General features: G+C 39.1%; 1 protein-coding gene and 1 non-coding gene across 2 annotated transcripts; one reads left to right on the top strand and one right to left on the bottom strand.

Annotated features, from left to right (window-relative positions):
• Positions 1-51080: 51080 nt before the first annotated feature.
• On the top strand, positions 51081-93098 carry HERPUD2 (HERPUD family member 2). Its single transcript, XM_065883999.1, has 9 exons — positions 51081-51415; positions 51614-52034; positions 73914-73991; positions 76565-76678; positions 79163-79317; positions 87735-87857; positions 90628-90951; positions 91662-91779; positions 92237-93098. The coding sequence occupies exons 2-9, from the start codon at positions 51888-51890 to the stop codon at positions 92396-92398; spliced, it is 1221 nt and encodes a 406-aa protein (XP_065740071.1). The 5' UTR covers positions 51081-51415; positions 51614-51887; the 3' UTR covers positions 92399-93098.
• Positions 63552-63658, bottom strand: LOC136128646 (U6 spliceosomal RNA). Its single transcript, XR_010656233.1, has one exon. It is a non-coding gene; the product is annotated as a U6 spliceosomal RNA (small nuclear RNA).
• Positions 93099-144179: the final 51081 nt, after the last annotated feature.

Raw genomic sequence — 144179 nt, 5'->3', positions numbered from 1 at the left:
CTGGCATGTCTCCCTGTCAGGTCCTGCGTATCATTCTCATTTCTGCTGACTTCGATTCTCTAGTCTTGGCCTAAGTTTGGAAAATTCCAAAGAGGAATGTTCTACCAGTTTTCAGGCTAGAAGTAAAATTCTAACAAGATCTGTTTGTTGCTCGCAAACAGAGTCTTTGACTCTTGAAAGATGATTACAATCAGCTGTCAGGTTTTGGATGGGCTACACCCCTCAAATCTCAAGCCTTCACCTCTCAACTCCAGGCCTGTATTTTTGACCTTTCCCTGAGCGTGTTCTTTTTGAAAACCCACCGTGATGTCAAACTCAAGATGTCTATGATGGAACGGCTATCCTTTCCCTTTAATATTTCCTGCATGGGTTGCTCTACCAGATTAAGCTTCCTGTAGTGATGTTTGGATCTTGTCACACCCTCTAGGATAAAAGGCTCCAGTAGTTCACCATTGTCTATAAGATAAAATACAAATTCTTTTCTTGGTATTCAAGGTCCTGATACTCCAGTTGGACTGGTTCATTTTATATTGCCCAAACAGGCCTTCTACTTAAGTCTATCAGGTTTTTGGTCAAATGTTCTCACATTCTGGAATGTTCTGTCTACTTTTTTCTATTTATTTTTCCTACAAATATTTATGTTGCTCTTCAAATTTAACCCAGATATCTGCATGGCATTTCCCTTATTTCCTTGAAGTCTCTCTCAAATGTCACCAACTGAGTAAGGCTTTTCTTTCTTTCTTTTTTGAAAATAGAGCATTTAATAGGAATCAGAAAATATAAATGCTTATCAGTTTTAGAACACTGCAACCTTAAATAAAGATGACAATAACACATTCTGTTAAATATTCACAGTAGAATATTATAGATGCACTTAATCATTTTGAATGCTTCTTTACCTCAGGAGGAATCTAGGAGAAGTAGCACTAACCATGGACCTGCAGACTATAAAATAACTCTGTAGCTCCAGCTGAGTTGATGGCCACACATTTATATATGCCAGCATCTGTGATCTGGATGCTTTCAATATTGATGATCTGTCCTCTGTTCAAGAAAGTCACGCTACTGGAACATAATAGTGGACGATTATCTTTGTATCATGTAATAGCAGGCAAGGGATTTCCAGTTGCCTTACACTCCAGCTGTATGGGGGGTTGTTCACTACCACTGTCTCATTCAGCATCTTCCCTGCATCCTCCAGACTGGGTGATTCTGCTAGTGTCGGAGGGTCTCCTGCGGGGTGGGGGGGGTAGCTGTGACTCACCATGGGGACAAGGACAATGGTCAGTAAGGTTTTTCTTTAACACTCATATTAATATTAATATTACAACAAGTCAACCCTGGCCACCCCCTATCCTATCTGCTTTATTTATTTTTCTCCATAGTACTTATCACCATACATTATTTGTTCATGTACTGTCCATCTGCCTCCAAGGGGGTAGGAATTTTCATTAGTTCCATTCATTGGTGGAGCTTCAGCAATTAGAAAAGAGCCTGGCACATAACAGGCACACAATAAATATTTATGGATTAAATAAATGAATGCATAAACTCTGAAAATACTTAAGGGCATTTAGAATGAGCCTGGCACTCTCTTGGGTTCTGCAGAGGTGGATATCAACCAGGTGGGGTTCTTTTAGAAACCCATAATCATGTGAAGAAAAATGTGAAGTACAAAAATGGAAGTGTTTACCAAGATCAAGTGTAGCATGGTGTAGGAAAGAGAAAGGAATTAATATTATTGAGCTCCTACTATGTGTCAGATACATTCACATATCTGGTCTTGTTTAAGTTTCACAATGATGCAATCCAGTAGGTTTTATTATTCCCAATTGTGTAGGTGAGAAAACTGAAGCTAAGTAATTTATCCCAAAGTTTTTTGCTAATAGGTGGTTAAAATCAGAAGGGATTTAAAACCAGGTCTTCTCATGCAAAAATCAGTAGGCTTTGCACTATACTAGGTTGCCTCTCAAGTCATTAGGGAGTGAATATATTTAGCTTAAGGCATCATGGAGTAAGTGCTATTTGAGTGATTAATGAGAGGCTCATCAAAGCAGAGAAAAAATGGCAGGATAGCCACCCTCTGTATAAACTTCCCAGCCCACCTCAGTCCATGGGCTCTTTCCCTTCTGTCCTCTCATTCCCTTCTGTAATATTAATTAATTCAATAAATCTTTGAATATCTGCTATGTGCCAAGTAATGTTCTATGCTCTGGTGCTATAGTAGTGAATAAAACAAAATTCCTGTTTCCATGGAGATTTCATTCTCTAAATATTTTGTGTAATATTGGGAGAAAGCAAGACTTTTCGAATTTAGAGAGTTCGGATTAGTGTTATGGCTTCATCACAGTCTAGCTGAGGACCTTGGAGAGGTCATTTAAACTCTCTGAATCTCAATGTCTATATTTGGAATAGGAATAACTACCCATCTCACCAAAATATGATGTTGCGAGGCTCAAAAAGGATGAAAATACTTTGAACCATGAAGCACTGAATAACTGTGTTTTATTAAATGTAACATGCCATTGCTTTTAAGAAACACTATTATTTATGTACCATTAAGAAAGAAAAAAATCCACCAATTATGACATGCCACTGATTGTAAGAGCCAGGACAATTTCAGAGATGTCAAAATGTGGGAAAAAATTATGCATCTTAGAATTGTTGAAGTATGGAATAAGAAAGCTAGTATTGTCATTCTAGTATGTAGCTACATACGCTCTAGTATGTAGCATATGGTTCAGAGAGGAATGGATTCAGCAAGATACACTGGAGTAGATTAATAAGATAAGTGATAGAATATTAGATATTAGAATATTAGATATTAGATAGAATATTAGAATAGAGATTTTCAAGAATCTATCTTTGTACTCAATTTTTTTCTTAGATAAGATAATTGCAGCATTTTTCTATGTTGTAGAATTTTGGAGCTCCAATCACCTATCTTCCCTTGAACAATGCAGCCATACTGGCCCAGAGCACTACCTGTAGACTATTATATGAGAGATGAATGAAGTTTTTGCTTGTTTAAGAAGTCAAGTCTCAGGACTTCCCTGGTAGTGCAGTGGTTAAGAATCCACCTGCCAATGCAGGGGACAAGGGTTTGAGCTCTGGTCTGGGAAGACCCCACATGCCACGGAGCAACTGAGCCCATGCGCCACAACTACTGAGCCTGCGCTCTAGAGCCCTCGAGCCACAACTACTGAAGCCCACGTGCCACAACTGCTAAAGCCCGCACGGCTAGAGCCTGTGCTCTGCAACAAGAGAAGCCACTGCAATGAGAAGCCTGCGCACCGCAACGAAGAGTAGCCCCCACTCGCCGCAACTAGAGAAAGCCCGCGCGCAGCAATGAAGACCCAACGCAGCCAAAAATAAATAAATAAATAAAGTTCAAAACTCAATTAAAAAAAAAAAAGTAAAGTCTCTGTTCCAAGTCCTTATCCTAATTAATAGAACCACGTGCACACATTGCACAGTGCCTTGTTCATGAAAACTTGTCTGTATCAGGAAAATGGTGCTTTACTAGAACAATTTTTTTCAATCATATGGGTATTGCTAATTATGTAACTGAGATCTCTCTTTCTTTTCCTCCTTCCCTTATGACTCTTCCTCTTCCTCTCCTGCACATCACCCTCTCTCCCCTTCTGCTTTGGCTCTTAGGAAACTCTAACACAGGTATGTACTTCTTTATAAGGTTCTAACTTCAGTTTCATCTTTTTTGCTGACCTTTATTTTTCTTTTCTCCTAATTCTAACTTATTTTTTCCAACATTTCATTTTTTTTGAGTATCTAGAAAAGATGAAAGAATTTTATGGTTAACACCCGTATACCCACCATCTGGATTCCATGATTAACCTTTTACTGTACTTGCTTTATCACATGTCTTTCCATATATCCATCCCCCTTTTCAATTACTCTCTGATGTGTTTCAAAGTAAATTTCAAACATATATACACTTTACCTCTATACATTTTAGTATGCATAGCATTAACCAAAGTTCGATATTTGGTTATGTTTTTTTTCAGTGAGGTAAAATTTACATACAACAAAGTGCACATACCTCAAGTATACCATTCAGTGATTTTTGACAAGTGGATACATTTGTGTAACACAAATCCTGATCAAGATACAGAATATTCCCATCAGTCCAGCAAATTCCCTCATGTTTCTACCTTCATCCTCACAACTTCAGAGGCAAATACTGTTCTGATTTTTTTTTCCACCACAGATTAGTTTTACCTGTTTTAGAAATTCATATAAATGGAAGCACACAGTAAGTACTCTTATATAAATCATTTTTTCACTCAGCATAATGTTTAAAGGTTCATCCACATTATTACGTGTTCCAGAATTTGTTTCTTTATACTGCTGATTAGTATTCCATTGTATGAATACACCTCAGTTTGCTTAACAATTATAGCTGCTGTGATGTTTTTAAGTCTCTTTGGGGAAATGCTTTCATAACTGTTGGCTACATACCTAGGAGTGGAAATGCTGGGTCATAGGGTAGATGTATGTTTAATTTCATAGGAAACTGTCAGTCCTTTTCCCAAAGTGATTATACCAACACCACTGTATGAGAGTTCAGGTTGTTCTATGTTCTCCCAACATTTAGTATTGTCAGTCTGCTTTTTTCAAATTATTATTTATTTTAGCTATTCATGCAAGTAGTAATATCTCACTGTGGCTTTAACTTGTATTTCCCTGATAATTAATGATATTGAGTATCTTTTAAATGGCTTATAGGCCATTAATGTATCTTCCATTGTGATGTGTCTATTTAAGTCAATCCAAACTGAGTTGTTTGGTTTTTTAAATTTTTGAGGTGTAGGAGTTCTTTACATATTTTAGATACTAATTCTTTGTCAGATATATGTCTTGCAAATATTTTATATTAGTCTATGGTATATTTCTTTTGTACTTCATTAACACTGTCTTTTTATGAGCAAAAGTTCAAAATTTTGGTATAATCTATCAATTTTTAAATTGTTATTGCTTATCCTGTCTAAGAAAACCTTGCTATTCCAAGTTGTGAAGATATTCTCCTCTATCTTTTTCCAGAAGCTTTAGAGTTTTCACTTTTACATTTAGGTCTGTGATTCCCTCTTGAATTAACTGTGTATAACGTGAGGTAGGGGGTCAAGGTCCATTGTTTTTCCATTTGGGTACCTAGTTCCGGTACCCAATCTATTTTTAAAAAAATCTTGTACTTTATATGTTTTTGTAAGATCCCTCAAATATTTTTGAAACAAGCAATAATTGGATTCTGCCTAAAGGCCAGAGGATGCCCTCATGAGTCTCCTTGAAGTGCTGTGATGGGTAATATTCTCCCAACATAGACATATTAAAATATAATTCCCCTCCTCCACAATAAAAGGTGCTCTGTGTTTCCTTTAGCCTTGGCCTTAAGTTATTCACTTTCCTGCCTCTCCAGGAGTGGTGAAATGCTGCTGTGCACTCACTTGACCAGGATGGTTAGCATGTTCCTACCGGGTCTTGTGGAGATGAAGCAGCAAGATGCTTAGGAGGACTGTTTTCTGGGTCTGACTAGCCTAATGGGTTTTTACAGGCCTCCAGGGCTTATCATCAGCACTTTGGGAGAGCGTTTGTTCTACAGAACTTTTTAAAGGTAGAGAAGTTAGACTCTGATAAGATCTAGAGACAGAGCAAATCTGTGCTCTGGTTCTTTTGGTAAATTTGATTCTGGGTTCTCAGCTCTGAGTGCCAGTTGTTAAGTGGAGACTTTCATTTACCCTCTTTTAAACTGTTTTTCCTACCTTTCCCCTTTTTGCTCAGCAAAGAGAATCAGACCCTGTATGTATGTATGTACTTATATAGTATGTGTGTGTGTGTGTGTGTATATATATATATATATATATATATATATATATATATATACACACACACACACACACACACACACACACACACATACACTTATGAAAGTATATGTACTGGTTACGAAAATAAATAATATAAGCTCATAGTTGAAAACTTTGATAATACAAACAATGTGTAAAGAAGAAAGTTCAAATCAGCTATAATCTAACACCTAGAGATAAGCCATGGTGTCATTTTTTGGTCAACTTTGATTTTGAATCTTGGCCCTGCCTCTTACTAGCTTGGCACCTCTTTTTTTTTTTTCCCCAGCTTGGCACCAACTTTGACTCTAACCTCCCATCTGGGAAATGGGGATAACTTCCTTCATGGACAAGCTATAAAAATGAAAGATGATGTATGTAAAATCTTTGGCAAATAATAGATACTAAATAAATATAAGTTCACCTATTGAAGGGTAAAGAAAGTGAGTGGGTATAGGGAAAAAAAAAATGTCAGTTCCCTTTCCCCCCCCATTTTAAGTTCTGTTATTAAACTCCTTTAAAGCAGGCACAACTAGAGGGACAGAACACAGGATAGTGGTTGCGAGGAGCTAAGGGTGAGGCAGCAGTCGATTAAAAAGGGGAAACAGTTCTATATCTTGATTGTGATGGTAACTACACAACTGTATGTGATGTTTAAAACTCACAGAACTATACACTGAGGGTGAATTTTATTGTATACAAATTATACTTCAATAAACCTGACTTTAAAAAATACTCCTTTAAAACAAAGTCCTAAATTTCTTCATTGATTTAAATTGGTCCTTCCAGGTCCTCTCAGCATTTCCCCTCCAGTTTGTCTCTTTTCTAGACACTTGAGGCTTTTTACCTTCCTGACGGTGTTCTGAATGTTGGTTTGGCTCTCCTGTTAATTGTTATACTGGATTCTTTGTTCCCTGCCTCCCTGCTTTGCTGCATATTTTATTTCCCTCTTTTGAATTGACATTCTGTTGAGCTAGCTTCAGCTGTGCTTAGCAAACCAAATGTATCGCTGTTTCACTTGCTTTTTTGTGTGTGTGTGACAGAAATGTTCTGATCAGGGCAACTAATTAATTATAGTGAACAAGGTAAGAGAAAAGCAGATCCTGAGTCCTTGTGTTAATGGTTAAACAGGCATCCTTTAAAATCTTCTAGATTGTTCCTTCTACTATGAACAAAGGACTTGGAACAATTTTTATGCTGAAAAATAAGTAAAACACAGGCTCACAATGGAACTTGTTATAGCTACTTGTTGTAGCTCAGTTAAAACAGATACAGCTATTTGAGGTGTATCTAATCACATAATACATCCTGAAATTTCCAGGACAGTCTGGATATCAAATATTCCATGCCAAGTTCTCTCTAAGACACTCATATTGTGTAGACCAGACAAATGTATCTTGATTTTGATTCATAAGATATTGTTGCCAGACTCATAAGTTAAATTTATTAATTCTTTATTTTTCCATTCTGCAAGTATTTACTGAGCACCTACTACCGAGTGCTAGGCTCTCTAGTAGGCTCTGGAGAAACAGATAAATAAAATCTTTCTTGAGAAGCTAATGTTGTTCAGTCTGGGGTATGGACAAGCTAACAAATGAGTTCAGTTTCTCTAGAAAACAACTGCATACAGGAAAAGACCAGAGATAAGTCAATTCATGTACAATATAATTTACTGAGAAGCTTTTAAACCTTACTGTATAGACATATATTTTAACTGCATAGGTAATATAGACTTGTTTTAACACACCAGTATTAGGAAGATTTTATTAGACAGCCCTCTATTAAAAATGTAGTATTTAAGTAAATGTATAATATTGCATATATTTATATATTTTCAACAGGAGAGATTGTAATCTATTCCCAGGGCTTTCACTCGTATAACTTTTGGTTAGAATTCTTCCTCTGACTAGCTTGACCATCTTGCAGTTACTTCTAATAACAACTGGTATGTCCTGAGTTCTGCCAAATGCCAGGTAATTTGTAGACACTTTTTCTATTACTCATGCAACTTGGTGGAGTAGGCATTGTTCTTCCACTTTATAGACTAGGTGGAGAGTGGGTTTCAGAGAGGGTGAGTGACTTGTCCAGTACCACCAGCCGACTGGAGGTGGAGGGGAGATCTAATGTGCCAGACTGAAGGCAGTGTACTCTTCTCCTAGCTACACAGCCCTTCATTGTTGGGGAGCTTTTAGCTGCGTATCAGGCATGCATTTATTTAAATCTCCACTGCTACCGGAAAGGAAAGTGAGAAAGGGGGACGTAATTAAGATGCAGCTACTGCCAAAGCATCCCTCGTAATCCAATATTCTCGCTGCAGCCAGAGAGATCCTTGTAAGTGCCAATTGGGCCATGTCTCTCCATTCCTCAGAATCTTCTGATTAATTTTTTTTTAATTAATTAATTTTTGTTTTTAATTTTTTTTGGCTGCATTGGGTCTTCATTGCTGTGTGCAGGCTTTCTCTAGTTGCAGCGAGCAGGGGCTACTCTTCGTTGCGGTGCGTGGGCTTCTCACTGCGGTGGCTTTTCTTGTTGCTGAGCACGGGCTCTAGGCGCTCAGGCTTCAGTAGTTGTGGCTCATGGGCTCCAGAATGCCGGCTCAGTAGTTGTGGCGCATGGGCTTAGCTGCTCCGTGGCATGTGGGATCTTCCCGGACCAGGGCTCGACCCCACGTCCCCTGCATTGGCAGGCGGATTGTTAACCACTGCGCCACCAGGGAAGCCCCCTCTTCTGATTAATTTATTAATTCATTATTTATTTCTAAGGTTTAAAATTTTTTTTATTGAGGTAACATTGCTTTATATCATTATATAAGTTTCACATGTACAACATTATTTTTCTACTTCTGTATACACCACAGTGTGCTCACCACTGAAGATTTAGTTTCCATCTGTCACCATACATTGATCCCCTTTACCTATTTCATCTTCCCTCACCCTTTCCCCTCTTCCCTTCTGCTCTGTTCTCTGTATCTACATGTTTGTTTTTGTTTGGTTTTATTTGTTTGTTTATTTATTTTGTTGTTGGCTCCCAGCTGTGTTAGGCTCATGGGTCTGTTCCTGTCTTTCCAGCCACATGTAGGCATACTCTCTCCTGCCCTCCCCTAGAGGTGCCCTAGCCATGCTGGCCTCTTTTTGTCCTTTTCTTTCCCTATGTCCTCCTGTCCCTGGGCCTTTTCTCCTGTACTTCCTTTTGCCTAGAAGACTGTCCTTAAGCCCTTCCACCTTCTCACCCATCAGTTAACTCTGCCTCTGGTTCTCAGTGCACTGTGGCCCCTTCAAAAAGCCTGTCCTACTGCATCAACCCTCAGCGCACATGCCCACGTATTCACCTGCATCACCCGTTCATGGAGGCCATCATCAGGTGGTCATTTACAGACAGATGCAATCTGATTCTGTAAAAATGCCTCCTCCAGGAGAGAGCTCTAGGGGGGCAGGGATGCTGCAGTTTTTGCTCACCATTATCCTGGACCCTAGCACTGTGTGTGCAAAGAGTAGACACTGGAAAATAACTGTTGAAAGAAGGAATCCTTCAGTCATTCCTGTCACCTCCACTAGACTAGGCTTCCTCAACCTACACTCTCAGTAGGACCCTGAACGTTTCCTCTTTAGTCCTGTAATTAGAGACTTGGATGATTGACTATTTGTCTCTTCCCCTGAGGGCCTCATAAAGGCAGGGGCCTCATGTTTACTTTCCTCATGGTGAGCTTAGCACAGTGCCTGCACAGAGGATGCCCTCTATAAATTTTTGTTGAATGGGCAAGCTAGGGGCCTGTAGACAAAAAGGGAGTGATTCAGAGGTCTGAGTATAAAGGCTACATAAAGTGGCTCATTATCTACTAATTCAAATTTGTATTAATTTAATAAATATCTAGTAGTGTTATTAGCAACTCTCAAGCTGAATAAAACATTACTGCTACAAACAACACCCAAGGAAATCCTTCACACTGGTCTGAAGCCCCTTCCTATGGTCAGCTCTCTGGCCAGTGAAGGTAAATTCCTTCTGTTCTAGGCAGAGGCAGATTTTCCACGAGAAGCTGAAGCTTTGGGAGTGTCACTTGTGGCACACCTTCCAGGGCCCTGGGAGGATCCTTAGCAACATGTGCACAGGGTCATATGTTTTTATAAAATTAGCAAAAATAAGATATTTTAAATCACAATTAAAGGCCCTGTCTCTATCCACTCTGACTTTCCTTCTGTCACCTTATTGGGGGGGTTAGAGTAGCCATGGGCATTCTGAGGCTCTGACTAAGAGGAAGTTGAGTTGCGGACACATTGAGCTTGGCTTTAGTGGGATATGTAATTTTCAGACAATTCTATGTATAGTTAAGTCATGGCTATTAGTCCCACCACCAAAATTGCTTCTGGAAAAACCCCTCTGGCCCACGGTGACGACCTACCTAGTATTGTGACACCAAGTTGGTGGCTAGTATCAATGAAGTTCCTTCTGAGAATCACTTGCTTTGGTGCTGAAGGCTATGAGGTTATTGGTGCTGGTTTCTCTATAATCCCCATACTTCCTGATTTCCTGAAAATGGCCTTTTGATCTTTGCTCTCTTGGTCTATCCAATGGTGGTGTCAGCCTCTAACTCCCTGAATTATCGGTATTTTAGGAATTACCCAAAACACTCAGAAGCTTCTTTTTTCCTGGCTGAACTCTGACCAGGCAACAAAAGCTCTGCCTGTGGCATTGGTATAACCTTCATGGCAGAGCTGTCTCTTTGGGCACCTTAAGTGCCTATCACCCCATCTTTGTTCCCTTATCCTTCTCATGTGCCCCATGGAACCCACAGGCCAAGAGGCACACTGCTCTCTCCCCAAGACCCAGAACAATGCCCCCCAAATTGCGCCCTGGGAAAACAGACCATTCATAAGTGTGAAAAAAAGGCAGACAGCAGAGTGAGGAGGGAGAGAGAGAAGACAAGGGGAAGAAGACTGACAGCAGAATGATTAAGGAAGATGATGATGTGGGCACTAGATGGACTGGCTGAGAAAGATGCAGAAAAGAGAACAAAGCTGAGCTCTCCCCTTGCCAGATGTGCGTGTGTGGAATCATATCCTTACCCAGAGCTGGCTGGGGTCAGGCGCCAAGGTGAGGATGGAGCATGCTCATCTCCCTCCTGGATCACTGCAAGTTTCCTAGCTGGTTTCCCAGCTTCCACCCCTGCCCTCCTAAGTCCTTCTCACCCCTGCAGCCCAGTGATCCTCTTCAAATATGAGTCAGCACATGCCACTCCTCTGCTCTCGTACTCTCTGACCTCACTTCCGTCCTCTGTCCCCACCCTCAGTTGGTTCCAGCCGGACTCACTGCTCCTCAAATATGCTAAGCCTCCAATAAAAATATTAAAAAAAAAAAAAAAAAAAAGCTAGGCCTGCTCTGGCCTCAGGGCCTCTGCTCAGCTGTTCCCTTTGGCTGGAAGGCTGCCCCTCGAATGTCCACCTGCTGCTCTCCTGCATCCACCGAGGCCCCTCCTCACTCAGCCTCTTCTGGTCACTCCATCAAAGACGACAACCCTCCCAATGCCCTTTCCTTTCTAACATAATATATAATCTATTTATTTATTTGTGTTGTCTGTCTTCTTCCACTAGAGTGTAAGCTCTAGGGCAGGGATTTTTGTTTGTTCACTGCTGAATCTCCCTCTTCAAGCATAGTGCCTGGCACAGAGTAGGAGCATATTAAATATTTGTTGAAAGAATGACCTCATGAGGCAGGTGCTATTATTAAGCACATTTTATAGAAGATAAAACTTGGGCTTGCCAGTGTAAAGTAACCTGCCCAAGATCACATGGTGAAGTCAAAGAGCAAGTGTTGAACCCAGTCATGTCTGTTTCAAAAGCCTGTGCTTATAAATGCTTCAACGTAACACAGTCTTCCTACAGCTGTGAACTGCTAAGAGCTGTTAATCGCTTCTCACATCAGCCTTTCTTTCTGGTTAACCAGACCACTGGGCCTTCAGATGGCCTTCCTGTGTTGCAAGTGAATATTTAATGACAGAAAGAGATGAAGAACTAAATTATAACGCATGTGCTATGTGAGGAATTGAACGAACAGCTTTATGTCCACTTGGTTGAGAACAGAGATGTGGACTTGCTGAGGCCAGCCTCACCTGGGCTGTCTCAGAGTGGAAGAGGGCTGCCTCTGCAGACAGGATCTCCCACAGGCAGGCCAGACACGTTTGGGCACCAGCAAGGCAGAGGTACCAAAATAATGAAAAAAATCTTTTATGGTAGTAAGTGGCTATTAGATATTTTCAGGAACGTATAAAAGGTGTTATTGTAGGAAAAGTCAGAACTTTGCTGGACTTCCTTACAGGCATTTGACCGAAGGCATTGTTGGATATTCAGTTACATGTGGGCAGCAGCATCAACTTTTTGGTGCACAGAGTCTCTGGAGGTCAGTCTAACCCTGCTGGTCCTGGCTGATGGTGCCAGTGGAGTCATTTTATCTATCATTTACTTTCATAAATGGTATATGAATGTGTATGGCTTCCATTACGGAATGAGAGGTCAGTGGGGGCAAGAACTGTTGCTCTGTGAATCCTTGAGGAATAACAGTGGTGTTTCAGGGAAGGTTGACTTACTGCTGTTATTTTAAAGTTGGAGTTGGAGGTCTGAAGCGCTCCTATTTTTGCTTCTACACCTTCTCTGATGTCACCTTTGTGAAGCTTTCTCTGTCTACCTCCCTGGGCTTCCCTCCCTCAGCAATTATTCACTTCCTCTTCTGTGCTACAGATATTATTACATTTATCAGATCATATCATAATCATTTTTATCCACTTCTGATTCCCTATGAGACTTAGAACTCCTAGAAGTATATGGCTTATTCATTACTGCATCTAGAGTCATCTATCTAGCCCAGGGCCTGGAACAGACTGAAGGTTCTAAAATTTTGCCAAAAGCAATTAAAACCAAACTTTGGAGGCTAGAGGAGTTTCTAAGGAAAAGATCTTTTTTTTGGTGAATTCCTTCATAAGACATGCCCGGCGCCTAGCATTGTTTACAAAGCAGGTCATACTGGAGCAATTGCTTCTGCGGCCCCTTGTTTTTCGTCAGACCTTCTCTGCTGGGCTGTTCAGTGACTCACAGCAGGAAGAGGAGGCATGGGTGCTAAACTGTCCCTCAACACCTCCCCCATCATGCCCCCAAAACCCCAAAATGACAAAAAATAGTTTTGTGGTCCTTTGAGCTGCTTGGGCCTATCACTTCACTTCTCTTCTTTTCGGTTCCTTATTTTGTAGCAGTTATGAGTTGAGATGGGAGACCTAAGTTCCCTTCAGGCTGTGAAATCTGAGTCTTTGAGCCTACTCGTGGGCAATAAGCAGCCCATAATCCTGCCCTCTTCCCACTCTCTGAAGAGCACGTCAGACCTGGTTACCTCGGAACAAGACCCACACCCACACCTGTCCTTGGAGCTGCTGTTTTGTGACAGGTCTTTCCTTTAGCTGGGAGTGCATTTCTCCTGTAACACGTCTGCTTTCTGCTGCTTACCTCTGCTCTACTGCTGTATCCTTGATTTTGTGGATCAAGCTTGCTCTCAATATTCATTTTATCCAGGTTTTATCCCTATAAAAATGATGTGATAAATTTAGAACACTGCATATACCATCATGCTACTCATGTATTTTATTTTAAGCTATGTATGCTGGTCTTTTTTCTGTTTGTTCTCAGATCTATTTTCTACCATCCTCAACCTTGGGTTTTGCATCCCTGGGAGCTACTTGTCCCAGGCTCCCTTACAGACCTCGCCAAATAGAGCCAGCAATGGAACACTGGAAAATGAGAGGAGGGAAGAAGCCGGGTTATTTCCTCCCCTTCCCTCTGTTTTAGATGGTGTATGGCAGCATCTTGCCCATGTCTCCAGAGCCTGCTGTACAACCCTCTCTCCATGGTTCCTGATTTATCCTGGAAGTGCTGCCACAGTTCCAGATTCTCCCAAGAGGCCTCCGAATCAGGGCTCCAGTGACACTGCCTTCTCCCTTCATCCCTCTAGCTCCAGGGTTGATAGTGGCTTCCTGCTGTTCTCTGGCCTCTCAACTCTTCCATCACCTGATTAAATTCCCTCTGCAATAGCTAGCATGGCTCCTGCAGAGTATTTTCAACTCTGACTAAAATACTCTAGATGTATGTATACATCATACATATATACATGAAAATATGAATATCTATATGAATATATGTGTATGAAACTACAGATATGTATGAAGACACATGTATGTATGAAAACACATAGAAAAAGATCTGGAAGCTTACACATGAAACTGTGAACAGTGATTTTATGACTGGGAAAAGGAATGGGGCTGGGTTGGTATGGAATTGTGGAGAATGATAGCTTTTTAAAAATAGCTTTACTGTGGCATAATTTACATATATAAGACCATAACATTCATATGTATGTATATGTGTTATTTAGCTTTTTTGTTTTACAATGAGCATGTATTCACATATTGCTTATCTAATATTAAAAATAAATAATTAGGACTGCCCTGGTGGTCCCCCTGCAGGGGACACGGGTTCAATCCCTGGTCCGGGAAGATCCCACATGCTGCAGAGCAACTAAGCCCGTGCGCCACAACTACTGAAGCCCGCATACTGCAGCTACTGAAGCCCGCATGCCTTAGAGCCCTTGCACTGCAAATACTTAGCCCCCATGCCACAACTACTGAAGCCCATGTGCTCTAGGGCCCAAGTGCCACAACTACTGAGCCCATGTGCTGCAACTACTGAAGCCCGTGCACCTAGAGCCCGTGTTCCACAACAAGAGAAGCCACTGCAATGAGAAGCCCGCGCACCGCATCGCAGAGTAGTCCCCACTCACTGCAACTAAAGAGAAGCCTGCGTGCAGCAACGAAGACCCAATGCAGCCAAAAATAAAATAAATAAATAACATAACATAACAAAACATAAATAGCAGGAGTGGGGCAGCCTTAAGCCATGTAGGGAAAGCCTTGCAGGTGACACTAACATTCATTCATGCAACAAATATTTTTTATTTACTATGTGCCAGGCACTGAGGGTCCATCAGTGAACAATATGGCCATGATCCCTGCTCATATTATCTGCAGTAATTAAATACACAATTATGTCAGTACTAATTAATTATGAAGAAGAGGGCAACAAAAGTCCTAACCTAGTCAGGGAGGGCTTCTCTAAGGAAGTGACTTACTAGCTAAGAGCTGAAGGATAAGCAGTTAAAGCTTAGTTGCTGGAGGGAAATATGAGACAATATGAGATGGTAAAGCGGGGCTGCCACTGAGTGCTTCCCTGGTTCCTGTTCTCAGGGAAGCTGTTCTAACAATAGAGTTTGCTAGAAGGTGTTCCTCGTTGGAACCCATAATGGGATGCCAGTCAACGGGAAGTGTGGGGAGGTTCTGTGGGACCAGACTTCTACTGCTATAGCCATGCCTCCCACAGCACTGGATCCATCGTCTGCACGCCAGGTGGCTCCCACCTGGAGTAGAGGAAGCCAATGCCTTGTGTCCTGTAGTAGTTGACAAGGCTGGTTTGGAAGTGGCTCAAAAGCTAAGGATGCCCTGGGGTCAGCAGCAGTAACAAAGGTACCCATGTCCATCAACCCCTCATCCTTTAATGGGAACAACTGACACTTTCTCAGTCTTAAGTAGAGTGGCATGCAAATGCCCAAGACAAGTGCTCAGTCCAGCTTCCATCCATATTTCTACTTCTGAGGTCTTCTTGAAATGAAATGCTGGAACTTGTGGTAAAAAGCTATTCATGAAGCAAGTCTCATTCTTTCTAAGCTCCGTATTTTTCTCTTTCTGCTTAACCTAATTCAGATTTTTTGCCTGTGTCTCAGTCTTTCCAATTCATAAACATTTTGGAAATGACTATAATCTCCTTGTTTTATTGTAAGTCACCAATCTCATTTTAGTGTAAGCCACCAATTATTCTGTGAAATTAAGTCACTTATAAAGTAGTCCATTGATTATAATTACAGTTTAGTTACAGCTTGCCCAGGTCTCCCAAACTATGTAAAATCAGGTTATGTTTCCTTTGACGTCCAAATTACAAAGGTAACAAGAGGATCTTAGCTTGACTTCAGTGTCCTGCAGCTATTTCTGGGCATCCCCAACGGGATGTGTGATTCGTGCTCACAAATCGGCTGCTGTAACCACATAGGCCCACCTAGTCCTTTCTCTTCTGCACTGGCTTCACCAGGTCTGCTTCCTGCAGGACCACTTGGAAAGCATCAGTGCTGTCACTGCCCATCATGAAAGCAGGACTGATGGTGCCAAGTCCACAATCTCTCCCAGTGCTGCCAAGCCAGCCAGCCTTTGGGCTGTCAGAGCAGAGTGAGATTTCATGAGCAAGCAGGGAAAATGGCCTCTTCCCTCCAGCTCTGTGCTCCACTTTGGCACCCGGGATCTGATTCTATGGTGCTTTGGACTGAGAATCATAAATGTTTCTTGGGAATAGTTTTCCCAATTTCTGGCCTTCATCTATCTAACCCCTGGGGCTCAAAACCAAGTTCAAGGTTTTAAGGAGGAGACAATCTGTACCATCCCTCAAACCTTCATGGTTCTTAGCCGTCCCGGCAGCTACACTTGGGTCTGTTCTCCAAGTCACAAAACAAAAGTTCCCAACCATATTAATAGAAGCAAACAGATGCTATAGTGTCTGTGGGGGTGATAATTGTGCTGATGGGTATCAATACTGACAATCTAAAATTAGGCTCAGCTGGCCAAAATATATTAATAGTTTTAATTCACTCTGATAACTGAAATAACTAGTTTCAAGTAGATTCTGAAAATAAATACCCCATATCACAATGTCTTTTCCAAAAAAGACTGAACACATATGCACATTTATGTCAAAAAATTCCCAAGAACTACACAGGTGAGAACCTGTTTACCATGGAAACCAAGCAAGAGCTCCTCCTCAATTCTCACCTGAGGCTGAGGTGCGCGGCTGCTGTTTAAGAGCAAGGCCTGTGGTCTAGCAATGCTCTTGTCTATGTAAGGCCCTGCTTTACCTCAGTGGGAGGCTTCCATCATTTCCTGGTGAAACTAGTAATACTAAGTACGGTCTTCGTGGGACATGGAGCTCTCAAGACATTTATCATTCTTTCATTTAACATTCACTGTGTCCCCTCCTGCTAGGGGCTTTGGGGAATTAAAAAAAGGTATAAGACATTCTTTTTAGAAGTTTACAATGTAAAACAAGTTCATTTTTTGAGGTCATTGTGCTAAGTGAAATAAGTCAGACAAAGACAAATACTGTATGATCTCACTTATATGTAGAATAAAAAAAAAAAACAAACTCATAGAAACAGAGTAGATTGGTGGTGGAGGAGAAATGGAAGAAGGTGGTCAAAGGGTACAAACTTCCATTTATAAGATGAATACATTCTGGGGATGTAATGTACAGCATGGTGATTATAGTTAACAATACTTTATTGTATACTTGAAAGTTGCTAAGAGAGTAGATTTTTAAAGTTCTTGCCACACACACACACACACACACACACACAATTGTAACCATGTGACGTGGTGGATGTGTCAACTAACCTTGTGGTAATCATTTTGCAATATATACATATATCCAATCATGTTGTACACAGTAAACTTATACAATGTTATATGCCCATTATATCTCAATTACGTGGGGAAAATTGACTTTTTAGTGAGTCGGACACTATTTAATTTACATTTATGGATTCTCTCACTTAATCCTCATGTAAAGTAAAAGCTACTATTAGCTTCGTTTTACAAATGAAGAAAGTGAAACTGAGTGACTTGCTCAAGGACATAGCAGAGTCGGGATTCTATTAGAATCTTTGCTTTTATCCAATGCATTGTGTTTCTCCTTCCCAACTTCCATTAAAAATCCTAGGACTGTTGCCAATCAGATAACCAGATTCCCCTCAATATATATTTGATTTGAACATAGCAAATTCTGTAAGTTGGTACAAAACAGTTTCTTCACTGACTGGTAAGAATTGCCAGAGTAGTCTCACCACATTACAACGCTCCAGTTTCCTGTGCAGAAATCTGGATTAAAGCTTTAATCTGGATTAAAGAGTTCTTAAAAAGTAGTAGTGCCTTTTGGGACTTCACTGGTGGCACAGTGGTTAAGAATCCGCCTGCCAATGCAGGGGACACGGGTTTGAGCCCTGGTCAGGGAAGATCCCACATGCCACGGAGCAACTAAGCCCGTGTGCCACAACTACTGAGCCTGCACTCTGGAGCCCGCAAGCCACAACTACTGAGCCCAAGAGCCTAGCACCCATGCTCTGCAACAAGAAGAGCCACTGCAATGAGATGCTCGCACACCGCAATGAAGAGTAGCCCCCGCTCACTGCAACTAGAGAAAGCCTGCGCAGAGCAATGAAGACCCAATGCAGCCACAAATAAATTAAAAAAAAAAAGTAATAGTGCCTTTTAAATATTACTACTGGTTATTTTTATAACCATTAGGGTATAAGTATAGACAAAGGAAGTTTTCTCAAGATGTTTCACTAAGATGTATAAGCATTTTAAAGAACCAGATTGTAGTAACTACATGTTATTTCTCTAAATTTGATAATATAGAAATCTATTTCTAATAAAATAATGACAATAGTGAGTGATTGTTTCCCTTCAGGGAAACTTTTAAAAAAGGCATGGCAAAGCTCTGGTCACTACAGGACAGGTTTAAAGTTCTACTAGGAGTTGGGGTTGTTAGATGTTGATGATGTTGACGGGTTGTTAGGTGTTATACTAAGACTCATGCTAGGTGATAAGAGACAGCACAGCACAGTGGTTAAGAGCATGATGCTGAAGTTCAGATCCCAGTGTTACCTTTTACTACCTTTGTGACCTTAGGCAAATTACTCAACCTGTCTGAACCTCAATTTACTAATCTGAAAAATGGGGAGAACATTACCTACTATTATGGATTGCATGTTTGTGTTACCCTCAAATTCACATATTGAAGTCCTAACCCCCAGAGTGGTTGTATTTAGACATGGGGCCTCTAAGGACATAATTAAGGTTAAATGAAGTCCTAAGGATGGGGCCCTGATTGGACAGGATTAGTGTCTTTTAAGAAAAGACACCAGAAAGCTTGCTCACTTTCCCTCTCTGCACAGGCACAGAGGAAAGGCCATGTGAGCACAGTGAGAAGTTGGCCATCTGCCACCTAAGGGGAGAGCTCCCATCAGACACCAACCTTGCTGCTGGCACCTTGATCTTTGGACTTCCAGTCTCTAGAACTGTGAAAAAGTAAATGTCTGCTGTTTAAGCCAGTCTATAGTATTTTGTTATGGCAGCCATAGCAGACTAAGACACTTACCTTGTAAGGTTGTTGAAGGATTAAATGAGTTGATACACTTAAAGAGCTTTCCACAGTGCCTAGAATGTGGGAAGTCCTGTGTGAGGGTTAACTAGAGTTGCTGGCCTCAGATCTGTGGGTTTGGGTTTTGAGAATGGTGATGTGCACAAATGTGGCATACATAATTGTACATGGGCACACTCAGTTCTGAAAAACAAATCTGAGAAATTAATTTTAAATTAATTAAGTGGGAAGACATTTACATTCTAAAGTGAACTTAGGCAAAATTAAATGTGCCAGCCTAGGTTAGGGCCGATATCTCATGCCTTCCTCCACCTCTCCTCAAAAGTTTAGATTCATGTCAGTTTAAAACTTCTTGCCCCTCTCCCTCCCCAATAAAACCTCAAACCAACTATAAGTAAATTGTTATGGGTCTCTGAGGAAAAAGAAAACGGAACAGGAAATATCTGGATACATAAGGGAAGCCTGTAAAACATAGATGATGGTTGTAATTTTAGGAATTCCAATATGAATGGCATCAAGTCAAATTCTCATTTTAAAATAATAGAGGCCAGACTGCTTAAATGTTAGTCTTTAAATATATTTTTCCTTTTAATGTACTAAATTCACATATATATGATCCTTTAGTCTTCAGGTAATTATTATGAAAGTCAACTTAGGATAGAAGAATCATTTTCTATGAAGGATCAGAAAACACTATGAAAAAGAAACAACTGCTTTCAATAAACATTAAAATATACTTTCAGTTCCAAAGTCTCATTCTTTACAAGGGAGGAGGAAGAAGAGTTGGGAAAGCAGGAGAAAAAGAGGGAGGGACAAAAAGAAATAGAGAGGAAGGGAAAGGGAGAGAAGAAATGGAAAAACAAGAGAAAGGAGGAAAAGGAGCAAAGAGAAGGAGAGGAGTGAAGAGGACTGTAAAAAAATTGGTTATGAAAATAAATTGGTTCTGTAGTTTTGAGGGGGCTGTTTGTTAAGGTCCTTTGTAAAGTTCGGGGGTGGGCTGGGGTGGGCTGAGGAGGTGGAGAGGAACAACATTCTCTTCCAAACTTTTGAAATTTAGATGAGCTCATTAATCAGTTCTCTCAGCTTCCACTGCCCAGACCCTGGGAAGAACAACCTTTGGCCTGTGGACACCAGGCTCTCCAGGCTTGGAGATGTAGCACTCAGGTCTAATTTTAGCAGTAAGATTTAGACCAGTGAATAATAGTTGTACCCTCCAACCCCAGCCCCTCCACACTCATCCAAGCTTAAGGATGAAGAAGGCCTTTCCTGAGCTTGCCCACCATTTGCGGCCCTGGGACTGGAGTTCTGTGAGCTACTGTCTCCATAGGGCTTAGGTCCTGATAGAGGACAACACAGGTGGCGAGTATGACAGACAGAAAGAATGAGAGCAATATCTTCAGCTTCCTTCCTTTCTTCTTGAGGCTATGGTTCAGCAAGAATATACCCTTCTAGGTTTTTATAATTTGAGAGTAGAGACAGAAAATTTTAATTTACATGTACAAAGTGTTAAGCATTAGGGATACAGATAGGCACGGGAGAAGATGTCAGAGTTCCTGCCTCCTTAGGTTGATATTACAGTGGGGGAGGCAGTATAAGCCCCTCCTCTGCACCGTATTTTGTACCCCTCCACCCTAACCAGATATGTTCACACCTTCCAATACACACTCTGACTCTTGCTCCCTCCTGGACTCTCTCTCTCCTGGCACCAGGGCAAGAGGCTTTCCTTGTCCCTGGTCTGGTCTTCAAATCCCTAAATTGTAATTGTAGATTCATATACAGTTGGAAGGTGGATCCTTTCATGCTCATCACATGTCATGCAACAGGATTTGTGATGAATTCCATGAAATCTCATAGGCTTTAATGGAAAATTTTACAAAGCAAGAATGAACAAGAAAAGAGAAAAGATGGGCCAAGGTTCTCTGCTGGACACACCATGGGTGGACATTTCAGGGAAGAGAACTCGTCCCCTTGCTGTTCTCCTTATAGAGCAAGAGTGAGAACGTCCTTAGTCAGCTGGGAGATAATCTGACTTCTTGTGTATCATCCAATCTGGGGTTAGATACCAGCTCTTAACTGGAGTCACCTAGCAAAGCCGACTGTCCAGCACCTGAGGACCTTGAGTTCTATGGAGGGGAGAAACTGGTCCCTCGAGAGGTTTGGGGGCAACCCCTCCTGCAGGGAAGAGGTGAAGAGCCCAGGTCCCAGCTGGCTTGTTGTTCAGACAACCCAGAATAACCAACCTAGGTCAATTTTGGCCAATCCTGACTGTGGCACCACGAATCTTTTTCATCTTTATACCTCTAGCACTTAGCATAGAGCCCGGCATATGAAAGGTACATGAGCAATGCCTGATGATTTAATAAGTAAATGTGCTTTTGTGCCAGCTGAAAACAAGTGATTTTGTTCTTGCTGATGAAATGATAGCAAGACTAATAATACACGTCGGTGCTTACATTTCTTGAATCTGTGGAAGTCTATGTGCATGCTCTGACTCTGTTTTGGTGAAATGTCTTTGAAGGATCCACAACTGTATGAGAAGTCACCCTGGCTTAAGTAAGAACTACTTTTACTGAATTTCTACCATTTCCTTGCAGCTCTGGCAAATAAGGCAGTGTCTGGGCTCTGAGACACTCAGTAAAGGAAGTCTCTGCAGGTGGCAGCTGCTCTGGAATTTCCCACAGCCAGTCCCCTAACAATCCTCTAAAATCTTTAGTACTTTGATTGAATTAGATGCAGGGTATAATGGGAAGTTAGTACTGTTTGCAATTTTTTAATGAAAACAGTTTGAAAAATTACATCCCTTAAACAATTTTCACGGGGACAGTGATTCCTAATCTTTTCCTCTCAGAAAACCCCTTTGAATATGATTTCCCCCACAAAAATCTCTGTTTTGAAAGAATTTGTTTATAAGCAAACACGTTTGTTAAATAATAATGAATTTATCTTCCCAAGAGGAAACCAAGGAGTCAAGGTTTGTTTTTTTTTCCTAACTAAAAGTCATCCTTGAGGCTTGATTTTGAGTAAACAATTACTTTAAGCTTCCTGACAAACTGAAAATAGATAAAGAAATTCTCCCCTGCCCTCTTAGACGGTGGTTATTATTTTCCTAAACTGGTAGGATTCTAGGTTTGAAACTAGGTTCCAGAGGGCACCAAGAAAATATCACCCATTTAACAAAGGCCTGTGACTTCTCCTAGGTCTTTTGCTATCGATTTACCCTCCTTACTGGTAATAAATGCTCTACTGCGCCAGTTATTCCTGCCTAAGTCTAGGTGTCCTGCTGAGTGATGAGATTTTTGTCTGCCAAGCAGGTAGAGGCCAGACTTTAGTCACAGCCTTCTGTTAAAAAGACATCGCTGGATGGTCAACAAGCAAGCTGGTCTATCCAGAGCCCTCACCTAGCCCTCACTGTCCCTTTGAGTTGTAGAAAAAGTCACATGTCTTCCTTGAACCTTTCCACCAGGGTTTTGCTTGATTTGTGGTATGAAGCTGTTACTTCAGGATGGGGAAAAAATTCTCAAGCAAGAGCATAATACAAGAGTAAGTAACACTATTTTCTAAAAGGAAAAAAGAGCATTTTCATTACTTTCATAAATTGCAATAGCACTTTTTTGGGGAAAGATTAGAATAAATAGGAGCTTGGAAATCTGACCTTGGCTGCTGTAAGAATAGAGAGAATCTGGTACTTCTTAATTTCCCATTCAGGTTCTCAGTGTTCCAGGAAGCAGTGTGTTCAAGTTTCTTTTCTCCATTTAGTTCTCCTGAATGCCCAGCTTCAGTGCCCAGGCATTGTTGCCAAAGATCCTGCTGGCACATTCAGCTGCCATTCAAGGAAACAGCCCTCCACACCGCCTCGCACTTGGAAGTCTGTCTTACAGCATAAAACAGGTGGAAGGACATTGTGCCTTTAGAGTTCTACAGGCATGTCTTGCTACTGCTATTGCCCAATGCCAAGAATGACAAAAATCTTTTGTGTATGTTTGGGGGTGGGAAAGACCAGATATTACTGTGAATAGCAGTTAACTTGCTATTTGGACAAGATTCCCCAGGGCAGCTGTTGTAACTCAGGCAGCAATAACTCTAACACTTGGCTCTGTTGCTAGGATGGATTGACAGAAACTTTGGACAAACCATTTAAAAAATTATGCTCCCACAGATCGACTTAAAGACTGAATATTTGCTAGTATCATAATAAGGAAGTACAATGAGCATATTACTCAACTAGGGTTATATTTACACTTCCATTTTCATTCTAATTATCTTGTGCTTTCAGTTAAGTCATTAGTATCTGTTGACAAAAATGTGAACTGACACAAGATTTGCACTCTATAGCTACAACTGAGACAGGGTTACCTTTCTTATATGCTGACAATCTTATTTACACTAACAAGTTAGTCAACTTCACAATGGAATTATAAATTCTAACTTGTGAATTTGCCAATTATTTGTTCTTAGCCAAAGACTTGAACCCATGTTTAATTTTCAGTCTTGACACATACATGTACACATACATACATAATATTTTTATGTTTTGTATAAAGAAAAAGATTATATTAGTATTGATATTTAAATGGTAGTTTTCATTAAATTAAATTTATACTTTAGTGGAAGATTAAAATGACCGGTTGAAATAAATTATTCCTAGAAAATGAATTCGCAACATAAAGTTACATAAATCTCAACATTGTCAGTTAGATTTCCTCAAGATTCCCTAGACTGTATTAATGTGTATCAGTTTTTAAAAATAGTTGCATGGTTTTGCCTTCATCCTTTCCTTTTCTGTTGAACATATCCAGACCAATAATAGAGGATATGATTGCCCCCATTTCAAAATGGGTTTAGCATGGGCTAAACCCATTAACTGTATCAACCCATTATTGATACAGTTAATGATCCTGTATTACCAGCAAAGCATAGAATTAAAATTGACCTTGGCTTAAATGGACTTATTTTAATTTGGTTATTTGATCGCAGCTGGAAAGTTGGACACACAGTAAGAGTCATCTGGCCTGCTCTGTCTCTGTTCATCCTGACCACTCACTACTTTGGCTTATCTACTGCGTCTCTTCTACTTTCTCGTAAGTGCCCCATCCTCCCTGAGTCAAAGCCCACATGGCCTCAGCTATGGTACTGGCCAATCTGGTCTGTCATGCCCAGCAGCTGCCATTCACCTGTGCCAGCCTCTCTGTCAGTCCTGGTGCCTGATCAGGCCCAGCCGCCTCTGCCAGTTTTGTTGTCTACTTCCTAACCCATGCCTCAACAACTCCGGTGGTGTCTTCTGCCATCATATTTTCCCCAGCACTCTTGCTTTCTGCCTCTCTTGGCAGCTATCGGCTTAGCTGATGGCACTTGCATACACCCACATACCGATAAAGCCGAAGCACAAGATAAACTCTTGACCCTACCGCACTGACTTTGGTCCTTCCTCTTTGGACATACCGCTGGAACTCGATCTTCCTGGGATTTCAATCTTGGCTTTCTACCTTTTCTTTGAGAATTCTTTCCCCCTTGATGCCCAAGGAGGGGCACCCTACTCATTCCTGCTCTAGGCACTTACAGTAAAGGTGACGTCTCCTGCTTCATGTTGCCTCCTCGTTACTGCCTCTGAGCTGTGCCAGCTCAGTAGGGTCCCAGGCTTGGCCCAGATTCACTTGGATGCTCTTGTTACCACCTGCTTATCTACCCTCCACAACTGCTGTGCTCTTGGACAGGTTGACAGTGTTGCCTCTGTTCATCTGCCTAGGGTTTAAGGCAAAATACATCTACAGATCAGAGCAGATGTGACTAAATGTAAGTGGGAAAAATGAAACTTACTGTGAAGAAAGAGTTATGGGAAAGGAGGTGGGATGAGAGGATCTAAGTGTACTAGGAGGAGCAAGTACGAACAAATAGTGAAATGAAAGACTTTGGTGGTGGGGAATGTGAGAACAAGATCGTGAGTATTAAGAAAGTTATACTTGATCATGAAATCCTACCTACTCAGAGCCCTGACATTTGACTAGTAACAAGCCTTACACACTTAATGGACATAGTTTAACAACCCATCCTATTTAATGAATAAATTTCCTAGAAGAATTAATGAGAATAAAATTAAGAAAGGAAGTTCCCTAATTCCTTAAATATAATTTGCAAAGTCTGTGGGGATAAAGCTGTTATACAGAGCACTAATGGAAGTCTATAGCTTTAATGTGAGTTTTTAACATAATTTTATCATATCCCCAAGAGATGATATAATTGGTGCTTACTAGTTCAAAAATCTTGAGATAAAAAGGACTAAAAGGTTACAGGATGAGGATGGTTTTCCACAAAAGCAGATGGTTTTTTTTCTGAAATAAGGCAAAATAGTGCAATTCCCCATAGCAATAAATTAGGGGAAAACAGGCTGTTCAAAGGCAAATCATCATAATAATTAATTATTCGTGTAAATATATATATATATATTTTTTGGGGGGGGGTACGCGGGCCTCTCACTGTTGTGGCCTCTCCCGTTGCGGAGCAACAGGCTCCGGACGCGCAGGCTCAGCGGCCACGGCTCACGGGCCCAGCCACTCCGTGGCATGTGGGATCTTCCCGGACCGGGGCACGAACCTGTGTCTCCTTCATCGCCAAGTGGACTCTCAACCACTGCACCACCAGAGAAGCCCTAAATTTATATTTTTTAAGCAGAGTATTGACACAAAAGCTACTAGATACTTGGGCAATCATCAAAATTTACTTTCACAGCTTTTAAGCACTTACATTGTTTCTATTCCTGATCACACTTTTAAGTTTACTTCTAGCTAAATGACGGTTTAAAAGGATTTTCTATCGCCTCCTTTGAATTGTGAACAGGAGTTAGAAGGAGGAGGAGGAGGAGGGAGGTAGCGGGGCAGCATCTCTGGTTACTACAAAACTTCCAATGTTATAAGGAAGATGATATTTTTGATTACACTCAGCCATTTTCCAAACCGATAGTTATTTATATCTGCAATTAGGAATTTAGAAATCCTCTAAAATAAATGTTTTAATTTTTCTGATAAAAAATCGAGGGAGGGGGCTTCCCTGGTGACGCAGTGGTTGAGAGTCCACCTGCCGATGCAGGGGACACGGGTTCGTGCCCCAGTCTGGGAAGATCCCACATGCCGCGGAGCGACTAGGCCCGTGAGCCATGGCCGCTGAGGCCACAACAGTGAGAGGCCCGCGTACCGAAAAAAAAAAAAAAAAAATCGAGGGAGGATTCTGCAGATTGCAGCTTTAATAAAAGAGCCCTATCCTTGTATTTGAAGGGCCCAGGAATACTAAACGAAACTGCCAAATAATCTGAGGGTGATTCTAACACCATATGCTCACATCCATAGTCCTTATAATTTGCCTATGTAGAGAGTCCCTACAATGTGCTCCTGAACCCACATGATGAAATGGATCATGGCAGTGGATCCTATTTCCCCATAAGAGCAATGTCATAATTGGGGTAGGAGCTATCACCAATGACTCAGAAGTAAATAGATTATAGATGTGAACAAAATGTGTTATGAAGATAAAATTATAACTATATACATATATATGAATTTAAATAGTTAAATATAGTCCATGTCCTTAAAGAATGGGTATTCATACATTATGTACTTTCCTTATCAAAGTATTGTAATAAAAATTTATTTCATACAGAAAATGAAATTCTAGTGAAGCATATGACTTAAAATTTAAGCCTTTATAATTTTTATTTAAATATTCCATAGATCATTGAAAATTAGCACCAAGATGCACTGGTCCAACTGATTCATTTTATATATGAGGAAAACTAGAGTCCAGAGAAGTTAAATAAATTGCCAAAAATACCAGAGTCAGGACTAGACTGTAGGACCACTCACTAACTCCTAGGATGAGATCTCTCCACCTTATCCAAGTCAAACAGCTCAGTGATATGTTTACTGGTCTTCATAGCAAATAGAAGAACGGTTGGGAAATTACTTGAATAGCTCAGGTCATCTTTAAAAACTACATGAGAAAGTGTGAAAATATACATTTTTTTCTTAGTCAGTTTCTCCACGGTAAACAGATGGGATTAAAATCATAGCTATGTTTCAAAAAATTTGTCTGTTTCAAAATATTCTTCACTCTTTCCACTAGATGGTAAATTTCTATATGGACAAATTGTCCAACAATTTAAGCAAAAGCAGAGAAAACTGAGCTATGGGTCTAAATTAAAACAAGTAAAGATTGATGGTGAATGTCCCAAAATGGATAAATCTTAAAAATATGAGATTAAGTAAAAAAAGCAAATTGTAGAAGGCACACACAGTGTGGCGTTATTTTTATAAAAGGTTAAAACATTCATTTATCTATATATTTTTTGTTTGTTTTTGTTTAGGAATACATACTTACATTGCAAAATATAAGAACATACATGGGATGATAAACACCAAATTCATGGTAGTGGTTACTTTTAGGGCAGGATGATAGGGAGTGGGGTCGGGAGAGATGTTACAAGGGATTTCATTTGTACCTGAAATGTTTTAAATGTTTTTTAAAAAAATTCTAGGTAAAGAGATCAGGCAAATAAGGAAAATGTTAAAATTTGACATGGCTGGGCTTCGCTGGTAGCACAGTGGTTGAGAATCCGCCTGCCAATGCAGGGGACACAGGTTCGAGCCCTGGTCCAGGAAGATCCCACATGCCACAGAGGAACTAAGTCCATGCACCACAACTACTGAGCCCACGTGCCACAACTACTGAAGCCTGCACGCCTGCAGCCCGTGCTCCACAACAAGAGAAGCCACAACAATGAGAAGCCCATGCACAGCAACAAAGAGTGGCCCCTGCTCAAGGGAACTAGAGAAAGTCTGTGCGCAGCAACGAAGACCCAATGCAGCCATAAATAAATAAATATATAAAATGTCTTTTAAAAAAATGTTAAAGAAAAAAAAATTAACTTGGCTGGATACTGGGTACCTGGAAGTTCATTATATGATTCTTTATAGTTTTCTGTATTTTGGAAACACCTCATTCTTAAAATAAAAAGGAAAAAATGATGGACTCAAATTTCAGAAAGAGGGGATAACATATCTATACCAATACATTAGACATTTAGGAATATTTAAATAAGTTTTTAATCTAAATCTTTACACAAGTCTAGTTATAGATGAAGAATATTAAGATTTAGCCCCATTCAAGAGTTATGTAACTCAAATATAAACTGGTGTTCCATGGAGCTCAGCCACTGCAGAGCCTGATTCAACAAAACCTAAGTCTAATCCCAGAAGCCTTGGGAGATAATGAAGCCTCTGGGGTGGAAGTGGCTGCTGCCATTTGGCTCCCACACTCTGTAAATACTCTTTTTTCGACAGGCGAGATAGTGCAATTGATGTATGTGATAGCCACAAAAGGGCTTTGACCCGTGACTGGGCTTGTAGGGTTTTGTGTGGATTTGTCTTCCAGTAGGAGGATAGCTGAGATTCATCCTCTCTCCCCGATCAGCAGTCAGATTCTTTACTCCTCTCCCCTTCTGCAGAGAACTCTGAATTCCATGATTTTAATTCTGTAACTTAGGATCCAAGACCCTACCTTACTTCTCACTCATCTATTTGAACATATTTTATTTTATTATTAAAAAATATTTATTTATTTATTTGGCTGTGCCAAGTCTTAGTTGCAGCATGTGGGATCTTTGCTGCAGCTTGTGGAATTTTTAGTTGCAGCACATGGGATCTTTAGTTGCTTGTGGCATGTGGGATCTAGTTCCCTGACCAGGGATCAAACCCGGGCCTCCTGCATTGGGAGTGTAGAGTCTCAGCCACTGTACCACCAGGGAAGTTCCCTATTTGAATATATTCTAAATGATGTATTCTCTAACTCATGACTGTATTTTTTCCTGATAAGGTGAATTTGATACTTAAATTCTACTTTCCCACTTGGAGTTCTGTAATCTACACCAAGTTCTGTTTTTAGTTACTCTATTTATAGTTTAGAATCAAAAACATGTTCTCTCTCTAATTCACTGTTGTTTGAATTCAAATGTTTTTCATCTGATTCCACCATTCATTAGTTTCCCCCAAGGACATAAGGAAATTAGTTATACAGCTAATTTATTAAAAAACAGTGATTATTAGCTCAAGTATTTAATTGTATTCACATTTAGGGGCACCTCAATCTCTCAACCATTTGTTGGATTTCTGGAATTTCTTTCCTCTGATGGAATGATTCAGGGCTAAAGTAGAATTTTTAAAACAATGACTGTCATTCAGAAATTATATGTTCAACCTAGCAAATGAAAAGGGACAGGAAAAAAAAAAAGATAAAAATAGGGATAGGAGATTGCAAAAGGAACCCAAAACACAGAAGTAATAGGTTTAGGGTAGAAAAATTAGAATAAAAGAAGTCAGGATGGAGAAAAAGTTTATCATAAATGCACAAAATGCAAATGTAATGGCATCTAGAAATATAAATTGAGGTCAAGTTTCTAAATTGTGATCAGTCACAAGGTGTAGATCTGTGACCCCAGGGAGAGTTAGCTTTAGAGATCCCTTATCCAGAATCCAATTCTATATCTTTGTGGGTTATTTTTATCTCTTTCTTCTATTCACCAGCCCTTAGCAGAATACAATGACATCTCTTAGAGATAGAAGCTACCAGCAATGTAGCTTTCTACATTTCCAAAAGGCGAACATACGATATTCCTGACTAGTGGTAATTTCTTGTTTTTCCTCGAGTCATTTTATTATAGGACTCTGAAAATAATAGCTATCAAAATAGACAAGATGTCATAAATGAAGAATTTTTGGTTCTGATTAAAAAGTTAGAATAGGAAATGATGTGATATAAAGGAAAAAAATACAGCTTTGCCTTCCCCTCCCTGGCAAGTCAAATGCCCAGTTATCAAAGAACACAAGAAAATATTCCATACATGAGCAGAACTGTTTCTAAATAAAATGTCTAGAATGTAAATGTTGCATCAGTTCCCAATTAAGCATTCTGTAAATAAAGCCTCCTTCATCTCCTGTTTTCATTGGAAACTTCCATCACCAGATAGTGAATGGAGTGAAAAGGTGGAGCCACCCAGTGGCTAACGTAGTTAACCTCAGCAATAGTGCATTTCACGGAGCATTTTGTCCGTTTCCTGTTTTACAAATGAGTGTATTTCCTCTTGAAAATATGACACTAAGTATCTCTAAGAAAATTTAATAACGTAATAGTAAAGATGAAGTTCATAACTTGAATATCACTCCTAAATTAAGTCTTTGTCTAAAAGATTGAAGAATCTGTGAACAAGCAATTTAAAAAAATAGAGTAAAAGAAAAATATCATCCAATCCTGCCAAAATTAGTTTTTTTTAAACTATAGTTTTTAAAAACATCAAGTAGGTTTCTTTTTTTCAGTACCAATTTTCATTTCAGAAAACAGTCTTTAAAGAGATTAAAACTTAAAATATGGAGTTAACTTAACACTTGAAAATGTCTACTTCCACCCCAATTGTCAATAAACAAAATACATTAATATTTCAAAATATAAGGGCTTGTGAAGAGAACTGATCATCCTTGTAAAATGTATATTTTATTAAAAAAATAAAAAGATCAAAACTGAGATAATGACAACAGGGATTTCTGCTGACTCAAGGATGAGATTTTAAAAATTAAAAATAATTTTTTTCATATCAAAATAGTAAAGTTCATTTAGAAAAATTAGAAAATATAAGTAAGCAAAAAGAAATAAAATGCTCACCAAAATTCCAATTCCACTATTTTTTTTGATTTTGATTTTATTTTTTTATACAGCAGGTTCTTATTATCCATTTTATACATATTAGTGTATACATGTCAATCCCAATCTCCCAATCCATCACAGCACCACCCTCCCCACCCCCCACCTGCCACTTTCCCCCCTTGGTGTCCGTATGTTTGTTCTCTACATCTGTGTCTCTATTTCTGTCCTGCATACCGGTTCATCTGTACCATTTTTCTAGGTTCCACACATATGTGTTAATATATGATATTTTTCTCTTTCTGATTTACATCACTCTGTATCACAGTCTCCAGATCCATCCAGGTCAATACAAATGACCCAATTTCGTTCCTTTTTATGGCTGAGTAATATTCCATTGTATATATGTACCACATCTTCTTTATCCATTTGTCTGTCGATGGCCATTTAGGTTGCTTCCATGACCTGGCTATTGTAAATAGTGCTACAATGAACACTGGGGTGCATGTGTCTTTTTGCTTTTTTTTTTTTTTTTTTTTGTCTTTTTGAATTATGGTTTTCTCTGGGTATATGCCCAGTAGTGAGATTGCTGGGTCATATGGTAATTCTAGTTTTAGTTTTTTAAGGAACCTCCATACTATTCTCCATAGTGGCTGTATCAATTTACATTCCCACCAGCAGTGCAAGAGGGTTCCCTTTTCTCCACACCCTCTCCAGCATTTGTTGTTTGTAGATTTTCTGATGATGCCCATTCTAACTGGTGTGAGGTGATACCTCACTGTAGCTTTGATTTGCATTTCTCTAATAATTAGTGATGTTGAGCAGCTTTTCATGTGTTTCTTGGCCATCTGTATGTCTTCTTTGGAGAAATGCCTATTTAGGTCTTCTGCCCATTTTTGGATTGGGTTGTTTTTTTAATATTGAGCTGCATGAGCTGTTTATATATATTGGAGATTAATCCTTTGTCCGCTGATTAGTTTGCAAATATTTTCTCCTATTCTAAGGGTTGTCCTTTCGTCTTGTTTGTAGTTTCCTTTGCTTTGCAAAAGCTTTGAAGTTTCACTAGGTCCCATTTGTTTATTTTTGTTTTTATTTCCACTACTCTAGGAGGTGGATCAAAAAAGATCTTGCTGTGATTTATGTCAAAGAGTGTTCTTCCTATGATTTCCCCTAAGAGTTTTATAGTGTCCAGTCTTACATTTAGTTCTCGAATCCATTTTGAGTATATTTTTGTGTATGGTGTTAGGAAGTGTTCTAATTTCATTCTTTTACATGTAGCTGTCCAGTTTTCCCAGCACCACTTATTGAAGAGACTGTCTTTTCTCCATTGTATATCCTTGCCTCCTTTGTCATAGATTAGTTGACCATAGGTGCATGGGTTTATCTCTGGGCTTTCTATCCTGTTCCATTGATCTAAATTTTTGTTTTTGTGCCAGTACCACACTGCCTTGGTTATGGTAGCTTTGTAGTATACTCTGAAGTCAGGGAGCCTGATTCCTCCAGCTGTTTTTTCCCCTCAAGACTGCTTTGGCTATTCGGGGTCTTTTGTTTCTCCATACAAATTTTAAGATATTTTATTCTAGTTCTTTAAAAAAATGCCATTGGTAATTTGATAGGGATTGCATTGAATCTGTAGATTGCTTTGGGTAGTAGAGTCATTTTCACAATATTCATTCTTCCAATCCAAGAACATGGTATATCTCTCCATCTGTTTTCATCATCTTCAATTTCTTTCATCAGTGTCTTATAGCTTCCTGAATACAGGTCTTTTGTCTTCCTAGGTAGGTTTATTCCTAGATATTTTTTTGTTTTTGTTGCAATAGTAAATGGGAGTGTTTCCTTAATTTCTCTTTCAGATTTTTTATCATTAGTGTATAGGAATGCAAGAGATTTCTGTGCATTAATTTTGTATCCTGCAACTTTACCAAATTCATAGATCAGCTCAGTAGTTTTCTGGTGTCATCCTTAGGATTCTCTATGTATACTATCATGTCATCTGCAAAGACTGACAGTTTAACTTCTTCTTTTCCAATTTGGATTCCTTTGATTTCTTTTTCTTAACTTATTGCCATGGCTAGGACTTCCAAAACTATGTTGAGTAATAGTGGTGAGAGTGGACATCCTTGTCTTGTTCCTGATCTTAGAGAAAAGGCTTTCCGTTTTTCACCATTGAGAATGATGTTGGCTGTGGGTTGGTCATATATGGCCTTTATTATGTTGAGGTAGGTTCCCTCTATGCCCACTTTATGGAGAGTTTTTATCATAAATGGGTGTTGAATTTTGTCAAAAGCTTTTTCTGCATCTATTGAGATGATCATATGGTTTTTCTTCTTCACTTTGTTAATATGGTGTATCACATTGATTGATTTGCATATATTGAAGAATCCTTGCATCCCTGGGATAAATCTCACTTGATCATGGTGTATGATCTTTTTAATGTGTTGTTGGATTCTGTTTGCTAGTATTTTCTTGAGGATTTTTGTATCTATATGCATCAGTGATATTGGTGTGTAATTTTCTTTTTTTGTAGTATCTTTGTCTGGTTTTGGTATCAGGGTGATGATGGCCTCATAGAATGAGTTTGGGAGTGTTCCTTCCTCTGCAAATTTTTGGAAGAGATTGAGAAGGATGGGTGTTAGCTCTTCTCTAAATGTTTGATAGAATTCACCTGTGAAGCCATCTGGTCCTGGACTTTTGTTTGTTGCAAGATTTTTAATCACAGTTTCAGTTTCATTACTTGTGATTGGTTTGTTCATATTTTCTATTTCTTCCTGGTTCAGTCTTGGAAGGTTATACCTTTCTAAGAATTTGTCCATTTCTTCCAGGTTGTCCATTTTATTGGCATAGAGTTGCTTGTAGTAGTCTCAGGATGCTTTGTATTTCTGCGGTGTCTGCTGTAACTTCTCCTTTTTCATTTCTAATTTTATTGATTTGAGTCCTCTCTTTCTTGATGGTTTGTCTAATGGTTGTCTAGTGGTTTACCAATTTTGTTTATCTTGTCTAATGTTTTACCAATTTTGTTTATCTTCTCAAAGAAGCAGCTTCTAGTTTTATTGATCTTTGCTATTGTTTTCTTTGTTTCTATTTCACTTATTTCTGCTCTGATCTTTACGATTTCTTTCCTTCTACTAACTTTGGGTTTTGTTTGTTCTTCTTTCTCTAGTTCCTTTAGGTGTAAGGTTAGTTTGTTTATTTGAGATTTTTCTTTTCTTGACGTAGGCTTGTACTGCTATAAACTTCCCTTTTAGAACTGCTTTTGCTGCATCCCATAGGTTTTGAATCGTCGTGTTTTCATTGTCATTTGTCTGTAGGTATTTTTTGATTTCCTCTTTGATTTCTTCAGTGATCTCTTGGTTATTTAGTAACGTATTGTTTAGCTTCCATGTGTTTGTGTTTTTTTTACGGTTTTTCCCTGTAATTCATTTCTAATCTCATAGTGTTGTGGTCAGAAAAGATGCTTGACGTGATTTCAATTTTCTTAAATTTACTGAGGCTTGATTTGTGACCCAATATGTGATCTCTCCTGGAGAATTTTCCGTGCGCACTTGAGAAGAAAGTGTAATCAGCTGTTTTTGGATGGAATGTGCTATAAATATCAATTAAATCTAACTGGTCTATTGTGTTATTTAAAGCTTGTGTTTCCTTAGTAATTTTCTGTTTGAATGATCTCTCCATTGTTGTAAGTGAGGTGTTAAAGTCCCCCACTATTATTGTGTTACTGTCAATTTCCTCTTTTATAGCTGTTAGTATTTGCCTTATGTATTGAGGTGCTCCTATGTTGGGTGCATATATATTTATAATTGTTATATCTTCTTCTTGGATGATCCGTTGATCACTATGTAGTGTCCTTCCTTGTTTCTTGTGACATTTTTTATTTTAAGGTCTATTTTATCTGATATGTGTATTGATACTCCAGTTTTCTTTTGATTTCCATTTGCATGGAATATCTTTTTCCATCCCCTCACTTTCAGTTTGTATGTGTCCCTAGGTCTGAGGTGGGTCTCTTGTAGACAGCATAAATATGGGTCCTGTTTTTGTATCCATTCATCGAGCCTGTGTCTTTTGGTTGGAGCATTTAATCCACTCATATTTAAGGTAATTATTGATATGTATGTTCCTGTTACCATTTTCTTAATTGTTATGGGTTTGTTCTTGTAGGTCGTTTTCTTCTCTTGTGTTTCCCACTTGGAGAAGTTCCTTTAGCTTTTGTTGTAGAGCTGGTTTGGTGGTGCTGAATTTTCTTAGCTTTTGTCTGTAAGGCTTTTGACTTCTCCATCAAATCTGAATGAGATCCTTGCCGGGTAGAGTAATCTTGGTTGTAGGTTCTTACCTTTCATCAGTTTAAATATGTCATGCCACTCCCTTCTGGCTTGTAGAGTTTCTGCTGAGAAATCAGCTGTTAATCTTATGGGAGTTCCCTTGTATGTTATTTTTCAGTTTTCCCTTGCTGTTTTCATAATTTTTTTGTCTTTAATTTTTGCCAATTTGATTACTATGTGTCTCGGTGTGTTTCTCCTTGGGTTTATCCTGTATGGGACTCTCTGTGCTTCCTGGACTTGGGTGGCTACTTCCTTTCCCATATTAGGGTAGTTTTCAACTATAATCTCTTCAAATATTTTCTTGGGTCCTTTCTCTCTCTCTTCTCCTCCTGGGACCCCTATAATGTGAATGTTGTTACGTTTAATGTTGTTTCAGAGGTCTCTTAGGCTGTCTTCATTTCTTTTCATTCTTTTTTCTTTATTCTGTTCCACGGCGGTGAATTCAACCATTCTGTGTTCCAGGTCACTTATCCATTCTTCTGCCTCAGTTATTCTGCTATTGATTCCTTCGAGTGTATTTTTCATTTCAGTTATTGCATTGTTCATCTGTTTGTTTGTTCTTTAATTCTTCCAGGTCTTTGTTAAACATTTCTTGCACCTTCTCAGTCTTTGCCTCCATTCTTTTTTTGAGGTCCTGGATCATCTTCACTATCATTATTCTGATTTCTTTTTCTGGAAGGTTGCCTATCTCCCCTTCATTTAGTTGTTTTTCTGGGGTTTTATCTTGTTCCTTCATCTGGTACATAGCCCTCTGCGTTTTCATCTTGTCTATCTTTCTGTGAATGTGGTTTTTGTTCCACAGGCTGCAGGATTGTGGTTCTTCTTGCTTCTGCTGTCTGCCCTCTGGTGGATGAGGCTATCTAAGAGGCTTGAGCAAGTTTCCTCCAATTCCACTATTAATACTTTGGTTGGGACTTCCCTGATGGGAAGCCCTGAACATAGTTTTTGCAATTCGCTTTTCACCTTATGTATGAACAACTTCTATTTCAGTACTTATTTATCTATACATACTTTTCAAAAAGCTGCATAGTGTTCCAATGTATGTCTATACTATGCTTTATTTAACCAAACCTTCACTATCAGATTTTTAGTTTTCATTTTTTACTGTTATATACAATGAGCTAAAATCATTCCTATATCTTGTTTAAATTTGGGGGAAACTATTTAAAGTGCATAACTGAGTAGGTATATTTTGCAACAGTTCTGAAATTGTGCAATATACTTACACGAATACCTTAACAGTTATAAACTACAGTGTATCCACCACCCTCCAAGTCAAGAAATAAAACATTACTGGCCCCCCAGAATACATCCTCATCCCTTCCCAATTACAGTCCTCTTTTAAGATTTTGACATGCATTATCAAATCGTCCCTTTCCCACAGGTGTCCTTCATGAAATAACTGAAATCTGTTGGTTCATGGACTTAATAACAAAATATCAAATTGAATTACATCAAATGACACGTTGGCAGTAGTAAAATCGTACCTTTTATTCCTAGACAGTAGTTGAAAATATAATTTAGTTTTGAATTTCAGTTCTCTGTGACTGATATTTCACACAGTTGTAGGCATTTTGGCCTATACTGCCACGTAAGGGAAGCCTCACCTGCCCAAGTAGGTGTTCAACACAAGTGAGACACTGTTTGTGTCTCATTAGTACAGGAATGGGTTGTTTTCTCAGTTTCTTGTCCTTTTCTTTGAGTTGATCATCTCAGTGTCAGATCGATACTGTGCTGGACTTTGATGCAGGTTTAAGAGGAAAGGGGGGAAAAAAGAGGAAAGGGGCCTGGGAGCCAAACGCAGTACAGCCTACTTTTATTGGTATGGGACTTGGTTCTCCAAACTATGAATGTATTGTCCAACTGACCCTTGAACAAGGTGGGAGGGTGGTTTAGGGTGTAGGCCCCCCACCCACCCCTGGAGTGGAAAATCCATGTATAACTTTACAATTGGTCCTCAGTAACTGCACTTCTGCACCCTTGGATTCAACCAACCAGGGATCGGGGATCATGTATTATTGTAGTGTGCAGTTACTGAAAAAAATCCACGTGTGAGTGGACCTGCAGTCCAAACCCACGTTGTTCAAGGGTCAACTGTCTATAGATATGTGACGTATGTGTATGTGTGTATGTATATGTCATATACTCAGAATTGATTTCCCGTCATTAGCCTGTATACATCAATTAAAAAGGATATTAGTTTTTTTTTTTTTTGGGTACGTGGGCCTCTCACTGTTGTGGCCTCTCCCGTTGCAGAGCATAGGCTCCAGACGCGCAGGCTCAGCGGCCATGGCTCACGGGCCCGCCGCTCCGCGGCATGTGGGATCTTCCCGGACCGGGGCACGAACCCATGTCCCCTGCATCGGCAGGTGGACTCTCAACCACTGCACCACCAGGGAAGCCCTAGTCTTTTTTCTATAGAAAAAATCATCTGATTGGCAATAAGGGCTGGCTTTGGTAATTAAATTAAGTAACAGATATGTGCCGTGAAATAAATGAGTGAAATCTGTAGCTCTGAGATTTTCATGAAATTATATTTTAAGCATATGGTAATGGCAAAGGCGTATTGAAATTAACAAATTTAAAATTTCCCTCCCTGAGTCTAGTAGATTAAATAAGTTGCTTCCAAGTAAAAGAAAAAGAGGTGTAATTAATAATTATTTGCTATTTTGGTATAGGCTTGGGACCCCAGGACATTAAGAGAGTGAATGACACTAACAACTGGGTAGCTAAAAGTGACATAAAAATTGTATTTGAAAATGCCAGTATTTAAAATGCCAGGAATATCATTTCATAACTATTTAAACTCAGAATGAAAACCTTTAGATGCTAACTTAAAAATGCATGAGAGGGTTCATAGTTTAAAAAATTATTTTGGAGGTATAAGGACAACAATTTTTGATGACCATTATTTTAGGTCCTAAGACCAACTTGCAGCCAAGTGAAAAGGAGGTTTTTATGTGATTTGGCCTTTCAGGTAAGAAGGTGATGCCTTCTTCTTTCTCCTCCTCCTTCCTCTTTCTTCTGTTCTCCTCCCCCTCCCTTTCTTCTCCTCCTCCTCCTCCTCTTCCTCCTTCTTTTTTTTTTTTTCTTTTTTTTTTTTTTTGCGGTACGCGGGCCTCTCACTGCTGTGGCCTCTCTCGTTGCGGAGCACAGGCTCCGGACGCGCAGGCTCAGCGGCCATGGCTCACGGGCCCAGCCGCTCCGCGGCATGTGGGATCTTCCCGGACCGGGGCACGAACCCGCGTCCCCTGCATTGGCAGGCGGACCCTCAACCACTGCGCCACCAGGGAAGCCCCTCTTCCTCCTTCTTATCCTTCATCATCATCAACATCATCAAACGACTATCACTTATTAAGGGCTTAGGGCTTCCCTGGTGGCGCAGTGGTTGAGGGTCCGCCTGCCAATGCAGGGGACGCGGGTTCGTGCCCCGGTCCGGGAAGATCCCACATGCCGCGGAGTGGCCATGGCCGCTGAGCCTGCGCGTCCAGAGCCTGTGCTCCGCAGCGGGAGAGGCCACAGCGGTGAGAGGCCCGCGTATCGCAAAAAAAAAAAAAAAAAAAGGTCAATATAAGGGCTTACTCTGTGCCAGGCACTGAACTAAGCAGTCTGTATGCATTATTTATTTATTTTTAATCCTCACAGCACCCCATGAGGTAGAAATTACTATCCCCATTTTATAGTCAAGGTACTAAGACTCCAGGTAATAAATGATAGAGCCACTTTTGAGCAAAGGTTGGGCTGATTCCAGAGCCTATGCTCTTGACCACTTTTGTCTGCTTTGTTAAATAGTGGGGTTTGGGCAAAAGCCTCACGGTAATAAAGAGCATGCACTGGCTAGCCTTGTCTTCTACATGTGTATTTCCTCTGGGGATCTAGCTGAATGGACAGGATTCAAGTTAGTGATCCTGGGTTCTATTCATCTCTTACATTCTTTTCACTAAAGATATTACTAGCAATCTAAAGGGGGAAAAAATGAATTCCTAGTAGAAGGGGAGTATTTGAAGGTGCTCAAGTGTCCCCCTTCCCCTTCAAATTCTACCTTTCTTAGTCTTGTATGATTGTCCTCGATTAAAAACTAACCAACTCTATGGAGGAAAGTAATTTGAGTCCTGGGTCTTAATTTGATTTTTTTGGATTCTTTTCAACTCCTGTTAACTGAAAGTAGGTTTTTTTTTTTTTTTTGCTGTGCGCGGGCCTCTCACTGTTGTGGCCTCTCCCGTTGCGGAGCGCAGGCTCAGCGGCTATGGCTCACGGGCCCAGCCGCTCTGCGGCATGTGGGATCTTCGCAGACCGGGGCACGAACCTGTGTCCCCTGCATCGGCAGGCGGACCCTCAACCACTGCGCCACCAGGGAAGCCCTGAAAGTAGGTTTTGATAGAAAACAGATTAGCGAGAACATTAGGTCGCTGGACAGTGGTGGTAGGTCTGGGAGAAAGGAGAAGGATGCAGAAAGGGGAGATAAGGGAGCAAGAAAGTAAAACTTCTTACTTCACAATCTTAAAGAGGGGCAAGTCTACGTTTACATTTATAGATATGAAGAAGTTTAGAAACAATATAAGAAATGGATATGTTGGTTTTGTCTGCCAATAGCCCCTCTAAGCCCCTCATCTCTTTCCAAGTCCATGGTTCTAGTAGGGCTGCCAGTCATGGTGCCTTGCCCTCCACCTCCCCACACCCCTAGGGTCAGTATTTGACCAAGATGGGCCAATCTGAGTACAGTACTACGTCCTCACGGACAAAATGATTAATAGGCATTAGAGTCAAGCAAGGGTAATCAGAATCCTTCAATGAGATCTGATATATGGAAGCCATAGTCTTAAATAACTAGGCTTGAGATCTCCAGTGGCCATTTTCCTACTATGAAGAAAGCCCAACAAGGAATGATACCAATAATATCATTGGGAAATAAATGAAGAATGGGAAAGAAAACTCCTGAATCCAGCCATGCCTTTTTGATGGTTAGCTGATTATCACTTGCAACAAAATAAACTAAATGACATATTTTCAGCATATTTTAAAATGTTTGATGACATAATATATTAACAGCTGGACTAAAGCAAGTTAAAATAAATAATGCCAAATATTTAAATTTATTTTCAGTTGATTTAAAATATAATGGACAATGTATATCAAGAGTTCAGATCCTTTGACTTAGTAATCATTCTTCTGGGAATATATTTCAAGTATAAGGGCTAAGCAAACCAAGATGTTTATAGAAGCATTATTTTTAAAAATAAAAAACTGTGAACTCACATATCTAAGACTTGAGAAATGGTTAAATAAAATTATGGCATGTTGATACAGTATTTCATTTTGAAACTTCAGCACTGATAAATACGACTATGTAGAAATAAAAAATAACCAAATAGAAATAAAAAGAATTTATAAAAACACTTTTACGTGAAAAAAGGAATTTCTAAAATTGTGTGTGCATACTATTATAACATTATAAAACTATATACATATGAATTTCATTATAAATATGCATACAGATATAATGAAAATCAGAAGAAATAAAAAATAATGATAGTTGCTAACTTAGGATGGTTAGGCTATACAAATTAGACTAGAATTTCTTATGAAGTTAAAAATGTTTTAAATAAAAGAAAATCATAGCTGATAAAAAAATCCTATGAAATAATAAGAAAAATGGTTTCTATTGATAATAAGTCAAAATGAGACCCCCCTATCCAAAATGGAGGTTTATAAATGAATTTTGAAACAAAAAAACAAAAATACAAAAAAAACCCTGGAGAAGCAATACATAAATGGTGGGGAGCAAAGAAGACCATCTCTCACATGAATCTGAGAAAAAGTATTAATTTATGCTGAGCTTTCTTTTCCTTCTTTAAGCTTATTTTCTTTCATAGGTTTCTTGGCATCCTCACAAATGCAGGTTGTTATAAGGAGAGTGCCTCAAGTATTTCCCTTCCTGAAGTGTTACTCTATAAGCTGCAATTTGGGGTGAGAGTGAATAAGAGTGAATAAAAATGGTTGTGTTAACAAAGAATAACTTTCATAGACACAAAATAAAAAGCTGCAAGTGTATAATAATTATAGGAGATTCTAGTCATATGTGCAATAAAATATAATAGATTAAAATACTGAGTTTGGCAGAGGAGTTAGCAGGAAAATGCATGTGGTATAGCTAATCATTAAATATCAGAGGAAAGTATATAAGAGATAAGAATTAGGTACAATGCTGAAATTCCTGTGTTTTTCTTTTCTCTGCTTTTCTGCGTAGTTAACGAGCAAGTTTATAGTTAATCAGGGATGTTGCTTTTGGCTACCTGAGATTCCTAGCAGATGTCTGAAGAGGGATGTCCCCCCATCACTTCTGAACTTCGTCCCTGTGACGCTTTTGCTGACCTCATGGTATTCCTCAATTTGGCCCAGATTTCTGTCCTGTAGTTTTCCCAGACACTCTACTGTCTGCTATTGCATACATGAAAGAGGACATAGATGGTTACCCCAAATCCTACAGGTACGGAAGTTAGAAGTGGTGTTAAACACAGACAAATAGGAAATGCCATAAAATTCAGAGGCTTTCGTATCAACAGCTCTATCAATTATTAACTGAGTCACCTTGGGCAAATTACTTATCTCATTTACCTTCTCTGTAAAATGAGTATTATCATTTAGTCAATAATATTCATTGTTATTAAGAAAAAGGGATTGTCCTGGGCAACAGTGATAAAAAATTTGTTTAAGGTATGATATCTAGCCTCAGGGAGCTCACAGACTTATCAAGAGATAATTATCACATGGTAAATGAAATAGATTTCACATAGAAGTACAGACAAAACATCTAAGGATGGGGCAGGGAAAGTTTGCAAGTGAGGGCTCAGGGTTTATCTCGAAGGGATTCAAAGAGATCACTACATAAACACACTTAGCACACTCCACATCTGTAATAAGTACTCGATTAATGTTAAATTGCTTTGTCTTCATTCTGGAATGATCTTAGTTACAAATTCTTGCAACAGAGCTGAGCATTTTGCACTGGGCAACATCAAAGTTGTGAAACATAAATTCCTTCAGGGAGATAAAATCCTGCATTCTTTAAGAATGAGTGTTACAAAGACTATACTCAAGAAGCTGTCCTATTACTCTCTAAAGCCTGGAATTTAACAAATTTTCTTAGTCAAAGCTAGTTTGCTGTTTCAAAGATTCAGCCTAGTTTACAAACCCTAGGGAGTCACGTCACAAAGAAAGAAACTAAGAAGACAAGATTTTTCTCAAGAACTTTGGCCTTTTCTATTGACCAGTTATGAAACTACTTAATTGTTATGCATGTTTTTGGCAATATTTTTCGAGATAAGATAGAAAGTACAAAACCTTTGAAATGTGAAATACTTTGAATGAATGAAGTGGGTTTCTAGTGCACAGTATTTGAAGCACTTGACTTAGTTGTCATTCCCTTTCCTTAACCCATGTCAGTTAAATCAATCAATTATCCTGCTGATCCCAGATCTGGCCTCAGAATCTTAACACAACTAATTAGGAAGCCACCACCAACATAAAGAAATTGCTGCAGTTACTGGAAGCAAAATGGGAGGGATGGAGGAGAGTGTAATAAAAAAGGATGAGGCTTGTCCTTAAGAATGGCACAGTGAAAAGTAGGCCTTAAGGGGGAGGTAGACATGCATGCCTGGTAGTGTGAGGTCCATCTTATCTCCTGTGGCATAGCTAGACCTCTCTGAACTTACAGTGTCGGCTGGGCTTGTGGAAAGGCAGTGGATTGGTTTTAATGAGCATATAATCTGGGGGAAATGTGAGAAAAAGTTGGAAAAAGCTGAGGAAAGGAAGAGTCAGGTCAAATTACTGTTTGCCTCTTGCAAATTGCCCTCAGTCCACTTCGATACAGCAGATCCCTCACTTTCCTCTTCTGCTTTTGGCTGAGACATAAACTGGCTGGGTTGCAGAAGGGCCTGGGATACTGCCCTTACTCTATTTTGTCCTACAGTCATTTGTGGGCTTGTCTTATTTTCTCCTAAGTTGGAAACCCCTTGAAGGCAAGTATATCTTACTGTTCTTTGTGTCCTCTATTATAGTGAGTAGCACAAATATTATTATTGTAAATGGTGAACATTAAGTATTGTTGCAGTTGAGCTAAGAACTGACATTCCTCTGCATATCATGGTCTCTGATCCAAAGGATATATTGCATCCTATGAAACAGATTCTCATCCTTTCAGGGTGCTGTCTTCCAAATGGCACTATAACTAGGGAGTTTATCTCAGTGGCAGCATCCCCTTTAGTCATGCCTGGTATACAAATGAGAGCAACACACAGCTTTACAAGGATGTGGGAGCTCCCCTCACTCATGTATTTCTCAATGCCTTAGTGAAGTGAGTGTCTTCTGGGCCTTCTCATGGAACGTTGAAGGGGACAGGTGGGTGTGCAGGTAACACACAATACATTTAACATACCTATTTCCCTATGCCCTTGGATTCCTTTATCTACATCATGTAGATAGCTCTAGTATCTCAGCTATATTAAATGTAGGCCATGGTTGAGTCCAAGTTTCAGTCGACCAATCAATCGTGAGAGCTACCTTCAGCTTCCTGAACTAACACATCAAGCCTGGAATCTACTAAGTGCACTATATCCATTAATTTGGCTCAATCTAGTGCTGTATTTCACCCTCCGAGGTCTAACACTCTTAGAATATACTTCCTATTTCTGCTGATATAGATTAGTAAAGTCTTGCAATTATCTTGGTGTGTAAGCTGTTTCTTCCTGGGTCACTGTGTGTACCTGTTGCCATGGAGAATGCTGAGATTTAACCCTAGTTTTAGGTCTAGGGGCAGTAGTGGGTGGTTATAGTGTGTCTTGTGGAGAATAAATATTCCGTTTTAAGGCATCTTCCTTGGTGAGGTTATCACAGAGTTTTTAAGCAAAGGAAGGCTAGTCTCCAGAGGGCAAACTTCTTTCTTTAATAGAGGTAGCTTGGAGTGACTTGTAGTTTCAAGATGATTAGCTTCATCTGTGTTCAAGCAGCTGTCCCCATTCCAGTTTTCAGGATCCCATTCTTTCTCATTCAATGCTTTAACTTTTATGTAAAAAATGAAAAAAAAATTTAGCCATTTTATTTTAGTAATAATGATGATGATAATAATGTTAAAAAATGCAGGCTGCATCCTACTTTGGGTTTCCCTTTTTCTTTCTTGGTACACTTTTTCTTTTTGCCTAGTACACTTTGTTTTTTTCTGTAACCCTGGTCTTCTCTGCCCATTCTTTTCTGTTTCTTCCTTTTAAAAATGTTTAAAGGTTACACTCCATTTTTTAAAGGTTACACTCCATTTACAGTTATTACAAAATATTGGTTACATTCCCCATGTTGTATAATACATCCTTGTAGCCAATCTTATACCCAATAGTTTGTACCTCTCACTCCCCCACCTGTATACCACTAGCCCCCGCCACTGATAACCGCTAGTTTGTCGTGTGAAAAATTTGATGGAACTGCGAATACAACTATTGCTACAATTCAGCAATCCATATAATAAAATTTTGTGCTTGATTTTTGACAATATCACCCCTGTGTCTGAAAGAACTAAAAGATTCTTTTATAGTTATCATGGAAGCTTTCTGGTCTTAGACTGTGGCTTGAGCTGAGAGTTGAAAGAAACGAGCTTGTGATTTCCTTTCTATAAGTGCTAAAGGACACTCAGAAGACTCTATGCCATACTATTGTCCTTAGAGACATCTTAACTGCCATAATGGCCAAGTGCAGCATTGAGCTGGGCAATCTCTTGCTTCAGCTGACATGTCATCACGATCAACCACAGATGACAGTTTGCTTACTTTAATGCCCTCATCTCACTTCTCAATGGGGAGGAACCCAGCCAAAGGGCATGACCAAGGCAATCCTCAAATTCTTTGTGTGTTTCTCTCCTGGGATCACTACTGATACCAATTCTGTATCAGTTAGGGTCCAATCAAGAGACAGAAATCAAACAATATTTTGAACATGGAAGGTTAAAGAATTACCATTTATAACAAGGAATTGGAGTGATAAGGAGATGGATAGCAAAGAACTAAGAAAATGCTAAAGAATATAGGAAAATCAGATATAGTGATCATCTACTGCCCTAAGGGCTGAGATAGACCCTCCTTGAAGAAATCCAGTGACTGTGGCTCATTTGATGTCAGAGAAGTTTGCTGAGGGAGAAAAGCTGGCTAAGGGGTGTGCGGGGAAGCTATTCATGAACAGTGTTGTACTGGTGGTACTCCATGTGAAGCCATTTGATGGGGTTCCAGGGAAAGATGCTCATAGGTGTTGCCTGCAAAGTTGCCTGTTCACGGGAGGTGCTACACACTGCTGGCCACTGGGCACTGCTGGAACTGAGAGCTGCAGAAGCCACACGTGCTGTAAGAGCCTGCCTAAGGGAGCACACTACACTACACAGGTAGAGAATTCTATTCTTCCTCTAGTGTCCCTCCAGTGCTCTTTACTGACAAAGCTTAATATCATGAAAGGTGGAAAAGGAGAAGTATTGATATTTACAGGGTTTATTTCTATTATCAAAAAGCAGGCAATGAACAGTGTTTTGGGGCCCTTGAGGCAGCAACTTGGTAAATGGCTCAAAAACCCATTTCCTTTAACTGGAAAAACCTTACAATGAGGACTAAATTTTGTTGCTGCTCTGAAAGGCATTACAAATGGCCCCTTCAAGAAGCTGATAAAGGGCTTCCTTGGTGGCGCAGTGGTTAAGAACCCGCCTGCCAATGCAGGGGACATGGGTTCAAGCCCTGGTCCAGAAAGATCCCACGTCATGGAGCAACTAAGCCCGTGCACCACAACTACTGAGCCTGCGTTCTAGAGCCCACGAGCCACAACTACTGAAGCCCGTGCACCCAGAGCCCATGCTCCACAACAAGAGAAGCCACCGCAATGAGAAGCCCGTGCACCGCAACGAAGAGTAGCCCCAGCTCGCTGCAACTAGAGAAAGCCCACGCACAGCAACGAAGACCCAATGCAGCCAAAAATAAATAAATAAATAATAGCTGATAAAAACCATGGACTCTCCCTCCAGATAAATGCACAGTCCTATAGATAATTCAGGGTATATCTCTGGACCCAGATTAAGAACCCCTGAGTTAGGCCCATGACTACTCTCCATGTTCAATTTAGTGATTATTCTTACCTTTATTTGAATGTAGTGTTGCAAATTTAATATTCCCAAACTCAGCTAAACTATATTTACTTTTAGCAAAAAAGATAAACATTTATAAACATTTGAGAAATATAGCCAATAGAGTTAGATAGTTCTAATTTTGGGGGGAGGAACTTGGTGAAACATCTCTGGGAAGAGAGGCTAAATGCCAGAGGAAGGGCATGCAGTTGTGAACCAACTGCAAGGTTACTATTGGGATTTGGACTTGGATAGCTGCATACAGAAGGAACAGGGTATCCATTATGACCTGCTATGCTTTGGTAAGGTACATTATGGTAACTGGCCTCCAGTATAACAGGAGGTCCTTACCTCCTAGTATTCATGCTCATACTACTCTCCTCCTACAATGACTCAGGGCTGGCCTATGTGACAAAATAGCACACCATGTAGGTGACAATGTAAGATTTCAGAAACTAAGTCATGAAAGGCATTGCTGCTTCAGCCTTGGTCTCTAGAATTCCCTCATTCTGGGGGAATCCAGCTGTCTGGTTGTAAGGACATTCAAAAGCAGTCCTGTGGAGGGACCCACATGGGGAGGAACAGAGACTTCACACCAACAACCAGTCCAACTTGCCAGCCTTAGGAGTAAGCCATCTTGGAAGTAGATCCTCCAGTTCCAATCAAGCCTTCCGACAACCAAATGCCAGCTGAAATCCTGACTGCAATTTCAAGAGAGACTCAAAACCAGAACCAACAGCAAAGACGCTCCCAAAATTCTGACCCAGTTTTAGGGGCAATTTGTTTTGCAGCAATAAATAACTAATACATATATTTAGGTCAAAATTCTTTAGAGGATGAAAAATATAAGGGATTTCCCCTTCCCCCCCTTCCTCTGGTCACCTAAAGGAGGTCATTGAGATCCTATTTGCTACAATTTTCTCCAAGTGTTATGATAAATAAGTCAGTGGATTAACTCATCAGAGAAATTAGACTTCTGTCTTACCCAAATGGTCGCTCTAAGAACTGACTAGATACATAGTTTCTGAAAAGCAGGAAATCCAACTGCTAAACTACCTTATGAAGATTTATATTAATACAGAAATAGAAATATAGATGTGTCCTTATGAAGACTATTCTAGGGAAATCATGTGTCGAAATGCTCATTATGGTCACCATAATTGAGGAGGGCTATGCGAAGTAGTGTGTTCAAAGGTGAGTCACTGTTTTGAGTGATCTGGAAACTATTCTTAAGGATGGTTGAAGAATCTGGGGATGTTTAGTTTGGATAAGATGTAGAGAGCATTTAACCATTTGAAGGGCAGATGTGGAATAAAAGTAAACATATTTTGAATTAATCAAGAGGAGAAAAGTGGCCTAATGACAAATTATAGCAATGCAGATTTTAATTCACTTATAATAACCATGGCTGTTTAACAATAGGTCATGCTGTAGTGAAAACTATGGTGCTCCCTCTCCCTGGAAGAGTTTAAGCCAAAGTTGGCTGATTGCCTTTCAGATGTCCTAAGAGCGATTCCGGCAGTACTTGGAAAGCTGATCTAGATGACCTCTAAGATGTTGTTCCTGAAAGCCTTTTCCTCCTGGATGTGTCTTGTTATGAATGAATATCTTTAAGTTCAGTGTAGTGGAAAGAGTGTGTATTACAGAGGAATCAGAATTCTATTTGGAAGTTACTAGCTGTGTGACTTGGGGCAAGACATTTAGCCTTTCTGAGCTTCACTGACCTCACTACCTCTCAGGGCTGTTCTGAAAATTCATTAAATGACACATCACTTAAATCATCCATTTGGCATTCAATGCATGTGTGGTTTTCTTCCTTCCATTTTCTACAATATGGTTTATAATCAAACATCTGGGACCAATTAAGATTTTGAAAGTGCAGTGTTGAAATGAGCTAATTTTCCTAGGCTTGAAATGTAGGATTTCACTTGTTTTTAAACAATAAATTTGATTGAGATTTGATTAGATGCTTTGTGGCACAGCATCTTAAAAAAAAAAAGACAAGTTTGGTGTAAATAGAAATAGAAGGAATCAATCAGAAGCCAGATGGCTATCATCATCTTTGAAATTTGCAACTGCAAGATCATCACTTGACTAAAGTCTTTCTTCCCAAGAGAGTTATCATAAAAACAAAAACAAAAAAACCAAAACACTGAAAACTATATTATTCAACATCATAAAGTATTTTACCTTCCTGGAAGGTATTCCAAATTTTAGTAAGAAAAGCGCAGTAATAAGCACTTTATTTTCTTTAAAATTTTAAAAGAAACTGGAATCTCACAGAAGGAGTCAATATAAGCTTTTCTAGCTGTCCTCCTTCCCAATTAAAAGAATTAGAAGTAAATATCCCACAAATATTGGAAATCAGTTTTATTATTTACAAATAATTTTCTTTAAGCGTTTTACTTTGTCAACAAACAAAGTTACTCCATTGGCAGAAATCACCCTGAATTACTGAACTAGCTACTAAAATTATGTGTATTGAATACTTAATATTGTTAAATTAGATTTGGCCTTAACAATCACAAATCCTTTATTATCTATTAGCATCCTCCCCTTAAGCATTCTCATTAGAGGCTGTCTTTAAGTAGCAAATGGTAACTGAGATGTGTAGTTGTTCTTTCACATTTCCCCTTCTTATGTGCAACACGGGCAAAGAACAAACAGCTCACAGCACCCTCTAAGTAACTGCTATCTTGCATCCCCTCCATGCTGTTTTTCCTACTCCAAATTCCAAGTTAAACACTATCAATAGTCTAGGGACTACCCTTTCATACATTTTTCTATAAACACATACACGTAATTTAACAAAAATGGGATCATATTTACATACTGTTTTTATTGTGGGCAAGTTCCACAGCATCAAAAGCATTTTTAGGTTGTTAATTCAGGTGGCTGTAAGGCAAAAAAAAAAAAAAAAATCATTTCTGTCAGATACTCTATAATCTTTATACTCATATATTTCAAATTCTTGAATGTTCATTACATTTTAAAATGATTTTGTCCATGTTAGTGAACCTCTGATGAACTCTACTTTAAGTAGTGTCTATCCAGTGAAATGCATTCTGTCAATATTAATATTTATTAATATATATCTCATTAATAATGTACATTTCAGAGCACCAAGGGGGATGATCACATTACTCTAAGGGGTTCCTGGAAGTGTGAGTCACAGGCATAAGTGACAGGCTTGGGTGGTGGTGCTTGTGGCAGTTGCAGTTGGGGAGACTTCCTCCTGCCTTAAACAGGAATTGGACATAAAAGAATTCTTAGAGCAGACAGCTTGGGACTTATATGGTGGCACACTTATGCCATAAAGGATTCAGCCTCTTTCAATTGTTCTGTTCTGCCATCCTTGTAATACAGGCCTTTGTTCTCCTGTTTGTTGCTTCAGGACTGAGCTGTGGCTGCCCCACTGCCAGCATCACATTCCTCCAGTAAGAAAGACAGGTGTAGAGGGCAAGGATGAGCTCTGGTCTGCAGAACATGTTCATCTGAAAGCTCCCCTGGAAGCCCCAGTAGCAACTTCACCTTTCATCTTACGGGCTACAGCTGTGTCGAATGGCTGCTGCTAGATGTAAGGGAGCTAGAAAAAGTACTTGTAGCTAGAATTAAGTTAAGGTTCTATTAAGATGACTAGATACTAGGTAGAAAAAGGGTCTGCTACAGGAAATCCAAGTCATAGTAAACTGTTCTCATTTCATGACAAGAAATAAAGGAAACTTCACTCTTATTTTAGAAGAGCATTGAGAGGGTATGGCTAAGATATGGTAGGTGTCCTATCACAAAGAAAGAGGTGAAGGAGGAGAGGGTGTAAGGGATCCTGGGGCACTAGCTGTTGAGAGGAAGAACTTCCTCTTGGTCTAACTTTCACTAACTCCTCTGCAGCTGAGAGGGGAAGAGATCAGGTCCCCAAAGCCCCCTACATTATGTGCTTGTATTCACCTATAAGTGGAAGCCTGGACCTGTGCAAATGCACATCTCAACTTACTGCACTGACTCCTAAACCTGTGCAGAAAATGGAGAGTAAGTCGGCTTTGGGCAATAGCCTGAAACTTCGCGTTCCCACGTGTAAACCATAAACCAGAAAAATAACACTGCCAACCGTCTTCATCTCCCACTGTGGTCAACACACAGTAGGTGCTCAGTAAACAAACACTTGCCAACTTTTGAGAAGACGGAGAGGAAATATATGTTAATTAATATTTAGTTGAGAGACTGATATACGCCAGAACTGTACCAGATGGCTTACCTACATAGCTCATTTAATCAACAGCACACAGTCAGGTGGCCATTACCGTCCCCATTTACAGAAGTCAACTGAGGCTCAGGAAGGTTAGCCAGGGTCACACGGAAAGTAGAGGTAGACTAAAAGCATTCTCCTTATGCAATGTACCCCCAGTCCCTCCTTCCCCAAAGCTCCAGGTACCGTGCTTTGCAGACAGTCGACACAAGAAATTATGGGCAGAAGTCTAATTGAGCATCAGCAAGGACACTAACTTTTGAAGAGACAGCTCTAAGGATGAGGAACACTTCCCAAGTCTTCCGGGTGTGGTCAAAACAGAATGTGCTAACGCCAGCGAAGCGAGTGGAGGCCCGAGTACCGCTGGGGAGGCAAGGCGGAGCGAATGCCCTGGCCTGGCGGCCTCGACACGCCCGACTGACTTCGAGGCGACACAGAACTCTGCACCCGCCGCCCTGGGCCGCCAGGGGCGGTCGGCGGCGGGACCTGGAGGGCAGCGCGCGGGGGCGAGCCGCCCCTGACGCACTTCCGCCCTGCGTTTTCCGGCTTAAAGGGGACCCGGACCTTCTTCACAACAACAACAAAACAGGCGCGCTCGCGGCCGGCGCCCCTATTCTAGTCCCCGCCTTCCTGCCACCTGTCGCCGTCTCGGCCGCGCCCCGCCTTGCGCTCCAGCTGCCCTGCCGGAGGGGTCAGGCGGAGAGCCCTTCGGCCAACTTCTCCCGCTGCCGCCGCGCCGCCTCGCGAGATCCAGGGCTGGGCCGTGGGCGCCGCCGAGCAGTAGGAAGGGAGCGGCCGCCGCGGAGGACGCTCGGCCGTACTGTGTGATCAGTGGCCGTGCCCGGGGGAGGAGGGCGGCGGTGGCGGGCCCTGCAGCCATCTCTCAGGTAGCCCTGCCTGTCGCGCTGGCCGCCCTGAGCGGCCCGTCCCCTTCTCCAGCCCGCGTGGCGGGGCCGTCGCGTCGGGGCCTTGTTGCGTTTCAGCTTAGGGGTCGCAGCGGGGCGGGGCGGTGGCTCGGGCTGTCGCGCCCTCACCCCTCTCTACCTTCTCACCGCTTTCTCTCTCCCCTTGGCTTCCCTCTGCAGTCCGGAGCACGGCGGAGCCCGAACCTGGCGGGGAAAACAGCACCCCCGGCCGGGCCCCCAGACCCCGCCGCCGCCTCCGCCTCCGCCCCTGGCCATCATCCTCGGCACCGGCAATGGCCTTTGTATCGCCCGATGCACTTGTGACTGACTTGGACAAGGAATATTAAGAACCCATTCGCTTCCGTCCCCATCCCAGCCGCGCCGGCAGTAACCACCTCGGCTCATTTGGGCTTAACTGCTGCTCCTCTTGACTCTGTTCGACCTTGGAGGCACCATGGACCAAAATGGGATGGAGATTCCTGTGACCCTCATCATTAAAGCACCGAATCAGAAATACAGTGACCAGACTATTAGCTGCTTCTTGAACTGGACCGTGGGGAAACTAAAAACGCATCTGTCTAACGTGTACCCTAGCAAACCAGTAAGTGTCTAAAACCTGGGCGCAGCTGCTCTGGCCAGCGGATTTTCGTGTCATATACTCCCTTACTCCCTGCTTATCCCCACCCCTTTTGAGTCAAATAGGTCTCTTTGACTGCAAAGTATTTTGACTGCGAAGTATTTTGCGTTCCGAGGTTATGCGACTCTCTTGAGTGTCTGAACCATCATTAATATCTTCCTGATGAGGTCCAGTTAATTAGTAAGTGTAATTAGTAAGTGAAATATTAAGGCACATGAGAATTGGCAGGCATACAATAGGACCGTTTTCCTTGGACTCAAAATCATCAACCTAAAATGGGAATGACAGGTGTATCCTTTAAAAAAAAAGATAAACACTGCAATCCATATTCAAGCTTTTATTGCTTATTAGACTAAAATTCCTTTTTACTTTCAACATCTGACCCAGAAATTTGCTCATTGCTGAAGAGCGAATTTTGAAATAAGTATGTGACCCCTATGAAAGTTATACTTTACACACTAGTATATATGTTTCAAGAAGCAAAGAGTTATACGTTTTAGATTCACTTTCTTCTGCCCCTTCCTCTCTCATTTTCCTCCTGTAGAGGACACAGAAATTTTCTTCATTTAGAGGAGAACAGTCCTTCCACACCCCCACCATTTGGTGCATCATTTTATTCCTTTCATATAGCCATTTGTAAATCACTGTAGCAGTGTTTTTCATTCTGAATCATATCTGGATATTGCAAAGATAATAAATAAAATAGTACGGCTCTATCTGTCCCCAAAGTTAGATTTGAAAGTTATCAACACAGTTGATAACTAAGTCTTGGAATAATTTAGAAAAGTATAATGTTGTGTAGTGTGTATGAAAGTTAGGCTTTCATGTTCTCCATTGTGTAAAAATTTCATTCCTGAATAAGTAGTTTTCAGTGATTACTAAACCTTTTTTTTTAATTAATGAAGAAGCTTGGATTTTTAGGGTGGGAAATATTTTTGGCATCTGGCAAATTTAAGCCAGCAGCAAGGATGTGTTGGAAGGCAACTGTGCTTTCTAGGTTTTACTTAACACTTGTTTTGTGCAAATAAGTAAGGAAGGCATTTGATCTATATTAAGATGTTAATGAATTAGGACTGTTTCAGTGTTACAGTATTAAGTTTACTTAGGCATTTAGGCTTCTAGAATAGCTATAGAAATAGGGTGGTTATTGCAAAAATAGGTGGTTTAGAAAAACAACTCTTAGTTGGCATTAGCTATGTTTGTCAGTACTTTTTGATTACAAATATTTTTAGTAGGAGAAATAAAAACCCTGAAGTATTTAAGTACTTGGAACAAAATAGTTGGAACTCTCATTCAAATCTTTTCTTGAAAGGTAAGATTTACACAGGGGTAACAATTTCTCTTTAAAAATTTCTGCTTTACAAAAGATTTCCTATTGCATATGACTCATTTTACACATTTTTAAAGTAGAAAATAGCTTTTCAGGATAGGCAGAATTGAAAGCTTTAGACTTCCATAGTAGTGTTCATAACATAGCCATTCCTAAGTACATTATTGAGCATATATCTAAGTACTTGGTTATATGTTCAAGTGTATACTTATGTGAGGATCTTTTACATTATATGATTAAACCAAAAAAGGGACTTGGTTTGCACTGTGATAGAACAAGAGTTATCACTTTTCTGAAACTTTTTCTTTTTTAAAAAGTAAGAGAGGAGTGTGAACCCTATTTGTCTTACCTGCTCCTGGGATAAGCCTGTTTTTGGCAGGAGTTCTGCCATCTTAGCACTTATCTCAGTGGAGTGCTATCAGTGCCCATGTGGATCAGTCAGCTGCTGGAGGACAGATCAGTTGCAAACTTCTCTACACCTGGCCCTCCTAAGCTGCTTGCTTCTAGTACACACCGGAGGCACTTTTGGAAGGTATACCAAATAATATGCAGCCTATTAATTACCTAACCTTGTGGCAAACCTTTTTTCCTCTTCCAGCAAGTTTTCTCCAAGTGAATTGTAATATCTGAAGTTTATTTCTAGGTTAATGAAGGTGGGGATGGTGTACATGTGTTTCGTTTCTTTTCTTTCTTTTAAAAATAAATATATTATTTAATTTTTGGCTGCATTGGGTCTTCGTTGCTGTGTGAGGGCTTTCTCTAGTTGCGGCGAGCAGGGGCTACTGTTTGTTGTGGTGCGCAGGCTTCTCATTGCGGTGCCTTCTCTTGTTGTGGAGCACCGGCTCTAGGCGCACAGGCTTCAGTAGTTGTGGCTCGCGGGCTCTAGGGTGCGGGCTCAGTAGTTGTGGCGCACGGGCTTAGTTGCCCCGTGGCATGTGGGATCTTCCCAGGCTAGGGATCAAACCCATGTCCCCTGCACTGGCAGGCTGGTTCTTAACCACTGCGCCACCAGTGAAGCACACATGTGTTTATTTTCATAGAACTTCACTGAAAACTTTGTAAGGTTATTCACACACTCACATTCTAGCTTTTTTTATCACTTAGAACTGATTTGAAGTATCACAGTTGTTTAACAGACCAACTGTTTACTGATACTCCAAAGCCATAGGGAGTCCTCAGCATAGGAATTGGAGTCCTTAAAGTTTACTTGTAAAGTTGTTATTTAGAACGGAGAAATTTAACAATATAAGCAATATTATATTGTTGATTTAATATAAAGGAAGCTTAGATTCTTATGACCCCCCACAATGACTACTTAACATTGATTCTGTTTTTAAGTGTCTCAAGTGCTGTTTGGTGTTTAACAGATCGTTTCTTATGCCTGATTCCTTGCGCATAAGAAAGGTGGAGGTGGGTGGACTTGGAAGCAGAGAAGGGTTTAGTGCCTGGTAGAAGCAAGTGTTCCCCAGCGTGAAGTAGAACAGTTCGTAGACACTGCTCTTATTGCATCTGATGGGTCAGGGGAGGTAGAGGGCCTTGATCCCTGTGGACGGTGGCTTCTAGGAAAATAAATGAGAGCTGCTGGAGGGAGAAGAATGGAGATTTGAAGTTGTTCTTTTAGGATCTCTACAAGGATAGGTCACATGCCTACATGCTGTTAATGGAATTCTGGCTAAACTCTGCAACAGTGTGTAAAATCTTAAGATTTTAGCTTTATGGTCAGATATTGACTTCATTTAATCACAGATAATCTCCATTTGCATGGATATTTTAAATTCAACCTCCCCTCCCCTCAATAAACCCACAACAAATACACCCCTCCTTCCAAAGCACACTTTCTTGGGCTTCATTTATTTATTTAATTAGGAATTTATTGACCTGGCATTTGAAGGTCTATGTATATACTAAGCAAAAAGGTGGTAAGAGTCCTTTGCTCTTAAAAAGCTCAGGTCTAGTGGGGGATATAGACATATAAGTAAATAACTACAATATTATGTACTAGTGTTATATAAGAGGGATATACTGAGTGCTGTAGGAGCACTGGAAGGGAATGGTCCACCCTGGAGTGAGGATAAGGGAATGTGTAGCTGTTTTAAGAAAAGATTCACAGGGACATTTTTCTTAAAGAGTTAATAAGTTTTAATCAGATAAGATCATAGTTTCTTTTTCTTTTTTTTAACTGTTCTTTCACAGCTGCTGTTGCACTGATGATTCTAAATGCTTTATATTATTATAGTACTTAGTAGTATAGTACTATGTTAAAGGATTATAGCTCCATAATGGGCTAAAAGGGGAAAGTGTTTTCTAGTTAGGAAGCAAGGCAATTGCCACATTTACACAGAAGTTTACAAAGTCATTATTAAAAACCTCAGGTGTGAAACTGAGCTCTGGTGGAGTTTTGTTTAACTTTGAATGGTATTGATAATTGGTTTGGTACTTGGTTTAAGAACTGGGGAGTGCACCAGTTCATGTTGATAGTGTATATAATTGTGAGTCATATTCTAATATGACATTTGTCATCACTTCATGACTTTAGGTTTTCAGTTCCTAAAATTGGCCTGTAGTGTGAAATAATTATTCTGAAATTTAGGTAATTACTGCTAGTGGGTGAAGATAACCTATCAAGAGGGCCACTTTTACTTGAGTAGTTTCAGACTTTGGTCTAGTTTAGACTTATTTACTAGGTATGTAAAAATCAAAATGGTTGAACTTAATGTTATCCAGTAGAATGGACTATCTTAGAGAAAACTTTATAAATAAGAAATAAAATAAAAAATAAGAACCTCTAAATCCAGTTAGGCACCTTTTTCATTATCTTGTTTCTTACTGTTTGTTCTTATACACGAACAATAACTACGATGGACCTGACTCACCCTGAATTCAATTTTGAAGGCAAACCTTTCTGGGGCTTGTATCCTTTTGCTTCCCATTTTTGTCTTGAGGTCAAAATGACCGTTGAACATGTCCCTCAGTTCTGGATAGACCTCCTCTCTCTTGGCACCTTTTCAAATAGTGCCTTTGCTCTGAGATTTGTTAGAATTAAAGAAATAGGGATAGAACCAATTGCATAGATTCTATTCTGAGAATATAACATTCTATAACCAAATTGCCTACAGTTCAGATGGAAGTCTTACTTTCATTGTCAGTGGAAGTAGCTTTTATAATATAATTTGAGGTTTATATCTGTCTTATTTTTGTAATTCTCTATTACCTTATTTAGGAAGGTCATTTTTTAAAAATTTGTAAAATATTGGCTATATTCCCTGTGTTGTACAATATACCCGTTATAACTTATTTTATACCTAATAGTTTGTACCTCTTAATCTTCTACTTGTTTATTACCCCTCCCCCTTCCATCTCTTCACAAATAACCACAGTTTGTTTTCTGTATCTGTGAGTCTCTTCTTTTTTGTTATATTCACTAGTTTGTTTTATTTTTTAGATTCCACATATAAGTGATATCACACAGTATTTATCTCTGTCTGACTTACTTCACTTAGCATAAGTAAGCAGGTCAGTTTTAAAATTTGCTTGCTTAATCACCTCAGAACTGTTGACTTAAAGGGGCTATAATCCATACACACAAATAATTTTTGTTTTATAAGACTCTTGTCAAAGGTTGATGGAAAGTTAAAAGTTTTGAATGAGTGCTGACTGAAATTTGTTTTGTTTAACTCCTTGCCTTTTTCTAATGTGTTTTTTGGAAAATAACAGTACTGTGAAGGTAATGTTTTGTTTAATCATGCATCAGTGCTTTTAAAAATAGGATTTTTTTAGAACTTTAAGTTTTTCTCCTTTACATAATAATTTTGTTTTTGGCTGCGCTGTGCTGCTTGTGGGAACTTAGTTCCCCCACCAGGGATTGAACTCAGGTCCTCAACAGTGAGAGCATGGAGTCCTAACCACTGGACCACCAGGGAATTCCCACACATAATAGATATTGATTTGATGGTCTTAAATGCTTTTTTTTAAAATCATTTTTTAAAAAAATTATTTATTTACTTTTGGCCGTGTTGGGTCTTCGTTGCTGCGCACGGGCTTTCTCTAGTTGCAGTGAGCGGGGGCTACTCTTCATTGCGGTGCGTGGGCTTCTCACTGCAGTGGCTTCTCGTTGCGGAGCATGGACTCTAGGCGCACGGGTTTCAGTAGTTGTGGCTCGCGGGCTCTAGAGCACAGGCTCAGTAGTTGTGGCTCGCGGGCTCTAGAGCACAGGCTCAGTAGTTGTGGCGCATGGACTTAGTTACTCCGCGACAAGTGGGATCTTCCTGGACCAGGACTCGAACCCGTGTTCCCTGCATTGGAAGGAGGATTCTCAACCACTCTGCCACCAGGGAAGCCCCTAAATGCTTTTACTTAACTGTCATATTTGGTGCTGTGATTTTAAACTGCCATTTACTAAGAGGTTGCTATGTATACCAGGCATTCTGGTAAGCACTTTATATGTTTATCATACTTATTCTTCATAGACAGCTTACGCTGTGAGTTCTGTTATCAGCTCTGTTTTATAGATGAGGAAACTGAGGCTTGGTGATTTTTTTGCCCAAGGTCATAGAACTTTAGGTAGTAGAATCGGAATTTGTACCCAGGTTAGTCTGACTTGGCAAGCCTCAGGTCTTAACCATATGATGGTTATATATAATAAGACGAAGAAAGGCATTTAGGGATTTGGCCAGCTCAGTTATATACTTGCAAATTAAAAAGAAGTAAGTGGACTGTAAAAAGGCGTGTGTGTTTAGATGGGTTGTCATCTAAAGGCTACAGATGAATGGGTAACACAGTCTTAATACCGTTCTAATGCATGTCAGCTTAGTGTGTGGTTATTTTTATTTTGATAAATTATAGGGAAGGTATGGGAACATAATATCTTAAGACTTCCAAGTACATTGCTTTGCCCTATCTTTTCACATTTCCTGCTTGTTTGTATGAACCATAGCAGTCATGTATTTTGGCATCTCTGTTGTATGTATACCTGATTTGGCCTGTCAGTAGAAACAGCTAAGCAGGGAATGTCCCTTTGGAGTTCCAGAGGAAATTGTTGTGTAAGCTCTGTAAGCTGGTTTTGTTTACTGTTGTTGCAAGGGCATAAGAGGTAGAAGCAGTTTGGGTAAGTTCTGCTTCCATTTACAGTGTTTCTGAATTTCCTGAGGCTTTAGATTGGGTGGATTTAGTGGGAATGGGAGGGAGATATGTTCAGTACAAATTCACTGGATTCATTTCCCACATAAACGATATTTTGTGCAGAGAACCAGCTCTTTAAAGCTGTTTGACACTTACGGCTGAACTGTATATAAGAACTGAAATGTTAATAATTACCACTTTAAAAGAAATTGGGCTGTAGTTCTTTGCACTAATATGTAAGTTAACCGTTGCTTTTACTGAGCTATTTGATTATGTTGAAGTTGGATATACTAAGGACATGATTTTTTAAGCCATTCATAATTATGAAAGACCCATTTAGTCCTTCACGTAAAAAACCTAATCTTTTGATACCAACTAGGTGACTTTCCAGAAATATAAAAGTATTGTTCGCTTTGTAAACTCATCTGTTAGACTCTTGTGAATATTTTAAGTGCATTAGGGATACATGGTATTTTATCTGTTTTTGCTGTCTAGTTAAATAAACATTAAAAAGTCAGACACTTTAGATAAAATATATGTAAACCTTTTAGAAAGAAAACATCTTTCCCCAGTTTAGGATTTATTTTTGCATATTATACTAGCAGGTGAGCTTTCCTCACCTTGGTTTTTAGCAACCTCTGTTAAGTGGGTAGCAGAGTTTTTGGGCCAGCTGGTTAAGCAGCTGTTTATTTGGAGTGGTATAGTTTTGTCTCTGGGCTACTCAGAGTGCCAACAGGATGTTTCCAACTTGGTAATTTAGCTGCCTCTGCTCTACCATATATCACCAGGCTTCGTCTTGGGTGGAGCAGGGGAGATGGTAAAGTACTGTACCTATTAAGATTTGCTGACTATTGGATGTAGGATGTGAGCAACAGGAAGAATGGTGGTGTTGTTAACAGAGGTAGTCAAGTATATTTATATGTTAATCTGTGTAGCCAGTATCTTAACAGAAGAAAATTTTCATTGACAATTTAATTAGTACTTCATTTTAGATTTTCCAATCCTGAGTCTTCTGAATTCTTATATTTAAAGGATACCATGTAATATTTTTTATTGAGAGAAAAATGAACTTTTATTGTGTTAAGCTACTGAGATCTTGAGGTTCATTATAGCAGCTAGCATTACTACCCTAACTAATACAGAAATGGATTTTTCATCAAGGTAAAAAATACTGTTAGGGGCTTCCCTGGTGGCGCAGTGGTTGAGAGTCCGCCTGCCAATGCAGGGGACACGGGTTTGTGCCCTGGTCCGGGAGGGTCCCACATTCTGAGGAGCGGCTGGGCCCGTGAGCCATGGCTGCTGAGCCAGCGCATCTGGAGCCTGTGCTCCACAACGGGAGAGGCCACAACAGTGAGAGGCCCGCGTACCGCAAGAAAATATAAAATAAAATACTGTTAGTAGGTCTGGATAAATAAAATTGTGTCAATTTTACAAGTTAAACTGAATTTGAATTTAGATCTCAAAATCTGTTATTTTCCTAATACTGTAGATTATAATCCAAACCACTTGAAAATTCAGTTGATTATTGTGTGGTTTGTTATCATGTCTAACCACTGGTTTTCCAGATATTTAAATTAAATTCACTGATATTTAAACTGAATTTTTTCACTAGAAAGAATTTCAAATTTTCTTACTTAATTTATGCACATGAAAACTTTTTCTCTGTTTTCACCCAAAGTAAAATTAAAGAATTCTTTTTCCTTTTACTTCTGATTATCTGAAGATGTTTGAATATTCAATTTAAAGCAACAATTTTTAAAATTAAGGTATAATTCACATACTATAAAGTTTGCCCTTTAATGTGTACAACTCAGTGGTTTTTAGTAGTTCACAAATTTGTACAATCATCACCACTGTCTAATTCCAGAACATTTTTATCACCCCATACTCATTAGCAGTCACTCCCCATTCTCTGTCCCCCACTCCTTGGTAACCAGTAATCTACTTTTTGTCTGTATGTATTCACCTATTCTGAAAATTTCACATAAATCTAACTGTAATATATATGGCCTTTTATGTCTGGCTTCTTTCACTTAGCATAATGTTTACAAGGTTCATTCGTGTTATAACATGTATCAGTTCGTCATTACTTTTTATGGCCCAATAATATTCCATTATATGTAAATGTCACATTTTGTTTATCCGTTCATCAAAGCATTTGAGTTGTTTCGACTTTTTGGCTATTATGAATAATGCTGCTGTGCACATTCCTTTACAGGTTTTTGTGTGGATTTGTTGTTTTCAGTTCTCTTTGGTATATACCTAGGAATGGAATTGGATGTATACTGAGTCATATGGTGGCTTTCTGAGGAACTCCCAGGCTTTTCCAGAGGCCGTTCCATTTTACATTCCCACCAGCAATGTTATGAGAGTTCTACTTTCTTCACATCCTCATCCACACTTGTTTTTGCTTCATGTATTTTCGGGGAGTACCATGTAATTTTATTATATTCTGCTTTTTTGAAAATTGATGTTCCCTTGCTGTGAAAAGATATGTTTACTGGAAGTTGACTATTAATTTAGAGTAAAGTTAATACTAAGATACTAACATATGATTGCTCCTTCAATAGTATAATAATATGCTAATATCAGTACCATTTGCAGAAATGAACCAAATGAATTTAGCACCAGCAAGTGTTTTAAACTAGTATTGTGGTTCACAGACTAAATACTTCATTTCCATTCTTAATGATTACATGTAAAATAACTGATATAATGAACTTCAAGTAAGTGTGTCTTCCAAATCTGTGTAACCCTTTTGGACTCATAACACTTCATTTAATAAATCGGCATTTAGCATCTACTCTGCAGGACACAGTGCTAGGCTCTGGGAGTAAAGGGATGAGCTAGACAGACATGGACCCTTGTTTATTCTTGGCACTCATATACCACTTAGGGAAATAAACGTACAGGTAATTACAGATTATGGCTTGTGTTATGAAGGAACCAACCGGGTGTGTGAAAGGAAATACTCTACTTTAAATTTGTAAATCAGATAAGACCTCTCTGAGGAGGTCACTTTAAAGCTAAGACCCAAAAGATGGTTAAGAGCTAGCCCTGCGAGAGCTGGGAGAGACTGTTGCAGGTAGGATGTCTGAGTTGGGGAGGAACTTGGCATATTGGGGATCTAAGGGAATGCCAGTTTGGCTAGTGAGTGAGGAGGAAAGATTATGATCAGAGGAGGTTGGAAAGAGAGAGAAACCAGATCTGCTGGGACCATCTGGTTATGGTGTGGAATTAGAATTCAATCCAGAGTGGTAGGAATCCATTAGAGAGTCACAGGAGTGATTCACATTTTTAAAAGATCACTCTATTTACTGACTAGAACACAGTGTGAAGACCAGTTAAGAAGCTATTACAGAAGTTCAGGCAAGATGGTTTTAGGTTAGGGTAATGGCAATAGAGATGGAAAGAAATGGACTGAGAGGGACTTCTGGAGATAGAGTCCGTAAGATTTGCTGGTGGTTAGATATGTTAGACAAGGTGAGAGAAAAATTGAGGATAATGCCCAGATTTTTGGCTTAAACAACTAGTAGCAAGTTGTTATTGAATAGGGAACAAGCAAGAGGAAAGATCTGGGGAACCAAGAATTGAGAACCACTGTAGATGTTTTGATATTGAGTTGCCTATTAAGATATCTGAAGGTGGAGATTCCCTGGTGGTCCAGTGGTTAAGACTACGTGCTTCCACTGCAGGGGGCATGGGTTTGATCCCCGGTCCAAGAACTAAGATCCCGCGTGCTGCCTGGCGCGGCCAAAAAAAAAAAAAAAAAAGATATTTGAAAGTGTCAGATGTCTAACAAGCAGTTGGATATCTGGATCTGGGTCTGAGAGGGAGCGAGAGGCCTTGGATAGAAAAGCAAATTTGCATCTTAGCTGAAGAAGCTTCCTTAAATTCTAGAATTGGATGGAAAAGTTAGCAAAAGACACTGGAGAGGGACAGTGGCTAAAGATATGAATGAAATGTACAAATGCCTCTTAATGGATTTTCTAAACTTTGATTGCTCTTCCAGAGGTGCAAATGGTGAATGCTGTGGTCTTTTCTTCTTGCAAACCTTTTGCAGGGTGCTGTTGATCATGCTGTTTCCTCATCCTGCTGAGGGACTTGCTTAGCCATTGCCCAACTTTTCTGTTCAGTGGGTATAGGCTTTAAAAAACTAGGACATGGGGAAAAGGGATTATCAGCCTCTGGGCTTGTAGTAATGCTATTTCAATTGGTTATATTTTGGGTTAAATAGATTATGTGCTATTAGGTTTAAAGGTTTGATGAGTATTTGTATTTCTGAAACTGGGATTCATAGTTTTAGGACTAGGAATTTTCAAAATCTTTAAAATTTATTTTTTTATACAGCAGGTTCTTATTAGTCATCCATTATATACACATCAGTGTATACATGTCAATCCCAATTTCCCAGTTCATCACACCACCCCTGCCACTTTCCCCCCTTGGTGTCCATACATTTGTTCTCTACATCTGTGTCTCTGTTTCTGCCCTGCAAACCGGTTCATCTGTACCATTTTTCTAGGTTCCACATATATGTGTTAATATACTTTATTTGTTTTTCTCTTTCTGACTTACTTCACTCTGTATGACAGTCTCTAGATCCATCCACGTCTCTACAAATGACCTAATTTCGTTCCATTTTATGGCTGAGTAATATTCCATTGAATAATGTACCACATCTTCATTATCCATTCATCTGTCGATGGGAATTTAGGTTGCTTCCATGACCTGGCTATTGTAAATAGTGCTGCAGTGAACACTGGGGTGCATGTGTCTTTTTGAATTATGGTTTTCTCAGGGTGTATGCCCAGTAGTGGGATTGCTGGGTCATATGGTAATTTTACTTTTAGTTTTTTAAGGAACCTCCATACTATTCTCCATAGTGGCTGCATCAATTTACATTCCTGCCAACAGTGCAAGAGGGTTCCCTTTTCTCCACACCCTCTCCAGCATTTGTTGTTTGTAGATTTTCTGAGGATGCCCATTCTAACTGGTGTGAGGTGATACCTCACTGTAGTTTTTTTTTTTTTTTAAATATGGAACACTTCACGAATTTGCGTGTCATCCTTGCGCAGGGGCCATGCTAATCTTCTCTGTATCATTCCAATTTTAGTATATGTGCTGCCGAAGCGAGCACCTCACTGTAGTTTTGATTTGCATTTCTCTAATAATTAGTGATGTTGAGCAGCTATTCATGTGCTTCTTGGCCATCTGTATGGCTTCTTTGGAGAAATGTGTATTTAGGTAGGTCTTTTGCCCATTTTTTGATTGGGTTGTTTGTTTTTTTAACACTGAGCTGCATGAACTGTTTATATATTTTGGAGATTAATCCTTTGTTGATTCATTTGCAAATATTTTCTCCCATTCTGAGGGTTGTCTTTTCATCTTGTTTGTAGTTTTCTTGACTTTGCAAAAGCTTTTAAGTTGCATAAGGTCCCATTTGTTTATTTTTGTTTTTATTTCCATTACTCTAGAGGGTGGATCAAGAAAGATCTTGCTGTGATTTATGTCAAAGAGTGTTCTTCCTATGTTATCCTCTAAGAGTTTTAGAGTGTCCTGTCTTACATTTAGGTCTCTAATCCATTTTGAGTTTATTTTTCTGTATGGTGTTAGGGAGTGTTCTAATTTCATTCTTTTACATATAGCTGTCCAGCTTTCCCAGCACCGCTTATTGAAGTGACTGTCTTTTCTCCATTGTATATCCTTGCCTCTTTTGTCATAGATGAGTTGACCATAGGTGCATGGGTTTATCTCTGGGCTTTCTATCCTGTTCCATTGATCTATATTTCTTTTTTTGTGCCAGTACCATACTGTCTTGATTACTGTAGCTTTGTAGTATACTCTGAAGTCAGGGAGTCTGATTCCTCCAGCTACGTTTTTTTCCCTCAAGACTGCTTTGGCTATTCGGGGTCTTTTGTGACTCCATACAAATTTTAAGACTTTTTGTTCTAGTTCTGTAAAAATGCCATTGCTAATTTGATAGGGATTGCATTGAATCTGTAGATTGCTTTGGGTAGTAGAGTCATTTTCACAATATTGATTCTTCCAGTCCAAGAACATGGTATATCTCTCCATCTGTATCATCTTTCATTTCTTTCATCAGTGTCTTATAGTTTTCTACATATAGGTCTTTTGTCTCCTTAGGTAGGTTTATTCCTAGGTATTTTATTCTTTTTGTTGCAGTGGTAAATGGGAGTGTATCCTTAATTTCTCTTTCAGATTTTTTATCATTAGTGTATAGGAATGCAAGAGATTTCTGTGCATTAATTTTGTATCCTGCAACTTTACCAGATTCATTGATCAGCTCTAGTAGTTTTCTGGTGGCATCTTTAGGATTCTCTATGTATAGTATCATGTCATCTGCAAACACTGACAGTTTTTCTTCTTTTCCAATTTGTATTCCTTTTATTTCTTTTTCTTATCTGATTGCCGTGGCTAGGACTTCCAAAACTATGTTGAATAAGTGGCAAGAGTGGACATCCTTGTCTTTTTCCTGATCTTAGAGGAAATGCTTTCAGTTTTTCACCATTGAGAATGATGTTGGCAGTGGGTTGGTCGTATATGGCCTTTATTATGTTGAGGTAGGTTCCCTCTATGCCCACTTTCTGGAGAGTTTTTATCATAAATGGGTGTTGAATTTTGTCAAAAGCTTTTTCTGTATCCATTGAGATGATCATATGGTTTTTCTTCTTCATTTTGTTAATATGGTGTATCACATTGATTGATTTGCATAAATTGAAGAATCCTTGCATCCCTGGCACAAATCCTACTTGATCATGGTGTATGATCTTTTTAATATGTGTTGAATTCTGTTTGCTAGTATTTTGTTGAGGATTTTTGATTCTATATTCATCAGTGATATTGGTCTGTAATTTTCTTTTTTGTAGTATCTTTGTCTGGTTTTGGTATCAGGGTGATAGTGACCTCGTAGAATGAGTTTGGGAGTGTTCTTTCCTTTGCAATTTTTTGGAAGAGTTTGAGAAGGATGGGTGTTAACTCTTCTCTAAATGTTTGATAGAATTCACCTGTGAAGCCATCTGGTCCTGGACTTTTGTTTGTTGGAAGATTTTTAATCACAGTTTCAATTTCATTACTTGTGATCGGTCTGTTCATGTTTTCTATTTCTTCCTGGTTCAGTCTGGGAAGGTTATACCTTTCTAGGAATTTGTTCATTTCTTCCAGGTTGTCCATTTTATTGGCATAGAGTTGCTTGTGGTTGTCTCTTGTCATGCTTTGTATTTCTGCAGTGTCCATTGTAACTCTTCCTTTTTCATTTCTAATTTTATTGATTTGAGTCCTCTCCCTCTTTTTCTTGATGAGACTGTCTAAAGGTTTATCAATTTTGTTTATCTACTCAAAGAACCAGCTTCTAGTTTTATTGATCTTTGATCTTTGCTATTGTTTTTTTTGTTTCTATTTCATTTATTTCTGCTCTGATCTTTATGATTTCTTTCCTTCTACTAACTGTGGGTTTTGTTTGTTCTTTCTCTAGTTCCTTTTGGTGTAAGGTTAGATTGTTTATTTGAGATTTTTCTTGTTTCTTGAGGTAGGCTTGTTGCTCTAAACTTCCCTCTTAAAACTGCTTTTGCTGCATCCCATAGGTTTTGGATTGTCATGTTTTCATTGTCCTTTGTCTCTAGGTATTTTTTGGTTTCCTCTTTGATTTCTTCAGTGATTTCTTGGTTATTTAGTAACGTACTGTTTAGCCTCTACGTGTTTGTGTTTTTTACGTTTCTTTCTCCTGTAATTGATGTCTAATCTCATAGCGTGTGGTCGGTAAAGATGCTTGATATGATTTCAGTTTTCTTAAATTTACCGAGGCTTGATTTGTGACCCAAGATGTGTTCTATCTTGGAGAATGCTCCATGTGCACTTGAGAAGAAAGTGTAATCTGTTGTGTTTTGATGGAATGTCCTATAAATATCAATTAAATCTGTCTGGTCTGTTGTGTCATTTAAAGCTTGTGTTTTCTTAGTAATTTTCAGTTTCACTGATCTGTCCATTGGTTTTAAGTGAGGTGTTAAAAGTCCCCCACTATTATTGTGTTACTGTCGATTTCCTCTTTTATAGCTGTTAGCAGTTGCCTTATGTATTGAGGTGCTCCTGTGTTGGGTGCATATATAATTGTTATATCTTCTTGGATTGATCCCTTGATCGTTATATAGTGTCCTTCCTTGTCTCTTGTAACATTCTTTTTTCTAAAGTCTATTTTACCTGATAGGAGTATTGGCACTCCAGCTTTCTTTTGATTTCCATTTGCATGGAATATCTTTTTCCATCCCCTCACTTTCAGTCTGTATGTGTCCCTAGGTCTGAAGTTGGTCTCTTGTAGACAGCTTATATGTGGGTCTTGTTTTTGTATCCATTCAGCAAGACTGTGTCTTTTGGTTGGAGGATTTAATCCATTCACATTTAAGGTAATTATCGACATGTATGTTCCTGTTACCATTTTCTTAATTGTTATGGGTTTGTTTTTGTAGGTTGTTTTCTTCTCTTATGTTTCCCACTTAGAGAAGTTCCCTTAGCATTTGTTGTAGAGCTGGTTTGGTGGTGCTGAATTCTCTTAGCTTTTGCTTGTCAGTAAAGCTGTTGATTTCTCTGTTGACTGAATGAGATCCTTGCCGGTATTGTATTGTTGGTTGTAGTTTCTTCCCTTTCATCACTTTAAATATATTGTGCCACTCCCTTCTGGCTTGTAGAGTTTCTGCTGAGAAATAAGCTGTTAACCTTATGGGAGTTCCCTTGTATGTTGTCATTTTTCCCTTGTTGCTTTCAGTAATTTTTCTTTGCCTTTAATTTTTGTGAGTTTGATTACTGTGTGTCTCAGCGTGTTTCTCCTTGGGTTTATCCTGCCTGGGACTCTCTGTGTTTCCTGAATTTGGCTGGCTATTTCCATTCCCATGTTAGGGAAGTTTTTGACTATAATCTCTTCAGATATTTTATCGCGTCCTTTCTCTTTCTCTTCTCCTTCTGGGACCCCTCTAATGTGAATGTTCTTGCGTTTAATGTAGTCCCAGAGGTCTCGTAGGCTTTCTTCATTTCTTTTGTCTTTATTCTGTTCCATGGCAGTGAATTCCACCATTCTGTCTTGAAGGTCACTCATCCGTTCTTCTGCCTCAGTTATTCTGCTATTGATTCCTTCGAGTGTATTTTTCATTTCAGTTATTGTATTGTTCATCTCTGTTTGTTTGTTCTTTAATTCTTCTAGGTCTTTGTTAAACATTTCTTGCATCTTCTGGTCTTTGCCTCCATTCTTTTCCTGAGGTCCTGGATCATCTTCACTATCATTACTCTGAATTCTTTTTCTGGAAGGTTGCCTATCTCCACTTCATTTAGTTGTTTTTCTGGGGTTTTGTCTTGTTCCTTCATCTTGTTCCTTCATCATTGGTACAAAGTCCTCTTCCTTTTCATTTTGTTTATCTTTCTGTGCATGTGGTTTTGCTTCCACAGGCTGCAGAATTGTAGTTCTTCTTCCTGCTGTCTGTCCTCTGGTGTCTGAGGCTATCTAAGAGGCTTATGCAAGCTTCCTGATGGGAGGGACTGGTGGTGGGTAGAGGTGATTGTTGCTTTGGTGGGCAGAGGTCAGTAAAACTTGTCTGTAAAGACAAGTAAAACTTGTCTGCTGATGGGTGGGGCTGGGTTCCCTCCCTGTTGGTTGTTTGGCTTGAGGCGACCCAGCCCTGGAGCCTACCTGGCTCTTTGGTGGGGCTAATGGCAGACTCTGGGAGGACTCACGCTAAGGAGTACTTCCTAGAACTTCTGCTGCCCATGTCCTTGTCTTCACGGCGAGCCACAGCCACCCCCACCTCTGCAGGAGACCCTCCTACACTAGCAGGTAGGTCTGGTTCTGTCTCCTCTGGGGTCACTGCTCCTTCCCCTGGGTCCCGATGCACACACTATTTTGTGTGTGCCCTCTAAGAGTGGAGTCTCTGTTTCCCCCAGTCCTGTTAAGTCCTGCAATCAAATCCTTCTAGCCTTCAAAGTCTGATTCTGTAGGAATTCCTACCCCCGTTGCCGGACCCCCAGCTTCGGCAGCCTGACATGGGACTCAGAACCTTCACTCCAGTGGGTGGACTTCTGTGTTTTAAGTGTTCTCCAGTTTGTGAGTCACCCACCCAGCAGTCACGGGGTTTGATTTTATTGTGATTGCGCCCTTCCTACCATCTCATTGTGGCTTCTCCTTTGTCTTTGGATGTGGGGTGTCTTTTTTGGTGAGTTCCAGTGTCTTCCTGTGGATGATTGTTCAGCAGTTAGTTGTGATTCTGGTGCTCTCGTAAGAGGGAGTGAGCGCACGTCCTTCTACTCTGCCATCTTGAACCAATCTCCAACATCTTTAATTTTCGGTTTTTATCTTGATGTAAAAATTATCAATATAAATAACAGAATGATTACTTTGTAGCTGACTCTCATGAGATTTAGTACCTGCATTTTAAAACTAAGTGATCGTACTAAATATGTCTAATTTGTATGGTTAAGTTTTTCAAGCATGGGCTTCTGGAATCTGTGGGGTTGCTGACTGATGGTGATCTGTATTGTTTCTGTGAAAAAAATTTGTTTTAAACTTACCTACTAAATAATTATGGGAGTAAACTGTCTAAGTTGATTGCCATTGTACTTATATATATTTGTCAATAGTCCAAAATAATGAGTGTTATAGCATATTTTTATGCCCCATGTTGTTTAAAAGTGATACTTGTGATAAAGTACATGATTAATTCCATTACCATTACAGTTTAATAGTAAAATGGAGATTACCTATGTAGAAAGCAGGTAATATATATAGATTTCTTACATTTTGAAGCAGTAGTTGGTAAATACTTCTTTCATCTTAGCACCCAATACGTCCTTTCACTAAAAATCTGAAGGTAAGTAACTTATGTTTTGGACATGGACTTCTTCTTACCAATGTCAAATTACTTTTCTCTCTGTTTAGAGAAGCTAAAATTAATTAAAAGCTTTCCTTTTGTTATTTATAAATGTCATTTTAAACTGATTTTTGAAAGCTCTTCAAACATGGATTAGGGCTTGCTTTTTTAGTCATTAAAACTGATAGTTATTGCAACTTTAACCAAACCTATTTAGTAGTGTCCTAATCATGTTCTTATACATAATGAAGATAGTCTGCTATTAGTCATACAACTTATCAATACTTTCACATAATCTCTCATTAGATCCTCAGGAAACAGCATGATGTAAGAGAAGCAGGTATTAGAGATTAGTATCACATGCTAATTGAATGTTTACTAGGTGTTCTGCCCTGTTCTTAGAGGTTTGTGTGCATTTTCAGTGTTGTGAAAATTCAACCCTGTGAAATAGGTACTATTATTGCCCTCATTTTTCAGTTAAGAAAACTGAGACACAGACAGGTGGTAGTGGGATCATGTACAAGTTTCTCAACATTTCTTCACCTATCTGCCATATTCTTCTCTAAGTCCAACTCCTTCACATGAGATTCTACCCCTTAATAGCTACTCAAGGACATTGCTCTTGAAATTCTCTATTTTTGTCTCCTGCATCCGCAGTTGTTCCTTTCTACTGGATTATTCCTGTTGGCATACAAACATGTTTTTTTTCTCTTTTTAAAAAAACAAAAACATGAAACAGTAAAACAAACAAGACCCTCTTTGATTCCACTTCCCTTCTAGCTGTTGCTTTATTTCTTTCCTGTCTTTAGTGCACAACTTCTTATAAATTATGAATATTCACCGTATCTGTACTCCTCTCTTGTTCTCTTGAATCCATTCCAGTTAAGTTTTTACCCTACTCTTCCACCAAGATTGCTTTTATGAAGATCACCAGGGAGCTCCATGTTCCAGGATATAGTGGGGGAATAGAGAAATAAGTAGAATAGTATGAAACAAGGACACAATGATTAATAACAAAAGCCTGGAAACACTCAAATATCCATATTGTAAACTTTAGTATTTCTGTGTAATGGAGCATTATGCATCTGTCAAAAAGAATGGGGAAGACATCTTTATACTGCTAAGGAGTAATCTCCAGGATACAGTAAGTGAGAAAACAAGGTACAAAGGAGTATCTTGTACTATCTTTTATGTGAGAAAAGAAGGGAAATACAAGTGTATTTGTATTCAGGTTTGTTATGTTGTTAAAAAATGACGGAAGGGTAATTCAGAATTATAGAGAAAGAGGGTAGGGACAGAAGCTAAACACCTTGTTCTATAATTTTTACTTTGTTTCCATGTGTGTTATATATAATTTTAAAAAGTTAAATAGAAAAAAATTCCTAAATGGTAACAAAACAATTTAACAATGTCAGGATGGTGACAAAACTGTAAGAAGAATTATTACAAGTAATTTCAAAACTGTATTTTGACTGCATATCCCTAATGGTATATATCTAAGGATGGAAAAAAGTGACAAGAAATCTTAAACCTCATCCAATATTGTTATTATTATTTGAGATTATACATAGTAGGATAAAGCATATAAATACTTTTGCTAATGGCATACGTTTGTTAATATCATTAGCACGAAAGATTTTCAGGGTGATAAAGATACAAATAAAAAACCATATACTGTTTAATTAAAATTGGAAATATGAATATATACTCAGGGTTTAAGTTTCTTTTTCTCAAAAATACATATTTTCTTGCTCTCCTCAATGAAGAATCTTAGAAATAATAGCAAGTAACAATAAGCACTCTTAGACCCCAGATTTTGTCTCTAGATGCCATTTCCCATTAAAAGGAATCAAGGCCCCTGGAACAGTGGCTGATTCCAGGCCTGGGGAAAGAAATGTGGAAGATGAATCTGGTGTGCCCGGAAGCAAGGAAGCTCTTAGAGGTCATGTCAAAGTGACACAGGATCCAACCTGAAGGGACTCCTACTGGCCAAAGATGGTGCAATTTGAGGATTAACAAAAACAACCAGGTGGCAGTACATTGAAAAACATAAAATTCCACAAGCTCACAATGATACTTAAACCAAAACTTTTTGGTCACTTCTGGAGGTTGCTTGGGCACTCATTTTGAAAACTGATAAAGGGAATAAATTGAGCATTTTTGCTGTCTTTCTTGTGTAATCTAGGTAAGCAAATGGTCGATGAGGTAAAGTTCTTTTAGAAGAAGCACAGCTAATACAGAAAGAATTAGAGAATTAGAAAATATTTTCTACGCCTAATGAAATAATGGATCTAGGCAGTTGGATCTAGGTTGTTAATAAGGTGAATGTTTGATGGCAGACTTTATAAGGGATGAATTTGGCTGACAACATTTGAACCCACTGATCAAACTTAACATGACTAAAAGTAAGTCACTCAATCCAGTGTGCTAATAATATGACGCAACAGGAAGTTCTCTTGTCAAACAAAAAAGAACCTGAATTTAATCAACCCTCTAGATCTAACTTCATTATACAGAGAGTACAGGACATGCTGTACAATACCAGGAGGACATAGTCACCCAAATCCAGATTGCAACATGTTTTCTTCAACAAATAGCTAAGGAAAAATTTTAAAGAAGTGGAAGCTGTTAAAAAATTACAAGAGACATAAAAGCCCCATCCCATGTGTGAACCTTGTTTGTATTCTGATTTAGACAAACCATTCCTAAAAAGACATTTTTGAGCAAGTGGGAAAAATTGAGCTGTGCTGGATATCACATTATAAGGAATTAATATTTATTTTGTTGAATGTGGTAATATTGTGGGTAGTTGGGAAAAAAAACTGTTACAGATACATTCTGTTTTTTACAGGCAAAAAGAAATATGTGGTATTTGCTTTAAAACTCTCTTCCTTGCCAAAAACAAAATGGGGGTAGGTGGGTAAATGAAACAGGAACAGCAGAATGTTGATAATTGTTGGAGCTGGATATTTGGGAATTCTTGAAGATGGTAAGGGGTTTCATTTTATTCTCTCCACTTTATGTATGTTTGAGAAGTTTCAAAGTAAAGTAAAAAAAATTCGTAAGGAAAGAACTGATAATTTTTATACAGAATGATATGACATAGAAGTATCTATTAAATGTTTGGGCTGGTGAAAGAATGATAGTTTATGATGACTGTAGTATTTATCAAAGAAACTTCTTTAGGTTGCAGCTGAAGTAATAAGTATATTTTGGAAACTTACAAAGCATTACATAATTCATTTGTCCAGGGATTAAGTCAGTCATTATCTACTTAGCATTTAACTTATGTTATATAATTTACTGTTTGTGCTCCACTCAATATTTATATGTACTGATTGAAGTTTCAAGACTTGGGATATGTATTTTTAAAAAAATCCTTTGTTGTATTTGGTTGTTAATATAAGAATTTTTATATGTGCATTTTAGGAATGGTACACTCAAAAATACTTCCAGGGGAAGCTAAATTATGCCTAAAAGCTAAGTATCTTGGAAGGACAACTATATCTTCCCTTGATCTTTGGTACCTAAGGACCCCTGAATCACAGATATTACTCAGTATGACTCTTTCTACTATGGTTATTTTTAATGTAAGACTTTTTTTTAGTAGCCATGTTGCATATGTAGGCTGTTTGAAGATTGTTATAGTTATTGCTTGGATTTGGCATGTTTAGTAATTGTTGATATAGCTAATATTTAACTGTTTTAATAGAATTCAAGGAACATTTGCCTGTTTCTCAGTTATGAAATAGGAGGTCTTATGGGGACTCTACATAAATGCTTTTATTTTAAATACTTAATACTTATAGTGTGAGCACTTAGCAGATTTACTTTAAGTACAAAATAAGGCAGAGATAACCAGAACATATTTCCTATTTTGGGTTGCATATGGAGATGGCACTTGAATCTCCATGCCCTTGAGTTGATTTTTCTTTAGTCTTGTGTTTTTGAAAAATGTACGAAAGTATTCATGAGAATGGCAGGAATAATAAAAACAAGAATAGTTACCTAAAGCTGTAACTAAATCCAAACGGCTTTGGAATTAAAACCAATAAATTGTCCTGCATGATGTTAGTAAAGAATAAAATAAATCTTATGTTTACTTTTGATTAAAAATACTGACAAACAATGCAAAGTAACACTGGTGACCTTGGGATTTTATCCCATTGTTGACTGTTAATAGAAAGTCAGCCACCTTCTCATTTATAATCTTGAAGGTTTTTAATGACAGTCACACATGGATTGCATTATGGCTGAAAAGACGAACTTCCAATTTACCTTTTTTCCTCGTTTTAAAAATAATTTGGTAATTATCTGTATTATATCTACAGTAGATATGCTACCATATGCTGAACTTTTAATGTCTTAAGTGGAATTTGGAAAAACAAAATTCTTAAATTATTTCAGTTTTCTGCATATTTGTGCCTAAAGGGAGTTTTACTTTACCCATTGTAAGGCATCTTATTCCCAACCTTCAATTTGTATAATTAGAAAAAGTTGAATTCTTTTCTTTGTCCCATTTCTTAGTTGACAAAGGATCAGAGGTTGGTGTATTCTGGCAGACTGCTTCCCGATCACCTGCAGCTGAAAGACATTCTCAGAAAAGTAAGCTTTTCTACCACTATTTGATACCAGATACTCAGAGTGCTAGAGGAGATATGTTCTGAAGTTTTATTGATATCCAACCAGTTTAGTTTTTAGTTACTTAAGATCAACTCTTTTGGGTTTAGGTAACAGTTTTGTATATCCATCTGATAGCTAAATCTAAAATAGGATTATATATTTGTGTTCAGGGATTTGTTATCTTGGGTAAGAAAGCAGTACTGAGTTATCGGTAAACTGTGCAGGAGTAGAGTGCTCAAGTAGTGGTGAAGGATTTTCATTGATAATAGTCTCCTCTCTTAAATACCCTTTTGACCAAACTATGTTTTAATACAAGTTAACTTCGGTTAGGAGTTTAATTTCAGGACAGAAAATAGAATGAAGCCCAATTGGTCCATCAGTTAGCAAACTTTGAATGCTGGTACTCAGAGTTAAATATATTTGAATATAGTTTTTTTGACAGATTGAATGCTAGTTATTTTAATGGCAGCTTTTTAGCTCCTGTTTATTTGTGGAATTTATACTTTTAGAACTTTTCAAATGTTTGAGATTCTTTTTGCTTGTGAGTGTAGCAGAATTGAATATATAGCTGTTAATGTTTTGCTTTAGATCTTTGACCTAACTCAGTGTTTTCTGGATATCCCTAATCTCTCTATCCTCTCCTGTATGTTTATTGATCACCTGTGGGAAACTTTAAAAAATCTTACACTGGTGTGTTCCTTCTGTTAGATAGTTGACATTTTAGTTTTGTGTGACTTCTTGCTGTCATTTTCATCATGTAGTTTCAGGTTGCCAAAGTGGTTTAATAACCTCTCTGTCTCCTTCGCTCTCTTTCCCTCTCAAAAATAGTGGAATCTGCAGCAGATTCACTCCCCCCTTTTCTTTTCTTAATAGACTTTTTTTTTTTTTTTTTTTTTTTTTTGTGGTTCGCGGGCCTCTCACTGTTGCGGCCTCTCCTGTTGCGGAGCACAGGCTCCGGATGCACAGGCTCAGCGGCCATGGCTCACGGGCCTAGCCGCTCCGCGGCATGTGGGATCCTCCTGGACTGGGGCACGAGCCCGTGTCTCCTGCATCGGCAGGCAGACTCTCAACCACTGCACCACCAGGGAAGCCCCTAGACTTTGTTTTTTAGAGTAGTTTTAGGTTCACAGCAAAATTGAGCAGAGGGTATAGAGATTTCCCATATACCTCCTGCCTCCACACATACACAGCTACCCCCCCTAAGAACATCCACGTCAGAGTGGTATAGTAGTTACAGTTGATGCCTACATTGACATCATTATCACCCCAAACCCATAGTTTCCATTAGGGTTCACTCTTGGTGGTGTACATTCTGTAGAGTTTAACAAATGTAAAAATGACCTGTATCCACCATTATAGTATTGTACAGAATATTTCACTACCCCCCAAATCCTCTGTGCTTCACCTCTTCATTCTTTCCCTGTTTTTATCCTTAAAAACCTTTTTGCTATATGCTCTTTGAAATATATATTTATTATTTTACCCAAGTATAGCTAGAGGCTGCACATGCATACATTTAAAAAGGCTTTTGCTGCCAGAAATCATTTCCAACCAGAAGACTTAAAAGAAGAATGCCTCAGGACTTCCCTGGTGGTCCAGTGGTTAAGACTCTGCGCTTCCACTGCAGGGGGCACGGGTTCGATCCCTGGTCTGGGAACTAAGATCCCACATGCTTTTTTTCTTTTTTTTTAATTTTGGCTGCACCATGCTGCATGTGGGATCTTAGTTCCCCAACCAGGGATTGAACGCACGCCCCCTGCATTGGAAGGTGGAGTCTTAACCACTGGACTGCCGGGGAAGCCCCTTTTCTTTCTTTTTTAAAATTGCTGAGCCATCCTTTGTTCTTCTCTGCCCCCCTTTATTCTCTTTCCTTTCTCCATCTTATTTACTTGCTTTATGCCTAACTATAAATATACTCATGAAATCGCTAAGCTAAAATGCCAATTCTAATCATTTTTAGAACATTTTCCTTCAGTCGTAGTTGTAGATTTATGGCAACACATTTGGAATATTTACAGAATATAGTTCAAATATATGCTTTATGTCTGTGCATAAGTGTTATAGATAAAAACAGTTTTTGACTTAAAAAAAAACACTATTGCTAAAACTAAGACAAATGAGATTATAGTGAAGTTACTTGAGTTTCTTTATCGCTGTAAGGTCTCAAATAATGAAAACATTTCACTACTCAAAGTTTGTAGGCCTAAACTTCAGTGTGACTATCACAGTTCTGATATTAACATGCTAGATGTTTTTATATTGAAATAATAGATAGTGCTGACACAACTTTACAGCAGTGTTTGCTTCAAAACGGCTTGGTATACAAAATAATCATTTTTTTCATATAGCAATTCCTGAGTATTGAGACCATTTTCTAAGCATGGACAAAATATTGAATTCACAAGGGTCCTAATGACAGCAATTTATTACTAATAAAATGGCTGTGGTAGGAAGGAACTTAAGTTCTGAATTAAGTATTTCTGCTTAGCTACTGACATTTTTGAGCTGTGTATTTTCCAGTACTACTCTTTAAATGTAATCTTCTTTAATTTTAGCAAGATGAGTATCATATGGTTCATCTAGTATGTACTTCGCGGACTCCTCCCAGTTCTCCAAAATCCAGCACCAGTAGAGAAAGTCATGAAGCATTGACATCCAGCAGCAATTCTGTGAGTTATTTTAGGCAGAGTAAATGTTGAAGTTTTCTGATTATCCTTTTTTGCCTTTAAAAACTAAGTGGAAAACAGAACAATTCACTCTTGTGGGTTGTGAGACTGTGTTTTGAACAGCTCAAGTTAAGCATTTAAACTTCATTTTTAGAGACCCAATACACAGTGTTATCCCCTGAAGCCTGTTCCCCATGAGTTATAATTTGCTATATGGCAGGTCAGTAATAGATCCAATCTTCAGGGGTTTAATTACTGAAATACTCAAAAAACAATTATGATATGGTTATATAATATAAACTCTAGGGCGAGTATTTCAGAAATATTTAAAGTATTTGATATAGTATATTTAATCAAGGTAGATTAAATTATTTAAACTTTAAGTTTGCTAAATCTTCTTGGTAGATTGCTTAGTCAAGAACTTTGTTTTTTAAAATAATTGCATTTGAGCCTATATTCCAACTGTGGGAGGAATAATTACTTAACCTACTCAGTTCTTTCAGACTTGAGTATTCATTTCTCCCTTCTTATTTTTCCATCTGCTTAAAACTGTTTTGGAAATTTTAAAAACTAGTTGAACTTTTCAACTTAGATATTGTCTACAAGTTTTAGAGACACCGTCTCAAATCTTTTATATTAAATTATTTTTGGTTTCTCGTAAAAGCTTTATGTGACACTTTTGGAGGTGAAAGAAAAGGACTGGATGAGTGGAAGCTTGCTTAAAACTTCCTGGGCAGGGAACTTTTGTACTGCTAAGTGTACTTTCCTTCTTGCCAAGAATCTAGCCAAAACTTTAAGGAGGGGATGAATGGCATGGGTGATATAGATACTGCCAGTTAACTGCTTCTTTAAGAAACTAGATCTTCTAGTTGCTGTATTTAATTAGCATAGCCTCAATGGTATTTTCTAGTACCAGCCATGGGAGTTTAGCTTACATTAAATTGAGATATGTTTTGTCAATTAACCTAAGGGTCTTTCTATGTTTCCTGCCTTGCATAAGAAGGGACAAAACCCTGGCATTGGCATAGAGTTCTGTGTATAGTCTTTGGACACAGTTGTGTTGCTCCTGTTTTTGTTGACAAAGAACCTTCTCACTTTTCTAGTGGTTCCTCGTTCATGATTTCATGTCATTAGTATATATATTCAGTTTTTTTAAGGTGTGTTATAAAAATCTAAAAAGTATCAAAGGAGAATTAAGTTGAATCCCTCTTAATTTTTTATGGCAGATAAATTTCAGTGGGACTTGAAAATGTCTTAAAAATCTATTCATGAAAGAGTTATCCAATAAGGCCAGAAGTAATTAGTTCTAGAGAAATTAGGCTGTGCTGCCAAATGGCTAGGCCTTTCTTCTATTAATTTTTTAATGAACACCATATTTTGATGGTCCCTTTAACAAGAAATCATGCCAAAAAAGAACACTTTCCAGGTCATGTGCCTAACAATCAGGCTCCCTAGTAAGGTTTCTGGTGTCTGTGTGGTGTGGAATAACATCTTAAAGCTTTTGTTAGTTTTGCAAAAGACCAGTGTGTCCTTGGGCCCTTTCACATGGCAGGACTAAGGAAGGTAGAGAGGCAAAAAGACATGCTGTAAATAGGAAGGCAGTACAGGTAAATGCAATTTTAGTGAACTTGGAAGGATGTTGAAATTATTTTGTACCCAGCTTTTTAAAGTGGGGAATTTATATAAAATGTAATTGTGTTTTAAATTTACATAAAACACTTGACAAACTATTTTCAAGCAGTAGCAAATTGAGGTGGTCTTCAAGAGATTATATTGTTTGAGGTTATTGAATCTGTGAGTTACTGACATCACTGAAGCATGAGAATTTTAAAATCCTGTTTGGTATCTTGTTCATGTTGTAAAAAAACAATATTTGTTGGTAGTATCTATAAACTAATAGAATTTTACAACTGAAAGAAATCTTGAAAATCTAGTTCAATCTCATTTTTTATAGGAAAGCTGAGACTCAGGGGTTAAGTGAATTTTAAGGTTATGTTCCTTGTTAATGTCAGAGATAACACAAAATTCTAGCATGTTCCTCAATATTTTAAACGAGTATACTACTAATAGCATGTTATACAGTAGCTGTTATACAGTAGTAGTTCATAGTAACTGTTAAGTGACACAGTTATTAGTACCATTTATTAAACACTTCCTATGTGTTAAGCATCATGAAGAGAGCTTTGTATGAATTTAATTTTCACAAATTTTGTGTGCTATTTTTTTGTATATAATTACTACTCAGCCCTTTATAGTTGAGAAATGGACTAATGTGTAATTAAGTGATTTTGATTTTCTAAACTCTTCAGTCTCGTAAGAATTAAAATATCTACCTATTAAGCTGGGCACAGGAGTCAAATTAGTAAATTTCTGAAATTCACTCTTTGCAGAGGGATTTCATAAGTACATTTTTAGCAATGTGTCTATAATATTGTGATTGTAATGAATTAAATCTCCTTGAAAAAATAATTACATTTTTGTTTGTAGAGTTCAGATCTGTCAGGATCATCAACTCCATCATCCAGTCAAGAAACCTTGTCTTTAGCTACCAGTTCGTCCTCAGAAGGATTGAGGCAACGAACCCTTCCACAAGCACAAACCGACCCAGCACAGAGTCATCAGTTCCCATATGTAATGCAAGGGTGAGTGAAACTGATAGCTGTGGGCCTCTTAAAAATCTGTGACTCCAGACTTTCATGGTAGCCCCCTTCAGTAATCAAAGTACGTTTGAAATTTACTCATATACCTAATTATATGTTTTGAGAATTAGAGGGTTAGGTGGAGCAGTGTTTTGTTTTGTTTTGTTTTGTTTTGTTTTTTGCTGTCTCACACGGTTTGTGGGATTTTAGTTCACTGATCAGGAACTAAACCCCGGGCCCTCTGCAGTGAGAGCATGGAGTCCTAACCACTGGACTGCCAGGGAATTCCCAGGAGCAGTGCTTTTTTTTTTTTTTAAGTGAATGGTGTTTTGTTTTTTTTACTTTATTTATTTTATTTTTGGCTGTGCTGGGTCTTTGTTGCTGCACGTGGGCTTTTCTCTAGTTTAGGCGAGCGGGTGCTACTCTTCGTTGCAGTGCATGGGCTTCTTATTGCAGTGGCTTCTTTTGTTGTGGAGCATGGACTCTAGGTGTGAGGGCTCAGTAGTTGTGGCCCGCAGGCTCTAGAGTGCAGGCTTAGTAGATGTAGTGCACGGGCTTAGTTGTTCTGTGGCATGTGGGATCTTCCCGGACTCGGGCTCAAACCCATGTCCCCTGCATTGGCAGGCAGATTCTTAACCACTGCACCACCAGGGAAGCCCAGGAGCAGTGCTTTTGAAAGCTGGTTGTACATTAGAATTGTCTAGGGCAGTACTTTTCAGTCTTTAATGTTTGTGCTAATCACCTGGAGATCTTATTAAGATGCTGGTTCTGATTCAGTAGGTCTTATGGGGCCTGAGATTCTGTATTTCCAGCAAGCTCCCCTGTGATGCTGATGCTTCTGATGCTTAGAACATACTTTGAATAACAAGGATCTAGGTAACTAAAATTTTTGTTTTTACTCAGTCTCACTATAGGTCTATGCAAATTAGTCTTCTGGGGAGCAGATGGGTGAATAAGAGTGTTCTTGGAAGAGTATAGGGCCCAATAATATGCTTTTAAAAACTTCCACTGGTGTTTATGATCAGCCAGGTAACAACTGAGGTAGAATAAAACTGTGATGTATTATGAAGGTATGCTAACCATTGCATGTTATCCAGAGTCTTTCTTGGAGGAGTTTACTCAAGAAGCTTGCTATGGCTACCTTATATTTAGCAATTACAGCAGGCCTCTTTGGTTAGGCTGTTCCAGGGGGGAATGCAGTCGACAGCCACAGCATATCTTTCAGACAGCTCAGAAAGGAGGATCTTGGAGAGTACAGTTTAGACCTGGGTTATGTCTGAAACCAGAGTACTTTTGAAGTAAAGGAAACATGAATAATAGGTAGTGATAGTTGTTTTGTGTTGCATATCATGCTGTGGGACCGCAGTGTGTGACAGTGCTCCAGATCCATGATGGTGAGGCTGGAAATAAGGAAATGGCTAGGATTCCTCAGAATGGTAGTAAGTGATATAACCAAGGAGTAGCCACTGATTGTTATGCCAAACAGGATGTAATAACATACAGGTACTTTCTACTTAGAACTTTAAGCTTAATTCAATTCTTAATGCAGAAAAACAAAGCGGAGTATATAGCAAAATATTTAAAAGACTCATCTGTCTCATATTCTTGAGTTTTTCTTCTAAAAATAAGTGTTTAGATGAGGCTGATTGTAGACTTTTATGAAGCATCCTATGAAACTATCAATATTTTTGTTTTCAGAAAATGATTATTGCAAACCAAAATTTAGTTATTTATAAAAAACAGTGTTGTCACGGTTTACATTATAGAATAATGGCTTAAAATACTTTCTATCTTATGACAGTGATTCCTTTCCTGTCTTTTTTGCAGAGTAAGACAGTTCAGTTCCTCTTAATTTATACAGAGTGATTTTACTAATATTTTACCAAATACGGTGGTAGTGATAGAAAGTGAGAAAATTATGGATATAATAAACCTGGAAGAATATGCAATGACATGTTAATAATAGTTATCTCTGCACAATAAGATTTTTAACTCTTTCTCATACTTAACAGTGAATATATCTTGTAATAAACAAAACAAAGTATGTAAAGTTGCGTATCTTCAGAATAAGACCATGGTTATCTTGGGAAAAGATTAATAATTTCTTTAGGCTGTTGAGAAAATCAACAAACTTTGGAGACAAAGGCATTTAGCTCTTAGAAGTATATAAAACAGATTAGAAAAATCTGAAATAGTGTTTATTTTGCTAAAAATGAGTATTAAGATGATAAGCAATAAAATCCTTAAAGATTGGAGCCTCACTTAGGGAATCTCTTACTAGATGAATAATGTTTTAAATCAGGAGGGCAGTATAGCTTAGTGGACGTACAGATTCAGGAGCCAGCCTGCCTTGGTTTGAATCCTGGCCCTAACCACTGACTAACTTGGGCAAGTCTCTTCTCTACTTTGTTTCAGTTTGCTCATGATCTGGAGATAACGGTACTTATCATACAGGATTTCTGTGTGGCTTAAGAGTTCATGTATATAAAGTGTTTACTGATGTGTTAGCAGTTATTTATAAATTCATTCATATTTATAAATGAATGTTGTACATTCATTCAGCAAACAGATTTATAGTCATCTGTGAGTCTGATACACTGAACATTTGAACGAATGCCAGTGCTAGGTGCTGGAAAATGAATCTATATTTGGAAAGAGCACTTCGTGATTTACAAAACAATTTAAGTGAAAGTTCAGTAAATAGGTTATTCAGTTCAACAATGAACGTGATTTAATTTCATCTTATAGTTGTAATTTTTTACTAATGAAGACTTTACATCTGTCCTTAAGTAAATTTTATTGAACATAGCCTTAGCCTTAAATGTACAAGAGCAGTAATTTAGTGACCTTGAAGAACTCACCAACAAAATATAATCTCTGCACACCTTTTTTAGACTTCAGTACAGCTTATGTTTAACTAGTCACATGTGTTTTCCACCATGTAGGTTAGTACTCTCAATCTTTAGTGAACTTGTTAAAATTGCTAAATTGTGATCCCTACTCCCTGAGTTTTTGAATCACTAGGTTTAGGGTAGTGCTTAGGAATCTGCCAACTTAACAGCATTCTGGGAACCTCACTTTTTAAGAAGCTGTAATGCAGGTGATAATTTGCCCATCAAGATCTTGAGGAAACATGAGAAGACCAAACAGTACATGTATATCACCACATTGGCTATCCATTTATAATGGCACATTTATAAATCTTGACTGACTGTTTTGGACTCAGTGTGCCATGCTGTCATATTTATTTAACTCCAAAAACTGCTGACTGGTTTATAGAATACCCACTGTTTTGTACACTCAATTTCCCCCCCCGAAATAGTAACAACCTTGTTTTATAATTACTAAAACTGAAAACCTACTCATTGTACCCTTCTGTGTTATCCGATTTTTTAATAGTAAAAATCACTTATAAGCCACCACCCAGAAATAACTGTTGCTAACATTTTTGTAGTTTCCTTCCAAATAATTTTCTAAGTATGCTTTTTAAATAGAAATACCATACTATTTTATTTTATAAACCTTTTAAAAAAGCATAGTGTAGCCTGGACATAGTTCCAGATCAAATATAAATCTACAACATTTAAAGTCTGTATTAGCAGTAAGTTTAGCCAAGGAGGTGAAAGAGCCATGCACTGAAAAGTATAAGACAATGATGAAAGAAATTGAAGACACAAATAAATGGAAAGATATTCCATGCTCATGGATTAGAAGAATTAGTGTTGTTAAAATGTCCACACTACTCAAAGCAATCTGTAGATTCAGTCAATCCCTATCATTATTCCAAATGATATTTTTCACAGAAATAAACAATCCTAAAGTTTGTGTGGAACCACAAAAGACCTCAAATAGCCAAAGCAATCTTGAGAAAGAAGAGCAAAGCTAAAGGCATCACACTTCCTGATTTCAAACTATACTATAAAGTAACAGTAATTAAAACAATATGGTATTGGCATAAAAACAGACACATAGATCAATGGAACAGAATAGAGAACCCAGAAATAAACCCATACATATATAGTCAATTAATTTATGACAAAGGAGGCAATAATATATAATGAGGAAAAGACAGTCTCTTCAATAAATGGTGTTGGGAAAACTGAACAGCCACATGCAAAAGAATGAATCTAGGCTACTGTTTTATACCATACTTAAAAATTAACTCAAAATGGGAATTCCTTGGCAGTCCAGTGGTTAGGACTCCGTGCTTTCACTGCCGAGAGCACAGGTTCAATCCCTGGTCGGGGAACTAAGATCCTGCAAGCTGTGGGGCATGGCCAAAAAAAAAAAAGTTACCTCAAAATGAATTTGACTTGAATGTAAGACTTGAGATGCTTCTAAGAGCTTGACCAGGTCCTCACAGTAAATACCAGAGAGGAATTCCTTCGTGTTTCTAGCAAGCAGAGGAGAAAAGAAAATGATTTTGAAATAACGCCAGACCATTCTGTTCTTCTTAACAAGGTCTGCCCTCAGGAGAAACGATTTTACCAGAACATCACATGCTAGGGTTTATCAGAGCCTAACCTACTTGGTGCTTCTCAGTATTCATTCCCCTTAGGTGGACAGGATGGGCGGACGGGATTGGAGTTGAGTGTTTCCCTTCCCCCAAGTATGGTTCTTTTTTGTCTTTAGAATTTATCCTATTGCAGTTAAAATACTATGTTTTGAAGTCAGTAGAATAAATCTTCTCTGTGTGATGTGCTGCAGACTTGATACACGAGTTCATTTGTTTCCATATCTTTGAATTTTTTTTATGTCTTGTTATTTTTTCTTTTTGATTTAGCTTTTTTCTTAATTGCATAAAACATTTCTATGGTTCCAGCCTCAAATCTATAAAACAAGATACATTAAGAGACCTGCTTTCGTTTTATTCCCTTTTCCTGTTCTCTCTCTCCCCATAATATAATACATAACTACTTTTATGACTTTTTGGTTTTGGTTTATCCTTCCACTGTTTCATAGTGAAAATTTAGAAAAGTGTGTATACACACACATACACACAATGTGTATACACACATATAAATATATCCTTTTCATTCTAACATGAAAGATAGCATATTATACATATTCTGCACCTTGCTTTTTAACAAAATATCACATAACAGAATATACAGGAGGTCATTCTGTGGGAGGATATGGAGATTTTCATTCCTTTTTACATCTGCACACCAATTCACTGACTGCATAAATTGTGAAATCCACTCTCCTATTGATGAATATTTGAGTTATTTTCCATCTTTACTTTTACAAATAGTGTTGTAATGAATAGCTTTGTGCATATATCATTTCAGATTTTTGCCATTTATATTTAGGATAGACTCCTAGAAGTAGAAGTAGGTCAAAGTAGTAGATCAGAGAATAAATGCCTTCATAGGACTGGAATTAAAAACAGGTGACGTAAGCATGCTGATAAGTGCTATAAGGTTCTCTCTTTTCAATCATGAGCTACTGTCCTTGTTTTCAGTTTCTCTCTGTTATTAGGGGAAAGGAGGCCGGGAGTGGGAGTAGGCTGAGTGTGTGTTTCCTAAGAGGGATGAGTACGTACAAAGGCTTAAAAGGGCAGACATGTGAAAATTTTTTCCATATTTCATATTTCTTTAAGCTAATTCTCAGGATCAGAATTACTTGGGCAGTTGAGTATAAGTGAACATTTTTAAAGGTATTTAATTTTATGAAATTGTTTTTTAAAGCCTTATTCCAATTTATCCTCCTGGCGATGAAAGAGTTGGGTTTCACTTGTACCCCTTGCCAACACTGGATATTGGCAGATAAAAAATCCCTATCTTTATTTTATTTGCATTTATTTGGTGTCCTAATGATTATTTCAATTTCTATGAGTTCTTTATATAGAAAAGATACTAACTAATATTTATTGTAAACGTTTTTTTCTAAGCTCAGTATCTTTAAATTTTATGTTGTCAAATACGTTATCTTTTTTGTGCTTTCTTCTATTGTTTATAAGTTAGGAAAGTCTTCCTCCTTCCATAGTTTTGGTAAATAGTCAATTCTAATTGCATCTAGATTTTCTATGGTTTAACTCAATATTTTAGTCTACTTGAAACTCATTTGAATATGGAATGAGGTGAACCTTTAAACTCCCTTCCCCCAGCCACCAATTTGGTCATCACTTTTCCCAGCTCCAAATAATAATTCTCTATTGTGTTATTTAATGATGCATTCTCTAGAATATATTAAATTCTTATGTAATATGTTTCACTACTCTATTATTATGTGCTTTAACAGTAACTTTATAATTTCATATCAAATAAACTCTTTTTTCTTGTTTTCTGTAGAGTACCAAATATATAACATCTTGTCTGAAGGATAATTAACACAATGGAAAATTGTAGTATACCAACCTGGGCCTGGAATGTACCTTAGCAATTATACAGTCCAGTAGTTTTTAACTTATTGGTGAGAAAGGGAAGAAGCATATGGGAATCATCTAGGGGAATTTATTAATTTATTTTCTTGACAACATAGTTTCAGTGATCACATTTATGTTTTTGGCTGCAGAAAGGTGAGGTGGGAAGCTATAGTAATTTTTTCTAAGTGATTGTTAGTGGCCTTTTCTTCCCTTGACCTTTAAAAACAGTGACAAAGTCCAGCCTTCACATTTAACAGTTGAAGTAATGGACTTGTGTGAGGTTATATTTCCTCTTAGTGGTAGAGATCGGTTGAGTTCTACTTTTAGGGGGATGAGTTTTTTCTTAGTTGGAAATACTAAGAAAATTTAAATATATACCTAGATACTGACTAATATTATGGCTAATACTTGATTTAGATAGTTTTCATTTTGCTCAGATGCATCAGTTCACTGGGGGAAATGCTAACAGCATTTATACAAATGCCAAAACATTTATATAAATGTTTTATAATACGTCTCTGCTCCAGTGGTATGGCTTTCTCTCCAGATTTGATCACTAATTGATATCTTTTTAAATGTATAGGTGGGGTAAGGTTCTTTTCCTCTTCTTATACAGGACTTGTTTATCAAGAGCTGGGAGGAACTCTCATGGAGGATTCTCTGCTTTTCCTTCTTCATTCAGTATGTGGGAAAGCTTGGGAAGTAGTGGGGAGGGCTGCATTCAGGAGGCAGGAGGATCTTCTGAGGATGGGAGCCACTGTATGGCTCCTATTATTCCTCCAAGGATGAGGAAATATCAGGTTACATGCAGGAGAGTTGATGCCTTAATCTAGCACCAAGTTGCCTTTAGTACAGTTTGTTGATAAGTCTTAGCCTCCCAAGCTCTTCTAAATTAGGTTTCTATAATCAAATTTTACTAATTGTATGTTAACAGTCTTTAGAATATAAAATTAAAGTTCATGAATTTGTTAATTATTCTTGTCTCACTCTGGATAGATCAAACTAATATTAGCTAAGATAAAATTCAAGTAATAGGAAGAAAAGGAGAATTACAAAATTCCCAAATTCTGCAGTTACTTATATGTTTATCCCTGTAGTTGTCTTGAGGTATGCGAATTTCTGCAAACCTCACATTACACACTTTGAAGTCATATTCAGAGTTAGTGGTAGGGGAGAGTAAAAATAAAAATAGCTAACATTTACTGAGTACAGACTAGCAACCCTGTGAGGAAGATTCTATTATTAGCCCCATTTTAGAGATGAGAAAACTGAGGCATAGAAAAGTTAAATGTGGGCTTCCCTGGTGGCACAGTGGTTGAGGGTCCGTCTGCCGATGCAGGGGACACGGGTTTGTGCCCCAGTCCGGGAAGATCCCACATGCCGCAGAGCGGCTGGGACCGTGAGCCATGGCCGCTGAGCCTGTGCTCCACAACTGGAGAGGCCACAACAGTGAGAGGCCCGCGTACCACAAAAAAAAAAAAAAAAGAAAAGTTAAATGTGACCACCCACAAATTTTACTGAATTAATAGAATTTTAATCTACTTTAGGAATGCATGTATAAATATGTCTGCTAATCTTGGTTATTTAACTAAAAAATATTTTACAGATTTTAATAATGTTCATTTTTTATTTTACAGTTGATAGGTGCTATGTTTTAAATAATATTTTATTACTAATGTAAAATATCCTTTTGCTAATTCCCCCAAGTTTAGGGTTTTTGGTTCTCAAGAAGAATGTACTAAAAATGTAATGAAAGTATTTTTTGACTTCTGTGCTGAAATGAGAAGATAGCAGATGTTTAATCTGGCCGCACATTTGCTTTATTTTTCCATTAAAATTGGGCTGTGATGTTACTTGTTCTGTATACTTGGGGTCAGGGTCATCTTACATAAGCTATAATGTCTTACTTGAGGAATGCTGAAAATAAGTATTTTTCATTAAGATTTAATACGTTTGTCAATGGATTACTTGTAGTTCAGAAATAAAAATGTAGAGAAATGCTTTCAACTTCTTCTGGAGCATTAAAAGACATTTCTTTATTACTCGATTTTAGAAATGTAGACAACCAGCTTCCTGGGCAGGCTGTTCCGGCTGGATTCCCAGTGTATCCCGCTTTCAGCCCACTGCAGATGCTATGGTGGCAACAGATGTATGCGCATCAGTATTATATGCAATAGTAAGTTAATTTGAGTTTATCTTTTTACTCATTGTGTTATTTGCTTTATTTTCTTTTTGATTCTAAGTAAGTTGATTTGGGATTTCATTTACTGATGTGTTTCATTGGTTTTTAAAAATTATTTTAAAGTATTTGGCTAAAGGAAAAAGGGTTCACATCTTGTTCACATCAACTAAACCTATTCTCTGCTTCTCTGTCTCTCCCCTAATTATATTTAGCAGTATTCAGGTGCTTTCTTTAATAGAACATTTTATCTATTTAAGAGGAGAAAACTTACACTGGAAGGCAGCAAATCTACGTGAAGGTAGGATGTTGAATAAGAAAGGGAATAGAAAGAATCATATGTCAGGGAGGCTCATACTGATGTAGGGCTCAGTTGTGGCTAATATGCTCTCTGGACTGTTGGTATTTTAGTAAGTCTTGCTTCTGATCAGCATGGAACAATCTTAGTACCAAATACAGTTTCTTGGTTTTCTTTCTTCTGGACTTCCTGTGTGTTCATTTAACATTTCTAGCTTCTCTTTAATGTTTTCCTGTCCTTGTTTCTGTCATCCTCTTCATTCTTTTTCTCTTTCTGATCACTCATTTTGTGTCGTTTGTTTTTTCCCTTTTTCTAAATGGTAACATTTCTTGTTCAGTTAGGTATTTGTATACCTGCCATGTGCCTTGTGATACTCAGTCTGGTAGGGAAGATAGGATTCAGTCCTGGGCCAGTCATCTTGGATTTCCTTTTTCCGTGGCCTTAGTTGTTAGCTCTCTGTGATGACTCCCGTTCTTCATCTTCTGTGCCTCCTCTTGTGTCTCCACTTAATTGCTGGAGATTTCCATAGAGAAATTTGCCTTTCCCTTAAATGCAGTATGTCTGAAATTTAACGGCACCATCCTCTTAAGTGCATTTTCCTTCTTGACTTCCTTGTCAGTGATACTGTCTCTTCTTAATCATCCTCCAAGCTCTTAGCCTTAGTCAGTTTTGATTCTGGCTTCTGTTATCCCTGAATCCAACAACTTACCAAGATGAGTTAGTATGTTGTTTCTAGCTTCTGTCCTTCCCTATATCTTACTTTCAATATTTTGTGAAGATCTTTTCTAATATTAGACCCACTTTACTGCAATCGCTTTTTCTCCTTTTAGGCTCTTTACTATATTTCATTGTACTACTGCCAGGTTAATTTGCGTAACACATAATTGAGTCTGTCATTCTCCATCCCCTAAAACATCTGATAGCTCTCTTGCCTACAGTGTGAAGTCTGTATCCTTATCCTTCCTCTAGAGCTTACCCCAGGAAGCTACCTGCTTTATTAACTTCATATCCTAATGCTCTCCCGTATAACCCCTTGGCTCCAGGAAGCCTCTTTATACCTTACCTGTCGCCATAGTAATGGTTATCATTTGAGTGACTGCTTTGTCCTTAGAACTCCACTAGATGCTTTACACCCCTTGTCTTGTTTATAACCTCAAAAGAACTGTGTAAGATAAGTGGGGCTTATCGCAGTTTGCTACTGAATCATATAACCTTATGTACATCATTTAACTTCTGAGCCTCAAGTTTTCACATTTAATTAAATAACTCACCTATGAATCAGAATGTCCATGAGATAGGAAGTGTTTTAGAAATGAAAGAACCCTCTACATATACAATGTATTAGATAACTGGCTTAAATATAGGCTTTTGTAGCCTAGAAAACTTCTATTTTATTTTATTTTGCTATCTTGATTTTAAAACTTTATTGTAGAAAAATTTCAACATATAAAAAGATAGAAGAGTGAAATGAATCCCTGTGTTCTCATCACCCAGCTTTTCAACATTTATCAATTCATGACAGTCTGGTTCTACAACTTTCCCCCCTTTGCTAAATAATTTAAAGCAAATTTCAGATATATTATCCTTTTACTGGGAGTCTTTTAAAGGAAAATTTATTCTGACTTTTAAGCAATCAAATTATAAGCAAACTTCAGGACCACAGTTCTTCATAACTTGATAAGGACCTACACCAGTGTTCTCCAGATGGAGTTCCCAAAAGTCAGGATTGGGGTTGAGGGATTGTTACCTGGATCTTGTTAATATTTTAAAATACTAATACAAATCATTTATCACTTAGAGTGGACACACAGGGTAATGATTAATGTCCTTTTTTTTTTTTTTTTTTTTTTTTTGCGGTACGCGGGCCTCTCACTGTTGTGGAGCACAGGCTCCAGATGCACAGGCTCAGCAGCCATGGCTCACGGGCCCAGCTGCTCCGCGGCATGTGGGATCTTCCCGGACCAGGGCACGAACCCATGTTCCCTGCATCGGCAGGCGGACTCTCAACCACTGTGCCACCAGGGAAGCCCTGATTAATGTACTTTTTTAGACAAATCTTTCAAAACACGGGTCTAAGGAACAGGTGGTGGGTGTGGGGGTCATTTATCCTCTGTAGAAGAGCAAAAGAGGCCATTAGTGAAAAGTTTTGGAAAAAGATCTGTCATTATCTTATAATTTAGTGCAAGAGAGAAACAGTAGTGATCACATGGCTGTTCTTATCTCTTCCACCTCTCCCCTGCTAACCTAGACTACCAGGCTGGGAGAACATCCTTTCCTGAGCTACTCCTGCCATCCATGTTGGCCCCACTTTTCCACTGGGAATTATGCTTACCTAGGAAATGAGGTGCGGGAGTTGTGATATTCTGTATTAGGTTTATGACAAATACATATGACTTCCCAGGAAGTTTTGAAAAATATAGTATATAAATGTTTTTTTTTTTTTAATATTTATTTTGGTGAATATTTCAGTCAAGCTGCAGTTTCAGCTCAGGCCACATCAAATGCCAACCCAGCCCAGCCTGCTGCTTCACAGCCTCTAAATCTGGCACACGTTCCCGGAGAAGAACCCCCACCAGCTCCAAACCTAGTGGCCCAAGAAAATCGACCCATGAATGAGAATGTTCAAATGAATGCACAGGGAGGTCCAGTGCTAAACGAAGAAGACTTCAATCGAGACTGGCTAGACTGGATGTACACGTTCTCACGAGCTGCAATTCTCCTTAGCATTGTGTACTTCTATTCTTCTTTTAGTCGGTTTATCATGGTAATGGGAGCCATGCTACTGGTTTATTTGTGAGTGATGTTCATTCACTTTGTGTGGTTTCTTTTAATTACTTTCTAAAACTGTTCAGCACGGAATCTGGCATGTGGTAGTCTGTTGTGAATGCTGCGTCAAGGAGTATGAATGTTGGTTGGTCTTCAGATATCTGGCATCAGAAGCAAAGCAGGTTATGTAATGTAAGAACATTTATCAGAATTGTCTAGGAGCAGATTTTTTCCTTTACTGTCTTTTATAAAAATTGTTAGTTCAGTTAGACATGCTCTATCAATTACTTAAAACTTGAGGTGTGTATGATGCAGTCTTGCAGAGGATATGCTTTTTAATTAATTATAGTTATCAATAGTAAGTCCTATAGGTATAGGTCAGATTTTTTTTCATAAGCAGACTAACTGTCCCTTGCCCCCCCTTTTTCCCAAGAGGCAAACAAATATCTAGTTGAATTTCATTTTGAAAAATATCAAAAAATGATTTTATGACTCCTGATTTGTCTTAATATCTAGCATAGAGTCAGTTAAGCTCATGATAAACTTTAGACTTCAATTGATTCCTGTTTTCCTGTCACTGCTTTGAGAGGGGTAGTTCTTGGCCTGAAGTAGGCGGTTTGGTCTTTTCATTTATCATAGTTCTAATCATTTTTCTCTTGTAGGACACTAATGTTTGATAGTGTTACAAATGAAAACAGTTGTGACTTATTTTCTTTTCTCTTTATTTTACTGAGCAGACACCAAGCTGGATGGTTTCCTTTTAGGCAAGAAGGAGGTCAGCAACAGGCTCCCAACAATAATGCCGAAGTCAACAATGATGTGCAGAATGCAAATAATCTAGAACTTGAAGAAATGGTATGCTAATGAGGTTTTCGTATACTTTAAATATAGATGTTTCTTCAGCACTGTATGAGACCAACATAACAAAAGACTCTTGGGGTATTCCACAGTATTGAAGAAAAGTTAACATGTAAATGTGTGGTTTCATCTAGGAGAACTTATAATACTGTCAGTCATATATTAGAATTAAGTGGAAAGAACTAATATCATTCTTCCCAAAAATAGTCTAAAAAGAAAATTATGCACACAGTGAGAATTTATCGTATTAAACTGGCAGTTATCCCTTTGAACTTGAATGAGGAATTTATCAATTTTGGATTTAATGAAGATTTCTAATGACCATGAAGTTCCACTTCCTTATTATATGCTCATATTCCTCCTTTGGGAAGAATTTAGCTCTCTCCTTTTCTGTCATGAGTTAATGGTAGCTGTTCAGATCACTTAGGAATATGTTTCTTCTTTTGTTTGAAAGGAGCGTCTTATGGATGATGGGCTTGAAGATGAGAGTGGAGAAGATGCAGGTGAAGATGCCAGTGCAGTTCAAAGGCCTGGATTAATGGCATCAGCTTGGTCTTTTATCACCACCTTCTTTACTTCACTAATACCAGAGGGGCCTCCCCAGGTTGCCAATTAGACCTGAAAAACTGTGCCAGTTGCAAAGGAGGGTCTGAATTTAGGAAAGTGTTTTAAATAACAGTGCAATTTCAAAAAAATTTATTACTTTCTTTTCATCATCATGTATAGAGGTGTTTTTTTCTTCTTTAAGCTTCTCATGCATATGAATATTTTAAGCACAAATGGACTACTAAATGTGTGATTTTTTTTTTTAAAGATCTTAACAGAACATAGCGTAATATTGGTCTTCCAGGTTTTATTAATTTCAATTATGTATATTATACCAAGACAGACCTGTTTGTGTGTCTTCTTTAAAGAGCTGCTTCACATATAAATGTCTAGCTAATATCTCAGCCCTTCAATGTATAATTTGAATACATATATCTATTTTCTGTGAATTATCCTGAAAGTTTTAAACAGAATGACCTCATAGTTTTTAACAAAGAATATTATTTACCTAAAATGTGCTAGTAGCATCTTGCCCAGCCATAAAGCAATAAACTTCTCAATAATCTTAATTTTGACATTTGAATAAATGGAAACTTTCTATTTTAAGGGCATATCCCATCGATTGGAATTAGTACCTTAAAAAAAAAAGGCAGCTCTTCAATGGAATTAATAGTGATATAAAATGTTTGATATAGGCAGTACTTTTATAAAATAAGATTCTGGAAATTGCTCCCTGTAATTTTTTAAAATAAAAGGTCAATTATGGTAAACTGTCTTATGGGCTATTTATTCAAACTCTTCCATAATGTACCCATTACATGCAAAAATCTATGTAAATTTTAGTAGTTTTTTGGGTTGCTAAAGTCTTCAAGGTCATTTTCACCTCTTTCCATTCCAGATGGATATCTTCTAGTTCTCAGGTAGTCTGAAACCTTATTAGTTTATTTAAAAATCCCTGTGAAAGTTAATTCAGTATTTCTTAAGAAAGGAGTAAGTCTCTTATAGGGTAGCTTAAAATTGAATAAATGAGGATAGGAGAGCTTACTATGGAAGAACTTTTATCTCACATGATATGTATTTTAAAGTAATATATGGTACTGGTACAGTAATATATGATTAGATAATAGAACAAAATATAAAATTAAGAAGAGTCCATGAATTATTCTCTAAGTATTTTACTTCCAGTGTTAAAGGTGACATTTCAAGGGTAACTGGTTAACCCTTTGAAAAGTAAAATTAGGTTTCTGTTTATAGATGTCAGTCAAAACATCATGATTGAATACGAGCAGTTCAACCATGAAATTACTAATAAAAAATATAGATGAATACTTATATAATATTGGGAGGAGAAAATACCTTTATAGCAGAATCCCTAAAAGAAAAGGTTGCTTATGTATATAATGTTTTGACATATAATTAAAAGGCAAACAGGAAAAAAATATTAAAAAGGTAGTAAGTCTTAAATTTAGCTTAAAAAAAAGACAAAATCCCAGTAGGAAATGGGCAAGGGCAATCTCTTAGTCAGCTTGGGCTGCTATGCTAAATTACTGCAGGCTGGGGGCTTAAACAACAAGCATTTATTTTCCACAGTTCTGGAGGCTGAGAAGTCTGAGACCAAGGTTTTGGCAGATTTAGTATCTGGTGAAGGCCTTCTTCCTGGCTTGTAGATGGCTGTCTTCATGTGTCCTTCATGGCAGAGAGTCGAAGCAAGCTCTCTGCTGTCTCTTTTTACAAGGGCTCCAGCTCTGTTCACGAAAGGTCTGCCCTCATGCCCTAATTATCTCCCAAAGCTTCACCTCCTAATTGGGGGGTTAGGATTTCAACATATGAATTTCGGGGGGACACAAGCGTTAAGTCCATAACAGATACAAACATGGGCAATAAACGTGAAAAAAAATGTAATGTGGACAAGTTAAAACTAACAAATTGGTAAGATGATAATATTCAGTGTTGGTGAAGGTACAGAGGAATGTAAAATATTACATAGCCTTTCCAGCAAGTATCAGATTTTCAAAATGTGCACATAATTGCTGTGTTATCCTGTTGGTCGTAGAATAAAATCAGACTCCTAAAAATGGCTTTACGACATCCTGAAAGGTTGAGTCCTTGCAACCTCTCAATCTGTGTTTCTCCTTAATACCTCTGTTCTAGCCAGGCTGGCTTTCCAATTCTGGCACTCTCCTTCCAGCCCCAGGACATTTAAAATGACAGTTCTTTTTGTTTGGAACACAGTCCCGTCCTTCTTTGCCTTGTTACTACTTACTAATCATCAGCTCTCAGCTAATGGCCTTTGCACTTAGCACCGTTGGTAGTTTACATTTATTTCCTTATTTGTCCTACAAAACATGAGAGCTATAAGGTTGGGGAGTGAATTTATGCTCATTAGTGTATCCCCCATACCAGAAGAGTACCCAGGAGTTAGTTCAGTACTGCATGAGGGATTGAAAATGTACACACGCTTTGAATCAGAAAAGGTTTGGAAGGGTATCATGCATGTGTGATTCAGCTTTTAAGATTTTCTTTTTTTTTAAATAAATTTATTTTTATTTATTTATTTTTGACTGTGTTGGGTCTTTGTTGCCGCGTGTAGGCTTTCTCTAGTTGTGGTGAGCAGGGGCTGCTCTTCGTTGCGGTGTGCAGGCTTCTCATTGCGGTGGCTTCTTTTGTTGTGGAGCATGGGCTCTAGGTGTGCAGGCTTCAGTAATTGTGGCTCGCGGGCCTTAGAGCGCAGGCTCAGTTGTGGTACGCTGACTTAGTTGCTCTGTGGTATGTGGGGTCTTCCCGAACCAGGGCTCGAACCCATGTTCCCTGCACTGGCAGGCAGATTCTTAACCACTGCACCACCAGGGAAGCCCACCTTTTAAGATTTTCACTGCATTGTTTATAATAGGACTGACAGATGTTTAACAGGGTGAGCTATGGTACATTTGTACACTGTTTGGGTCCCTAGTTAGGGATGGCTTGTTTCAGGGCTGATGCAGTCATTGCATCCAGAGGGAGGGTCTGGATTTTAACCTGGGAACTAAATAAATAAACTGTCAAAGCTGGAAGAAGTGTTCCATAGGTCACATGCTAAAATAGAGCAGGCGAGTAGAGTAAGAATCCAAAGATAATTATGAGATTGATCAGTCTCTTTTCTTCTGTCGGGAGTTGGACAGGGGAGAATTGGAGCCATAGAATTCATAGAGGGGAGCATTATTGTGGGAGACACCCATCTGAAGGAAATGAGCAGGTCTCTGCATCCTAATTGTAGGTTGGAGCCTAAGGAAAATGATGCTGGTCATAGACTCCCCCTCTGAAGGGCTGTGGCTAAAGGTTCTAAGAATAGTGGAATGTGTTACTCAATTTTAATTATTTTCCCTACATTGTTAATTCCCTCATGTTAGTCTTACTTTCAGTAAGTCTTTGTCAGAAACTACAGCCCAGTGTCAGCTGTGTTTTAGATGTGAAGGGAGGAGCTGTGTCCATTCTGGGGCCAGATGGTTCCTAGAGGGCAGTGGTAGCTTGGAGATGGTTTCCAGATGGCAAAAGAGCAGCACAGAAGCCCAGACACTGGTCTCTAGGCTAAATGGTGACTAGCAACAACCAGGGTGGGATATAAATACTTCCCAGGACTTTTCCCATTTCTTACACATCACAATAAAGACTAGACTTTCTACAGTCAAGCAGTATGGGTGAGAGGGTTGGATTTTGTTAGCTGGGTAAAAGGAAAGAGTGATCTGAGGGCTGAAGAATTGGAGATATTTTCACTATAGTTTGATGCTACCACCCATCATTATTCTAACTAGTTTCTCTGGCTCTGGCTCATCATCACTTGAAATTTGGCTTTTCAAATTAAGGGAGAAGAGGCCATATTTGGAGTCTCATTATTTTGGGAGCCCCATGGCAGTTTTTACTTCACTGAGAAAAGACTGAGGTGTGCTGATTTGTATGTCAGCTTTCTGTAAGTCTGGTGTAAATCAGACCTTAAGGCCTGTTGTATCTGGAATTGTGTTGATACATCTGCAAAACTCCACCAGGTTCTGGAATGTGGTATTCCCAACTACCAATCTTTCCTGGGAGCCCCAATGTGGCTGGCGGACTCACCTCCCCACATGGCATCACACGCTCTCACTGCAACCTGGGAAACTGGCTGCACGGTGGGTACAAAGCATGTTTACTGTATTTTATATCTTACACATAAACAATATTTTGGATGTTTCAGTATTTAGACATTTAAAAATACTTAATTTTTTTTGAATTTAAACAATTGGGGGGACTCCCCTGGTGGTGCAGTGGTTAAGAATCCACCTGCCAATGCAGGGGACACGGGTTTGAGCCCTGGTCCAGGAAGATCCCACATGCTGTGGAGCAACTAAGCCCATGTGCCACAACTACTGAAGCCTGCGCAGCTAGAGCCTGTGCTCCGCAACAACAGAAGCCACCACAATGAGAAGCCCGCGCACCGCAACAAAGAGTAGCCCCCGCTCGCTGCAGATAGAGAAAGCCCGTGCGAAGCAATGAAGACCCAACACAGCCATAAATAAATAAATTTATAAAAAAAAGAATTGTGGTAAGAATGTTTAAAATGAGGTCCACTCTCAATAGATTTTTAAAGTGTATAATAACAGTAGCATTTAAAAACATTTAAATATTTAAAAATGAGGAATAAATGATGATGCTTCTTAAACATAAGTGTTGTGGAGCAATGCAAGCCTTTTTTATTAAAACACTATAGAATCTTTTAAATAAAGGTTTTTCTTACAAAGAGAGCCCAGAATAATTAGGGTTTCTGGAGCTTCTCTACTGTCCAGGAGTCTTAGATAGAAAGCTTTTCCCAGCACAATGAGGTCTCAGCCCTAATAGGGGGAGGGCAGCAAAAGATCTGACTCCTTCCAGAGCAAATCTTGGTGGTTACTGTCTCGCATCACACTTGGGGGATAAGCCTTGGAGGCCCCAGTCTAGGGTGTCAGTTTCATGAGTCTTCTTGCCAAAGCTTACTTCCTTGATCCTGCTGCTAAATTCTAACTCTCTTACTCCAGCTAATCTACTTTCCAAAATGAACATACTGATGCCTGCATAAACTGTTTCATGTGGTACAGTAAGCCATTCCACTCAGGTATTCCAAAGCCATAGGAAAGTTGGAAAAATTAAGATCTGTACAGGGTCTTTACCAGTTACCACTCCTCACAGAGAGTGCGTAGGAGAGAGGCTGCCATTATGTGTTAATTTATATAATTAACAATAAAAACCATTATAATGCTTTAAAAATTGTTATTACTAACATATGAACATTAGTTATATTCCTGGCTCTGTGCTGAATACTATACCTGCATTTAAAAAAAATCCTTAAAACAATTCAAGGTAGGTGCTACTGTTACTTCCATATTTCCCAGATGAGGAAACTAAGACTCAAAGAGGTTAAAGAGCTCACTTAAAGTCCTATAGGTAGTAAGTGACAGAAAAAAGTCTATTTTACTTCAGAACTAGAATTCCTTAAAATTAATCATTCAAATAAAGCATATAGAGACTTTAGCTTCCAGCAATGGGTGATTAACTCGTTTTGCACCAAGCCCTCTGCTGAGAAAACCAGAAAAGTCAGAATATAGATATGTATTAAGGCGTCAGAAAGCTATCAACAAAGCAGGGACCAATATTCCACACAGATGAGACCTACATTTGGTGCCACATTTTACCCCTAAAAGCACTTGCTAATTCAAGAACAAGTGAGAGAAGCTGAGCACAATTTTTGGTAGACCCCTAGGAAACAAACATTAGAGTTCTGGCTGCACCAAGAAGTAATGTCCTTTAAACACCCTAGGCTTTTTATTTAATCTCCAAAGGGCTACCCCTTGAGTGAATGTGAACTGGAAATGGATCTGTCCTCACAAGGACTGAAGCCCAGCCTCAAATCATCTCAGTCCCTAACTGAATGAGGCAATTGGCTCCAAACTTAGTGGACAGCCACAAGCAAAAATAAATCCCCCCTGAAGAAAGATAATATGCAATTCCTCAAATTTTCTCTATCATTTTTTCAAAGTCTATTCAGCAATAAAAAAAGAATAACTAGGAATACAAAAACATAAGATTTGACCAAAAAGGAGAAAGTAAAACAGATAACCCTCAGAAAATTAAGATATTTAGCATTGAGGAGAGGAACCAAGATGGCGGAGTAGAAGGATGTGCTCTCATGCCCTCTTGCAAGAACACCAGAATCACAACTAGCTGCTGGACAATCATTGACAGGAAGACACTGGAACTCACCAGAAAAGATACCCCACATCCAAAGACAAATGAGAAGCCACAATGAGATGGTAGGAGGGGCGCAATCACAGTAAAGTCAAATCCCATAACGGCTAGGTGGGTGACTCATAGACTGGAGAACACTTATACCCAGAAGTCCACCCACTGGAGTGAAGGTTCTAAGCCCCACGCCAGGCTTCCCAAGCTGGGGGTCCAGCAACGGGAGCAAGAATTCATAGAGAATCAGACTTTGAAGCCTAGTGGGAATTGATTGCAGGTCTTTGACAGGACTGGGGGAAACAGAGACTCCACTCTTGGAGGCACACACAAAGGAATGTGTGCATCGGGACCCAGGGGAAGGAGCAGTGACCCCAGGGGAGACTGAACCAGACTTACCTGCTAGTGTTGGAGGGTCTCCTGCAGAGGTGGGGAGGGGGGGCTCTGGCTCACTGTGGGGACAAGGACACTGGCAGCAGAAGTTCTGGGAAGTACTCCTTGGCATGAGTCCTCCCAGAGTCTGTCATTAGCCCCACCAAAGAGCCCAAGTAGGCTCCAGTGTTGGGTTGCCTCAGGCCAAACAACCAATAGGGAGGGAACCCAGCCCCACCCAACAACAGTCAAGTGGATTAAAGTTTTACTGAGCTCTGCCCACCAGAGCAACAGTCAGCTCTACCCACCAGCAGTCTCTCCCATCAAGCCTCTTAGATAGCCTCATCCACCAGAGGGCAGAGAGCAGAAGCAAGAAGAACTACAATCCTGCAGCCTGTGGAACAAAAACCACATTCACAGAAAGAGAGACAAGATGAAAATGCAGAGGGCTATGTACCAGATGAAGTAACAAGATAAAACCCCAGAGAAACAACTAAATGAAGTGGAGATAGGCAACCTTCCAGAAAAAGAATTCAGAATAATGATAGTGAAGACGATCCAGGACCTTGGAAAAACAATGGAGGCAAAGATCAAGAAGATGCAAGAAATGATTAACAAAGACCTAGAAGAATTAAAGAACAAACAAACAGAGATGAACAATACAATAACTGAAAGGAAAAATACACTAGAAGGAATCAATAGCAGAATAACTGAGGCAGAAGAACGGATAAGTGACCTGGAAGACAGAATGGTGGAATTCACTGCTGCAGAACAGAATAAAGAAAACAGAATGAAAAGTAATGAAGACAGCCTAAGAGACCTCTGGGACAACATTAAAAACAACAACATTCCCATTATAGGGGTCCCAGAAGAACAGAGAGAAAGGACCAGAGAAAATATTTGAAGAGATTATAGTCGAAAACTTCCCTAACATGGGAAAGGAAATAGCCACGCAGGTCCAGGAAGCGCAGAGAGTCCCATACAAGATAAACCCAAGGAGAAACACGCTGAGACACATAGTAATCAAATTGACAAAATTTAAAGACAAAGAAAAATTACTGAAAGCAGCAAGGGAAAAATGAAAAATAACATACAAGGAAACTCCCATAAGGTTAACAGCTGATTTCTCATCAGAAACTCTACAAGCCAGAAGGGAGTGGCATGATATACTTAAAGTGATGAAAGGAAAGAACGTACAACCAAGATTACTCTACCTGGCAAGGATCTCATTCAGATTCGATGGAGAAATCAAAAGCTTTACAGACAACCAAAGACTAAGAGAATTCAGCACCACCAATCCAGCTCTACAACAAATGCTAAAGGAACTTCTCTAAGTGGGAAACACAAGAGAAGAAAAGGATCTACAAAAACAAACCCAAAACAATCAAGAAAATGGTCATAGGAACATACATATCAATAATTACCTTAAACGTGAATGGATTAAATGCTCCAACCAAAGACATAGGCTTGCTGAATGGATACAAAAACAAGATCCATATATATGCTGTCTACAAGAGACCCGCTTCAGACTTAGGGACACATATAGACTGAAAGTGAGGGGATGGAAAAAGATATTCCATGCAAATGGAAATCAAAAGAAAGCTGGAGTAGCAATACTCATATCAGATAAAATAGACATTAAAATAAAGAATGTTACAAGAGACAAGGAAGGACACTACATAATGATCAAAGGATCAATCCAAGAAGAAGATATAACAATTATAAATAAATATGCACCCAACATAGGAGCATCTCAATACATAAGGCATCTGCTAACAGCTATAAAAAGATGAAACTGACAGTAACAAAATAATAGTGGGAGACGTTAACACCTCTCTTACACCAATGGACAGATCATCCAAAATGAAAATAAATAAGGAAACAGAAACTTTATATGACACAACAGACCAGATAGATTTAATAGATATTTATACGACATTCCATCCAAAAACAGCAGATTACACTTTCTTCTCAAGTGCGCATGGAACATTCTCCAGGATAGATCACATCTTGGGTCACAAATCAAGCCTCAGTAAATTTAAGAAAATTGAAAGCATATCAAGCATCTTTTCTGACCACAGTGATATGAGATTAGAAATGAATTACAGGAAAAAACTGTATAAAAGCACAAACACATGGAGGCTAAACAATACATTACTAAATAACCAAGAAATCACTGAAGAAATCAAAGAGGAAATAAAAAAATACCTACAGACAAATGACAATGAAAACATGATGATCCAAAACCTACGGGATGTAGCAAAAGTAGTTCTAAGAGGGAAATTTATAGCTATACGAGCCTACCTCAAGAAACAAGAAAAATCTCAAATAAACAATCTAACCTTACACCTAAAGGAACTAGAGAAAGAAGAACAAACAAAACCCAAAGTTAGCAGATGGAAAGAAATCATAAAGATCAAAGCAGAAATAAATGAAATAGAAACAAAAAAAAACAATAGCAAAGATCAATAAAACTAAAAGCTGGTTCTTTGAGATGATAAACAAAATTGATAAACCATTAGCCAGACTCATCAAGAAAAAGAGGGAGAGGACTCAAATCTATAAAATTAGAAATGAAAAAGGAGAAGTTACAACAGACACTGCAGAAATACAAAGCATTCTAAGAGACTACTACAAACAACTCTATGCCAATAAAATGGACAACCTGGAAGAAATGGACTAATTCTTAGAAAGGTTTAACCTTCCAAGACTGAACCAGGAAAAAACAGAAAACATGAACAGACCAATCACAAGTAATGAAATTGAAACTGTGATTAAAAATCTTCCAAAAAACAGAAGTCCAGGACTAGATGGCTTCACAGGTGAATTGTATCAAACATTTAGAGAAGAGCTAACACCCATCCTTCTCAAACTCTTCCAAAAAATTGCAAAGGAAGGAACACTCCCAAACTCATTCTATGAGGCCATCATCACCCTGATACCAAAACCAGACAAAGATACTAGAAAAAAAGAAAATTACAGACCAATATCACTGATGAATATAAATGCAAAAATCCTCAACAAAATACTAGCAAACAGAATCCAACAACACATTAAAACGATCATACACGATGATCAAGTGGGATTTATTCCAGGGATGCAAGCATGCTTCAATATATGCAAATCAATCAATGTGATACACCATATTAACAAACTGAAGAATAAAAACCATATGATCATCTCAATAGATGCAGAAAAAGCTTTTGACAAAATTCAACACCCATTTATGATAAAAACTCTCCAGAAAGAGGGCAGAGAGGGAACCTACCTCAACCTAATAAAGGCCATATATGACAAACCCACAGCAAACATCATTCTCAATGGTGAAAAATTGAAACCATTTCCTCTAAGATCAGGAACGAGACAAGGATGTCCACTCTCACCACTATTATTCAACATAGTTTTGGAAGTCCTAGCCACAGCAATCAGAGAAGAAAAAGAAATAAAAGGAATACAAATTGGAAAAGAAGAATTAAAACTCACTGTTTGCAGATGACATGATACTATACATAGAGAATCCTAAAAATGCCACCAAAAAAGTACTAGAGCTATTCAATGAATTTGGTAAAGTTGCAGGATACAAAATTTTAAAAATGCAGAAATCTCTTGCATTCCTATACACTAATGATGAAAAATCTGAAAGAGAAATTATGGAAACACTCCCATTTACCACTGCAACAAAAACAATAAAATACCTATGAATAAACCTACCTAGGGAAACAAAAGACCTGTATGCAGAAACCTATAAGACACTGATGAAAGAAATTGAAGATGATACCAACAAATGAAGAGATATACCATGTTCTTGGATTGGAAGAATCAATATTAGGAAATGACTATACTACCCAAAGCAATCTACAGATTCAATGCAATCCCTATCAAATTACCAATGGCATTTTTTACAGAACTAGAACAAATCATCTCAAAATTTGTATGCAGACACAGAAGACCCCGAATAGCCAAAGCAGTCCTGAGGGGAAAAGATGGAGCTGGTGGAATCAGACTCCCTGACTTCAGAGTATACTACAAAGCTACAGTAATCAAGACAATATGGTTCTGGCACAAAATCAGAAACATAGATCAATGCAACAAGTTAGACAGCCCAGAGATAAACCCACACACCTATGGTCAACTAATCTATGACAAAGGAGGCAAAGATATACAATGGAGAAACTACAGTCTCTTCAATAAGTGGTGCTGGGAAAACTGGACAGCTACATGTAAAAGAATGAAATTAGAACACTCCCTAACACCGTACACAAAAATAAACTCAAAATGGATTTGAGACCTAAGTGTAAGACTGGACACTATAAAACTCTTAGGGGAAAACATAGGAAGAACACTCTGACACAAATCACAGCAAGATCTTTTTTGATCCACCTCTTAGATTAAAGGAAATAAAAACAAAAATAAACAAATGGGACCTAATGAAGGTTCAAAGCTTTTGCACAGCAGAGGAAACCATAAACAAGATGAAAAGACAACCCTCAGAATGGGAGAAAATATTTGCAAATGAATCAATGGACAAAGGATTAATCTCCAAAATATATAAACAGCTCATGCAGCTCAATATTAAAGAAACAAAGAACCCAATCCAAAAATGGGCAGAAGACCTAAGTAGACATTTCTCCAAAGAAGACATACAGATGGCCAAGAAGCACATGAAAAGCTGCTCAACATTACTAATTATTAGAGAAATGCAAATCAAAACTACAATGAGGTATCACCTCACACCAGTTAGAATGGGCATCATCAGAAAATCTACAAACAACAAATGCTGGAGAGGGTGTGGTGGGAATGTAAACTGATACAGTCACTATGGAGAACAGTATGGAGGCTCCTTAAAAAATGAAAAATAGAATTACCGTATGATCCAGCAATCCCACTACTGGGCATATACCCAGAGAATACCATAATTCAAAAAGACACATGCACCCCAATGTTCATTGCAGCACTATGTACAATAGCCAGGTCATGGAAGCAACCTAAATACCCATCGACAGACAAATGGATAAAGTTGTGCTACAGTGGTTGAGAGTCTGCCTGCCGATGCAGGGGACACGGGTTTGTGCCCCGGTCCAGGAGGATCCCATGTGCCGCGGAGCGGCTGGGCCCGTGAGCCACGGCCGCTGAGCCTGCGCGTCCGGAGCCTGTGCTCCACAATGGGAGAGGCCACAACAGTGAGAGGCCCGCGTACCGGAAAAAAAAAAAAAAAAGAAGTTGTGCTACATATATACAATGGAATGTTAGTCAGCCATAAAAAGGAACGTAATTGAGTCATTTGTTGAGTCATGGATGGATATAGAGACTGTCAGAGTGAAGTAAGTCAGAAAGAGAAAAACAAATATCATATATTAACGCATATATGTGGAATCTAGAAAAATGGTACAGTTGAACCGGTTTTCAGGGCAGAAGTTGAGACACAGATGTAGAGAACAAACGTATGGACACCAAGGGGGGAAAACCGTGGTGGGGTGGGGATGGTGGTGTGCTGCATTGGGCGATTGGGATTGACATGTAAACACTGATGTGTATAAAACTGATGACTGGGGCTTCCCTGGCAGCGCAGTGGTTGGGGATCCGCTTGCTGGTGTGGGGGGCGTGGGTTCGTGCCCTGGTTCGGGAGGGTCCCGTGTGCTGTGGCGCGGCTGGGCCCGTGGGCCGTGGCCGCTGGGCCTGCGCATCAGGAGCCTGTGCTTCGTTGCAGGAGGGGCCGCAGCGGTGGGAGGCCCGTGTACCACAAAAAAAAACAAAAAAAAGCACACAAAAAAAACTGATGACTAATAAGAACCTGCAGGATAAACAAACGAACAAAGAACAACAAAAAAACAACTAATACTAAACTTTCTTTGGGTTATTTGTATGGAAATATGTTAATATAAGTGTTTCAGACATTACATGAAATTTCTAAAAATCTTATATATTCTGGTATAATGTTATAAGTCATAATTCTAGTTATTACTTTAAAATGTATATCTCAGAAATAACTAAATTTCCTTGCCAATTGCATTATTATGAACTTTCATCAAATCTTTAACCATGGTCATTTTTAAGTCTTTTGTCATTTACAGACAGCTCTGGGTGTACTCTGATGCTTTCGCAAAAATGTTCCTATAAAAGGGTTTCATCTTCAAGGAATTCATGGAAAAGACTCTGACAAGTACAGGTTTCTGGTAACTGACTGTACTGCTGAACTGAATGAATAAGCATTTTCACAACTCTAATGGAAAACTGATGAATTCATAAAAGTGCTAACAAAAGATCAAGATGAAAAAAAAATTAATTACATGGGACTGAGTGAACTGATGAGGATGATTATAATTTTTGTGACTTTCTGTTTGAATAAAAAAGAATCCCATAAGGACTCAGAGGCAAAAAATACACAAATCAATTTTCACTGCAAAGTAAAGGAGCTGTTACAGTGGAGGATTATTGGACTGAATGTCAATATTATGACATAGTATGAGCGTGTTTCGTGTTTGGTAATTGCAAGCATTGTTGCTTTTGTTGTGGTCATCCATTTACAATGCTTGGTGTCAGTTTATTTATCTCTTGTAAAAATAAAATACAGTGTGTGTGTGTGAGTTGTGAAAAAAAACCATTACCCTTAAATAAAATGTAAAAATTAAATTATATTGTAAAATTTAAAGCAAAGAAAAAAAAAGATACTTAGCATTATCTGACAGAGAACTTATAATAACTGTGATTAAAATGATCAAGGATTTACATGACAAGATGGAGAAATTTCAGTAGAGAACTGGAAATTATATAAAAAGGAAATTCTAGAATTGAAAAATAATATAGCTGAAATTAAGAAATCAGTAGATGGCATTGATAGTCACTATTTAAGACAGAATTAGTAAATTGAAAGGTCAAAAAAAAAATCCAAATGATGCTGGGGGAGAACAGGGCAGACACAATATTTGAAGAGATAATGGCTAAGAATTTTCCAAAACTAATGAAAGACATTGAGCCACAGATGTAGGAAATGTTCTTGGCTTCCAAGCAGGATAAATACAAAGAAAATCACAGCTAATTACTTCAGAGTAAAACTGCCTTGAAAAACAAATTTTAAAAGTAGCCAGAGGGAAATGTAGATCACTTTCAAAGGAGCAACAATAAGTAAGCCTAGTAGGTGATATTTTCAGAGAGCTTACAGAAAATAATAGCCAACATAGAAGATTATGTGCAGCAAAAATATCCTTCAAAAGACATTTTCAGGCAAATGAAAACAGATTTTGTCACCACCGGAAAGTACTAGAAGTCCTAAAGGAAAATACTAATGGGTGTTTGGGCAGAAGGGAAATCATCACAGATCACAGCTTGAAGGTGCAGAAAGAAACTGAAAAGCAATGGAAAGGTAAATTTGTGCATAAATCTAAAAGAATATTGCCATAAATAATACATTTATGCTTTATGGGGTCTTACATGTATAAAGAATTAAAATACATGACAAAAATAGCATATAAGTCTGATGAGAGGTAAATGGAATTGAGTATTCTGAGGTCCTTGAATTGTCTTGGAAATGGAAATGGTTAAGACACTAATTTATATTAGAAATGAATAAACGAGGGAGCATGTTTCAATTTCTATGCTAGTTAATAAAAGAATGTAAAACTAACAGGATAATAGAAAAGGAATATGGAAATTTAAAATCCAAATGAAGGCAAGAAAGGAGAAAAAAGAACAGATGGGAACAAACAGAAAACAAAAAGTTAAGAAGGTAGATTTAAATCCAAATTCATCAATACATCAAGCATTAATGGACTAAATATTACAACTTAAAGACAATATTGTCAGCTTAAAAAACAAAACCTGGGAATTCCTTTGTATGTTATTTGTTGCTTTTAATATTTTTTGTCTTTAATTTTTGTCAATTTGATTACTATCTGTCTCAGCATGTTCCTCCTTGGGTTTATCCTGCTGGGACTCTACTTCCTGAACTGGGGTGACTGTTTCCTTTTCAGCTATTATATCTTCAAATGTTTTCTCAGGTCCTTTCTCTCTCCTCCTGGGACCCCTATAATGCAAATGTTGGTGTGATTAATGTTGTCCCAGTGGTCTCTTAGACTGTCCTCATTTCTTTTCATTCTTTTTTCTTTATTCTGTCCTGCAGCAGTGATTTCCACCATTCTGTCTCCCAGCTCACTTATACATTTTTTTTTGCCAGAGTTATTCTGCTATTGATTCCTTCTAGTGTATTTTTCATTTCAGCTGTTGTACTGTTCATCTGTATTCTTTACTTCTTGTAGGTCTTTGTTAAACATTTCTTGTATCTTCTTGATGCCTCCATTCTTTTTCCAAGATCTTGGATCATCTTTACTATCATTACTCTGAATTCTTTTTTTGTGCTATGAGATTAGAAATCGACTACAAGAAGAACAAAACCTAATTCTGAGACTTAAAAGCAACATGCCTTAAGTATAAGGATACAAGAAGGTTGAAAGTAAAAAGATGGAAAAAGACTTCTCATGCAAATATGAACCAACAGGAAACTGGTATATTTAGTGTCCAAAGTAGAAGTTAAGGGAAGAAGCATTACTAGAGTAAGAGGGTATGCAGCTCACTCTGGCGTTTCAGCTGTTTGTGAAGTTCAGAAAGGCCCCGCCTCAGCTTGGAGATGGACCAGGAAGCTAACTTAGTCAAGAGGCACCAGATTCAAAGTACTTGAAGATAGAATGTGTGTGCTTGTGTATGTGTGTATGTTTAGGGGAAAACACAAGGGATAGAGTAGTAGTATTCAAAAGGAGGAGAAATGTAACATGTAACATTTTCTTTTTATGAATCAAATAAATACTGGCTTGGAGCTTTCCCACCCTCACCCCTGTTTTTTTTGGGTCAGCATTATTAAGAAATGTTATTAATAATAGGTTACATTTATCAAATGCTTACTGTTCTAAGTGCTTTGCAGGTATTAACTTATTTAATCCTCACAACAACCCTAGGAGGTAGGTATCTTTATTACCATTTCTGTTTTACAGATGGAAAACCCAGCAACTGGCAGAGCTGGTATTCAAAACAAGGCGGCCCCCTGCCAGAGTCCCTGCTCTAAACTCTATGCAATCTGGCCTCTGAAATTTACAATCTGTCCGACTTTATGGATAAACATATCGGACCTCTCACAAACTATCCCTTCAATTTTGATGACTCTAGGTTGTCATGCAAATTGTGCACAAGGGGTTAGAGAGGAGTGTGAGAAGTAAAACATGTTCATTGGGGGTCTACCGTGAACCCAATACTCATCAAGGTATAACAACTTTACATGTAGATATTATGAGCCCCATTTTAAATATGAGGAAAATAATGTTCAGGGACATTCAGAGACTTAACAAGTCACTTTAAGTAAGAACAGGAAAGGGATTCTCTCCTGGTCCATTTGACTCCATTGCCTCTTCCCAATAAACCACATTGGCTTGTTACACTATTAGAGTACAGTGATTAAATCTTGGTGTGTTGCTTCTTCAAGGTTGTCAGCCTCTGCTAAATGACTTGTTACATCTTCAGAAGTGTGGGGATAGTGTTGTTGCATTGTACTACTTTTAGCACTAGATGGTGGTGTAACACCATAAATCTTTTCTGCTGTGGACCCAGAGGAAGGTGATTTCAGAGCCTGGGGGCACTGGAGGGCAGGATGCTACTTCAAAGTAGCGTGAGAAAGCATGGAAAAAAGGAACCCCTCTCTTGGCCCTGAAATTCTGGTCCTTGATGCTAAACTCTGAGAAGGCTAGAGAGTGTGACCCTCAGTGAGCTTCAGGATGTGTAGTACTAACAGCCTGGGCTTTCCTCAGACAGTCTTGGGTTGAACTCCTGGCTTCACCAAGCCCTGGTGAGTGGACTTGCGCACACACTCATCCACAATGAGCTCCCCTATCTCAGAAGTTCCTGCGAGTGAGGTGAGGTTTCTAGGCATCTAGGAACTTGGCATTGCAGTAGGTATTCAGAAGACTGTAGATTTAAAAACTCAGTAATCCTACTGGGGTGTAGTCTGCCCCTGCTCAGCCACTTTCCTATCCTCCTCCTGCCCCTTCTGGGGACTTCCTTGAGGTTATCAAGGCTCTTCCCTGATGTGCTGGCAACTATCTGAAGAGCTTCCTTTAATAAAATTGTTTTGGGGAGATAGTCATAAACTTGATGGATTTAACTGTATTGTTTTGACTCTGCAAAAGTGTTAAGGGCATGAAAGACAAAGTCTAAGGAACTGCTTCACATTGGAGGCATGGCAACTAAATGCAATGTGGGATCCTGGATTGGGATCCTGGACCAGAAAAAGGACATCAGTGGGACAATTGGTGACATTTGAACATAGTCTGTAGATTAGTTAATAGTATTGCTTCAAGTTAGTTTCTTGGTTTTGATTATCGTACTGTGGCTATATAAAATGTTAACATTTGGGGAAGGTGGGTGAAGAGTGTACAAGAATTCTTGTATTATTTTGCACTGCTGGTCAAGTCTGAAATTATTGAGTCTGAAAGCTCAATAGGAAAATAATTTATGAAAACATTACCTTAACATTATTATGGAATATTTCAAACATACAGAAAAATACAGAGAATAAAAATAACCACTTGTATAGGTGACTCAAGGGTGCTGTGTGTGCGGGGGCATTGGGGGAAAGAGAGAATAGAGTGGCTCCTGAAGGAGTTAAGCATTGTTTTCTCACTGTCTTTCTATACCCAGAGTTGGCTCCTGATGACTGGATCAGACCACTATTTTTCAGGCAAGAGCCATTTAAATTTTTGACAGCCTCTGCTTCAGGACAATTTAGCAGAAAATTCAGTGATGAGACCATGGTATTTGATAATGAGATGGCACCCTATGCCTTAAGCCTTACTTAGTAATTCTCTTGGGAAATAGTTTTCTTCAGTCCTCATTTTTTTATTACAGGGATATAATCATTAGTGGCTAAAACTAAAACATATATAGATAAAAATGGCCTCAGCTGCTTAATGTTTCATTGACCTTTGTCTTTAACTTTTAAAAAAATGAACTCTTAGAAGTTGTAGATTTACAGAAAAAATTTCAAAGGAAGTACGAAGAGTTCCCACATACACTGCAGCCAGTTTCCCTTATTATTAACATCTTAACACTGGTATGGTACATTTGTTGTAATTAACGAACCAATACTGATGTATTGTTATTAACTCAAGTGCATGCTTTATTTCCTTAGTCTTTATCCAATGTGCCTTTTCTGTTCCAGAATCCTCTCTAGGCTACCACAGTAAGTGTAGTTTTCATGTCTACTTAAACTACTCTGGGCTGTGACCATTTCTCAGACGATTTTTGTAACTTTTTGATGACCTTGACAGTTTTGAGGAGTACTGGTCAGGTATTTTGTAGGATGTCCCTCCTTTGGGATTTGTCTGATATTTTTCTCATGATTAAACTGGGGTCATGTATGTTTTTGAGGGAAGAGCACAGAGGTAAAATGACATTTCCATCACATCATATCAAGAGCACACACCATCAACATGACCTATCACTCTTGATGTTGACCTTGGTCACCCGACTGAGGTAGTGTTTGTCATACTTCTCCACCGTAAAGTCACTCTTATTTTCTCCCTTTCTATCTTGTGCTCTTTGGAGGGAAGTCATTGTGTGCAGTCCACATTTAAGGAGCTGGTAGTTCTGCTCTGCCACTTTGAGGGCAGAGTATTTACATAAACTATTTGGAATTTTTCTGCATGGGAGATATGTCTCTTCTCTCCCTTTTATTTATTTATTCAATCACTTATATGTCAGTATGAACTCATGAATACTTATTTATTCTATACTTTGGATTTTAATCCAGAACTTCTTTATTTCGTTGCTCAAATTGTTCCAGCCTTGGCCACTGGGAGCGCTTTCAGTTGGCAAGACTGGAATTCGAGAGGTGGGTTGTGCAGGATGTAGATGTGGGGATACACACAGAAAAGTGTTAACTGATACTGGTGCCATAGTAAGATCATTGTAAATAATTTAAAAGATTTACTATTTAATGTCAAAACCATCAAAGATGAATATGTATTAAAATGCAAAACTGCATAGGTAATAATTAAGTTGGAATAAAGACTGCAGAGAGTTAGGTTTTGCAGTAGGCTGTTTTGTGCCTCAGACTCTTAGGGGCACAATCACTTGTCTCTTTATTAAGCACATGTATACACCCCTCTTCCCTTTGCTGCCTCCTCCTTGTTTTGTGCCCACTAGACTGTGTCTGACTCTCTACAGTGCCCACGAGAGTACCTGGTCCACAGTAGGCATGCAGATGCAGAAAGATGCTCATTGCAGCACTGTTAATAGTAATAAAAATGGGAAACAATATGAATGTCTTAAAAGGGCATGGTTTGGTAAACAAGGGCATATCCACTTAATGGAATGTTGTACAGTCTTTCTAAATGATGGTTGTAAAGACTATGTTGTAACCTCAAAAAAGCATATGGATTTTCTAAAAAAACTGACTTCTCCTGCACCCTTTCTGAAGAAGCTGCTGGAGGATGTGTTTCTGCAGAAACAACAGAGAATTGGAAAGACCCTCAGGACTCCAGATATTGGAGTTAAGAGTTACAGACTTTAAATTAACTATACTTACTAAGTTCAAGGAATCAAAAAAAATAGAGTAAACAAACAAAAAAGAAGCCATGGGGTACTGGAATCAATAGCAGAGAGGGCAGATTCAATATCAGAGAGAGGTGAAGGGAATCCACTGGGTGACGATGAAGGAAGTTCCCAGGATGGCAGCCACCTGCAGACAGAGAAGGCAGCCACCATATGCTGAGAACTGTGAATTCCAAGATCCCTGCTGCCTTATGACCATCCTTGTGACCTTGGGACTGAATGTCTGGGCAAGACTGGCCCAGATTCTTAGCACTTGGCTTGTCCTGACTACATATCATTAAAGTGACATGCGTTCCCTCTTTGCCTTGATGCTTGGATTCGCTTTAAAATACTCCTGACAGCTGACAGAAGATGACTGTGAATTTAGGGAAAAAACTACAGAGTAGCCTCCTCCCTCTGAAGTGTCTATTGCTGATGGACATCTTAGTACATGATCAAAATTATAGTTCTTTCAAATGCTCTAAACTTGCTGATCCTTATGATTTCCAAGATTCACTCATGACCTTGACCAATGACATCCCCAGAAAGGGCTCTTGCAAATTCTCAAGGAAGCTGAAGCCAGATTAGGACTAAGACACTTTGGTATCTTATTTTCTTTCAGGAGCCTTTATATAATAGTATCAATATTATTCTCTTCAACAGTTAGGTCTGTGCTTCCTAGTCAAGTTTTTTAAACTACAAAGAAAAGGTAGGGAATGATTAATACAAAAGTCAGGAAGGGCTTATCTCTTGGGGAAGGGCACTGTGGCAGAGGCTATGTGTGATGGGCAGCACAGTTTGGATATAAAGGAAGACCACGCTGGCCAACCTCCTTTACAATAAAGTTCAGGCTATGTGGTAGTTTTCACCAAAGAAAGCAGAGATGTGTCACTTCTTGAGAAAGGCAGTTAAAGGCAGATATGAATTCTACATGCCCTCTCTGTTTTTTAAAATTTTTATTTTGTATTGGAGTATAGTCGATTTACAATGTTGTATTAGTTTCAGGTGTACAACAAAGTGATTCAGTTATACATATACATATATCTATTCTTTTTCAGACTATTGAGCAGTGTTCCCTGTGCTATACAGTAGGTCCTTTTTGATTATCTATTTTATATATAGTAGTGTGTATATGCTAAACCCAAACTCCTAACTTATCGCCCCTCCCTTTCCCCTTTGGTAACCATAAATTTGCTTTCTAAGTCTGTGAGTCTGTTTCTGTTTTGTAAATAAGTTCATTTGCATCATTTTTTTAAGATTCCACATATAAGTGGTACCATATGATATTTGTCTTTTTCTGTCTGACTTACTTCACTTGGTATGATAATCTCTAGGTCCATCCATGTCGCTGCAAATGGCATTACTTCATTCTTTTTTTATGGCTGAGTAATATTCCATTGTGTATATGTACCACATCTTCTTTATCCATCCGTCAATGGACATTCAGGTTGCTTCCATGTCTTGGCTGTTATAAATAGTCATGCCCTCTCTCTTATTTGCCATACTTGACTAGGAGCAAAAACCTCCAAGGTGGTAGAATTACAAGATGCAAGCAACCTAAAGTCTTAAATTACTGCTGGAGGTGTCAAGAAGATCTCCTTAGCCTGCATGGACTGTGATGTGAACAAGGTATAAATGTGTGTGTGTGATGTGTGTGCATGCATTTTAAGCTAACAAAATTATGAGATCTGTCTGTAGCTGCTACAGTATACTATGGGGGTTCTAAGGTATTCATAATATTCTATTTCTTGAACTGGGTAATGGGTGTTTATTATTATTCATTAAACTGCATATATTTTATATACCTTTTGTACCTATGATACATTTCACAATAAATACAGTCACCCTCTTCTGTACATTATGACCACCTTAAATTGAAAGTTAATTAATCCTGTTAATTGAATAGGAGACGTAGGACTGTAAATTGGAGCAGTGTTTTGGGAAAGTTTTCACACTATATCTCAACAACCTAAATATTATCCTTTGATTCAGTAGTTCCACTTCTAAGAGTTGAACCTATGGAAATAATCCTAAATATTAAAAAAGTTTTATGCAGAAAGATGCTCACTGCAGTATTATTAATAGTGGTTTGTTAAAGTAGCATGTGTCCACTCAATGGAATGTCATGCAGCTTTTCCAAATGATGGTTGTAAAGACTATGTTTAACCTCAAAAATGTATATGATAGGTTAGATTAAGAAAAGGGAATACATGGGCTTCCCTGGTGGCGCAGTGGTTGAGAGTCCACCTGCCGATGCAAGGGACACGGGTTTGTGCCCCGGTCAGGGAAGATCCCACATGCCGCGGAGCGGCTAGGCCCGTGAGCGATGGCCGCTGAGCCTGCACGTCCGGAGCCTGTGCTCTGCAACGGGAGAGGCCACAACAGTGAGAGGCCCACATACTGCAAAAAAAAAAAAAAAAAGGAGAGAATACAAAATTTTGTCTATTGGATGAGTATAGCTATGTAAAAATATTGTGAAACAAAAAGCTCTGTGCAGCATTTGCCAAGTTCATCCTATGCCTAAGTAGTCTTTAAAAATTTTTTGGCTGCGTTGGGTCTTCGTTGCTGTGCGCAGGCTTTCTCTAGTTGCGGCGAGCGGAGGCTACTCTTCATTGCGGTGCGCGGGCTTCTCATTGCTGTGGCTTCTCTTATTGCAGAGCATGGGCTCTAGGCGCGCAGGCTCAGTAATTGTGGCACGCGGGCTCAGTAGTTGTGGCTAGCAGGCTCTAGAGTGCAGGCTCAGTAGTTGTGGCACACAGGCTTAGCTGCTCTGCAGCATGTGGGATCTTCCCAGACCAGGGATCAACCTGTGTCCCCTGCATTGGCAGGCAGATTCTTAACCACAGAGCCACCAGGGAAGTCCTATGCCTAAGTATTCTTTAGCAATACAGCAATACAGTTGAAAGAACTGTACACATTTGTGGGTGAGGATGGAGGAGGTTAAGACTGAAAAGGCAGGGCTGTGAAGGGGAGAGGGTTCATTTTGGTCCAGTGGCTGGAACTGTGACAGATAGGATTCAGTTATTTGTCAAATGAATGTGAGATGACACCTAAAATTCCTCCCATTGTGTCTAAGACCTTGCATTTCATCATCTGAAAAGAAGTTATAAGATGTTCTGTTATAATGTTCTTTATTCTCAAGACTTTCCAGTCATGAAGGCTTTCTCAGAAAGACAGAACACTCATAGATAAAAAGTCAGTTTCTAAGAAGGTAGACAAACATACCTTCCCTACTTTCCTCTCCTCTTTTCCCTCTGAAAGAACAAACCGCCCTTCCTTACCACAGTAAACTCAGTCCTTCACTTGTTTACTCTCTCAATTAAGCCACCATGTTTTAAAGTAGCAAGACATGTTGCCACATCTCAAAGGTCTTTAACTGCCTTACAACTATTTCTCTTTGGAGGGCTGCCAGGATGATGGAATCTCAGATCACAGACACAGTTAAGATGGACAAAAAAAGAAAGATACAAGAAGGAGGTAAAAATGCCCATAATGAACTCACATATCTTGAGGAAACCTTTAATCTAATGAGAATGGATTTTGTGGAGAAGACTGTACATGAACAATTAATTATTCATGGAAGAGACATCATTAGGATTTCATTTTGTTTAAAGGCCTCTAAGTGACTTAGGCAATTGGGTTAAGCTGGAGAAGAATTTCAAGAAAGAGACAAGGGAATGCGTTTCATCATACTGACTTTTTCTAATATTTTCATGATAATTATTATGACTTGGCACATTAATTACACTCCAACTAAAAACCTCCAGTGCTTTGCCTGGGCAAGAGTTTCCACAGGGATGGGTCATGGACCAGTACGGTCAGATGGTAGCAGATTGACAGAAATTTCTGAAAGGACTGAAACATTTATTTCAAAATTCTGTAATAATTCAATGTGGCTTTTTGGTTACTTTGGGAGTGTAAGAAGTCTCATTGAAATAACAATGGGATTTGTGGAACCTGACATTTGCACTCTGATCCTTTTCCCGGGGTCCTAGGGGAGGGGAGCACCTGCATTTGTAGGTGGTGTAAAGTAAGATACTTTAATATAATCCCCAGAGATCTGGAGTATTATAGGTCCTTATTGCCTGCATGTCTTAAAGGCAACCATCAAAAATTGGTGTCAGGTTGAAATTTCAAAGTGACATTTATTCTAAATGTAGAGAAATAGGGTAAATTTATAGAGAGGCATTGAATATGGGATCAATTTCAACGGACACTGAAGAAATGTTAGTTGAATTAATTCAGGAGTTTTTGTCTGTGTTTGTATCCCAAGCATCCAGGACAGTGCGTGGCACAGAGTAGGTGCCCAGTAAGTATTAGTTGTTGCGGAATTTTAAGGTTGGAATAGTAAATCAGGGCAAGTCTGTGTGGGCACCAAGTAGGGGTTGCAGTTTTGGGGTGGAGTTGGTAAAAGGGAGAAACCTCTTCCCTGTTTGGGAACCAAACAGCCCTGTAACACCTTTAGGATAATGAAGTGTTAGAGTTAGCACCCTAGGCCTGAGGTGGAGCGGTAGAGAGGAGACAGCTGCAGATGTGGAGGAGGAAGCCCTGGGGGTGAAGTCTTAGCTGAGTCCTGGGCCAGCAGTCACAGCAGCGGCCCCAGCAGCCACCATATGCAAAGATCTACAAGTTGCAGTAGGATGGAGAGTCAATGAACAATAAATGCAACAGGTAAGTAAATTACAGACCACGGTAGAAGGTGGTAAGGGCTATAAAAAACTTTTAGAATGGGGGTATGCCTAATACAGTTTCATTTACAAAAATCTACTTCACACGTTTTCAGAAACATGTCTCATGGAAAAACAAGATACTCCTTTATCTTTATACATTCCCAGGAACACATTTTTATCACCACTGCTTAACTGATGATGATATCAAGCCAACATTTAGGCAGTTTTTATACAATGGCAGCTCTAATTTTTCAGCAGCAAAGTTTTCCCAGCACCTCCCATATTTTAATATTATAACTAACTACATATATATATGTGTTTATCTGTCTCAGCCTCTCTGTACCTCCGTGTTAGGTAGCGTGGTGAGATGGCATGTTGTTTTCTTAGCTTGACACATACCACAGCCAGAATTCCATGACATGGTTTACACATTTTACAGCTAAATGTTTAGGCCTTGAGAACAGGCCTTCCTCTCTTAAAATCAAATGCTTTGCTTTCAACACTGCTTCCTTCACGTGGTGCAAGGAGAAGTCTCGCCCCTGAGTTTGGCCCTGAGTGGGAAACAGAAGCACTGGGATGAAGCAGAGAGCCGGGGCCGAAGGAAATGTTTTTTCTGTTAGCTTAGCTTGTGGCCAGACTAAAAGAATGTGATTTCATACCAACCAAACAGATGCTTCCGGGTAGGGAAACGGACACTAATGTTTGTGATTGAGTCTCAGGGTGGTTCCACCCTGCCCTGCTTTCTTTTAGCTTATTAATATCTTGTGGTTCTTGCCTCATAAGGCCTAAACATTTTAGGATTCGGGTACCCAGTAATAGTTTACAATAAAAATATGGGCTTTGTTTTCTGGATCCTTTTTGGGGAAAAATTGAATTTGCTGAGGTGCCTTTCTTCCTTTATCTCTATCCTATACAATCCTTCCCACCTTACACATTTTAGTCTAAAGGTAGCTGTAGTTCCTTGTTTACTTTCCTCATTCAAATCTAGGAAGCACATTGGTCAGAAGGCTGAACACTAAAGCTCTTTCCTCTTAGCCACAGAAGAATAAACTAGAGGTTTCATGCATCACTCTGATGGTATTCTGTTTCTTTCACCACTGTAATTCCATTATTACAGGAAAAAAAAAAGATGATGATACCTGGATGGAAGGGGCTCAGTGCAATACAAATTCTTGGAAATGTGTGAGTGGTGTGCATTAAGATGTCGGGTTTCCATCTCATTTACATTTGTTTTGTAGACACTACAAGTAGGTAACCTGCAAAGAAGCTGGGGGGTGGTGTGTGGAGGAGCCATAGCTCCAAATACTACTTCCACATTAGGATTACTATTACCATTTGACATGGGGCCAAAGTTTCATCTTCTAACCACTGAGATTCTTCGGTTTGTGGGAAAAAAGGAAAATAAATCAAAACAATGGTATAGTTTTAATTTCTTCTCTGAGCAAAATGATATCAGCCAAATCTGTACCTTTAAACCAGTATGACCTGCCCATGAGGGCAATCGGCAAAGAGTAACTGTGGGTGCTTTAGCTCACTGGGCTTAATTTTTCGATTTTAAATTCCAGTTTCATCCCTGTTATACTTGGCTTCTGTCATTGGCTTGGTCTCACAGCATCAGCCTTACTTTTGCTGGATGGATTTTGTGTTGGAACTTTGTTTCCCCAACTTTGACTAGCAGATGGCCAAAGAACTCAAGTACTGGCCCATTTCCCCTCCTGACTGTTTCAAGCATATTCAACGTAGGGTCTGAGCATCAAATACCCACCTGGGCTCAGGTCTGGCCACCATAATTGCCTAAACATTTGGATTTCAAACAGTAAGAGCAGTGCTGATTCTCAACTACCAACCACCATGACTATGGTCATGATGACGGTACTCTGGATGTGCTGAGAAGTCTTGTTCCCTATCTGTAGCCTGAGAATCCAGTCTCAAGCCTTCTTTTGAAGTCTGAAGACTCGCCTCTAGGTTGGAAGGGTCATCATTTGCTTAAGAGGGACACCAATTTTTTTTTTAACATCTTTATTGAGTATAATTGCTTTACAGTGGTGTGTTAGTTTCTGCTTTATAACAAAGTGAATCAGCTATACATATATCCCCATATCTCCTCCCTCTTGCGTCTCCCTCCCACCCTCCCTATCCCACCCCTCTAGGTGGTCACAAAGCACAGAGCTGATCTCCCTGTGCTATGCGGCTGCTTCCCACTAGCTATCTATTTTACATTTGTTAGTATATGTAAGCCCGTGCCACTCTTTCACTTTGTCCCAGCTTACCCTTCCCCCTCCCCACGTCCTCAAGTCCATTCTCTACGTCTGCATCTTTATTCCTGTCCTGCCCCTAGGTTCTTCGGAATTTTTTTTTTAGATACCATATATATGTGTTAACATATGGTATTTATTTTTCTCTTTATGACTTACTTCATTCTGTATGCCGGACTCTAGGTCCATCCACCTCACTGCAAATACTCAATTTCGTTTCGTTTTATGGCTAATATTCCATTGCATATATGTGCCATATCTTCTTTATCCATTCATCTGTTGATGGACACTTAGGTTGCTTCCATGTCCTGGCTATTGTAAATAGAGCTGCAATGAACATTGTGGTACATGACTTTTTTTGAATTATGGTTTTCTCAGGGAATATGTCCAGTAGTGGGATTGCTGGGTCGTATGGTAGTTCTATTTGTAGTTTTTTAAGGAACCTCCATACTGTTCTCCATAGTGGCTGTACCAATTCACATTCCCACCAGCAGTGCAAGAGTGTTCCCTTTTCTCCACACCCTCTCCAGCATTTATTGTTTGTAGATTTTTTGAAGATGGCCATTCTGACCGGTGTGAGATGATATCTCATTGTAATTTCTCTAGTGATTAGTGACGTTGAGCATCCCTTCATGTGTTTGTTGGCAATCCATATATTTTCTTTGGAGAAATGTCTATTTAGGTCTTCTGCCCATTTTTGGATTGGGTTGTTTGTTTTTCTGATATTGAGCTGCATGAGCTGCTTGTAACTTTTGGAGATTAATCTTTTGTCAGTTGCTCCATTTGCAAATATTTTCTCCCATTCTGAGGGTTGTCTTTTCGTCTTGCTTATGTTTTCCTTTGCTGTGCAAAAGCTTTTAAGTTTCATTAGGTCCCATTTGTTTTTATTTCCATTTCTCTAGGAGGTGGGTCAAAAAGGATCTTGCTGTGATTTATGTCATGGAGTGTTCTGCCTATGTTTTCCTCAAAGAGTTTTATAGTGTCCGGCCTTACATTTAGGTCTTAAATCCATTTTGAGTTTACTTTTGTGCAAGGTGTTAGGGAGTGTTCTAATTTCATTCTTTTACATGTAGATGTCCAGTTTTCCCAGCACCACTTATTGAAGAGGCTGTCTTTTCTCCATTGTATATTCCTGCCTCCTTTATCAAGAATAAGGTGACCATATGTGCATGGGTTTATCTCTGGGCTTTCTATCCTGTTCCATTGATCTACATTTCTGTTTTTGGGCCAGTACCATACTGTCTTGATTACTGTAGCTTTATAGTATAGTCTGAAGTCAGGGAGCCTGATTCCTCCAGCTCCGTTTTTCTTTCTCACGATTGCTTTGGCTATTCGGGGTCTTTTGTGTTTCCAAACAAATTGTGAAATTTTTTGTTCTAGTTTTGTGAAAAATGCCATGGGTAGTTTGATAGGGATTGCACTGAATCTGTAGATTGCTTTGGGTAGTGTAGTCATTTTCACAATGTTGATTCTTCCAATCCAAGAACATGGTGTACCTCTCCATCTGTTTGTATCATCTTTAATTTCTTTCATCAGGGTCTTATAATTTTCTGCATACAGGTCTTTTGTCTCCTTAGGTAGGTTTGTTCCTAGGTATTTTATTCTTTTTGTTGCAATGGTAAATGGGAGTGCTTCCTTCATTTCTCTTTCAGATTTTTCATCATTAGTGTATAGGAATGCAAGAGATTTCTGTGCATTAATTTTGTATCCTGGTACTTTACCAGATTCATTGATTAGCTCTAGTAGTTTTCTGGTAGTATCTTTAGGATTCTCTATGTATAGTATCATGTCATCTGCAAATAGTGACAGTTTTACTTCTTCCTTTTCCAATTTGGATTCCTTTTATTTCTTTTTCTTCTCTGATTGCTGTGGCTAAAACTTCCAAAACTATTTTGAATAACAGTGGTGAGAGTGGACAACCTTGCCTTGCTCCTGATCTTAGAAGAAATGGTTTCAGTTTTTCACCATTGAGAATGATGTTGGCTGTGGGTTTGTCATATATGGCCTTTATTAGGTTGAGGTAAGTTTCCTCTATGCCTACTTTCTGGAGGTTTTTTTTTTTTTATCATAAATGGGTGTTGAACTTTGTCAAAAGCTTTTTCTGCATCTACTAAGATGATCATATGGTTTTTCTCCTTCAATCTGTTAATATGGTATATCACATTGATTGATTTGCATATATTGAAGAATCCTTGCATCCTGGGATAAACCCCACTTGATCATGGTGTATGATCCTTTCAATGTGTTGTTGGATCCTGTTTGCTAATATTTTGTTGAGGATTTTTGCATCTATATTTATCAGTGATATTAGCCGGTAGTTTTCTTTCTTTGTGACATCTTTGTCTGGTTTTGGTATCAGGGTGATGGAGGGACACCAAAATTTTTATATCCCATGTGGCAGGCAGAATAATGCCAATACAAAAATTTTCACGTCATAATCCCCAGAACCTCTGACTATGTTATGTTACATGGCAAGAGAGAATTAAAGTTACAGAAAGAATTAAGCTACTTATAAGCTGATCTTAAAATCAGGAAATTATTCTGCATTATAGGGGTGGGCCTAATGCAATTATAAGGGTCCTTTAAAGTGCAAGAGGGAGGCAGAAGAGGAGGTCAGAATTAGAGATCTGAAGACGAGATGCTACTAGCTTTGAAGATACAGGAAGAGGCTATGAGCCAAGAAATGTAGAAACGTAGGTATCATATGTGTAGGAGGCCTCTAGAAGCTAGAAAAGGCAAGGAAATGGATTCTTTCCTAGAGTCTCTGGCAGGAACACAGCCCTGCTGACAACTTGATTTTGGCCCAGTAAGACCCATTTCTGACTTCTGACCTCCAGAACTGTAAGATAGTAAATTTGTGTTGTTTTAAGCCACTAGTTTGTGGAAAACTGTTAAAGCAACAATAGGGAACAAATATACCCCTCAACAACAAAAAAAGCCCCTTTCTATTCCATGATGAATTTTTATAGCCTAAAAAAGAAAAGTCCATTCTTAAACATGTAAGATTAAACTGCTACTTAATATGCCTGGACTACTGGATATAAATACAGCTTTGTGCACATCCTTAATTAAATCCTTAAATAAGAAATTTAAATATGAAAGTGTTTGCTCAAAGTATATGGACATTTCAGAGACTTTGGAGACAAATTTCCTGATAAAAAATGCACAATCTCTCCATAAGTGTATAGAGTGCTGTTTCTGTGAGCTCTTGCCAATACTGTGAAATTTATTTTAAAATCCTTGCCAATTGTTAGATGAAAAATTGTTTTTCACATATACAATAAATATTCATCGAGTCACTTTGTGTCAAGCACTACGCTGTGCAATGTGTTATTTTAATTTGAAAATGTTTAGTTGCCTGTTGAGATTGAACATCTTTTCATAAACTCAGTATTACAGATACATATATATTTCCTGTTTGTAAAGCTCACTTTGGCTGGGGTGAGATGAATGGACAGTGGGAGGGGACTCGGGGCCAGAACTGAGGTCCAGCGATCCCTCCAGAGGCTATTGCAAGTGGTGGCTGAGAATGGCTGGGCTGGGTGTATGCAGTGCAGAGGATGAGAAGCGATCAGGTTTGGGGTGTCCTGTTGGGTAGAGCTCAGAGGGCTTGCCGATGGATTGCAATGGGGGCTGTGAGGGAAAGAGGGGAATCAGAAAGTCATTGTGTGAGATAAAGGCAACCTATAAAGGCATGTGAAAATGCCTTCCAGCATATGTCTAGTGAGCAATAATTGTTATTTCTATTTGTAACTTCTTCTGTTTTCCCTGGGAATTTGATCATTTTTGGATCAAATGACTCAGGTTATTTCTTGGTGCTAATGAATGTTGACCACAGCCAGAACTCCCCAAGAGCACATCTGTAGTGGAACAAATTTGCCTGTGTTACTTGCTACAGCAAAGGAGACCATACCAGGAAGCAACTCAGGATTTAAACTTGTGTCAGGTGATTCTGTGGAGTGTTTAAAGAAGCGGGGTACTTCTCTGAATTTGATACTGTCAGGAAGTAAAATTAAACCTATGCTTAGACAACAATAATTTTTATCTGGGAGATGAGAGAGAAATGGACTGGGACTAAAGATGTAATTAGCAAAAAGGCAGTGGTCACTCATATTAGCTGAAAGAGGGAGACATTTGTTTATTTTCATGTTTTTCCCAGTATCCTTGTTTTTGTCTGTACTCAGACATAATTTGAGAGGAGTCTTACCTCTGTCTCACTCTATCATGATCCCAGAGTGACCTCATCTGATGTTGGTGTTCTGTGAAATTGTATCTTTAGTAGAACATCAGGGTCTTGATGTTAGTGCCAGCTGATGGCTTTCAGAGATTTTCTTTTTCTAATTCTCACTTTTGGTCAAGGGCAGATAAAGTTAGGTCACAGGACATTAATCTGTGATGTTGAGATTTTCACCATTACTGAAATTCTGCTTGTCAGGAGGTTGTCCAGAGAATATCATTTGTACTCGAACAAGTTAGCACTTTGTGCTCCTTTGATTGCAGGATACATTGTTGAATGATCTGACGTGACAGTGGTTGTGCGTTAGACAATGGTTGTCTCTGTGCAGGATGTCCCAGTCAAGTGGGATATAGGCAATTATGAAAGACAAAATTAGTCTTTGTAGTAAGCTTGTAAAGTCAGGGGCCAGATGACTAAATGCAGGCCAGGGAAACATGTCCTGAAGTCCAGGTGGGTCTCCTCTAGGGATGCAGGTCATGCCCCTTTCTTTTAGTCTAATCACAGACCCTTCCATCTCTCCAACTGTACTTATGTTGACAAAGTAAGGAGTATTTACTATGGCATAAATTTGGCCTTAGCTAGTTTAGAACTGAACTAGTTTCTTGGGGCCTTCAGAGTAGAGGTAGTGTGTACATAAAAATAATACTGTAAAGAGCACAGATTCTATTGAAAATAGTCAGTTTTTACAGAAAAGAAACCCTTTTCTAGTTTTACTCAATTTATATATTATTCATGTAGCAATTTTTAGTACATGAATTTTCAATTCATGTACTAATAACCCTCATGACTGTATTTAGACGTATACAGATATACAAATATAAGACATAATAAATATAAATATTCTAACTATAGATTTAAAATATAATTAACCTACTGATATGTTTCAAAATACTATATATATTATATTGGACTTATCATTAAAATTTTTTCCATCATTCACATATATTTAAATGATTATTTCACTAATGAGTGAAATGGCATGAAAGAACTTGATCCTTGAATGATAATACATCTATTTCTGACACTTTATCAAATTAGAAAACATATTTCTAAATAAAACAAAAAGACAATCCTCAGAAAGGGAGAAAATAATTGCAAATGATGTGACCGACAAGGGCTTAATTTCCAAAATATACAAATAGCTCATACAACTCAACAACAAAAAAACAAACAACCTAATTGAAAAATGGGCAGAAGACCTAAATACACATTTCTCCAAAGAAGAAATACAAATGGCCAATAGGCACATGAAAAGATGCTCAACATCACTAATCATTAGAGAAATGCAAATCAAAACTACAATGAGGGATCACCTCACACCAGTTAGAATGGCCATCATTAAAAAGTCTACAAATAACAAATGCTGGAGAGGGTGTGGAGAAAAGGGAACCCTCCCACACTGTTGGTGGAAATGTAAATTGGTACAGCCACTCTGGAAAACAGTATGGAGGTTCCTCAGAAAACTAAAAATAGAATTACTATATGATCCAACAATCCCACTCCTGGGCATATACCAGACAAAACTCTAATTCAAAAAGATGCATGCACCCCTATGTTCATAGCAGCACTATTCACAATAGCCAAGATATGGAAACAACCTAAATGTCCATGAACAGATGAATGGATAAAGAAGATGTGGTACATATATAAAATGGAATACTACTCAGCCATAAAAAAGAACAAAATAATGCCATTTGCAGCAACAAGCATGCAACTAGAGATTACCATACTAAGTCAGAAAGAGAAAGACAAATATCATATGATATCACTTATATGTGGAATCTAAAATATGACACAAATGAACCTATCTATGAAACAGAAACAGAATCACGGACATAGAGAACAGACTGGTGGTTGCCAAGGGGGAGGGGGTTGGGGGAAGGACAGAGTAGGAGGTTGGGGTTAGCAGGTGTAAGCTTTTATATATAGAATGGATAAACAACAAGGTCCTACTGTACAGCACAGAGAACTATATTCAATATCCTATGATAAATAGAATACTAAAAAAAGAATGTATATATTTATATAAAAAAAGAAAACATATTTCTTTCATGGTTGGGAATAAGCCAGAAATCCTTATAATTCTGGATTTATCATCAGAATACACTGATTTCAATAAGCAAACAATCAAATCACATCCATCTAGGAAACTCCAAAGGCCCCAAGAGAGGCAGCCAAGGACCCTAAATGAGGGCCCATATCTGAGTTACGTGGTGATACAAAGAGGGGGCTGTAGAAGCCTAGGGTGAGATGGAAGGGGGCGGCACTGTGAAGAGCCCAGGTGCACACCACCCTGAGACGGGCTCTGGTTGGAAACGTGTAGAGTTAGAAGACAGAATAAACAAAGGAAAGGGTTTGGATTTGATAAAAGTACATAAATCCAAGTGTAATTATGGAGGGACCTTCTGGGACCCCACAGTGTATCATTTCTCCTGCTGATGCTTACTCAACTCATTGTAGGTGGAAAATCATGTAGCTCTAACTGTCTTTCCTCCATCACTCTAGGGAGGAGACCATGAACTGGCAGAAACAGGCTCACTTTCTAGCGCCTTAGGTGAGCTGACCTTGAATAGCTGCCACACTAAAGTTGTGTAATTCTCACAGAAACCTTAGTAGTAGATACTATGGTGATCTTCTTTTTTTAAAGAAAAAGCTTTACATTTTAGAATTTTTAAAAAAATTTATTCATTTTTAATTTTGGCTGGGTTGGGTCTTCGTTGCTGCATGCGAGCTTTCTCTAGTTGCAGCGAGCGGGGGCTACTCTTCGTTACGGTGTGCAGTCTTCTCATTGTGGTGGCTTCTCTTGTTGCAGAGCATGGGCTCTAGGTGCACGGGCTTCAGTAGTTGTGGCACGTGGGCTCAGTAGTCGTGGCGCACGGGCTTAGTTGCTCTGCGGCATGTGGGATCTTCACAGATCAGGGCTCGAACCTGTGTCCCCTGTGTTGGTAGGCGGATTCTTAACCACTGCACCACCAGGGAAGTCCCCACTATGGTGACCTTGATGTTCCACAGGAGAAACCTGAAGGTTAGAGCAATTAGTATCTTGCCCACATGCACAAATCTCATGAGTGAGCTAGCCAGCCGTGAACGCAGGTGGGCTGACTCTAGCGTCCACACCCCTAACCCCCATGCTCTCATGTCACCTCTTGCTGTGGGTCTTTCCCCCAAAATCACAGTCCTTTTGCAAGTGTCCCATGTTAGTGGGGAATCAAGGTTGACTTTGACTCTGAGGTTTTCATGCCGAACAACTGAGTGGGTTGTGGTGTTGCTTCCTAAGGTGAGAAAGACAGGAGTGGGCCAGGTCTGGGGAAGGGAGTGAATCAACATTTCTGTTAAGCTTAAGATGCTTATCAGACAGCCAAGTGGAGAGCTGAGTCAGCAGTTGGATTTATAAGACTGGAAAGACTAAGGACAGGGACTTACAAAATTTATTGTCCCCCACAAAAGCTCTTTTCTACTCCATCATTAATTTCAAGAGAGAGAGATACTGAGAGAGAGAAAGCATGGCAAAATGGTAAAACATTAACATTATTGAATATAAGAGATAGGTACACAGGTGTTCACTGTATTCTTTTTACTTTTGGTAATGTTTGAAATTTTTCCTAACAAGATGTTACCTGTGAATTCTTTATTGAATCTGTCCTCCCCTCTCCTTGTGCCCTCACGTTCTTTGCTGGTTTGGATTCCAGGCAGAACACTTGGGGAGGCTCTGCCGTGTGCTGTGTGGTGTTGCTGGTGGAGCCATGGTTACAGGGGAGCTCTTGGGGCTGGGCTTCAGGGCCGTGTTGGGCTGTGGCCCTCTGTGACACTCTCCTTGGAGGCTGTCCTCAGGAAGGTGAGCAGGGAGGTGACTGTGACATCTGGTGGCCTGAGGCCAGGCTCTGACTTCCTTCAGTTCTCTGGGAGTTAGTGACATGCAGCCATGGTCAGATTTTTCATAGATCTCATACTTTTATATGGAAATCATTCAGAAATTTTTATTCAGCTAAAAATTGGCTTTATGGCAGGAGATACAATTTTGTTGGTACAAAACTTGTCCCATTGATTCAGGAAAAATGTAAATCCACTGATAACCTTAGCTCTGATAAAAAGGAGTGTGGGAAGCTGTAGTCCCCTCTAGGGCGCTCTGACCTCCAGAATCAACCATCAGGAGCCACATGTAGGAAAGCCATGCTGAATTGAAGAGGACCCACTGATTGGTGTAGGGAACCATATGCCATAACTGAGGCCATATAGGTGGGCTAAGAGAGAGAGAAGGCAATGAGGTAGGAGTAGAGGGCATACTTCCTCATGGAACACACTAGTGCCTTCAGGACCTACTGGAGCTCCATCTCAAACAGACCACCTCCATCTGATGATGGGGAGTTGCAGCGCATTCAAGTGCTGTCCATGCTTGTGGGCACTGTGCCTGCATGGCAGCCTGGACCTATGGCAGAGCCTCCTCTTGTTCTGGAACCCACTCAAAACTGGGAGGCTGGGACTTCCCTGGTGGTGCAGTGGTTAAGAATCCGCCAGTGCAGGGGACACAGGTTCGATCCCTGGTCTGGGAAGATCCCACATACCATGCAGCAACTAAGCCCATGCGCCAAAACTACTGAGCCCACGTGCCACAACTACTGAAGCCCACGCGCCTAGAGCCTGTGCTCCGCAACAAGAGAAGCCACCACAATGAGAAGGCTGCACACCGCAACGAAGAGTAGCCCCCGCTCGCCGCAACTAGAGGAAGCCCGTGTGCAGCAACGAAGACCCAACACAGCCAAAAATAAATAAATAAAATAAATAAATTTATTTAAAAAAACGTGGAGGCTTTTGGATCACTGGGTAAATGGCCTGGAATAACACTCCCGGATGAGGTATAAATTGCCTCCAAAATCCAAACAGACTCACTAGGGATTGCGTTTTATCTTTGTGGTAGGAGGGCCAGATGCAGCAATATGCCCTTCACCTTGGAAGGGATATACCGACATGCCCCAGATCACTGGACCCCTCAATTTTTTAACTGAGGTAGAAAGGCCCTGATCTTTAGTGGGATTTATTTCCTATCCCTGGCAGGAAATATCAGTGGGTCTAGAGTAGTCACTACTTCCTCTCAACAGATCCAGTTAACATAAATATTGTCAATGCGATGGACGAGAACGATGTTCTGCAGAGTGAAAACAGTGACCGAGATCCCTACAGACTCGGGCTGCAGAGTTGATACCCCTGAGATAGGAGAGCGAAAGAAAATTACTGGCCTTCTCAGCTGAAAGCAAACTACTTTTGATGGTCTTTATTAACAGGTGAAGAGAAAAAAGCATTTGCCAGATCCATAACAGCTTATCAGGTATGAAGGGATTTGTTGATTTGCTCCAGCAATGACACTGTATTGGGAATAGCAGCTGCAATTGGAGTCACCACCTGATTAACTTTATGCTAATCCACTGTCCTTCTGTTTACTGCACAGGCCAAATCAGTGAGCTGAATGGGGATGACTGGGGATGGAGACGTGGGAATCACCATGGTGATACTGATCTCTGCAATACCTCTAGGAGTGAGATGTTGCTTTTGGCTTACTATTTTCATGGGTAGAAGCAGTTCCATTAGCTTTTACCTGGATTTTCTTATCATAATAGTCTGAGCACAAAAATAAAAATGGCTGCTGCTTCATTTTAACCCTCCAAATCTCACATAAAAATGTCTTTTGAGGTGTACCTTAACCAGAAACATTTCTGGGAATTCTGGGAGACATGGTTCAGCCTAGCCAAGTTGAACTGTTTAAAAACATTTCAAAATAAACTACAGATATCTTTACACTTCAGCATACTTTTTCAAATTACGACATTCTATTCTCTAATTATATGCCATTGTGGTACTTTGTTATGCCCATTTCACAGATGAAGAAACTAAAGCACAGAGAGAAGGGAATGTGTCCAAGTTACACAGTAAGTGGTGGGGCTGGAGTTTATATCCGGCTCCGTCTGGCTCCAAAATCTGTGCTCATTCTACTATTCTCATATTTGCCAAGCTGTAGGATGTGCATATCTGATGGTATTTAAAAGGACTTTGCATGGCATGTGGACATGATGTAAAATCACATAATAAAAAACTTATTCTCTTTTTAATTATGCTTATTATTATGTCAAAGAAAAAGTCTCAGGTTAATACCAGTGTGTTTCTAACACCTCTCATCTCTGTAACATTTTCTTTTTTTTGGCTGCATGACATGTGGGATCTTAGTTCCCCGACCAGGGATCGAACCTGCACCCCTTGTAATGGAAGTGCAGAGTCTTAACCACTGGACCCCCAGGGAAGTCCCCGTAACATTTTCTTATCTCACTTTAAAAAAAGAAAAATCAGGCCTCAGTTTTAGAGCCTTGCAGATAACAGTATCCCTAATATAGATACATATAGAGAGTCCAAAGCTGGGGGGAGATTGCTAAGGATATATATATATATATATATATATATATATATATATATATATATATAATATAATTTATTTATTTAAATTTGCAGATTTCCTTACTTAAGTAGAAAAGGAAAAAGAGTAAGTTTCCAAAAGGAAAACAATGAGTTCATTAATTTTATGCTAGTACAGGTAAAAATTGTAGCCCAAATTGTGCATTTGGTATGTGAATTACTAAAGTTTCAGGACACTCTTCCCAACTGTGCTGCTTTTCACTAGACAAATCACTTCCCTTGTGAAAACATGTTTTATCCATAGCCTCAGTGAATGAGCACCACTAAAATAATAATTATCTGAGCATTCTTAAGCATAACTGAATCAGCTTCAATTTGCCTAGACAGATAGACATTTTAGTGGTTCATAGCAAAATGTAATAAACTGAATAACTGTAGGCTTTAATGTAATCTCACACAATCCTCTTACATCCCAATTACTTTTTTGACCTTTTTAGGATAGTTCTTGACTTAAAAACACACACAATCTGCAGTTCTGAATGTCTTCTTTCTGTGCTCAGCCATGAAATCAATAGATAAGAAAGAATTAATATCTTCCCATATCTTCCATTTGTAATAATGCTGTCCCAGGAAAGGCATAATGCATGCTTCCCAGGCATAATAAATGTTTACTGAGCATTGTTTGTGAAAAGCTCCTTGCTTTTCACTCTCATGAGTTTCAGGACCTTAATAACATATTTTATTTCCCTTAAATTAATAAATAAATTCAGGGTCAATCCTACTGCTGCAACAGAAAAGGTGGGAGAGTGGCTGAGTTAGACATAGATCTGCCGCTGGAAAGAAACTCCTCTTGAAAGTAGGTTTCTAATGTTTAGAGGTAAATGACAGTGTCAGTTATACAGCCCAGGTAGAATTATCAAGAATTATACCATCTCCACATAGAATGATCAGCATGAAGTCCAGTTGTCCCCAGCCACTTCCACATAAGCAATGAGTTTGCCAAATGATTATAATACTAATAAATTAATGCACTCATTCAAAATTAAATAACCAAACTACCATTTATTGAACATCTATTATGTACCAGGTTCAAAGCTACATTTAGGGTAAACAAAGCTGTGTAAGACATGCTAACTGCCCTCTGGAGACTCCTGGTTTAATAAGGATGAAAGCTAGACTAAATAAGTCCCGGTAAAATGAGATAGGGGCAAAAATAGAGGAGAGTGCCAGATATGGTGGAGGCAGAGAGGAGGATGTGGTCTGCTCTACTTGGAAGAGGCAGGGAGCACTTCATAGAGGGGGAGGGGGATGGGTAGGGTCCCAAAGGCTGAGGAGGGGTTACAGAAGCTCTAAGCAAAGGCAAAGGAAAGTCATTTTGAAGCGGAAACTGATTCTAAGGAGGAGGATTAATTCTAAAGTTACTGAAGTATGTTCTAAAATCATTACTCTTTGGGAATGATTATTTTTAAGGTTTATTATGACTGCATTCATTTGCGGCTTACAGAAAGCCCAATTAACAGTGCTCTAAATAGGCAAGGATTTATTTGTTTCAAGCAATAAGAAGCGTAATGTAGGCCAGGCTAGGTCTGGTACGATAGTTCAGGGATGCATCTGTAAATCAGGCTCTTTTCATCTTTTTCTTCCACTAGCACTAGTGTATAGCCTTTGTCCTTATATTTGTGCCTCATGGTCACATGTTGCAGCTTCAGGCTCATGTCCACATCACAAGCAGGAAGATAGAAGAGGGAATGAAAGGGGGAAGGGATATTACAGCTGAATCTATTCTTTTAAAAAAGCTTTTCTGGAAGTTCCTCCTAGAGACTTCAACTAACATCATAGGCCAGAACTTGCTTATATGACCATCTCATCTAAGTGCAAGGGAGTATGAGAATGAAGAATATTAGCTTTCCAGTCCATGATTGAGGAAGGCAAGCAAGAAGGGAGCTGTGGACAGTTTGTGAATAGCTAATGTACAACATTTAGCACAAAGGTCTTGCAGGGGAAACAGTTCTAAACCAAAATCATGCAATTTTAGCCCTAAAATTAGTTCTGAAGGAGGTCTAACTAAACATCCAAAGGAGGAGAAAACATCTCCTTTAAGTTCTTCGTTTTGTAGATGAGACAACTCAGGCCCAGAGAGGCTAAGGGACTTGCTCAGGATCGCATAGGTAGCTAGTGATAGAGCTGAACTAGAACTCAGGTCACCTGGTTTCCGGTCCTAGGCCTTTTCTCGTGTACACTGAAATGATGTGCTGAACTTTGAGTATAGTTTACATGGATCTCAATTCAAACTGCAATTACAAAATATTGAAAGTGTCTCTAATTATTATAACCAGAAAAGAAAAACAACAGTTATAAGAACTAAAAAATCTCAAAGAAAGTGAAAACTTAAGATACATGAGCAAATATGAATAAAATAGTTCAATGTGTACTTGGTATCTTTTTTTTTATTACGGTATAGTTGTCTTACAAATGTTGTGTTAGTTTCTACCGTACAGCGAAGTGAAGTAGAGTTCCTTGGGCTATACAGTGTACTTGGTATCTTACTTATCCCTGGAGAAGAGATGAAAGACCATGATTTATATTGTGCAAGAATAGAACCTCCCATCTTCTGAGGAAGAAAGATCTAAACCAAAGCTGGTTTTTCCAAGCAGAATTCAACTAGCCTAGAAAGCGTTCGTCAAATCTTTCTCCTAACCCTTCTTCAGATCTGTAAAAGCAAGATGATATTCTACAAGAAAGCTATTTTCAGTCCTGTGGAGCCTATTTCTGACGACAGCACTCCTGCTTATCACAGAATGTCTACAGGCTTGTCAAACAGTAGTTTGAAGAGGGGAGGATAATGAATGAGAAAAGTATTCCACAAAGACATTTTTCTTCCTTTTGCAATGAGAAAAGCCTGTTGTCAGATTATTGCCTCTTACCTAAAGGAAGGCCACTGAACATCCACACTGCAATTTAAACCATGGAGAACACAGGTTGTCTTATTAAAACGTATGTAAACGTTGATTTGGAAAGAAAACTATACAAACATGTTGCAATGACTCAATAAGGAAGCAAGTATGCCAAATATTACCTTCCACTTCTAAACATTTTGAGAATGAAACATAAGAGATGCATGATTACACATTTCTATGAATTTTTTCCATCAAGACGTTCATGCAAGTGGTTGCTCAGATAACCTCTGTCTAAAGTCTGTTGTTTTGATGTGAGTCAAGGATGTTGGTGGCTTATTCTTAAGTCTGTCTTTAGAGATTTTTCTCATTTTGTGATATTTTGTGTTTTCAAGTAATATTTTAAAATTTGTTCAAGTTATCTTAATGTCTGCTCTGAATGCCACCATTTTGAACCCATATGGCAATTTGTGGCCTCCTTAGTCGTATCACTAATGTGGGTGGAACGTTATTGTAATTCTATAGTATAAAAAATCATATTTTCTTGTGCTTAGCATATGGTAAGCACCCAGGTATCTACTAACTGAATCAATTTATATGTGTCTTTTCATCATTCAAGCTATACATACATGGCAGTGAAATACTGTGCTTCATCTGACCTGACCCTATGTAGAATTCTTGGCCATCTTCGAGTGTGGCCACATTCTCCCCATCTCAGTGAAGTGACGCCATTGAAGGAGTTCAAAGTATAAATGGGCTGTATATGTTATTTTTGTCATATGGATAACAGCAAGAATAAATGACCTCATTAATCACAATCACAGGATCATGAGGATGCAGAGTATGGCAGACAATTAGTGGCTATTAGTAAGTTAAAAGTGCCTGAGTTTCAGCCCTCCAAATCACTAGTATGCATTTAAAAAACTCAGTTTATTAATCACTGTCATATCTTTATTATTTTTCTGTATGGTTTCCCAAGGCTCCATCAGCTTCTCTTTGCAGGAAGCAGTTTCTTCATGTCAAAACCTCCTCCATTTGGCTGTGCTGGGGTCATCTCGGTCCTATGGGTTCCAAGCCAGCCCAGACTCCCCTTGCCTCATGGAAAGGTCCCCTTTGCTGCCTATGGTCCTTGGCTGGGACCATTCCATGCCTTTTGAAGCTCTAAATAGACAGAGTCAGGTGTCCATCTCTTACTTTTCCCAGGAGGCATCTTGATACTTAGACAGAGAGGTCCATGGCCCAGAAAACCAGCTCTGCACACCAACAGGGCTGGGGAAATGAGCCTTCCAGGCCACAGAGGTCCTGCCTGCTCTTCTCCCCACAGGGACCTCAGCTCCTTATATTTACATATGGAAAAGAGGCCCCTTCAGTGTTCAGAGCTGCCAAATGAATACCTGTTACTAGGTGACTTCTGTTTATAGCCAGAAGCTTCTGACAGCTTTGAAAACAACAAAAGCACAAAACAAAACAAAAACCCATTTCTAGAACTTTTGACTTCTTTCATTTAATAAAGAAATATTTACAGAACACCATGATGTACAGAACACTGTTCTATACCAATGTATTTCAAATCTTTTTAATGGAGAAAAATATTTTTCATTGAAACCCACTCCACACACACACACACACACACACACACACACACACACACACACAGTGAAACAAAGTTTCCTTTACTGAAACTTATCCTTAAAAATGGGTATATCCTTAATATGCTGCTATTTGTTATTCCTTCCTATTTGCTTCTGTTTTATACTATTTCATTAATAAAAAGGTGGTCAGGCCACTAAGTTGATTTGTACTACTGATTGTGAACTGCAAATTGAATAACACAGCTATAGGGGACACAAAAACCTTCTGATGGGCTAACATAGCTCCAGCCACATAATAGATGCTCAATAAATATTAGTTGATGTACATGATCCCTTCTCCTAAGGGTTTTATAATCCCTGTAAGACATTAAAAATAAGGATACCGTATAAGAATTAATGAGCTGAACCTATTGTGGTAATCGTTTCGCAATGTATGTAAATCAAACCATCATGCTGTATACCTTAAACTTATACAGTGATGTATGTCAATTATTTTTCAAAAAAACTGGAAAAAAAAATTAATGACCTAAATCAGCTAATGAATTGTGTCACAAGGAGGTAGTATAAGATTAAGAAAGGAAAAAGTGGGGGCTTCCCTGGTGGCGCAGTGGTTGAGAGTCCGCCTGCCGATGCAGGGGACACGGGTTTGTGCCCCGGTCCGGGAAGATCCTACATGCCGCGGAGCTGCTGGGCCTGTGAGCCATGGCTGCTGAGCCTGCGTGTCCGGAGCCTGTGCTCCGCAATGAGAGAGGCTACAACAGTGAGAGGCCTGCGTACCGCAAAAAAAAAAAAAAAAAAAAAAAAGGAAAAAGTGGTGTAGATGATAATTTGTGTTAAACTAATAAATGGTTATCCCTTGCAATATAAATATAATTTAGTTTTATGATTAAAAACCCAATTCTTGGTATCAATTTTCATTTGGTCTTTACTTGTGAAACATTTATGCCGTATCTAGACAAGTCAGTCAGTACAGTAAAGGGAGAAAAAGGAGCAGAGTGATAAACTGTACTTTTATTTTGCCTCCAAATCCAATGGGATATAGACATATGAACATATGAAATATGTTCGGCTTTAATTTTATTTATTTATTTATTTATTTGGCTGCATTGGGTTTTGTTGCTGCACGAGGGCTTTCTCTAGTTGCGGCGAGCGGGGGTGACTCTTCGTTGCAGTTCACAGGCTTCTCATTGCAGTGCTTCTCCTTGTTGTGGACAGTGGGCTCTAGGCACGCAAGCTTCAGTAGCTATGGCACACGGACTCAGTAGTTGTGGCTCACTGGCTCTACAGTGCAGGCTCAGTAGTCGTGGCGCATGGGCTTAGTTACTCCACAGCATGTGGGATCTTCCTGGACCAGGGATCAAACCCGTGTCCCCTGCGTTGGTAGGCAGATTCTTAACCACTGAGCCACCAGGGAAGTCCCTGTTCTGCTTTAATTTTAGATCTTGGTAAATGAAGAGACATTTGAATTTTTCAAGTTCTTCACTGTATAACATGGGATAGCCCAGTAAATGAACTTTGATATGCAAATATCTCCAATCTGAGTAGGTTTTTTTCCTTAAAGTAGTTTAAAGATATAGAAAATTAATTTTGCTCACACACCCACAAAGATTTAGCAGTAAAGCATTAAGACGGTAGTTCCCAAACTTTGTGGCACATTGGAATTACCTGGGAAGTTTTTACAAATTGTACAAATGCCTGACTTCCACCCACAGTGATGCTGATTTAACCACATGGGGTGCAACCTGGCATAGGATTTTAATGTGAAATAAAGTGTGGGAATTGTGTTAAAGGGATTGCAGCCATCCCTCTAGCCCAAGAATCCTTCAATATCTTATGGTGATCATTTGTCCTTGCCTTGGTGAAGGTGTAAAAATGAAAATGTCTCAGTTACAAATATCTCTTTTTTAGGATAAATGAGATATTTGAGAGAAAGTATTGTTGTTGTTGTTGTTTTAAAATTTATCATATTTATTTATTTTTGACTGCATTGTGTCTTCGTTGCTGCACGCGGGCTTTCTCTAGTTGCGGCGAGCAGGGGTTACACTTTGTTGTGGTGCATGGGCTTCTCATTGCAGTGACTTCTCTTGTTGCAGAGCATGGGCTCTAGGCATGTGAGCTTCAGTAGTTGTGGCGCACGGGCTCAGTAGTTGTGGCTCACGCGCTCTAGAGTGCAGGCTCAGTAGTTGTGGCGCACGGGCTTTGTTGCTCCGTGGCATGTGGGATCTTCCTGGACAAGGGCTCAAACCCGTGTCCCCTGCATTGGCAGGCAGATTCCTAACCACTGAGCCACCAGGGAAGCCCAAAAGTGGTGTTTTGATTTTTAGATTATCTGGCTAATCCCTCTCTTTGTTAACCTAGGAAAGTAAGAGTTGACTATGTGGGTATGAGAAAAGTATTTACTAAAAGCTATCATAAAATCCCAGAGCAGCAGAATTTTACATTTGCTCCAAGGTGATCTCATATTTTTGATACACTGGGAGGAATTTTATGGAAGAAGTGAACATTGTGTGAAAAAAGGGAGCTTGGGAGATGCTTATGAAAAAATGTTTGTTAAAGTCACATAAAAGTGCAAAATAATTGGGTTTTTATTGAATCAGGTGGATTGGTCCATTTAATAGAGATGGGAAAAACTACAAAAGGAAGGCAATCTAAAGTCAAAAATTGAGATTGATGTTTTGAAAAATAGTAGTAAATTTTGAATATTGCCTGGGGGTTAATCACTCCAGATTCTTTTAATTTGTTCATTTAGCCATTACAGAGTGGCATGCCTTAATGCATACACAGCAGGATCACTTATTTGGCAATGAAAATGAAGGGCTAAGTCAGTTGTTTTCAGAACTGGCTGAACATTAGAATGACGTGGGGAGTTCTGAAAAGTCCCCAGACCTCGGGCTGCACCCCAGATCAATCACATCAGAACCTCTGTGATGGGGCCAGGTCCTGGCACTGGTGACTGCAATGTACACCCATGGGTGAGAGCCCCTGTACCAAGTAAAGAACACCGTAGATGTTGAATACAGTCCTCTCCTCCTGTCATTAGAGAATAAATGGCATTACTGGGGTGTGTCTGCACAGTTACAGTGGAGTTCTGGAATTTGGAGGATTTTCTTAAAGTTAGAACAAATGAGGCTTCCTAAAATAATTTCTTCCTAGAGCACTTTTGTGAGAGGGGCTCATTATTAAAAGTCTTGTTTTACAGACAGTTCAAAAGGTGATCCTCAAGATTAGGGACTCTAAGATAGCCAGAACCTACATACTTGTGAGGTTTTTATATGTAAGTATGGTTTGGGTGGGGAGGGACAGGGATGCAGTACATTTCTACTTGTGTGCTAACTCTGAATGATTTGGTGGTGATTTCCTGGAACATGGTGTGAGAGAGAGATCCTGAGGCCAAGTCGAGCTTCAGCAGAACAAGTACTTGGATGGCTTATGAGGTCTATTACAGATGCGGAAGTGAGCTGTGGAAACATTTATGCTACGTTTTACCTACCTTGGGTATCAGAAAAAGAGCTGGAGTTGTATGGTCAGAAAGGGATAAATGAGAATTCAAGTTCTGCCTTTGTGGTGATTTCAGAATATGTCATAGATTCTTTGACACGCTTCCTCTAAAAATGTGGAGTCTCCTCCCTCCATTGAATGTGGGTTGTACTCAGAGATTTGCTACTAACAAATAGAATGTGGTTGAAGTGATGCTGTGGGTAACCAAATGGATAACTTCCATTTCGTTCTCTGTATTTTGGATCGCTAACTCTGAGGGAAACCAGATGCCATGTCATGAAGACACTCATCAGCCCATGAAGAGGCCCACACGGGGAGGAACTAAGGCTTCCCACCAACAACTAGCACCAGTGTGTGAGCCCCCTTGGAAACAAATCCTCCAGTCCCAGTCAAGCCTTCCAATAACTATAGTCCCAGCTGACAGCTTGACCGAAACCTCATGACAAATCCTAAGCCAGAAGTACCCATCCAAACCATTTCCCAACTCCTTACCTACAGAGACTGTGGGAGATAATTAATGTTTATCATTGTGTTAAGCTACTAAGTTTTGGGGGTAATTTAATATGCAGCAACCAACATAGCTATTTAGTTACTTTATTCCAAGTTTTGGTTTCCTCATCTGTAAAACGGAGATAACAAATATCTCATAATGTTTTGAAGATAAAGTGAGTTGACAGTAAAATCTATCATTTACTGAGTACATTTGAGTACTGTTACATGATCTTGCACTGTATTAGCCCATGAATCCTTTCAGGGTGTAACAAACCAAAGCTTTTGGAATGTAGGCTGAGCCATACAAGCAATCCCTAAGCATTGTGAAAAGAGGGTATTTTCAGTGATATCTGTGCTCCTCTTGCATTGTATAAAGTCTGTTTTTAGCAATGTGTATTTCTTAATATCTTAAATGGAGAGAACCCAGACCCAGGCATTAGATTTAAATGTTCTCTTCCACATGTGAGGAAGTCCCTGTATTGTGAGAGTTCAGAGGAGGCGGGAGTTGAGCATTTGGGGAAAGCTGATCACCCATCATTATGAGAACAAGGAACCACTACATGATGGCTGGGGATCTAGGGAGCTGCCTTGTCTACAGCTTTGAGGTTTTGCTGTCAGGAAGACCTGGATCCAAATATCAGCCTTTCCCTTAATGTCTATGTTATTTTGGTCAAATAATTCAAACTCTCTGAGCTTCTAGTATTTTATCTATGAAATGTGAATAATAATATCTACTTTATAAGATTGTTGTGAGATGTATTGAATTTAAGTACGAAAAAGTACCTAGTACAATCTTGGTACTTAATAGGTGGTCAATAGATATAAATATTTTTTCTCTTGGGCCTCAAGTGGAGGTCAGTCCATGCAATATTCCTACGAGGTATTATTACCATCCCTATTTTATAAGTGAGGAAACTGAGGCCAGAGGCATCAACCCAAGGTCACATAGCTGATTAATGGGGTGGTCAGAATATGAACCCAGTCAGTCTTGCCCTTAAATAAAACACATATTTCCACCTCATTATTCCTTTCATGGAGCAAATATGTATGTGTATGTGACTTAAGTTTCTCTATTAGAAGAAAGTAAGATCTAAATAAATAGGCAAAGAGTAGTTTTAAAAATATATAGAAAGTATTTTTTCATATTTGCAGCTTCTGGGTGGTTTTGGTTTCCAACCATGTTTCCGATTTACTTAAGTAGGATTTTCTCTTTCCTCCTCAGGTTTCTAGCTCTTTCCTGTGTTTTGGCCGCTAGAAATTTCTTAGGGAATCTGCTTTGAAAGATTGGTGCATGAAAACTTGGGAACCCAGTGTACAGCAGTTAGAGGGAATTAGTATAAAAGGAAATGCATATCTGGGCTGAATTCCATGAGTGCCTCTCTGTACCCTGAGCTAAGAGCTGCAGACAAAGGTCTAGCTAGGGTGAGCTGTCTGGTTGAGGAGCTCAGTGAGGTTACAGCTTGGCCACATGCTTTTGCTTCTGTGAAACAGATTTTTCTCCTAGACTTTTCCCCCTGAGGATAAGGGACAAGGTCACGGGGTTCTTTTCTAACTTCTTTAAGAAGAGAGCCCAGATTCCCCGCACTGACGCACAAATGGCTTCCTGTTAGGGAAGTCTGTGTTCTTCAAACTGGGGATCTTGTTTGTTAACAAAGCGGAAGAGGAATGCCAGCTGGCCACTCAGGTAGGCCTCCTCTCAGGTGGGGGTCAAGGTTTATGAATCTAGAAACGTCAATCTCCGGGCACACTGAAAAAATGTGTTCATTCATATACTTCAGCCAGTATTTATTGAGAGCCTACCATATGCCAGGCGTAGCACTGAGAACTGGGTAGAAGCCAAAGTGGTAAATTAGTAATATATGATGAAAAACATGATCTTCGCTGGGCTAGAATGTGTCAGCGATGGTCTACTCACCCCATGTGTACTTGAAACAGGTGAAATACATTTCACAAGGATGCAACTTTTCCTTCATCTGTTACTCTGAGACTACTTCCAGCCAGCTCTTAGCTCTCCTGGTTCCTCAGCTCCCCTCCCACATTTGGCTCTAGACGTTGGCTCCTGAAGCTCTCTGACCAAGAGGGTGGACTTAATTTTGGCCTCAGAACCTCCCCCAGGAAGCATTTTGATACTCATCCTCCAAAACATCCAACCCTGTTCAAGGCCTGGTTGGCTCTGAGGATCGGTGGCTGGCTCTCATTGATGGTACATGATTTGAATTTGTTATACTTCAATAAAAAGTGCAAATGAATTATTAGGTATGAAGGGACTAGAACTGGTACTACAGCCTTGGTTGTAACTGTCCCATGTGACACTGGCATCAAAACACAGAACTGCCTATACAGAATATGAATATAGAGTTCATCATGAAGGCAAGAATCCCAATAATCTAATAAAAGTCCAATTTTTGCCATAGTGACATGATTATTTTAGGAGCAAAGAAATTTAACTCCCCTCTTTGCCCTGGCGGAATTCTTTTCAGCCCATTCAGCCCAGAATCATATTAGTTTGAGAGCTAGCTGTTACCCATGTGACCGTATCTAAGCTGCAGTTTCCTCACCTTTTTTTTTTTTTAAACATCTTTATTGGATTATAATTGCTTTACAGTGGTGTGTTAGTTTCTGCTTTATAACAAAGTGAATCAGTTATACATATACATATGTTCCCATATCTCTTCCCTCTTGCGTCTCCCTCCCTCCCACCCTCCCTATCCCACCCCTCTCGGTGGTCACAAAGCACGAGCTAATCTCCCTGTGCTATGCAGCTGCTTCCCACTAGCTATCGGTTTTACATTTGGTAATGTATATATGTCCATGCCACTCTCTCGCTTTGTCCCAGCTTACCCTTGCCCCTCCCCATATCCTCAAGTCCATTCTCTACATCTGCATCTTTATTCCTGTCCTGCCCCTAGGTTCTCAGAACCTTTTTTTTTTTTTTTAGATTCCATATATATGTGTTAGCATACGGAATTTGTTTTTCTCTTTCTGACTTACTTCACTCTGTATGACAGACTCTAGGTCCATCCACCTCACTACAAATAACTCAATTTCGTTTCTTTTTACGGCTGAGTAATATTCCATTGTATATATGTGCCACATCTTCTTAAAGGGGAAGATTCATGCCTACTTTGCAGTTTGCAGAGTGGATGTGAGGAGAAATACTGTGATGCCTGTTCCTTGTCTAACACAGTACTGGAACATGCATGTCCACAGTAAGTAGTAGTTTGTTTTCCTCCCTCTCCTGGCCTTGCCTGTTCTTCTTCTCCCTCCTTCCCCCCCACTGCGCCCCCCACCCATTTGCATTCCTCTGTTTTTCCCTCTAAAGGCATCAATGAGTGTGCAGTATGGGTTCACTGGAAGGGGTACCCCATTCCAGATAATGTGGGTAGGGTGCCAGACCAGTGCCCACTGTATAGTAAATGTCCAATGATGTAAAAAGGTTATATCTTGGATTTTCTGTAACAAAAAATGCATCCAAAAATAAAGAGTTGACTGTGTTTCAACAGCATCCCCTTTCTCTAGACAGTGACCATTCTCTCTCTCCCTTTCTCTTTCTGTCTTTCTCTGTTCCACCCCAACCTCTCTCTTTCTTTGTCTTTCAGTTTTTGAACGCTTTAACAACATTTAATGTTTTCTCTCAGACTTTTTTTTTCAAATCTCCCCTTCCATTTCAAGCCTAAACTGGACCTTGCACCTGTAATGCTGGGGTTACAACACAAGTCCCAGCAACGAAAATTGGGAGGGGGGCGGTCAGTGAACAGGGTTGTGTGACGATGAGTCAGAGGAACCCTGTCACCTCCTGAGTTATGGGACGGGAGCCCAGTGAACCGGTGCCGGCGCTGAAGGGCCCGGCTTCCTCCCGGGGACTCTGGTCTGTCACCAAGGCTGGACCCTGGCTCAGGGGCACCACCTCTGGTAATTGGCTGATTTGCTCTGATCTCTCCATCCTCCACTTTTTGGCAGCAACACATGTGCAGACAGAATCTAGCAGCTGAGTACTGAACGAAGCCAGGAAAGCAGGGACATCTATATCAACTTCTAAAGGCACTGCTCATTATTATCCTAGGGGGAAATGGAAAAGTCAGCAGCACCATCTTATTGTCTTAAGGGGCTAATTTTCTAATCAGCCAAGGAGAAAACAGTTATGTCCAAACAGATGAAGAGGCACTGGCATGACAGTATGTCTGTTCTTTCGTCATCGGCAAGGAAGGGGGATCTTAAACAAGTCAGCTGGGCAGAGTGACCAGGAAACAGCATGGGTGTTGGACATGGGCAAGTTGGGTTTAGACCCCAGGTCTGTTACCTGCCATCCACGTGTCTGTGACAGACCAGTTAGCCTCTCTGAGCTTCTCCTCTCTCATGTGTAATAAAATGAGGGGGATGGTCACTCATTCCCCGGCTGCAGTGAGGAGTAAAGAGAGGACAGTGAGAATGCCCAGCTCTGTGTCTGATACATGGTTGGGGCTCAAATGTGAGCTTCTGTTCCCTAGACCTAACCTGAACCTGTATTTCTTCTTTCCAGACCCCATGTCAGCATGTATTTAGAAAACAAAATCATTTGCTTAACCCTCCGAAAAATATTTCCTCTTTCTAAACTCTGTGAGGCTAGTCCCAGGGACTGTTAAGCTAAGTCAGGGGAATTACGTGCGTGATCCTCATTCCTACCCAGAGCGGCTCTGGAACCGCTCTTCTTCTCGGATAATTTCTGGGTAAAATCAAAACACAGCAGCTCCACCGTGTGCTCTGTAACCCGCAGAGAGGGCCTCGCTATTTCTGGAATGAAGGAAGTGGAAAGCAGGACAAATTCTGTTTGTGCAGGGCCAAAGCTCCCTTCCCCTTGTCTCTCGGCCACGCCCTGGGGGTGTTGTGAGCCAAGGCCGGCACCCCACCGAGGCAGGGCTCCTGGGTGTTGCTGGGCCTCTCCAGGCTGCCATGGGAGGTAGTGGCAAGGCTAGAAGTCACTTTAGTCTTTCCCGTTTTGTGCGTTTTAGGACCAAAATGATTGCAGTAACGTGATTTATAATCCCCTACATTTTACATTGCCTTTTAATTTCCAGAATATCTCACCCTGCACCATCTCATGATTGTCTCACCAAATTCTCAGACTTTTCAGGGATAGGAGAGGATTAGCCCCATTTTACAGATAAGGAAATAGAGTCAGAGCCGTTAAGAGATTTGCCTTAAATAAGGTTCCACAGCAGGTGATGCTCTTGGTACATCCTCATCTGAGCACAGTGGGTAAGAGCAGAGCTGGGCATCCGACAGAACCCTGCAGAACCATATTCCAGCCCAGCTCCACTGCTTGTTGGTCGTGTGACTTCCAGGTTAGTCATCTTTGCTGAGCCCAAGTTCCGGGAAAGGGGAGTAATGATGGTGGCTGCTTCTTTTGGGTGTCCCCGAGGAAGACAGTATCTTTACTCCCCTGGGTCATCTCTGAGGAAGCTTTACAATCCTGGAATGTCTTCGGGGAGGGAGACATTCTCTCTCCTTATCATATGCACTCACTCTCTCCAGCTTCCAAGACTTGTTTGCTATTTTAGTCATCTCTGAACAGAACTTGTCAATGCCTTTGCTCAGAAGACTTGGACCTTGCAGAAATGCCAAGAAATCTGAGGAAAATTGTCTCCCAATCGTGACAAAACCCGACCCACACTGAGAAAAGACTTTAGAGTCATTGTTTATGCTGTTTGAGGACCAGTACCAACTTTTGCTGCAGAAATGTTCATGTTGTCTGATTAGCAGGTGTTGCCGTAACTTCTGTGGGGTGTATGTTATACACAGTGTGTGCACCATTTTGCCTCTCTAGCATCCAAAGGAAAATCTAAAACACATTTGTCCCCAAAGATTTCAGATAAGAGATTGTGGCCCTACATAAGAGGACGTTTTAATATTTTCTTCCTGTGCCCCAATATGTCTTTTTGCAAGAGCCCCATTTTGCAGACTGTTGCTCTAGAGAAGTACAATTCCAAGTATGGTACATCTGCTGCTGGTCTGTGATGGGGTGGACGTAAATCAATTCAGCCGTTATATCAGCTCACTTGTTGCCTAACCAGACTTCATAAAGGAATCAACAGGTTGCTTTTCTTTGCGGAGAATGCTCCTTATCTCACTGACGACGTGCTTTGAGAAGCACTGCCCTAGAACATGAGCCCCTATAGGACAGGAGCCTTACCTTAACCATCTTTGCGTCCTAGTCCTAACCCAAGGCCTGAAACATAATAAATGCTGTGTGGCTTCCTGCCCCACGACGGACTCTCCCCAGCTTTTGCCTGCCTTCTGAGTCCTGCCCCCTCTCTCCCACTCCCCCACCCCCTTGCCCTCTCTTCAGAAATCCATCCCCTCCTCTGACAGCCTTCCCAGTGTCTCCTCTGCAGGAGAAATTGCCCTGTTCTGAACCTCTAGCAACAGGTCCACAGTTCAGTTCTTACAGTCACGATGCTTCCTTTTCAGTTATTTTACTTCGTGATTCACGTCCTCTGCCAGCTGTAAATTCCTGGGGGCAGAGACTCTGTTCTACTCGGTGTGCTCAGGACCCAACCCGCAATCTTTCTCAAAATAGGTGCTTAAGAAATATTTATTCCATGAGCAAATATAATGATCAGTAATATGATCATTGCTAAATTCTCAACAGTCACCTATTGCCATGACACACGTCT

The sequence above is a fragment of the Phocoena phocoena genome, chromosome 9, assembly GCF_963924675.1.
Source record: "Phocoena phocoena chromosome 9, mPhoPho1.1, whole genome shotgun sequence".
Taxonomy (NCBI): Eukaryota; Metazoa; Chordata; class Mammalia; order Artiodactyla; family Phocoenidae; genus Phocoena; species Phocoena phocoena.
The sequence above is the reverse complement of the archived record's forward strand: the minus strand, read 5'-3'. Positions and strand labels throughout refer to the sequence as shown.

Excerpts from the sequence above, each read along its gene's own strand:
- HERPUD2 (XM_065883999.1), top strand. The coding sequence starts at position 51,888 with ATGGACCAAAATGGGATGGAGATTCCTGTGACCCTCATCATTAAAGCA. Across the intron at positions 79,318-87,734 it reads TTCCCATATGTAATGCAAGG|AAATGTAGACAACCAGCTTC; the intron begins GTGAGTGAAACT and ends ACTCGATTTTAG. Across the intron at positions 90,952-91,661 it reads GCCATGCTACTGGTTTATTT|ACACCAAGCTGGATGGTTTC; the intron begins GTGAGTGATGTT and ends TTTACTGAGCAG.